Genomic DNA, 133,273 nt, shown 5'->3' with positions numbered 1-133,273 from the left:
GCCTTCTCCATCTCCTGCCCCATGCCTTCTCCATCTCCTGCCCCATGCCTTCTCCATCTCCTGCCCCATGCCTTCTCCATCTCCTGCTCCATGCCTTCTCCATCTCCTGCCCCATGCCTTCTCCATCTCCTGCCCCATGCCTTCTCCATCTCCTGCCCCATGCCTTCTCCATCTCCTGCCCCATGCCTTCTCCATCTCCTGCCCCTCGCCTTCTCCATCTCCTGCCCCTCGCCTTCTCCATCTCCTGCCCCTCTCCTTCTCCATCTCCTGCCCCATGCCTTCTCCATCTCCTGCCCCTCGCCTTCCCCTCGCCAGCCCCGCAGCCCCGGTGCTGTTTCCTCCCGTGGTACAGCCAGCCTTAAAGGGGGTGCGGGTGCCCCCTCAGGCCTGGCTCAGGGAGAGGGTTGCCTGGCTGGGCTCTAAAGGAAGTGGAGCATCGGTCCCTCTGTAATGATGGAAAAGAGTTTTAAATTCGGTGTATTTCGTGTATTTCATTAGGAATGTGTGTGAATTGAGCGCTGACTCCGCAGGGAGCTTGGTGCAATCCTCGTGAGGTTTAACTGTGATCACAGGACGTGCCTGTTTGAGTGAATCACAGAATGTCCACGATCCACACGGACCATGGAGTCCAGCTACTGGCCCTGCACAGGACACCCCAAGGGTCACAGCCTGTGCTGAGAATCTTGTCCAGACTCCTCTTGAATTCTGTCAGGTTGTGATTCTTGGGGTTGTCCTCTGCAGGGCCATTAGCTGGATTCGGTGATCCTTGTGGGTCCCTTCCAGCTGAGGACATTCAATGATTCTGTGTTTTTAAAACATCTAAAGCTTGTTTCTGCATTATGGATTTTTGTAAAGCCTGCAGTTGTATATTTACCTGCTTTAACATGCTGCTTTTTTTTTTTTGTTTGTTTGTTTGTTTTAGTGGTAGAGTAAGAGCTTTGGAGAGGAATAAGGTCACAAAGAAGACTCTAGATCTGGCCCAGCAGTACTTCTTTCCCCCCTACTCCTTCCAGATCCGAGTTGGTGCTCTGTACCTTCTGTATGGGCTCTATAATGCCCAGCTTTGTCAGCCAAAACAAAAGGTAATTGTTCCTGAGGTTTTATTCTCAGGATATACTAGGCATAAGATGTGTGGTACACTGCTGTCTGCTTTGTCATCATAAATGGTTAGGGCATTTCCTCTTGTTTTCTTAAAATAAAAATACTTAAAGCCAGATTGAAAGCTACTGGAAATGGAGGGGCAGAGAATGTGTTCATCTGCTGTAGGGTGAACCCCATTACAACCTGAGTTACTCTTTAGAATTCCAGCAGGGAGGAAACTGAATTATTTCCACTTCCTGTTAACCAGAGAAGGAATTCATAAATAGGTGGTGAGGGTGAATGACAGCCTCCTTGCTGCTTTTAGGATAGGAGAGACCAATATCTAAAGGAATTACAAACTCAGTGCAAGGAGAAGTGGCTTGCTTAGGAACTTTGTGATATATGTTGAGTGCTACATGCCAAATTGAGTCCAAATTCTTTAAATAACAAACTGAATTTGGAGTAGTCTACAGTGATGCCATGATATCTCGTATTTTGACTTCAGAGGAATCAATAACTTTTTATGAAGATGAAGTTAGGCAATTTTAAAGCCACTGCTGGATAGCAGTAAGAGGGTACAGAAGTTATCCAGAAGGTTAAGCAGAGAGAAAGGGAAGTGGGCAGAGTGCATGTGACAGGAGAGAAAGGAAGAAATAAAGGAAAGAGAACATCTATGAGCATTTCAGTGGCAGCACAACCTGCTGTGAGTGTTGTTTCCTAATCACAAGTGAAGGGGAATGTCCCAGGTGCAGACTATTTTTCACACACTTCAGAATGTGAAGAATGAATGTTCAAATGTCAGAAAGGACTTGTTTTCCACATCACTGTCAAAGAAAGTATAATAATCTTAGGTGCATAAAATGATGACAGCAATAACAAATGCTGTAGTGGGATCCTTTCTGCAGCTCTGGACATGCAGGTGCTGTCTGTAGTCAGATCACAGTAGACTGTAGATCACAGTAGTCAGCTCAGTTAATTTTTATGGTTGAAGTATTAGTTTAACAGTATGTAACTCTTTTGTTGCAGATCAGAATTGCACTCAAGGATTGGCCTGAAATCCTGAAATTTCAGCAGGATCTGCTTGACTCCCAGCACTATGATGCAGCCTATATCTTCAGGAGACTGCGACTTGCCAGAGCCTTCTATTTCACAGCAATGCCAAAGCTAGTGAGTTATTACATTAATAACTGAGATTTTTAAACAAAATGCCCTCATCTTTGGATGCCTGACAGTTCAAGAGCACTCGTGGTTAGCTCAGATTGAGGCTGTGTTAAAATGCAATATGTGTGGCTTTACATAGGTAGGTGATGAAGAGCTTAGAGGATGTTTGAATGCTTCTCACCTGAAAATTGTTTTTTTGGTATCTAATGTCCCTAATGGATTTGAGATGTCTTACCAGTTGGGGAAATTAGTCTAGGTGCTGGATTAAATTCTTAACTAGACAATAATTTGTGAAAAGTACTGCCTCTGAGCATGTGACAGCAGAGCTGTTTTTTTTAATGTGGTTTTATGCCTTTCAGTATCTCACATCCCCTGATTGATGGATATACAGTAGGAATTCTCAAGAAGAGGTGCCTTTTAAAGTTTTTTTTTTAGATTACAAACATTTCCTCTTGTTTTAGCTGACCTACAGAACTAAGAAGAAGATTGAAGAAAATTATTTTAAAGAAGAATTTAAGGACCCAAGTAATAGAGTAAACAGCCTCATCACTAATGATGTATTGGAGGTACAGTAACCTTTAAACTACAGATTCATCAATGGGGTTTGTTTTATTTTAATTTCTCTGTTGTCCAAGAGATGTAACTTCTCTAATCAGCAGTCTTGTCCTTTGTCAGTCTCCTGTGGAATGCAGACTAAGGAACAGCCTCATCACTAATGATGTATTGGAGGTACAGTAACCTTTAAACTACAGATTCATCAATGGGGTTTGTTTTCTTTTAATTTCTCTGTTGTCCAAGAGCTGTAACTTCTCTAATCAGCAGTCCTGTCCTTTTGTGGAATGCAGACTAAGATAATTTTACCAGACACTCAGAAATGTGGCATTTAGTTTGGAAGAATTGTGGTACCTTTTGCAATACTGAAATATGCTCTAATGTTTTTTGGTTTTGCCTCAATAAGATGTAAAAGGGTGTAAATGGTTAATTGTCACTTAGAGAAAAATGGAAAAGGGGTGTGAACCATGTTTGTTTTGATATGTCTGCAGCTTGCAACTGGAGGATTGATACTTGTGATAATATGAATTTACTTATCTGCAAGTTCATAGCCTTCTCCCACCTTTATTTCTCCTTTCAAACCTTGTGGTTTTTTTATTCTATGTGCATTTGATAAAAACCTGAATAATTCAAGCCAGGTAAAGGTTCTCATATCAAACCAGGTAAAAGTTCTTACATCACTCTGTGATGGAACTTTCTTTGCAGGTTTTTTCATTTATTGCTGGCAAATGTGTATCAGTAAGGTTGACTGCAGTGGTACAGAAATCTGTGAAATAAAATGTTTCCTCCAAAGAGATGAAAATAAACCACAGTATCAGAATGAACCCTGTGTGAGCAGTGGCCCTGAATAACCTTTTTAGTTTAAATAATATAAGATACTCTTTCTTCTTTAGCTTATTTGATGGGTCAGTTCTGGTTAGCAGGATTCCTTGGCTCTAAAACTCAAATAATCTAACCACAATCAGTTTCTAACATTCCTCCTGGTCCATTGGTCTCCTTAGAATGGTTTCTGTAACCTTGGGTTTGTACATTGAAGACTAATATTGCCTTATTGCTGGAATCCTTTTTTTTTTTTTTTTCTGAAAGACACTTTTTAAAAAATAATTTCAGGAACTGATGAATATCCACGACCACTACCAGAAAATGAAGTGTGTCATTTCAGCTGACAAATCCCAGCCAGACAAGGCCTTGAGCTTGATAAAAGATGACTTTGTGGTTAATCTCAAAGACATAACCTTGGAACATCAGGAATGGCAGCAGAACAGAGTGGTAGGTACTACCAGCCACTATGCTGTGGGGCCTTAGCAGATTGAGTGAACATGTAAGAGCTGGATTTCTTGGTGTGGTTACATCTCAGATTGAAGGAGAAGGAACTGTGACACTGGTGGCATACAGTGTGTGAAACCTGAGGCAGGGATGTGTGTGGAAAAAAGGACTTGTGGGTGGTCGTGCCTCTGGGATACCACAACTGAGAGGGAAGGCCTGAAGGTCTGACCTCATGAAATACCTCTGTAACACATTCCTGCATCAAAGAAGGGCCACAGTGTAAGGTAGATGTAGGAAATGGGCATGTGTGTAAGTACTTGTCTTGTTTTTTGCAGTTCTTGGGTTTTAGCTGTCTTGTATATCACAGATGTTTAAAGAAAAACACTTTTCTTCCCCACAGAAATTACTCCGAAATGCTAAAGTGACTCTTGAAACAGAAAACAAAAAGAAAGAAGAGACTTTTCTAGAAACAGAGGTAAGGAAACTTTGCTGCATTGCACAGGCCAGATCTGTTCATTTTTTGACTTCAGATCTCAGGCTGAACTTCTAGGTCAAAGTTTGATAGTATCAAAATAAAGTCCAAGGACAGCTGGTGGGGCTGGTTGCATGGTTTTGTTTTAAACTCACATTGTTTTCTATTGAGCTGTGAGCATTCACTGCTGTGACAGCTCTTACATGATCACCATAAAAAGTCTCTCTCAGGTAAGGAGGGAAAAGAGCTGTATTTTCTCAGCCAAACACCTTTACACTTCCTCCTGGAGTTTCAGCTAAAGGCAATATTAATTTTTTATGCTACAAAATTATTTCATGTTGTACTTGTCTGCTTTGAATTTGTGTAAGATGTGAAGTTTCAAATTTGAATTTTCTCCTCCTGAACTTTGTAACAGTGAAGGCAACCAAAATTATGCTCTGTCTTTTTAATGAAATTTTTTTCCTTGAAGTACCATTTTGGTGGCATGGAAATTCTGTAGAACTAATTACATAGTTACAGCTGTAGTGAGCTATTGCTCAAGTGGTTGCCTGATGTAATATTTCAGTACTGCTATATTTCAGTAATACTCAAGTGGTTGCCTGATGTAATATTTCAGTACTGCTGTAATGGAATAAGAATATTTTCTGACTGGACTCTTGTTTCTTTACAGGGTTCTGAAAGAGCAAGTGCCCTGGCCAGAATCAAATACAAGTCTTATTCTGCAGTTGTTGAGGTGGGTATGAAAATTGATAATGGGGATGCATTTATTTTTCAGGAAGAGTTTTCAGTACCAGTTTAATGTAAATGTTGGGTCAAAAAGGAACGAGTTAAAACTGCATTCTGTAATTCAGTTTTTGAATGTTCTAGTTTCCCTAACACAGCAGGGAAATCCAAAGCTCTTATTCCTATTAGATTTATGGAACAGTACAGATAAGGCCTGTGCTTGGGGGATTTTCCTTTACAGGGTATCTTTTAATATTTCCTCTCTTTTTAGGTAGATGGAATTTTAAGAAGATGTATAAAATATGTGAGAGTTTAATTGCTCAGATTCTTTGTATCTTAGATATTGGAATCTTGGAAGATGCCTGTGAAAATGGGACTGGGGAGTTCAAAGTCACTTGCAAGTTATTGAAAACTTGATATTGGAATCTTGGAAGATGCCTGTGAAAATGGGACTGGGAAGTTTAAAGTCACTTGCAAGTTCTTGAAAACTGTTTCAGTAGCTTCTCCCTTAAAAGAATATTTTGGTTTGTCTTTTTCTTAGCAGTCCTATGAGAAACATCTCAGCTTTCTCTGTTTATTAAAATCTCATATCAAAAAATGTGTAATTGAATGAAACACAGCTCTGGATTTTATAACAGTCCAGACTTGTGAATGTGCAGTGATGTTTTCTAGGCACTTAAGCAAAATATGATGGTAAGGAGGCTTTACAGTTTAAGGCAGCAGTTTTTGGAAGTGTTTCTTTTGTGTAGGGGGATGCAGCATGGCATGGGTTGGTAGTAACAGAGAATGGATTGGGAATTAATGAATGTTTAATTAATCTGCATTTCTAATTATGCACCCATTAAGTCATAGAAGGACATTATCCTGTTAAAAGTGAAGAACAGCAACTAGTGTTCCCTCCCTCTTTCCCCTTCTATCCCTTTTCCACCCTGACATCAAGTTGTGGCTTTGGTCCCTGCTGGCTTGTCAAGTGACCCCCACAGCAAGCTCTGGCTGTAGAAGTCGAGCTTTTTTTGTGTCATTCAGGTTTCCAGATCCAGGAGACATCGTCAAGTGCAGCTGGAATCCTCTGAATCAGGGTCCCATTGTGGAAAGTCTCCAAGTCGAAGTAAAAAAGCCAGCAGGACACCACAGCCAGCAAGGAGAGGTTCTTCAGAAGTTAGAGGTACTTCTTCATTGTATCTGTGAACCTGGGGAGATTGCACAAGTTCATCCATTGCTTTGCTAACTGGGTTACATTTTGCTGTTGATCACTGAGAAATTACTTTTCCTAAGGAGATTCTCTTTCTGATATCCAACTCTTCAACTGATAGAAGTTGCTCTGCTGTCGAATTTTTTTGTTTACTCCTTTTTTGGTACAGTTGAAATGAAACTAACAGCAAAATGGTTTTGAATTGTCTTTATTTTGAAGATGGGGATTTAGTTTCAAAGTTTCAAACTCAGTTTTCAGACTTGCTTAGCCTCTGCTAGGGAAAAAAAGTTACTGAGGAAATTAATCCCTCTTCAGAGATGAGAATTAGGCAGTGTTGCTTTTGCTTGACTTTAAAAGAGTAGATGAAGTGTTTTGGAGCAGTGAAGGCATTGTGAGTTATTGAACTGAGTTGGTAATTAATTTGCTTTAAATTGGTAGTGTTAATTACTTGTTATTGGAAGTTTCTTAGTGAGCCATATGGAAGGTACTGTGAAAAGTAGGTTTGTCTGCAGCATTTGACAGCATCTCAGGAGAGCAGCAGAGAACCATCTTTTAACTTCTGGATGAGGGATGTAGAAGCAAAAAAAAGCTGACAGTTTTTCCTCAAAATCTGTGTGCAGGTGAAATGCAAGTGGCAAAGGAAACTGTGACTCAGCATGTTGGGATGCCAATAATCGTAGAAGAGGACTCAGATGGAGGAGGTACAATGATTGCAATTCCAGCAAAACAAAGACCTGTTTTTAATATCCCTCTGCTGTGTTTTTCTGAAACTAAAGCTGATATTTGGATCATGTCTTGCTGCCTTGCAAAAGCTAGATTTGGTTTTAGCCTGCAGATTGTTGCATGAAAATTGGAACTTTGAAATGCCATGGCAAAGTTCCCAGAGTAATTTTTTTCTACAGAGATTTCATCATGGTGTGTTCAGTTAAAATTGGTCCAGTTTGAAGGAGTCTCATTCTTTTGTAATACAAGTTTGTCTTGAGGAGTTCCATTGTGTAGGGAAAAGTGATTTTTTTGGTCAGTCACCCACTTTCAGAAGATGCCTGTTCTGGTAACTCTGTGAACATAGGAAAGAAGAGCCCTTGCTGCCCTCACCTTTGTTGAGGGGAGAGAAGGTTCCTCTCCAGCCTTACTTTCAGCTGGCAGTGTCTCATGGATTGAGCTCAATACAGCAACAGCATCCTCTGCTGTGCTGGAAGTTATCTGACATTGTCAGGGGAGGACTCTGGGAACTGCAGCAGGGAAATGCATGGCTTTGCTGTCAGGTTACTGGAAATAATGTTATTTTAATTGGGAAGCAGTGGTAAAGCAGATTGCTTAAAGCTTACAGTGGAGTTGCTCTGCAGAAGCATCAATGTTGGATGATACTGAGCTGCTCTGCAACTCAGAAGCTTCAGGGTCTGTTCTCTGCTTGAGAACATGGCATAATATAAAGAATCTTCTGCACTTAATTTACTGTCCAAAATTGCATGTAATACAAGGGATATTTAATACAATTTAATACATTTAAATGTATTAAAATACATTTTTAGTGACATTGTGCATTTATATTTGTTGTTTTTAGAAGCAAAGGAGCATCATGTAGCACTGAAATGGGATTACATTCTCTGGTCACTTTTATTTGTAGACAGTGGGAATTAATTCAATTTTAAATGGTCAGATTGAAGGTGCCATGGAGCATTTAATATTGTACTTTGTTTACTTTCCCTTCACTTGTCCACTTGTGGACAAAAGGTTTCTTTCTAAATCAGGAACATTCTCCATTTATCAGAATTTTCCAGTAAATTCTAAAACATTAAAAATACCCATAAGCAGTTTCTTCAGATATTTTTTGAGTATTCAGTTTGTCAAATTCACAGCAAAATCTGAAAGGTGTTGGTGAGGAGCAGAAAGCTTTTAGAATGGAGTAAGTTTTGAAGTAAAATATTCATCAGTGGAATTTCGGCTGATACTTGGAATGATAGTGTGCTGTAGAATCCAGAAAGATTTTTTTTTTTTGCATATTTAAAAATCATGAGGAGAGGGACTGGGAGGGGATCTCAAGAGCTCATCCAGTTAATTTTCTGTGCTGGATAGAATTCATTCTACTTGAACAACTCCCATGAAGGAAGATAGTGTGAAAAACCCTTTCTCTTTATTTTTTTCAGAAGTATCCCTCCCTAAGAGGAGAAGATTATTTTAGAGGATCATCTGGGTTGGAGAACCACTTATGTTAATTTTAAAGACAAAATGAAAATGTGAGAGGTAACACCAAGTGCTTGTTTTGGATACCTTGGAACATAAAAGAAGTGTGTGGGACCAGAAGCACAGGTGTTGCTGGAATACTGGTAGTGACTGGGATACTTCAGCTGTCTTGTGGTGCCTCTGTTCACCTGCTGAATGCTTCTTGTGAGAGACTGAAGTTGCTGTGTCCTGGCTGAGCTGGAAAGAGAAGTCTCAGAAAATATTTGCCCATGTAAGACATGTCTATAATCCTTTATCTCTGAACATAAGGTTATTGACTGTTGAAAATTAGTACAATAAATTATTTTTCACGGTTGACTTGCTCCATTTTATGGTGTGTAAACTTCACTGCTTATCATGGTTTTATCTCACACGTGTGGAAATGAACTTGCTGATAAGCTTTTTGTTCTGCCCTGTCTCCAGCAGATCTGGAGTTGCTGTGTATTAAAATGGAAAGACGTAAAGGATGTTCATTAATTCTGCAAATAACCCTAAGCTGTACAAGGGCAGGACTGGAATTCAAAATGATCTTCATAAATTGGAGGGGAGTGAAAGAAGTGGGTGCAGAAATAAACATGGATCTCAGCATTGAGAACAGGCACAGCATGGGGAAATACTTGCTTGGCAACAGTGCAGCAGAAGAAGCAAATGGACTGAGAATCATCAGCTGGAATATTTTCTGTAAACACTAAATCCAGTGGAATTCGTGTCACTCAGCCCTGGAAGGCTGTAGCCTTAAATATCCCCATCTGACCATAACAGTTTAAGAGGAATGTGGAGTTACTCTCTTGGAATTTCTCCAGTTTATTACAGCTGTTCTTTCAAGAAAGGCAAAGGAGTTAAGTGTCCTTTCTACAAGAAGAAATAGAAATGAGAAATTTGAAAGATTTTGAATACAAAAAGAAGCTAATTTGAATTAATTAGTTTGGTAGTATGACTGTCAAAGACCAGAGGAATTGAAGGGCTCTTACCTAGAAGAAAAATAATTTCAATGGAGATACAAATGGTTTTACTATCAAAGGTTTCCATATTAAATGTGTTGGTTGGCAAGGAGGAATGGGCCAAAATGAGGCTGGACACTGGAAAAGCTGATGATGAAGTGCCAGAGTTGCATTCAGCCTTGTTAAGGAGAGAAGAAGAAACACTTTTTAATAAAGCCAAACCTTACTGCACTGTAAACTGAACACTCAAATACTCAGCTGAGTAAACAAAGGCTTGATATTCTAATCCAAAAGTCATTATTAGCCCAGATCTAATTATTATAGAAAAAGAATACTTCTGCACAGAGTGAAAACCCCTATAGCAGTAACAGCACAAAGTCATCACACATACATTTAGTTTCTACTCTTTTTTTCTGGTTTATCATTCATTCTTCCACTGCACTCTCTGGCCTGAAGTTGGGCTAGCTAAGGCTGTGGATGGTTCAGATGTGGTCTTCTTAAAAGGACTCATCTATGGCTATAAATGTTTTGGAAGTATCATTTCTGTAAAGTTTGAACAATTTGGTTTTATTTGGGTTTTCTGACAGTGATGATGCCTGTGCTTTTGTGTTACCTGCACAAACCCTGCCTATGTGCATTTCTTCTACTTTTTGATGAACAAATACAAAAAAAAACAGAAGAGACCTTAAAGGGAAACTTAATCAACCTGCACAAACCCTGCCTATGTGCATTTCTTCTACTTTTTGATGAGCAAATACAAAAAAACAGAAGAGACCTTAAAGAGAAACTTAATCGGACTATTTTTGCTCAGTAACATGTTTAAGGAACATGTTTAATACTGTTCCCTGCAGTGGCACTTTTTCATAACATGACCATCTAATTTGCCTCTCCTACCTTTGAGCCATCCCGAGAGCTGAGTAAGGGGTGGAATTTGTCACAATTTTTGATACTCAGTGACATGAGTCCTCCCTGCACGCCTCTGCAGATGATGTACAAAGCATACAAAGGCTTGGCTAGGCACAAGGGTGGGTGCATTCAACTAGAAATTGTTTTCATATTGTAATCATAAAAATAAATGTTCTGTTTTGTTTATAAAATTACATAGATGGGAAATGGAAGTCATGATTAAGAATAAACTTAGAACTGCTGACTGTATGCATGGTGATGTTTCAAAACAGTAATCCTGAGAATTTAGAGGCAGCTGTAAGCAGTTTCACAATGCTGGTGTGATCTTTAAAAGAAGAAAATCCCTTGCTGCAGTCTGATGGGCAATTACAGGCTTTGAAAAACAGGAGAGGGACTTCCTGAAATGCTTCATTGAAGCAAGCAGCTGTCATTAAAAAAAACCTTTCAACAATAATTCTGGAAATCCAAACAGTAATAGTAGTAGTAGACTTTCTGGGATCTAAATTCTCTCCTGGTTTTAGCCTCAGCTACTGCAGTGGTTAAAGTCTGCAAGGAAATTTAATCTCTGTAATGCCAGCCTGACTTCCAGCTGTGCTGGTGGATAGGAGTGAGGCCATATGACAGTGTGTATCTGGATGTTGTTACAGTTTTCTGAAATAAATTGAATACATGTGTTTTGGCTGAAGCTTCTCTGAGGTAGATGCACAACTGTTCATCCAAAAGTAATCACAATTTCTTTGGCAAAGGTGAAAGATGCTCTTAGTGTAGGCTTGAGCCAGTGCTCAGTGTTGCAAGGATAATGTGGGTGATGAAAACCAAAATACACCTAAAACACATCAGTGACATCAGTTTACAGAATTACAGAATCAATTATCTTGGAAAAGACCTCTGGCATCACTGAGTCCAACTTTTGACTGATCACCAGATCAGTCACCACAGCATGGCACTGAGTACAATGTCCAGTCTTTTCTTGGGCACCTGGAAACTGTTTAGGTGAAAGTATACAATATATTTTTTATTCTTATTATTAAAGGAACCAATAAGATCTAATTAAGTGCAAGTAAGTGCAAAAGACTGGACAAATTAAGCTCAAATACTAGCTCAGGAATGCTCCTGTAAGTAGCTGTGCTGAACCTGGAGGTTCTTGCAGCCTTCAAACAGAAGTTGAAATAGCAGTATGGGAATGATATGGAAAAATTCCAAATGCTGTGGGTGAGAGTGGAGATCTCTGTGTGTATAGCTTAATGTCAATGTAGGTTATCACCTCTGGAATAATTGGAGAGTCCTACAGGAAAAGGGATTTTGCTGTTTGTTATAAGGCCAGATTGTTAACTGTGAAATTCACTTATTAAGTGAATTTGTGTTGCTACCAATTGCACATCTCTATTGTAGTGAGCACAGAGAAAAATTAATTAATCACCATCTGCATAAAGACACGTTACAAAGCTGGAGGGACTCTTCCACTCATTCTAAACCATTTCTTTTTCAGACTAAAATCAAAAGCAGTCTGCTTTCTTTTTGTTGCTTTTTTTTTTCTTTTTTTTTTTTTTTTTAGGATTCTAAGGTAGATCTGATCCTAAAGGACTAAAAGATACTTCAAGGATTATTCTGGTGTTATACTTAAATGTCTTATGTAACAGGACTCTATGCAGAGTGTTTGTATTCTCTCATCACGTGAGACCTGCATAGCAGGTGTCTTCAAATGACACTGATATTTTATCCCTTCTTGTCTGGAATGTTTCATTTTGAAGTTCATTCTGCATCTGGAGTTGCCTGTTTAGGTTTTACAAAGCTTGCTAAGTGGCTTCCTCAGCCCATTTTCATCTTGGTCCTCAAATCTGGGCACATGATTAAGCCAGATAATGGAATATTTCCCTCCTCCATGTGCAGCCCAGCATTTGGAAATGGGACTCCTGGAACTCCACCAGCTACAAGGAATTGAAAAATGTGCTAAGCTCTGTCTTTCTCCTAGCACTTAGGACTTTGAGTTGTAGAAGATCCTGAGATGAATGTGACCTACAACAATCACTGAAGTCCAGCTCCTGGCCCAGCATGGGACACCATGTGCCTGGAAGCCTTGTCCAAATGCTGAACTCTGTCAGCCTTGGTGACCAGTGCCCTGGGGAGCCTGATCAGTGCCTGATCACCCTCTGGAGGAAGAACCTCTTCCTGAAATCCAGTGTAAACCTCCCCTGACACAACTTCAGGCCATTCCCTCAGATCCTGTCACTGGTCCCCAGAGAAGAGATCAGTGCCTGCCTCTCTCTTCCCCTCAAGGGGAACTTGTAGACTGTGATAAACTCTCCCCACACTCTCCTCCAGGCTGAGCAGACCAAGTGACCTCAGCTGCTGCTGTGTGGCTTCACCTCTGGCCTTTCACCATCTTCATAGCCCCTGGGTCAACCTCTATGCTGTGACATCGTTTGGCTGTAATAGGAACCATCAAAGGAACATTACCTTTCAGCAGCTCGAGCTTTCTGTAACAGACATCAAACTGCTTCCTCTTTAGTCACAGCGATGTAAACCTGGATATGGGACATCAGGCAGGACATAAGAGCCAGCCCTCAGCTTCTGAGGACAAAGCTGTTGTTGGAGATGGGGAGCAACTTGGTTTCTTTCTTGTAATGGAGTTTTGTGCGGGTTTTGAAAAGTGAGGTAGCGATTAAATGCGAGAGACAGGCTCAGTGCACCCTGCTGGGCAGGTGATCCCGACACAGGGCTGCGAGTTGTCGCCGTCCATCCCGCTGGGGTGGGGGCTGCCTGCTGTACCTCACACGTGCCACCAGCCGGTCAGCCCGGTCCTGAGGACCCGAGAAAAGGCGCGGTACAACATTTTGGAAGACAAAGCGAAGCCCTTACCCTCCCCAAGCTGCCTTTCGGGGTGAAATGTGGCGGAGCCCCGGCCCCGGTGCCGCCCCGGCAGAGGCAGCGCCGCTCCCTCCGCAGCCCCGCGGGACCCGCGGCCGCGCCCGGCTCCCCGGGGGCCAGCGCGCACCCTCCGCGCTGCGGCCGCGTCCCCGCGGGGCTCCGCTCCGCTCCGCGCTGCGAGCGCGGCTGCCCGGGCCGCGGCCATGGCCACGGACGGTGAGTGAGCGCGGGCGGAGCCCCCGCTGGCCCGGGATGCGGGATGCTGCGGGAGAGGGAGCGGGATGCTGATGGGAGCGGGATGCTGACGGGAGAGGGAGCGGGATGCTGCGGGGAGCGGGATGCTGGCGGGAGAGGGAGCGGGCTGCTGACAGGAGAGGGATGCTGACGGGAGAGGAAGCGGGATGCTGATGGGAGCGGGATGCTGAGGGATGCTGACGGCCCCGGGGATGGGCTCGGAGGGGGAAAGCGGGCCCAGCTGCAGTGGCCCTGCCCCTGGGGCCCGGCGGGGTGGCAGAAGGAGGCTCGGGGGTCGCTGTCCCCCTGCCCGGGCCGGCTGCGGGCGGGGCCCCTCGGCCGCTGCCCGCGGGTCTCACGGGGCTGGGCTGCCCGTGTGTTTCCCACCGAAATGTTCCTGTGCACAGACACGAATTTTAGGGAGAATAAAGGAATAGGAAAGCTGGCTTTTGAGATATTGATGAAGAACAGGTGTTCTTTTAATCATGGGGGACTTGTCTGTGTCTGGGAGCCTGGGAGTTGTTGGGTTTTCTTACCACAGCATAATAGAAATGATTTGAGGGAGGATTTTTGAGTGATGAGGGTGTTGTTTTGATTAATGGTGTTGTTGACCCACCCTGGCTCAGCTCATGGTCGTGACAGTGGTGCTGCTGCCAGGTATTTCCCTCAATATTTCAGCTCACAGCACCAGCGAGTTGCTGAACCTGAACTGCTGCTGTTAGACACAGTCCTGGCAGTCTCCTCATGATTTACTACAAAAATGACAACTTCAATGCTTCCTCAGGATTGCTGGGTTGATTTTGGTACATCTTTTGCCAGCTTTGGGGAAAATAATCACATGAGCCTTTAAGAGATGCCAGGATGACATACAGCAGTGTATAAGTTCTCAGGAAAAAAATCCTAGGCTTGAGCTTTTAATTTAAATAATTGGACTTGATCAGGAGGCTAATTTCTCTCCCCCTTTTGCCATTTGGTGATGTTCCTTTGTGTTTGCTGTTCCTCATTTTCTTTCAAGGCTGTGTCCCTAAGGAAGGGTCATCTCAGGCAAGGCCCAGGCTGGTGGGTGGAGTTGTGGATTTTCCACAACATGGAGATGGAGTCATGTGGTGCTTCAGAGCGGCCTTAGCAGAATTAGGAACTAACCTGGTTTGTTTAGAGTAGTATTAGTACACTTTTACCTTGCGGAATCTCTCCTTCCATGAGTTAGATTTTACAGCAGGGATCCACATCTGACAGTTGACTCCTCATCTGTTTGAAAATTGCTAAATGTTTTGATTGAGAAATAATAACCTGAAATGAAAAAGACTGGAGTGAAGCCTGAAGTTAAAATGAATAAATTGACATTCCTTGGACTTGGTGTACTTGTATTAAATTCCACTCAGATATATACTATGCTTTTTATTGAAGTGGGAAAATCTGGATTGTTTTCAATATCCAGCCTCAGCAGATGCCAGCTTTTCCTGTACTTGTATGGAGCAGTGGCACCATCAGCAGGACCAGGGATTGTCTTTTCTGGGGAGGTTTGGAAGGAGAGCAAGGGCATCCTGAGAGCTCAGGTAGTGTCCACTTCTGTCCTTGTGTCAGAGTTGGTCCTCTGAGAAGGCAGAAAGAGCTAGAAAGTTTCTCTTCCTCTGTGGTTCTGGGCTTCCAGAAGAGGTGGCAGTGATGACTTGAGGTGATCAGAAATCCATTTTACAGCTGTCTGCTCTGGTTTAATTGCTGAATAATTCATTGTTCCCGCTGGCTCAAGGATCGGAATGGAGGGAAGTTTGGTTTCCAGTAACTATGGCTTCAGCTCAATTGGAAATGAGTTTGGCTTGGACGCAGTTCAGGTCACTGCCAAACAGAACTGTGGATCATTTGACAAGGTTTCTAATGGTTTTAATTAAAGGTGGGGGAGCCAGTGCTGTTTATTGATGATCCAGATGAAGGGATTGAGTGTGTTGGTGACAGCATCAGGCTGGCTGGGAGTGCTGACCTGCTGGAGGGAAGGAAGGCTCTGCAGAGGGATGCAGAAGGCTGGATGGGTGGCCCAACCCCAATTTTGTGAGACCACAAGGTGAAGTGCCAGGTCCTACACCTGGATCACAAGAACCCATGTGCCACCACAGGCTGGAAAGCTGCCTGGAGAAAAGGGACCTGGGGGTGTTGGCAGCAGTGAGCAGAGCCAGGTGTGCCCAGGGGGGCAGGAAGGCCAATGGCACCCTGGGCTGTGCCAGGAACGGTGAGGCCAGCCAGACCACAGCAGGGATTGTCCCTCTGTACTCTCACTGGTGAGGCTGCACCTCGAATCCTGAGCTCAGTTTTGGGCCTCTCATGTCAAGAAAGACATTGAGGGGTTGGAGCATGTGCAGAGAAGGGAACGGAGCTGGGAAAGGGTCTGGAGAACAAATCTGACATTCAGCAGCTGAGAGAACTGGGGGGGCCAGCCTGGAGAAGAGGAGGCTCAGGGGGGACCTTCCCACTCTCTACAACTCCCTTACAGGAGGGTGGAGCCGGGGGGGGTCAGGCTCTGTGAGGAACAAGCAATAGGACAAGAGGAAATGGCCTCAAGCTGTGCTTGAAGAGGTTTAGATTGGATATTAGGAAAAAAAAAAAAATGGAAAAGGTTGTCAAGCATCAGAACAGGCTGCCCAGGGCTGTGGTGGAGTTACCATTCCTGGGGGGATTTAAAGGAAGTGTAGATGTGGCACTTGGGGACATGGTTTAATGGTGGGCTTGGCAGTGCTGGTTGGGCTTGGTGATCTTAGAGGTCTTTTCCAGCCTAAATGATTTCATTATTTGATGGTTTTAAATAGTGGAAGTAGATTGACTTCCATTTCAAAGTTCATGTCACTGCATCTTGGTTTTGGTTTTAATTCTTGCTTCATTTTGATGTAACATTGGCTAAATTCTTGCTAATAATCGACCTGCGTCACATCTGGCTTTGCTGAAAGCAAATCTTAAGAAATGTCTGCTTTGTGGAAAATACTGATTTCACTTGTGTGTTCCTTTCTAAACATGTGCAACACAGGTACTTCCACAAAGAGCCTGCATTTGTGCATATCTACCTGTCCCTGTGACTTCAAAGTAAATTGGAGAATATTTAAAATCTGTTTCCTGCCTGTTTTGATTCAAGGGATGGGAGGGATATTCTCCAGGGATGCTGCCTCTGAGGAGAGTTTGTTTTTCACAAAGATAGGCACCTTTACATGTCTTGGAGGAGAGGATGGGGAGGGCTTCACTGAAGAACTGGGCTGCTGTTACAAAGGTGCAGAGAGCATTCAAAAGCCAAAGGGCTGCTGGGCTTGTGGATCCTACAGCCAGGCTTATATTTATAAGGCTTATAACAACATTTTTAGAGGTTTGAAGACAAAAGTGAGTTACCAAACCAAATATTTTTGAGGTTGCAGGGCACCTTAAGCTGAATGCATCCCTGTAGCCTTGTTACTGAGGGCTGCAGCACTGGTTTAATATGCTTAGGTCACCATGAAATGGGACCTGCTCAGTGCAGAGGGGTGATTATGGAGGAAGTGTTGTGGCTGTGGTGTGGCTGAGGATGTGCTGGAAGCACTGTGGCAGCCAGAGCACTTCCAGCTGTGCCAGGTTTTGGGAAGTGCAGCACTGTGCCTTGCCTTTGCTCCAAGTAATGATGCCAGCCCCTCCTCAGGGAGCCATCTGCAGGAGCCTGGGATGTTTATTTGCCTTCTTGGAGTGTTCTTTTTCTTTCTGTGCACGTGGGGAACACGTGAGTCCCATATGGGTATGTCCTTCCATGCCCATGCTTCAGCTGTAGAGACACCTCTTAAGTAAAGAGGAGCAGTCATAATTACCAGGAGACATTTCTAAAAACATCAGGCAGCTCTGTTTAGAAAAGCAGCCTCAGGTGTGCCTCAGGTAGGTTGATGTCATGGCTGATGGGGCTGAGTAGTCACTGAGGAGTCTTTGTGCTCATGTCCCCTTTGTGTGATCCGCTGTTGATGGCTTGGTTCTGCACACAGAAAGTTTGATCAATTATTCAGCAAGGGCTAGAGCCTGAGCTGTCTCAGAGCTGGCAAGCTCTGCCTCTACAGACTGGTGTGGTTGGTTGTTATCTAGGCACTCTGACTTTGCACAGACTGTTCTTTGTGTCGTTTTGGGAGATGAATTCCCAATCAGAGGAGAATATGGCTATCAACCAGATACATATACACCCAGCCTGTGACAGTGGCTGTAATCAAATCCAATTAGGCATGTTTTAATCACTCAGGGGTGCTAAGTTATCTGTGCTGTCTGGAATGAATTTCTTGGATGCCTTCCTTCTTATGTTTCAGATAGATTGGCTTTGTGTTGGAGAGTTAAACAGGGGGGTAAACAGTCACTTAAAATTGACAAAATTATCCATCAGCAGCTGCAGGACTTGGTTAAAACAATGAAAATTGACCTTGTGGCAGCCTTCTCAGTGGGTGTGTTGGGGACAAGATGCCATTTGTGAAGTCCTGAGAAGAGCAGAGCCAAGAGGAGACACGACAAACAAAGTCTGTGACTGCACCAGCTGAGGGGCTGGGATCACAGCTGCACTGTGTGCCCGTGGGGAGCTGCTGGTGACATCTCTCCATTAACCCTGTCCCCATTTCTGGCTTGGAGTCACCTGTGTGGTGCTCCCTGCTGAAATGGGCAGTGCAGGGCCCCTGAGTGGCACTGGGCAGGGATGGGGTGGGTATTTTTATTTATTATAAAGCTGATAGTTTTGCTGGTTTATTTTTTTTCTTAGGGCACCTCATACCATTCTGACCCCCCTGTTCCACAAGTGCCTCTTGTGTCTCTCTCTGTCCCTTGCAGGAGGCACAGCTGGGACTTGTTGGGATTCTGCCACAGAGTCCTGGAGTGGTTTGGGTTGGAAGGGACCTTAAAAATAATTTAATTGCAGCTCCTCTGCCATGGGCAGGGACACCTTCAGTGGACCAAACCTTGCTCTGATGCTGACTTTGAGACTGTGGGGGTTTTGCTTCTGCTCCCTGTTTGCCTGTGCTGTTTCTATAGTCTTCTGTAATGAATTATTATTATTATTATTTCTTAAAATTCTATTTATTTATTTGTTTATTTATTTATTTATTGACTCAAATGCACAAGACAATGGGTACCTTCAAGGAGCAGGGAGTCAGTCCTAATTAGCCTTCATTGGCTTTGATAGATGTTTGAAAACACCTGTGCTTGCTACTACAGCTGGCAGGTGTGCTTTTAAGATTGTTATTATTTTATTAAAAATACAGGTTTACAGGTGCCAGAACTACTTATTTTGGGTCAAAACCAGAGTTTTCAAACACTTAAGCACTTCTTATAAAAATGCGGAAAATCAAAATGTGGTTTACATCTCAGAAGTGTTTAGGGAGCATATTCAGACAATGTACATAAATTTGAAAAAAATTCCCCCAAATGTTTCCCATCACATTATCCTGGCAGCCAAGGGCTTGCAGAGTTGGAACAAAAATGTTTGGTAGCTGAATAAACACCCAGTAATTTTAACAAAGGTCTACTCAGGTCCTTTTGGTGTCTCACTGCAATTGAAAGAAGAGAGCTCTCTAAAAGAATTTATTGCTCTTTGTGGTACTTTCTCCTTTCCCAAGCATTATTCCTACCAGTGTGGGGAGAGGGATTCTGCAAAGAGAAGGTATCTACACAATGCTGTTTCCTGCTGGTGATGTGAATGTGATCTCAAGACAAACATTTGGGCCACTGTTTAAAGGCAGTTATTGGGATCTTGAGGATGTTGTCTGCAGAAAAGGATTTGTTATGTATTTATCAGACAATGGCAGGGGGGCATGAAGCACAGTTCCAGAGTGGGTATTTCTTCTCTCTTGTTTCCTAGTGGCTCTTTGCAACCAATATTTTCCATCAATAACTTTTGTTGAAAATACTTAAGAAGGTTTGTTGTCTGAAACCCACTTTGCATAACATGCCTTGGTTATGCTTTGTGCTTCAAAACTTTGAGTCAACCCTGAAGAACAACACAATCACCATAGAAATCACAGAAAATGTTTCATGTGTGCGTGGGTTTTGTCCTCTTTCTTGTTTTGCAGCACTTGAAATCTTCAGAGTTTCTCTCCAGAGGAGCAGATAGATGGAAAAAAGGAGGTGTTTTTCTTTTCATTGCCACAAGGACTAGAAGGTTACAGCAGCTGATATTTTTGCCTCATGATTTACTTCAGATCTACACATTTAGGTAAAATACCTATTATTGTTTGATGGAGGTGTAGATTTTAGTTGGTGAAGTTGTGATACTCACCTTTAAAGTCTTAAAAAAGATGTGCACGCTCTATGAAACATGCATAGAGTTACAAATTATTTAATTTTCTGGGTGCCAAAATGACTTAAGAATTTCTGTAGCATCAACACTGCAATTATATTTATTGGTCATCATGTGGGGGACACAACTGTGCTGGGAGCCCTGCTGAAAAATTAATGCAGGAGGTTCTGTGGCTGTACTTCAGAGTAAATGCTTGTTGAGATTTTACTGAAGCTGTAAGAGATGAGCTGGACAAATGCTCATAGCATTTTGCAGCAGTGCTTTGGGTTCTGTTCTGCAGTTTGATTGGTTTTCTCCCTGCATTTCAGTGTAACATTAATAGTTGTTTCCCCAGCTTAACTTGGATTTTGTATGATTGCTGTACCACAGAATTTTTAGTTAGAATCAGAATGCATTCCATGCTGAAGTTGGATGACAGCCTGCAAACAAATGAGGGTGTGTTTCTGTTGCCATGATTTGCATTGGGAAGTTCTGCTGTGTTTTTTGGGGCAGTTCACAGGGAGGGATCTGACAATCTGCAGGTGTTTCTGTCTGTGCTGCTCCTGCTGTGTGTCAGTGGTTGTCCTGCCTGGCTCCAGGAGCCACATGCCAATGTTGTCATGGACTGAACCATGGGATGTGCACCTAACTGTGCATTAATTACATATTTATACATACGTCAGGGACGCTTCACAGGTGGAAAATAGTGAACTCACCACCCAGTTACAGAGTCTTGACTGTATGACATTCTCAATTTAGCTCAAATACTGGCAACCTCACCTTTCTCATTACCCAGCAACCCAGGCCACATGACCTGATCTGTCCAAAATGACAAAACAACCAGAGAGCTTTGATTTAGTAAAGACAAATGGAAAGTTGCACCTGCAGGAGGAGCCCTCAAACTGTGCTGCCCATGCTGGTACAACCCAGTGTGTCCTGCTCTGGAGCTGCTCATGGTTTATCAGTGCAGCATTGAAGGTCAAGAGGGGCAGAGAGGCAGGGGATGTGCTGTTCCTTGCCACTCTGGAAATTGGTTCAGGTATGTCTGAGTCACAGAATGGTTTGTGTTGGAAGGGACCTTGCAGATCATCTTGTTCCAACTGCCCTGCTATCCCTTTCCACTAGACCAGGTTGTTCCAAGCCCCATCCAACCTGGCCTGGAGCATTTCCATGCGTGGGGCAGCCACAGCTTCTCTGAACAGCCTAGGCCAGGGCCTCAGCAGCCTCAGAGCCAAGAATTTCATCTTAATATCTACTCTAAACCTACTCTCTTTCAGTTTGGAGCCATTACTCCTTGTCCTATCAAGAATTACATCCTTCAGGCTCTGTGAAGATGTCAAGGTGACAATGTTGCCACTTGCTCCCAACCCTGTAAGCTAATGCTGAAAAATCACTAGTTGTAAGTCTCAAAAAACATACACACCATGACTGACCTTTACGCTGCTCACCTCTGGTTTCCAAATATTTCTCCTGCAAAAACATGAGCTAGAAACAGAAGTGCAAAACAAAGCTGACCTTCTCTTTTGTGCTGACTTGGGTCCAAGTGTCACAGAATCAAGAAAAACACCAAATAACTTAAATGTGCTAGCAACTCTGGGAACAGAGTCCCCCTTTTAGAGGAAAAGGAATGGATTTAAGCATTCCCAACAGGCAATCTCAAGAGGGGAAGGAGTGATTCTAGTGGGAACATTTGTTTTCAGTGCTTCCACAGCAATGACTATGCAGTCATTTATTTGCCTGCTGAAGGCACAAGGACAGATCCCCAGAGCTGCTCTTCTCCCCATTTGCCTTCCCATTGCTTCCTTGCTTTTTTGGTTCAGTTCTTTACCCTCTTCACTTCTCCTCTCCCCCTCCAGGGCAATGGAAAGGTGGGAGCTGTGCTTGGCTTACTCACTCAGGAGCTGGAGACCCTGAGGGAAGGTTTCCTTCCCAGACACTGCAGAGAGGTCCAGGAGGAGCTTTTGTCCGAGCTGAAACAGAACAGTCCCACAGATCCAGTAACCTGCCAGGCATCTCCATGGGAAGCCCTGCAGCCTGTGTGGATTGCTCTAAGTCAATCAGTGCGAGAGGCAGAGCAGCACAGAGGGAGAATGTGCCCCTTTCTGGGGCTGGAAAGAGGAGCCTTCAGGCTCCTGAGCTGCTGCCCACGTTCTCTGCGCTTGGCAGCAGCAACCACTGGAGCATGAGCAAAAAGCCAAGATTGCCTTGCGTCAGGAGACTTCCTCACAATGGAGTTCACAAGGGGCTTGTGCTCCTCTGGCCTTTCTCTTTGGCCCACTGAACATTTAAAAGGAGCAGCTCCAGCAGGGTGTACTGAGAAAGAATTCTTCAGGAGGGTCCCACAGGCCAGGGCAATGAGGGTGGTGGGGTTCAGGTCCTCCTGGGCAAAGCCAGGACTTCCCCTCAGGGCCGTCCCACCTTGCAGCCCTGCTGGAAAGGAAAAGTGCTGCCCACATGATCTCACATGGTGCTTCATCTCTTCAGTAATGGATGATCTCAGCAGGAAACGTAGGCAGAAGCTTCTGTGCTATGGGTTGTGGGGAGGATTAGGTACGAAAGAGTTCTCCTGTTTTGGTTCATGCTGTCATGGTTTCTGTGAGCAGGTGGGTGCCCAGGGAATTTTAATGCAAAAAATGTCAGATCCCCTAGGATTAGGTGTCAACTGACTGATGATTTTGAGGAATGAAGTCTTGAATTTGGCACATAAAAATAGCAGTTGCGTGGGACCTTGTCACCGATTTCCTTTGAGAACCAACCCTTTTCTGAGAACTTTAACTTTGGGATTCTGCTGCTGTTCAGTTCTAGTATGTAAATATTCATTCACCAAATCTCACTCTTGTGCACTCTGCCCCCAGTGCCTCCCTGCAGCATTTACTGTGCTAATGGGGTGACAATGGGTCACAGGTTGCATAATAAGGTGAGGACTGTAAGGCCTGAACTTCACATGGCTGGAAATGTGTCAGTACCATGATAATCACAAGGTAGCAGCTGTCTTATCCTTTCTTTTTATTTTTCTTTTTGAAACCCACTCCACTTGTTTTATAATTACTTGGGCTCATTATGAACGCAAAAATAGCTCCTCTATTTAAAGAGAACAGATGGTTTTTCTAATGATTTTTCCTTAAGATTGAATGAATTGTGGTTGAGTCAGAAACTGCCAGCCCAGAAACGTATGTTTTGATTAGAGAAATACTTGATTAGGTTAATTGAGTGTGACTCAGTGTGATGTACATTTGGCCAACTCAAAAGCATTCCAACTTTGTCTTGGATAGAGACTGCAGTACATGTCTGAGGACAGAGCAGCAGGGAAGGGAGCGCAGGTGAAGATGGATAAGCCAAAGGGATGTAACACTTCCAGGAGGGCTGGAAAGCATTTAAAACATGAGAACACATTTGTCCATTCACTTCTTGTTCCTTGGTCTTTGCCAAGAGCAAACTCCTTCCAGTTTCCACCTGAGAGGCCTCTGAAGGTCAGACCCAAACTGAGAGACAGCTAAGGGTGGTCCTGGGGCCCAGTCTGAGAAGAGGGGCAGAGAGAGTAAGCTGCAGAGTAAGTTTGCCTTTGGGAAGTCCCTGTGTCATGAGAAGGAGCAGGGATTTGCTTACACTGAGCCTTGATGAGTTAAAGACTTCAGAGCTGTGTTTGTGACATCCAGGAGAGTGTGTGTTTTAGCAGACAGGTGATCTTTTCTGCCTTTAATAGAAAAGGAGGAAGAGGATCTCCTGAGCAGGCTCAGTGACACTCAAGGTGCTTTAGTTAGGCCATGGAGTGAGTTTAATGCGCTGTAATTTCCATGCAAGCTCAAGCTTGGTGGGACAGGATACATCAGAGATGATGTGGAGCTCAGCAAAACAGGTAAACTTCAGACAATAACCCGAAATCTCTGACTTCTTGACTATTTTATGATGTTTGCTGGAGACTAAGGGATTGTGATGCCTCTCTGAGACCTCAGTCCTCTTCCAGATGCTGGCATGTAGCCAGAAAACCTCTCAAGAGATATGTCCTGTGCTCCTTTCCTCTGTGACTAGAAATGGCTTGCACAAAATGCAGTCCTTGACGTTCCCACTGCAATCCAGCTCTTGCTCTGGGTGGTGTCCAGAACCATCTTCTAGAGACTCTTCCTCTCCTGTGGCTGTGTAAGTCTGAATATAAACTCAAACCTCTTTGAGAGGTGTAGTGGTGTGTTTTTTTTGTTTTATTAGTGTACCAGCAGCCCTGGTTTTGCAATTCCCAGCATGACTTTTGGCAGCTGGGCATCCATTCTTTTCTCTTTTTTGCTTTTTCCCCAGTGCTCCTTATTCCTGCTCCCTTTTCCCTGTGTGGCTCACGAAGCAGAGATCTCCTTCTCCAGACCTGATCCCCGTGTTGCTGCTGTGGGGCTGCCAAGGTCAGCAGGCAGCTGCCAGTGGGCAGCAGGAGGGTGGCTCAGCCACGTCTCTGTGCCCTTTGAAGGGTATTTTGTGTGTCTGTGTCCCTTCAGACATGTCCTGCTACGTGCCTGACATGAATCATCTCCCACAGCATTTGTGCAGTTTGATGTGGGCAGTGGCAAACCAAACCAAACAGGTCCTGCCCTTATCTCACCCCCTTTTTTGGACTCCTGGATGCTGAGAATTTTAGACTTTCTGTGCCTAAAGGTACAGACCCATAAGAGAACACTGCATTTGACCTGAGGTCATGGAACAGGCTTCCAAAAATGATTGATAGCACTGGGATTATGGAGGTGTAGTTGGTTAGAAGTGTGTAATATCACAGGGTGGAAAACTTAGAGTTTGGGGTTGTAGAATATAGAAATAAATATGGAGCAGGATGGAGGCTTTAGGGTGGAGGCTGGTTGTTCTTCTTTACCTTCTTCTTTCTTCTTCATGGGTTTGGGTGATGTTTTGTAATTGGACAGAAAAGTCCACAGTGCGGGCTTCAAGGGATCAGTTATTGGCTTAAAAGGGAAAATAACCTAGGTGTCCTTTCTTAATTGGATAGTTTAGTCTTAAAAGACCTTGAACAAGACACAGTTAGCTGTTTTGTGCCTTGCTAATGAAAAGCTGCAGAACTCCTGGTTGTGAGGCTGTTTCACTGATAAGAAATAATAAACACCTGAGTCTGAACATGGACTACGGTCTGGAGTGCCTTCAATCCAGACCCAGAGAAACCAATACCTTTCTGTGGGCAAAATTGTGTCTTTCAGGACGTCAAGGCAGACATCACCTGTGGGGACAGCATGTGGGTGTGGAGCAGGAGGTCTGGAATGATGTGTACAAGATGCTCTGCCAACGCCAGAGGAGAAGGATGAGATGTGCCAGCCCACCTCCTGTTGCAAGGGTGATGCAAATGTGTCCATGTGGCTGTTAGGATGTGATATTGACAGACACATTTGATGTAGTTTGATATGTCAGGGTTAAGGAGTGTTTTATCCTCTCCTTGCTGGGTTATGAATGGAAAAAATTATTACATTCAGCTGCTTGAAGGTATGTAGGTATGGTAGTGAGCTGTGTTGGAGGATCTTTCATCAGGAATCTGAGAGAAAGGAACTAAAACTAATTTTAAATCAAAGCAAAGCACTCCCAGGAGCAATAGCCATCATTCTCTAGCACTGCACAGGATTTGGTTGCAGCAGGTCTGAGTACAGCAATTTTTCATCCTGAAAGGACCAGCTAGATTCCTCATCCTGTGATCTGAGTTACAGGAATAGTTGTGGCTTTGGGGAACGGAGCAAGTAATTAAAATTACTGTATTTATTTTTCTGTGTTATAATATTTATTTCTATTTTTATTATGTTTCATTTTATTATCAATTTTTCATTTGATATTGGAAGTCCTTCCTAAAAGGCCATGCCTTATTTCATAGATGTACCTTCCTAAGCAGAGGCAGGGGCAGGTGAAATATTGTCCAAAATACACTGACAACCACCTGAGGAGCTTGAATCTGAATTCTTGTCTAAATTATTGGCCGTGCCTCATATCTGGTAGACAGCACTCCCCTCTGTGGTGTCTTCAGAGCCGATTTTGTAAGAATTTTTGCCTCGATGCTGGAATGAGAGGGGCTCTAGAGGGCAGTGCAGCATCCCTGTGATGGGAGTGCCTCCGGATTCGTTCATAGGAATCTCACTCGGCAGGATGATTGCTTAAAATAGATAAAAAGAAGATAGAATTAAGCAGTAGTTTTTGTTATTTCACAGCGAGATTTGAATGATGAATTTTTTTTGCACCGACAAGACTTAGCCCTCTTTTTAGAGGAGCTTTGAACATTGGACTGGCTGTACTAATTTTGAAAAGGTTTTAATCTCTTAAAAAAAAAAAGAAAGTATGATATTTGTGTAGAATTTAAGGAAACAAACAAACCAAAGCCCATCCCTCCTGTGCACCTAGCAGAGCCCACATGAGAACAATTTGTTTTCACAAATTTTCTTTCCCCTTCTCCAGCACAGCCTTATAATGCAACACATCCTTTGACTGGATGTGCTCCTGTTTCCCTTGTGGGGAGATAAATCAATAAATCATTGTGTCAGCAGAGCACAGCTTGAAGCAACATCTCCTTGTGCTGGAATGTTTTGAATTCACTTCAGGTGGGAGCTCAGATGTGCCACACACACCTGCCTGCTGATCACATTCCAGGGCAGCGTGCAGAATGGCAGGGTGGTGATTGAGGGTGTCAGCCTGCTCCCCAGGATGTGCAGCCACAGCCTGGAGCCTGCTCCTGCTGTCAGAAGGGGTCAGGAGCTCCTTGCTACCCCATAAACAGCTCGTGTGTGGCTGGCTGATTATTTCATGAGCTTTTGGCATGGATTTTCGCTCTGTGAGAGAGTTCATGTCTCCAGACTGTGTGGATTGTGCTGCTCATGTGGATGGGGTCTTTTAGGACTGGGCATGAAGGAATCGGGGCAAAAATCCTGCAGAGAGGAGTTTGAGGCAGGACTGTGCCCCCAGCTCCCCTCTGCAAGGCAGCACATGAGGGATTTCTATCAACTTCCAAGGTAGCAGTACTTCCATATTCAACTGGACTGCCTTTCACAGCAGGAGGGAGGAGATTATCCCCAGCAGTTCCTCTGGGAGAATGCAAAGGAGCTGCATGTGGGCTCAGCATTAGGTCACTGATACTTCTGAAATACGTGTTTGTTTGTTTTCTAAGGAGAGTACATCTTGTTCATCTCTGCAAATCAGAGATGATGAGAGGAAAGGAGGGGCTGTGGATAACTGAGGGGACTTTACATAATTGAGGTGAAAAATAAGATGCTCTCATTTGAACCAGAGGAAGGAAAATTGCTTATATACACTTCCAGAAGAATCCCTTTTGTAAAAAAAACCCCACAGTGTTTCCTCTCTCCCTTCTATCTGCTTTCTTTATGTTCTTCAGTTCTGCTTTTAAAGAGAAGGTACATGAGACCTACAAATGCCACAGTTCTACTGTGACTTAATTCTCTTTTTCAGCAGTACCTGTCCACCTTCTCTATGGTTTTTGAGAGAGCTGCTGCTCGTGGTTTTTTTCCAGGTGAATTGAACAAGCTGCCTGTCAGACCACCCTGGTTTTCAGACACCAAAATGTAGAATTTTCAAGTAGGAGACCTGTTGGTAACACTTTGTGAATCAGACTGTCTGCTGTCTGATGAATGCTGCATAGCTATTACTGTAGTAGAGATTGCTGCTAATTTATGTTTGTACCAATTAATTTCCCTATGTGTTTCCTAATTAAATAAGGTATGACTGTAAAGCAGATTAACAGAATGATGCCAAATTCCTGTCTACAGTCTCCTTCTGAATGAAGCTTGTTATTTCCTCTATGGTTTAAAACTGAGCCGTGTGTGCTGTCTTCATTTAGATTAAGGAGCAAAAAATCAGCTTAATTTCATACTGTTATTATTTAAGACTGCTCTGATTTTTCGGAGAAGGGAGATAGCCAGAGGGCTTAATGCCATTCAATTGATGCGCTGCAAGTTCTTGTCATTAGCATTTCTTTTGTGTGCAGCTCCTTTAAGATAAGGGACATCTTTTCTGCTCGCTGTTCTCACACCATTCCTTTGCCTGCCTGATGCTCCAGGTGTTCAGAAGTGGATAAATAATAGGGAGGAGGGATTTTATTTTTCCTAAAATTTGAGAGTCAGAATATGGTTGTTGGCTTTTAAATACAGTAGCGCTTTTTATTGCCCTTTTCCCCCTGAGTGGTTTGCCCTCCTGTTAATGGGGGTGATCTGCAGTGAACTTGGCTGAATTCTGCCTGTTTTAGCAACAAGAGGTAAAGGCCTCAACACTCTCTAAGGAAAAGTTCAGAAAGTCAAAATAGATTCAGTATAAGCAGTGCCAGGGCACACAGAAAGTTAATTGTTCTGCTAATGAGAGAGAATTCTGCCTCCCTCAGCTGGGTCAGCTGGGAATGTAGAAAAGCAAACATGATGACTCTGGGCCCTAAAGCTTCTGCTGGTGTCACTGCTTTTGTAATTCTTGGCCTTGCAAGGAGAGAGAACGGTCTGGAATTTAATATTCCCTCTCCTTATGTGCTCTCATTAAATCTGTGCTCATGGCTTGCGGGCTGGATCTGATGGAACCATCGCAGCTCCCCGACTTCACTGGCATCACTTTCTACACAGGAAGAGTGTGCTCATGGCTTGCGGGCTGGATCTGATGGAACCATCGCAGCTCCCCTGGCATCACTTTCTACACAGGAAGATCTTACCAAGGTTTTAAAACCAATTTCAGTTCACTTGAGCAAGTTGTGAGGACTGCTCCTCACCTGCTGGATCTGCAGGCATGTGCCAACTTCAGAGAAAATCTGAGCAAGAACCTGAGGGGGAAAGGCAAAAGTTGGCAGCAGTGCTGGGGAAAGCACAGCAAGGTCTTGTTCAGCACACTTATTCCTCAGACAATGCTGGCTGTTCCAGGGCTGGAGAAACACTTTTTTGTCTAAGTTGTGAGAAAGCCAGCCCTGAGCTGTGTGGCAGCAGGGCACATCCACTGTCAGGCACAGCCTGGCAGGAAAGCTCCTTTCCATTGCTGAGCAGAGGACATGGGGGAGACAGGGAGAGAAGCTGATGCTGAGGATGGATCAGCTGGGAGACCCTTTGGTGCTGAGTCCTTTTCCAGAGAGCACAGACCCGTCTGAGCTCTGCTGGGATGCTGTGAATTGCTGATGCTACCTGAGAAAGTGCAAGACAGGCACTGGTGGGCGTCAGGAATGCAAATCTCCCTGAGACCTGACAAGTCTGTCGCAGTTTTGCCAAGATGGAAGAGCTGGCTCCTGGCTCATCCCTGAACCTGTCTGCCAGTGCCATGGAGGATGGGAGCCACAAGGGCTCCTGGGGTGCTCTAGACATCTTGCAGGTGCTTTAGGGCGTGCCTGCCCTGCAGTTTGATGCAGTCACTGCTAGCCGGGTGTGTGGGAGTGGGAAGAGACAGAAGGACCTGCCTGGCACTCGGCAGAAGGTGGATGTGGGAGCCATCCTTGAAGCACTGGCAAACTCAGAGAGATAATGAAGTTTTCCAGTCTGTCCCTGGGGCTGTGGAGGGAAGGGTGACTGCAGCCAGCAGTAAATCTCTCTGGTCAGCACCTCATCTCTGACAGCAGCTCCTGGTAGGAGCACAGGAGCAGGGCTGGCATGAGAGCTGCTTCTCCTTCCGTGATTTCACCCAACTTTCACAGCCTGCAGCTCAGGGATGAGCACTCTGATCCAGCTCCTGCCAGGCTGCTCCACCAGGATGCAGGGATGCAAACTGCAGGCAGGCAAGGTCACACTGCTTTCCTGTAAACGGCAGGCGTGTGCAAAGTGTAATGGATAATTCCATGATGTCAACGACCAGAAGCAAACGTCTCACAGGGTGTAATTGGTTTCTCTATAGTGTCAAGTGCTTTTATGTGTTCAGCATAAATATCTTTGCATTGATTGGGAGAAGAAGGTAAAAATCAATGATTTACAACACTGAAGTGCTTAGAACATGACATTAAAATGACTCTGAGAGACTTAGCTCATAGGGGACATAGTAAATACTCCAGAGGTACAGGAAATGAAGAGAATCTTCCCAAGCACTGAAACCAAGCAATAAATTTGATAGATGCTGTGTTTCTCTGCCTAATGGGTTTTAATACTGACTTTCTTTTTGTAGAATTGCTCTCTTTTTTGTTGTTTAGTTGTGGTTATTTTTCACTCTTATTTTTTTGGATGTTTAGGACCCCAGGCTAAATGGAGACATTATTATTTTCATGAGGAAACTCTATAGCTTGAACAAAGTGGGAAACAAGTCCTGTTCGGCTGGCTTTGTACACTAAGCACCAGGAGTGTGTCCTGAATTATGAGTGCTGAGGAGCACAGATAGCCACAGAAAATAAAGCTGGAAGGACCACAGATCCATCCCTTTGCCCCACATCCAGATGAACCGTATCTAACTCACTGCTGACAGATTTTCTTGCTGCGATTTAAGCACAGAGATCAGATAATCTCCATTCTCTTAATAGAGATTTTTTTTATTTCCCTTTTCTTTGTATCTCCTTGTGTTACCAGATCCATCCCTTTGCCCCACATCCAGATGAACCGTATCTAACTCACTGCTGACAGATTTTCTTGCTGCGATTTAAGCACAGAGATCAGATAATCTCAATTCTCTTAATAGTGATTTTTTTATTTCCCCTTTCTTTGTATCTCCTTGTGTTATATGCTTTCTGCAGGCTTTTTGCTTTTTTGTTTGGGTTTTGGATTTTTTTTTGTTTGTTTGTTTGTTTGTTTGGGTTTTTTTACTAGGCCTTTAAGTTGTCCCTTTTTTAACCCCAGTAAGCTACCAGACTTGAGATGCAGTCAGAGTACTTTGATTCCTCCCAGTCTAGAAAATAAGACACAGTGGTTTTTGATGGAAGTATTTATATGCTACTTTGGTACTTTTGTATTAGTCAGGAGGATCCTAACTGTCTTTCAGTGCTGGCAGCAACTCGTGTGATGAGCTGTTCCCTGGAGAGGAACAGCTCTGAGCTTCCTAAGGACTTGCAGCCTCTTGTCTGGGAATCTCAACTTGAGTTTGGGCTTCAAAGTAGAAGGAAAAAAAATGGCAAATTAAGCCTGAAAGATTCCAGATCTGCCTGGTGCAGGAGGCCATGTGATGAAGTGTGCAAATGGATTGCTGGTGTGCTTAGCTGAAATTCAGATGCTTGCATTTATGTGAGGGGTAAGAAGCAAGGTGTCCCTGGGGTGCTCTGCTGGCCCTGTGCATCAATATCAGCAAAAGTCAGCACAGCTCTTTACTCTGTTCTTGAAATATCTGTATCTAACAAGGGCAGGAAGCCACATGAAGGGAATTGACAATGATATTTTCAAGAATTTTCACTAAGATTGCATGCAGCTACCTGCAGACACAAGGTGAAGCATCAGCTAGATGCAGTGTCACTTTCTTCCTCAAACCTAAAATGAGGAAGGGAAAACTGTTTGCTCAGGACTTTCTGCCTCTTCAGTGCACAGGTCTGACTTGACTTTGGCTGCCTGCTCTAATTGCTGTTTAATGAAAAAGCTGTAAAACCCTGTGGAACAGCCAATAAATCAGCAATGCATAAGGAAAATCTAAAAAGCGTGTGCATTCCCAAAGTGACATGAGGACAACAGGGGATGTGATAACCTGAGATCTTCTGACCTTTTAACCCCCAAATCTCTGTGGGAACTCCTGTTTTTCCACCTGGCTGTTGGCAGAATTGATGATTTCTGTCTCACCATCTCTTCAGCCCTGCACTGCCTTTGAATCCGGTCCAGCACAGCTCTGCTCCTGTGCCAGGCAGGCTGCTGTGGGCAGTGCTGACTGTACACTTTGCCCAGCGCTGCCAGGAAATTGCTGCCCTAGGGTGAGGCCAGGAATTGTTAAGTTTTTAAGGAACAAGTCAAGGCTGTTGCTGAACTGAGGGTAGAAACATGCTGTGAACTGAAATAATTAACACAGCTTTGATCACAGAAGTAGGCATTGCTTTGTCTGTGGCTTTACACAAAGTTAAAGGAAAAAGTGAAAGGTGTTAATGGTACCTCTTCATTAATCCTTCAGAGTGGTAAATTAGGTCCTGGTTTCCGTCCTTGCCACCAGCATTGGTGTGTAGCCTCTTCCTGTGCCTTTCCCACTGCTACCTTTAGGTTTGGTAAAGAATGATGCTGGATCACTGGGTGGAATTAATTTATGACAGTTCAAAGCACAGCTCAGGTGGTCCTGGTGAAGAAAAATAGAGCAGCAGTGACCTTGTGCTGGAAGAGCATCCGGCATGCCACGTGTTATCCCATCCCATCCCTCTGTGCAGCCAGTGCTTGCTTTACACTGGGATTGCCAAACACCAGCCCAGACCAGGAATGTCTGCTGAGCCCATGGGTCAGTTCCCATGCCAAGGGCTGATCCTACAGGACATGGCAGTGTGGGCTGCAGGTGTCACCTGGAGGCAGCCAAAGCCCATGTTCAGTGTGCTGCCATGGCAGCCTGGAAGGTGAAGGCAGTGCTTGCAGCTGGAGGGTCGTGCTGGCTGCTAGGGGGGTTGAAGACCTGTGCTGCTGCTGAGGGGTGAACAGAAAGCTTCTGCCCACTGTCCAGGCACAGACCCTGCTCAGCAGCAGTGGTGAGGGCTCTGCAGCTGCTCTGGGAAGGTGCAGGGCCTGCCGGGGTTATTGGGGCTGCTGCAGATGCAAGCGATCCCCTTGGCAAGCCCTATCACCCCAAGCTGTGCCACCCTGGCCAGCAGAGCAACTCCTGCCTGGTCTGAGCAGTGATCTGGCCTGTCACTGCAGCAGCAGCTCCTGGGTGTCACTGGGGAAATGTGCTTTTGGCTCTCTGCAGGGGAGTGAGAGGGGTCATTCTGCTTCCTCCTTCTCTGCCCTGTCAAGGGAGCTGCAAGGCCCATTCCTGGTGGGTGTCTCGACCATTTTAATAAGCCAGGTGTGCAATGAGTTGGCTCATATGTATTTGATTTAATGGAAAGAGTAGAAGAAATTCTTCTTTATCCAATACTCTGTTTTTATTCTTGCCTGTCTGTCATCATCTGCTGTTCACTCCACGTGTCTTTCACAAGCCTTGGGTGGCCAGGCTGGGACCACAATCCCCACATTTCTTTCTTTCCTCCCTCTCCTGCATGCCCTTGTACGAGCCCTAGAGAGGGAGAATCACTGTGCAAGCACACAGCCCTGACTGGGGACATCTGCTCAAGCAAAGAGTAAGCAGAAACAGTAATTTTTGCAAAGCTGCCGAGGGTTCAGGAGAATAGGGGTGGCAGATGAGCACCTTGGTGTCCCATGGTGGCTGTGTGAGGACTCAGGGGTGTCACTGCCCCAGGCAGAGCAGCCCCAGCAGCAGGGCAGGCAGCATTCCCTGTGGGCACAGCTCCTGGCTGTCCCTGCAGACCTGTGGGGGAAGCAGAGGGAAAAGCGGAGCCAGCGCCTGTCCCGGTTTCCTGCCAACTCCTGCCAAGGGCAGAGGCAGCACAGATGCTGCTGGTGGAGGGCATCTGCTTTGGAAGGGCACAGAGATCCTGTGCAGGGACTCAGCATCCACTGAGCCTGTCTGGAAGGCTTGGCTGGAGGAAATGAGGTTAGCAGAAGCAGAAGTTTCTACAGCTTGCCTACCAAGTTGGCCCAGGATGTTGGAAACCACTTTTTAGCCTGGGCACTCCTCCATCTCCATCCAATCTGTGCAGCCACACAGCTAAAGAGCAGGAATGTGACTTTCCCTGGACCTGTCTTGTAGAAGGTAAAGCACCATATGGAAGCTGATGGCTCGACCTGCCTGCAAAAGGTATCTGAAGAGAGAGAGGGAACACAGGCCCACATCTTTAAAGATAAAGAGGAGTGTGTGGGTGCCATTTCCTCAGCAACTGAAGCTGTTGCAGTGTCTGATCTGTCTGTGGTTTCAGTCTCTCTTCTACAGCATTTCTGCCAAGGGGGCAACTGGGAAGAACTTTTGCTCCGTAATAAATTTTCAAGGGAGATTAGATATGAGATCAGAATGTGGTTTTTATTTTTTATTTTATTTTTTTAATTTTTATTGTTTAGTTCATATTTTGTCACAACATGCTGATTTTTTCAGATTTGATATTTTTGGTTTTGTCCATGAGATTTCTGCTTTGAACTCTGGAAACACATTCCTTATACAGCTTTTGGTGTGGTTTGTTTTTGGTTTTTTTAAAAAATTTTATTTTCATCACTCTCTCTCTTTTCCTGATTAATGTTTTATTGTAATCCCCCCTCCTATTTTACAGCGCCTTAATTTGAGGCTCTTTAGACTCAGCTATCTAACATAGAAAGCCTTCTGCAGGCAGAAATCCATGGGAAGTATGGGCACTTAGGAAACTTGAGTCTTAAGGTGGGCAGACAGAAAGTGCTTTTAAGTCTGGAGAACTTCTGGAAAATGTTATCATCTCCCTCCCTAGCTGTCTTTCTGTGATTTTCAAGACTGTGGAAATTCAATTATGGGAGGTAGCTGTGAGCACAGCGAGTATAGGTGGTCACTTTTTGTTCCCTTGCAATTCAGGATGACAATCCCCACCATTAAAACTCAGTGCATGTGCACTTGATACTAAACAAATTGGATAGCTCTGAGATTGCTTATTTCTTCCAGGGATACAAGGATGAATTGAGCCAAGGCGTGTCTCAGCTCAAGGCTGCTAATGACGCATCCTGGAAACACAGAGCATCAGCAAGTCCTTTGTACTTTGCTAATATTTTTCCTGCAGTAACACGAGAGCAATTACAGCTTGGAAGGATGGGAGCTGGAAGACTGGAGGAGATGAAAAAATTCAAAGGGAAGAGCAGGGTTTCATGAAGTGAAGGCAGGGAGTGTATGTGGGTGGGCGAGGGAGCAAGCATCTGTAAATAGTTGGCACTGACAGCTGCTTTTAAAAATATGTGGGAATCTGGAAAGAGAGAGGTGGAACAGCTGCAAGTGTGTGTATGGTTTATGGAAAGAGGAGAGCAATGTGCAGCCTGTGAGAGAAGGAGCAAAAGAGCAGAGCTAAGCAGGAAGGGACGAGAGAAAGTGGGGCAAAACCAGAGTGAAGTTGGGGAAGAAATAGATTAATTCCAAGAGATTTCAGGAATGGGTATAAAGTGTAGTGCAGCTGATGTAAGAGTCACTGTCGTGCTGTGACCGCCAGTGGTGAGGGGGGAATTGCCACTGCCGCCTGCCTGCCGTCCCAGCCTGTCCTCCCTCCTCGGGCTTTATCTTTTGATTTATCGTAATAAGAAATCAGCCTTGCTAAGAGCAGGTCATGGGGCTGGGCTGAGGGATTAAAGCCGAGTCTCCGACCTCTGGGCATATCGTAATGCTTGTGAGCCATTGACTCATCCTCTTTATTGGCAGGTTGATGGATTCCTAACCAGGTTGTTAGTGGCATCTCAGCGTTGCTGCCTGAGATGTGCCTTTTGTGTTTAAACTCTGACTTAGAGAAACAAGTTCATTTCAGGCTCTTTGTGCTTCTCTCCTCCTCCTTTTCACAGCTTTTACTTCTTTAAATGTAGACTTCTTTTGACAGATCATCTCCATGGTAACTAACAGGACCGGGCTGCCTACAGAAATTGTAGTAATAAAGTGGTTGGTTTTTACACATGATGAAAAGATGATGAAGCACAATGATAGGTGATAAAGACACAGGTAATTGCTCGAGAATAATATTGCTGCCAAGAAGATGACTGAACTCCCACACAGAAGATGAACAGATGGTGTATTTATTGAAATTCATAGGCTGAGGGAAGAAAATGTAATTGATGGCTGTGTAGGTTTTTGTTTCAGTTTACTATGTTCTGAGCAGAGCCGGGAGAGCGGCATGCCGGCAGATGGAGCCACCGTATTTCCTCGCTGGAGATCAGAATTCCAATCAGAGCTGTAAAGGCAGCAGAACCACTAATTGCTCTGATGCATTTTGCTGGTTTTGATCTGTCACACAGCCCTGGTATTATTTTAGAAAGGGTGTAATTCTTTTGTAAGAGCAGTGATGGTAAATTGTGTTAGAATACCAGGAACATGGAAATAGGGCCTGGAAAAATGAACACTTGCAAAACATGTGCTCAATAAAAGTTTTCCAACACCAGATGTGTGTCTGTTTTAGTGAAGGGCAGCTGTGGCATATTTGCTAACCTGGCTGCTGGTCTCAGGTACAGCAGGTCTGTTGTGCAGAATCCATGGGAAGGCAAAGCCAGGGAGTTTTCTTCATTTGCTCTCTGTGTGTTTTCAGGTATAAGATAAAACTGTTAAATGTGATGCTGGGGCTTCAGTGAAAATGTTGTCTGCCTGTGTATGGCAGTGCTACAGATCTGGTTTGAATGATCCCAGCACAAGAAATGTGCTGAGCTGGTGGAAGAAGCCCAGAGGAAGCCACAAAGTTGATCGCAGGGCTGGAGCACATCAAGACAGGCTTGAGAGAGTTGGCGCTGTTCAATTTGGAGTAGAGAAGCCTCCAGGGAGACCTTTGAGACCCTTCCAGTACCTAAAGGGGCTCCAAGAGAGCTGGAGAGGGAATTTTCCTAAAGACATGGGTGACATGACAAGGGGGATGGATTTTAAGAGAAGGAGGGTAGGTTGAGAATAGATGTAAATAGGAAATTTTTCCTCTCTGTGTGGTGAGGCACGGACACAGGTTTCCCAGAGCAGTGGTGGACTCCCCATCCCTGGAAATGTTGAAGACCAGGCTGAGTGGGGCTCTGAGAACCTGGTCTAGAGAAAGATTCCTTGCCCATGGCAGGGGGGTTTGAACAAGAAGATATTTTAACCTCCCTTCCAAGGTAACCCAACCTCTGGTGGTATGACTGCATTGCTGCTGAGCAGTGGGGTGCAGTGATCCCAAATGTGGGGTGCTGTGGTATCCCTTGCCACAGGGCTTGGTGCCTTCATGTTCCCCAGAAGATTACTTCAGTGCTGCCAGGAGAATATAAATGTCCATGGGAGTCAGTCTCTGAAGGGCTTCTCTCTGAAAAGCACAAATAACCATACTTAGAGCAAGGAGTGCCAGCTCTGGGGCATCAAGATTTTTCTGTATGGATAACAAATGCTCCCTGTTGGGGGAGAAACTCCCTTGGCAGGAGCTGGTTGAGCTGAAGTGCCGGTGGCTGTCTTTTCTGCAGCTCCTCTGTGTTCAGCAGCTTCAGCACCCCTGTTGTGCCCCTGCTAACCCCCCCAGTTTTGTGATTTATTGCTGGTAATGCCTGGGTGCTGTTTAGTACATCACAAGATTCTCTCTTCCTCTGCAGTCTGGTGCTAGTTTATGGATTGTATAACTCATTTTCTCATCAAGTTCTGTAACTGAACCGCTTCCCACTTGGCTTTACCTCCAGTTGCACCTACTCTCATGTTGACTACGTTTGTAGCTCTTGCGTGCAAGGAGCTTTGAGAAGAATAACCTAAACACAAGAAGAAATAGGTTTTTCTTCTTACAATGGTAGTGCCAATGAGAATGAAAATAAGTACGTAGGTGGTATGGAAGAAACTCTCTCTCCAGGACTCTTTGCCCCAGTGAGGAAACTAAAAGTTTCAGGTTCATCACTTGACAGTGTTTGTGTCAAATTCACCCTTCCTTTTATTCCTTCCCTTCAGATTGTCAGGGCACCCACATCTTTTGTGGCACCTGAAAAACCTGATTTGCATGCAAATTGCTCCCGTTTAGGTTGAAACATTTCTGTCATTCTTCTTTCCAACTTCTTCCCTTTTTCCTGCAGAAAAGGAGGGGTGCAGAAAGTTACTTAAGTGATACACCTTCTTCATACACGATTAACCAGAATTGCTCTGGAAGTGGAACGATGTGCTTTTTTGAGACCTGTCAGGCAGCCAGCAAACCGAGCATCGAGTTAGAGATGCCTGAAAGATGTGCTATATAATAAAAGAGAGAATTAGAAAAAGGAAGAGGGTGAATCTGAGGACTGAAAAGAGTCTGACCTACTGCTATATCTGAGCTGTTATTTGAGTGCATGGAGCGTGGTTGGAGCCATATTAAGCCAGCCTGGTGGCTGTCATTGTGATGACTGGTTCCTAAGGAGCCTCCTGATTTATTTTCAGTGCTGTCCATCCCTGTTGCTAGACCCAGCTCCTGCAGGCTTCACCGCCGGCACCCAGCAGGGTCTGAGGGACCTTGGCTCCCTGGGGGAGCTCCCTGGAGAAGATGGTGCAGGACATCCTTGAAAGGATAAGCCTTGCTTGAGATAAAGGGTGATTTTTTATCTTGAACACAGATTTGTCAGGTGCCTGGTGGGCCGAGTGCTGCCAGCTTCTCTGTCAGCCTGGCTTTGTTTGCTGCCCTGCTGCTGGCCTCTTTTCTTTCCTCCACCAATTCCTGCTCTGCCCTTCACCACTAATTGAGTGTTTCAGGCAAAGCTGGTCAAAACATTTTTATTCAAAACTTATTTTGCTGGCAGCCAAGCTTGGCAGCATCAAAGAAAAAGATAAATAAAATATACTGTCATTTTTCTGGGAGAAATTCTCTTTTAAAGCTGGAAGCTGAACCATTGTCACCCAGTTGAGGGGGAATACATTGCCAATTGCTTTTCCTTTTCTAGTTTACCTTCTCACCTTTTTTCTTCCATCCTCATTCTCCCACCCCATCTCTTTTTTCCCTGCTTGGCTCTGTTTCCCTATTTGTGCCAGAAAGTTCAAAGGAATCTAGGCTGACATGAAGACTTTCTCTCCAAGTTGAGTGTTTTTCATTCAAAAAATCATCAGATGTTTTCCAGCTTCCCTTCCCCCCAAATTTAATGGTTATTCTTGGATTGTTTTCTGCCTCAGACAGAAACATAGAACGACACAGGATGGAAGAGACCCACAAGGGATCAGTGAAGATGCACCAAGGCTTCTGTGGTTTGCATGCCCATCAGGGCAAGTAGCAGCCAGTGGGGCAGGGCTGGGCTGGAGCTCCATGCACTGGTGCCCAGACCTCTCCACCAGGCAGCAAAGCCCATCCAGGAAACTCTCCGTGTCTCCTGAGTGTCCCAGTGCTCACAGGAACATGGGGGGCTGAAAGAAGGAAGCTGTTTTGCCAAAGCTGGAGTGAAATTACCTGGTCAGGAGAACAACCACTTTTAGTGCTTATCCTTGGGATGGAGGAGGCTCCAGGCTGAAGGAGACTCCATTCTGGTGTCCTGGAAGCACAGGATGGAAGGCAGCTCAGGGGGTCATCTTGTCCCACCTTCCTGCTCCAGCAGGGCCATCCCAGAGCACACAGCACGACATTGTGTCCAGATGGTTCTGGAATATCTCCACACCCTCTCTGGGCATCTTGTTCCAGTGCTCAGTCACTGCAGAGGAGAAAAGTTCTTCCTCATGTTCAGGTGGAACTCCAGTGCATCAGTTTCTGCCTGTTACCTCTGTCCTGTTGCTCAGCTCTGAGAAGGGCCTGGCCCATGCTCTTGGCACCCACCCTAAAGATATTTGAATACAATAATCAGGTCTCCTCTCAGTCATCTCTTCTTGAGGCTGAACAGGCCCAGCTCCCTCAGCCCTTCCCCAGAAGAGCCAGAACTGGCTCTGCCCTCCTGGCAGAGGATCCATGACCAGAGTGGTGACCTGTCCCTGCGCTGCCTGGCAGAAACTGGGGGCACCTCAGGAAAACCAGCATGAATAAAGATAATTCCAGTTTCATGAACATGAATAAAGTTCCAGATTAATGCCTCACCCCAGTTTAGGGGTGATCTGGCATTACGGAACATCTGTGATAATCTTGTAAAGGTGAGTTGCAGGCCAGGGGACTGGTACTGAGTGCACACCAGTTGGGTGGTGTGGCCCTCTGTTAGTTGCTGGGTGATTAGCAATGGAAATTAGCTTTCAGATACCATTCCTGCTGGGACTGCTGCCCCTGAACCTAAAGCAAATGATCTGAAAGGCTTATTGGACACATAAAGCTACTGAAGAAAGTTATTCTCTTTGATTTACTGAGTGAAAGCTGCAAACCAAGCAGTTAATATTTTTACAGTTTGTTAACAGCTCGCAATCCTATGGGTTCAGATTATTTTTAGATTTAAAAATAATTTTAAAAGTGAAACAAGAAAGCAGTCTGTGGTGCAGTGCCAAAAGAGTGGTTGTGCTGTGTCAAAGCAAAGATCCCTGATGCTGGCTGGTAGCAAATACCTGGGGAGAATATTTAAGAGCAGAGTCTGGCTTTGTGCTCCCCGTCTCTGCCAATCAGCAGCTTGGGACTTTCTAACACAGAGGTTATGTTTGATAGCCTATGGTGAACCCATTTATCTGTTGGGTTTTTGAAATACTTATGCTTCCAGGCCATGCAACACCTGCAGCAGTGAGTTCCACAGTCTTGTGTTGCATCAAACATTATTTCTGCGCACTGGGATTTGTACCTGATACCTGTTCATTGTGTTGTGTGCCCTCTAGCTGTTTTCTAGAAAGGTGTAGCTACAATTCATTCCTTATTTGCCGCCTCCATAGCACTTATTACCCCTCTTTTATTACCCCTCCATCTGCTCTGATCCCATGATTACCTCTTTATTTGACAAAATTTAGTTTTTTTCCTTGAGCAGAAGCTCTTACAGACCTCTCATTACCCAAGTTGCCTGTACCAACATGGTGCAATAATGTGGTGTGTCTATTAAGTCTTTTAAGTCTTTTAAGACTTCTACACTCTAGTAAGAAAGGGGAACAGTGTGAATTTGTAATGGCAATGCTTTTTTGTGGTCTTACTAGTTTTCATACTGTTTCTTCATTTGCCTTGTTCCTGAGCACTGAGCTATTTTCAAGGAACTGTTTGGGCAGTCACCAAGATCCCTTTTCTGGGTGAAAATAGTCCTGAATTACATCTTTCAGCTTCTCTGCAGGTAACATTGGTGCAAAAATTGGTACTCTAGGCTTATCATCATCAATGTTCTTTGTCCACCATCGCTGGTGACCCCACCAGCTTTCAGAAAAGAGTCCTATTTCTGCTACCCTTGAAAAAAAGCTGGAATTAATTTATTATGCCATTAGAAAGTTGCTGACCACAGTTGTTTTTTGGTCTGTCCTCCTATGATTCCACATTGGACTTGACAGAAGTTCACCATCTGTTTTTCTTTTCCTCCTCTGAACATGATGTCCACATTCTGAAGGATAGTTTTTTCCTGTTTTTTGGCTTTACTACCAGTAATTGCCTTAAGTAACCATTCAATCACAATCAACAAATTGATTGTTCTTGGTTCTTTTATACTATTTTGAATTAATAAGTGTCGTGATGTTTTCCTATATTACCTGCACATGGTCTCCTGAAGTATTTCTGCCTTTCCACCTACTTCATCATAATGCTACACTGAATTTTATGTAGTTCTCCCTTTTCAAAACCAGGTTTATTCCTTAGATTTCTGTGGTCTTCTTTTTTCTTCTATAGGGTGTTGAAGAATAGCCATTCTCATGTGTTGCTGGGGATGAGTTGCTCTTCTATTACAGGTTTTTAACTAGTTATTTATAATGCATAAAAATGCAGTGTTTTCAGCACCCTGTCAAGACAATTTCCCAGTCTCTGTGGTATAACTTTAGTTTCAAATCATTCCTAATTTCTGTCTCCATACCCAGTCACCCTGTGGACAGTGTCACAATCTGGTGGGTTTTAAACTAATCTTAATCTGAGTTTTGTTTTTTTTTTTTTTTTTTAACACATTGCACCATTTCTGAAGTTCTCTTTCGTCTCATATTCAGGGATTTAGAGCTTCCCACTGGGTTTTGTCTTCCACTGAGCCTCTTCTTGCTGTGTCCACTCTTTGTTTCTCCCATCCCACAGCAGTTCCAGCCTCACCTGTTTGGAGGTGGCAGCACAGTGGGTGCAGCCTTGGATGCAGTGACAGAACAAGAGGGGGATGGCTTCAAACAGAGAGAAGGCAGGTTTAGGAAGGAATTCTTGGCTGTGAGGGTGGTGAGGCCCTGGCAGAGGTTGCTGAGAGAAGATGTGGATGCCCCACCCCGGAAGTGTTAAAGGCTGGACGGATCTTTGAGCAGCCTGGTCCAGTGGAAGGTGTCCCTGCCCATAGAAAGGGTTGGAATGGGATGACCTTCAATGTCCCTTCAAACCCAAACCAGTCTGGGATTCTATGATCCACAGCTGTGGCTGGAGAGCCAGCTGCCTGGGGGGCACAGGACCTTGCAGGGAAGAAAAGCTGCTGGATCATTCTCCTCTTGTGCTGAAGCTCTTGCTGCAGGTTTTGATTCACTTCCCTGATCTCCACCAGACATTCACCTAATTTAGTAGATTGACCCTGGCTCTAATGTAACAGGCAATTAATCAAAGGCTGACTAATCAGCTCTCTCCATGGCTGGCACCTTGCAGAGAGTCAGGGAATCACTTACATGCTACTCTGCAAACCAGTTTTAGCCTCTGAGATTTACAGCCAGTTAATTCTATTGAACTCTGTGGGTTTACTGTAAACTTCAATATTATAATCTCTGAAACATAATAAAAATTCCTAAACTTAGCTACCTTAAGTGGTAGTTTAAAAACTAAGTTTTGTAGCTGCTTTAACTAATTTCACTCAGGCGTTTGACCATAGCATTAAAATTTAGCTGAAATCTGTCATCTTTCCTTGGATTTAAATACCTTGAAAACTGATTGCCTAAGCAATAGAGTTTAAACTTATTTTTCAGTTTTTAAAAGTATTTCCTTTTCAAAGCACTTAATTTTGATCTAGATAACTTCTGAAGTTTGGTGCTGCTGAAATGTAGGACCTGATTTTTGAGTTGAGGTTCTCATTTGCCGAGCTGCAGCAGTTAACAGCCATTCAGTGATGTTGACTGACATCTATTAAGAGCTTTAAATTGAAGATGCACTGTGAAATAAGATAAAATTAAAGCAGAATAAACATCAGCAAGCACTTACTCCTCCTATATAGCCAAACTCATTTAGGTGAGTGTGTTTTGTGCTGGGGTGTTTTGAAGCAAAGGGCAGTGCAGGGATGCAGTTGGAGACTGTGGCACTGTCCCAAGGGCAGCAAAGCCACTGCTGACATCCTGTCAGGAGTGACATGGGGGTGATTGTTTTTTCTTTTTCTCCAGCCAGACCTGTTTATGAGCTGTCTGCTCGTCCTCTGAGCCCCATTCTGACTTCATTTTTCTGCAGGAAGAGGGTAAGCAAGCTGCACTTTTCTTGTTTGGTTGATGCTGAGTTTTTCTGATGCTCCAGAAAATCACATCTGTTCCCTTTCTTGTAATAAGTGTTCAAATCCCTTACTTACTAGTGTTAACACAATTAAATAAACCAAATTACTGTGGGCAATGTTGGCTGTCTCTTAATGTACCCCAACTTTCTTTTAGTTCCTTTTCTCACCACTCTGGATATCATCTGCTGATTTTTTCCATTGCTTCCATATTGTTTGGTATTTGGAGCTCAGACACATTCACCTCTGCTGTGTTTGTTGTTTATAATCCTTGGTGCCTGCACTGTTGAAGCTGCCTGCTTTGCTTGGCTTTCTCTCAAAGACATTTGTGTCCTTTCTGTCACTTCAGTGACCTAAAGCATGTTGCTAGCACTGAAAATACAACTTTTATTTGCCATCCAGTCAAATCCTGAACTGAACAACCTGTGCAACTGGTGGTGAATCCCCCCTGCACATTTTTCTGCACTGTCTTATGACTGTCTTTTCACTGTTTTATTTTTTTCAATGCTGTCAGATAATAATATTGCACCAGCTCAATATAGGAGGAGTTGCACCAGCTCTGGAAGTGTTATTGGTCTCTTTAAAGTGAGGACTCTCTACATTTTCTGGGGTGTGAGCATTCCCTAGTGCATCCAAGTTTCTCTTCAGCATTCCTGAAAATTTTCAAGGATCATTCTTCTAAAAGCCATTTTTAAGCCATTTCCCTGCCCTCTTCCTGTCTTGTTCCAAAGCAGGCTGGAGCTGGGATGGGCTGTCATCCTCTTTCCCCAGCACCCCAGGTGCCAGTTTTCCGCTTCTTTTTCTACCAATCTCTGTCAAGATTGGGATTGAAGGCACTTGAGACAATAGTTTGCATTCAGGATTAGATGTTTATTTTTTCTTATCTATGTTACAGTCTCACAGCAGTGAGTTCTGCAGTCTTTCGCTAACAAGGCACCAAATGGATAACTATCACCTGTTACAAGGTCTTTTAAGGCTAAACTATTCAATTAAGAAATGACACCTGAATTATTTTCACTTTTAACCCAATGACTAATCCCTTGAATTCCACACTGTGGACTTTTCTGTCCTATTACAAAACACCCCCCAAACCCATGAAGAAGAAAGTGAGGAAGGACCAGCCTCCACCCTAAAACCTCCATCTTGCTCCATATATGTTGCTATATTCTAAACACCCAAACTCTAAGTTTTCCACCCTGTGATATTACACACTTCCAATCAACTCCACACCCACAATCCCAGTTCTATCATTTAATTTTGGAAGCCTTCTCCACAGCCTGAGGTTAAATGTAGTGTCTGTCAGCACAGAAAGCCTAAAATTCTCAGCATCCAGAACTCCAACACCCAGGGTGTGCTCCAGGCAGATCCCTGGCTGTGTTTCAGGAGTGCTGAGCATGGACAGGTGACAGTGCTTGTGCCATGTCAAGGTTTTTCAATAACAGCCCTGATGCCTTGAGCTCCTTCTTGGCTGCCTGTTCTTGCTCCTGCACCTCCAAATGGTTTCACTGTGTATGCTGAGCAGCTGCTCCTCTTCCTCCAGGCTGATACTGCTGCTTATCAGTGTGGCTGGGATTAGGCTGCAGTGTTTGTACATGGCAAGGGTTCTAATTAGCTAAAGTCTCTCTGGAGGATTTTTCTCTTATTTGGTAATGTTTCCTATCAGTGCACACTTTGCTGTTTGCTGGTTCCTCCTTTTGTTTTTCTATTCCTGAGGTATTTGGTTCTGTCTCACTCATCTCTGTCAAGAGAGATGTTGGGAGGGTATTTCCCCCTTGAATCACTTTCCATGGTGGAGTGGTGGCCTTTGCCTGTGTTCCAGCTCTGTTTGCCACATCTGTCAAGCTAAATTGCTTAAACCCACGTGCTGACCCAGCATTTGTGCTCCTCTTGGTTCCTTCTCTAAATACAGCCATTGCCTGTGACTTTACTTGCATTTTTGGAGATTTAGGTCTGCTCTTGTCCATACTCTTGCTTGAAAGCTGGTCTTGTGTAACCCACAATGCTTTTATTTAGCTTGATGCTGACACAGTAGTTTGTGGACTCAGCTGCAAGGTGAAGAGCACTGATCATTTCTTTCTTGATTTCTGATCAAAAACTGCCATTTTCCTGGGGAATTCTAGCCTTCCTTCATCTCCTTTGCAACTGTAATGGTTTTGGTTGCATTTCTGTCAACAATCTCCTTTAATGCTGGATTTTTCTTATATATATAAAAATAATCACCCAGCTTTACTCAGAAAGTCAAAATCCTTGCCACTGATTTTCAAGTCTCTAAGTAGACTTGAACCACCCTTGTGTACACAGACTTTTGTTTTTAAAATCTACCTTATGTGGAGGCCTGTCTGCTTGCTTTGTTTTTAGGGGTTGATTTGCCTACTCAGTTGTAATTCCTGGGCATCCCCCTAAACTGAGTGCTGCTCCAGGCTTTCCTTCTTCCCACCACCAGAATAAATTCAGGTTGCAAGTGAGCCCCTGGGGTTATCCTGAAACTTCTGCAAATTCCTGTGAACTGGATCTCTCAGATCCACTTCAGAGGTTGTTAAATTAGTGGGAAACTGTTTGATTGGAATAAGTGAGCTGGGAGATCCAAGCCTGGGGTGAAAGCCAGAATTGGATCCAAAAACCCATTTGTGAAGTGTGCAGGAACACAGAACAGTGACTGCCTGGCCATCAGGCAGCACCTCCTGGAATAGCCACAGGGAAATTATTTGATCAAATTACTCCTTGATAATCTACATCTTCTTTATTTGCACACTTCAGCAAGCCAGGTCAGATTGTTCTACTACAGGCTTAGTGGCCACATGGATTTTGTTGATATTTTGGACTCTAGGTGAAGCTAACCCTTTTGTTTGTGGCTAATGGCTCACAGCCTCATTTCAGTTCATTTTCAAGTGTGGTTTCAGGCACTTGGTCTGTGCTGCTTCATGGAAATTTTAGTGAGGAAATGCTGTGGTGTCCATACACATGTTTAATTGAAATACTGCTTCTGCTAAGACAGTTTCCTCCTCCTCTGGATTTCAGGGCCTTGTCATCTGTACCTGTCAGCAGGTGAATATGACTTGGGCAGAAACGTGTAGTGCAAATATTTCTGCCTCCCTGCCTATCCAGCACAGGCACATTCCTTGCAGTTGGCCCAGAGGAGTACTGGGAGATCCTGTCTGATCTCAGCAAGATGTGCCAGAGAGGTTTCACTCAGATATTCATGCCTTGGCCTTGCCCTGAGCTCTATTTAATAAGCTTTTCTAGTTTTGGGGCTCTTGACTCAGAGACCTGACTCTGTTGCATACAGTTTGCTCTTTAATCTTATATTTCTTTTGAGTAAGACTTGGGGCTGAGAAGGGAGAATAACTGGACTTCAAGTTCAAGCAGTAGGAGATGAATTTGCTTTTTGCAAGTCTAGAGAATGTTGAGGAAGGCTTAATGTACTGAACAAAGTGGAAGTGTGAGTTGCTGCTGCTTGTGTGCAGTTTTATTGCCATCCTGCCTTCCCCTCACATTCATGCTTTGTTCAGCCAAGTTTACCTCTAGCAAATGCTGCAGCAATAATTGTTTTGCAAAGAACTACAATGAGAGTGGTGCCTGCTAAATATCAGGTAGGTGGCAGGTATCCCATGGCTGCTGCTCTGTGAGGGAATTAAATCAGCCACGCCAGCATAAAACTCTTTTCCTTGGCATAACTGGGTTGTGTCAGGGCTGATCTGTCATCCAGGCCCAGGGCAGGAGATGCCTGAAAGGGATCTCACTGCTTGGCCAACCCAAAAGCACATCCTGCTGCTGGAGGAACAGCCATTCCAGTGGCTCCCAGGAGAAAGGATGCTTGATCTTTGGAATAATGGTGTAAAGGTTTATGTGAAATACATTTCCTGGGTTTTAAAAATACCAGCTTGACATTTAGTGGGACATAAAGGGAATATATCTACAGTTTAGCTGGTGGTTGACAAAGAATAATAAAAACTGACTGCATCTGAAAATGTATTTGAATTCCTGCCAGTTGTGCTCTAGCTCTTTTAGCACAACAGTTCTGGAAAAAACAGCCATAGAAAGGGCAGTGTTGAGTTGACAAGGATGAGAGTTTATTCTCTTTAACATTATTGTGGTATTATTTCTGGATTACATTTTTTCCCCATTGCAACTTTGTAAAGGAAGGTTTCAAGAATAAAGCAGAGTAAGAACTTGATGTGGGAGATGAAGAAAGGCAGCTGAGTGCATGGGAATCAGAGGGGAGACTTGTATGGTCTCCCATTTCCTTCCATAATTGTGACAGTCCTGATGAATTCTGGACAAATTTGAATAGAAGAGGATAAACATCTTATTTCCACAGAAAACATGTTTGGGGCTACAGAGAAAGTTGCAAAGGGAAGAGCTCAAAAAGTAAGGGAATAACAGAACAATCATTGGGAAGAAGTTTGGAGTAAGGAACTTTGGTGCAGTAAACCTGGGCAAACCTTATTGAACTTGAGTCTTTATTTTCTCTTTGGCAACTCATTTCACAGCCACCCTTCTGGAGTTTGTACTTGAACATTTATTTTCAATCATGCAGCATTGGAAATACAGGGAATGTACAGGGAATGAGGCACCCACAGGCCTGTGTGCCCAACTGTGCAGGCAGCTTGGCTCTGCACATCTTCATTCTAAATCAGCAGGGAAATTCCCCCTTGGCTTAGCAGATGAGACAAATCTCCTAGGCAATGGATGGATGGAAGTGGCACACTCAGTTCTCCTGGGCGATGGATGGATGGATGGATGGATGGATGGATGGATGGATGGATGGATGAAGTGGCTCACTCAGCTGGCTCCAGTGATGACTCTGACATAACCAGAGTTGGTGTTTCCCTCGTGGCTCTGCTGTGCTCCCCTGTATTTTTAGCCACAACTCCACGGCCACCTCCTGCTCTGGCTCATCAGCACAGCCACTCAGCCATGCCTGAGTGTCCCCATGGGGACAGGGGACAGGCTGTGAGTCTGGGAACAGCCCTGCTGGAGGCACATGTCTGCCCAGTGAGCCAGACACCCTCTCCAGATGGGATCCATTGGGATTCTGCCATGGTCAGACTCATGTAAATCCAGGGTATGAGGTCCCAATAAGGACCTTTTTCCTCCTGTCGAGCTCTTTTAAAGTAGCTTTTATTTTGAAGATGCCAGTCTGGACTGCTTTTGGGGGATCTACCAGGCAACAGCTTTTAGCAACAAGATCATCAAAACTCCTTTCCTTTCCTTTCCTTTCCTTTCCTTTCCACACCAATAAATGAATTGTTGGGAAGAGCTTCAGTTTCACTACAGAGAGACCTTTTGCAGCCAGACAATGAAGAAAGATTTGCCCTGAATGTTGGGGGAAAATGACCCTTCTCATGCTGGGAGTCAAAACTACATCCAAAATACACATTCAAAGTAGCAGTTGTGTGGAGAGTGAAGAGAAATATTGTGCCCTCATGGTACATGAGGCTTACACAGAGCCTTCCTCAAAATTAAGGTTAACAAGGGATGGATTTGGATCAGTGCTGTGCTTACACCTTTTGCTCCAAAACCAGCTTTTACCTCGGTGTAAAAACCCATTGGGAAGCACAGAGCTGCTGGCACAGCTTTGCCCTTCCAGCCTGGGATGCCCCAGAGATGGAGCAGGGCCTGACCCTGATGTAATGACTGGCAGAGCATGGCAAGTGCAAGGGGCAGGCTGCTCCCTTTGCTTTGGAAGAATGATCCTTACTTTACCCTATTACTGCAAATCTGTGGGAATCCAGGATGGGAAAGTTACATTTCTAAAGTAGATCCAAAATATTATTACCAGACTGTGACTTTATGCCAAGTAATAAATGATAACTCTGTAGAAGAGAGAAAAACACTTATTATTTCCAATTTCCTCATAAATGAATAATTTTTTTAAGGTAAATTTTCAGGAAGATAGTTGTTTGACTAATCACCTAGCACTCAAAAGGTGAGAGCAGTAAGAAAGGTGAGGCAGTATTAATTAAATATCCCCTTTAGGAAGTGGCATAGGCTGCTTTATCTCATTTCCCTGGCTCACATTCCTTTGGTGGCTGTCACATGTTTACCAGCCAGCAGTTCCTTCTTCCTTGGGATGTTAAATCAACAAACACATGCACAGAAAAGGGCAAGAACACCAGCACCACTCCTGTTTCTCAAACTTGGGACTGTGCCTCTCTTCAGCTTTGCCCAGCTCGTGTGAGTACTACAGATTCTAAGGATTTAGCAGATGTCCTAGGAAGAAGACTTTTCTCATAAACAACAAATTTCAAAGCTTTCTTGGGAAATTCCATTTCTGGTTTGACTCATCTTGCTGCTTTATGTAAGTGTGATTAGGTAAGTCTCGAGTTTGGAATGCTTTGGGGCTATTTCTTGGTGAGAAGATAGCTTCCCTAGTTTGTTACTTTTGAGACAATTGCAGTTTGAGAAGAAAATCCTATGCTACCCTCACTTCTAACTTTGGATTTGCATGCTGCTTTGGTTTTCTTAAAATACAAAGATCTTGGAGACTGCAAGGAATTAGATAAGAGTAAGCCTTTTCTTCTGTTTTCTACTTTGACATTATTCTGTTTCCTGCTGTCATTCCAGATTTTATTTTAAGGCAGTAGTAGACTGTAGTTCTAGATCCATAATGAGTAACAAAAGTGCAAAGTATTTGCATTCCTGTTAAGCAGAGAGCACATCTAATTACTGTGCCAGGGAAGCCATGGGTGCTTGCAGGTGTTTGTGACTGAGACAGGTTCGAAGAAAAAAAGGAACTTAATGTACCATCGTGGCTGGGGGAGAAAACAGCTGAAGGGATCCCAATAAAATAATAAATAGATTCCATAGCTTGGCTCAGTGTATCTGAAAATATCTCAGGTACAGGCTGCACTTTGTTCTTGTGGCCCTTTATGTCAAGTGTTTTGCAGAGTGTGTGTGTGGATGTTTGCTCACGTGGGCTGAGCTGGAGCATTGGTGCTGCAGAAGCCCTTGGGGTGCACAGAATCTATTTTAGTCCACCTCCATTGCATCTGTTCTGGCTAAGAGCTGCTCTATCTGCCTCCCCCCTGCCCTTCTCCTGGCTCTGAAGTGGCACAGATCTCCCTGTATCCCTGAGAGTAGCTGGACATCACAATTTTGCTTGGAAGAAAGCTCTGGGTAGGTGCTTTGAAACCTGAAAATGAAAATGAACCCTCTGAAACAACTTTGTGTCTGCTTCCATCTGGAGAAGGCCCCTTCCCAGCTTTTGAAGTGCTGAGGTCCTGCCCTGCATCTTGTTTTTACAAGGGCACTATGGAGGGTGACTTTCAACAGCTGTTTTCTCTGAGATCATTCCTGCTCCCCATTAAATCAGTGACCACTCTCCTTTTGATTTTCCATGTCCTGTAGAGACAGATATTTCAGGCATAAGTACCAGGGTTCATCATTCAGTCAGTTTGGCCGAGCTTTTCAGTTTTTGGCTGAACTCGGGTTCAGCAAAACTGAGGAGTGCCTGGGCTAGAAGAAGGTGTGATGTAGGAAAGAATAAACTGGGAAGGCACACATAGGGAACGAACTGCTCTCCTGGCCATTTAAAATGAGCTCTGCTTCTCTCTTCCTTATGCCTGCAGGATTTCATTGCCTCTCCTTTGTCACAGAGCCCTGGGTTAGCTGAGCAATGACTTCAGTTCCTTCCTTTCTCCTGGTAACTGGTTAACTGGTTAATACCTATGTGGAGAGAGAAATATGAGAAATATTCCCAGGGCCATGGTAAAGGGTGGCAGTTATTGCTCAGCTCTTCACTCAATTAAATACATGACTCTAGAAACTGCTGACATTTTTTTTCCCCACAAGCATTTGTTTAATGGCTTTTATTATTGTTGGAACATATTTTCTCAGGGCGTAGGTCACTTGGTCAATACCAGAGGCCTAGAAGTCTTCCACAACACTCTCTCTCTTTGAAATCACACCCTGCTTTATGAGCAGTGGCCTTTTGCTTCAGGCTTCCCTGTTAAATGCCAACAATTCCTCCATCCTGCTCCTCAAAAGCCAGAGCCTGAGGCTGGTGGCTAGGTCCCAGGAAGCTGTGGTGGGGCAGCTTCTGCTGTGCAGACATCCTCTGTACCCGCTCAAAAAGCATCTGAGGATCCCTCATGCCAATTGTAGCTACACCAGAAGTTAACTTGGCAGCAAATAACCTGTTGGAATGAAGCTTCATGCAGGGTCTGTGGCATTTGGGTTTGGAGAGTTGTGGATTAGTGTCCTCTGAGATGCTGTAAAGAATGGCACAGGAAGGAAAGGAGAACCTGAATGCCAAAGCTACATCTGCTGCTGTGTTGAGGTGAACACCCCATGTGTGGAGACACAAGGCTCTATGTTTTTCAGAAGGTTGATTTATTATTTTATAAATTATATTAAAATACTACATTAAAACTATACTAAAATAACAGAGAGAAAAGATCATCAGAAGGTTACAAAAAACAAGAATAGAACAGAATGTGTAACAAAATCTTGTGTCTGCTCACAGCCTCGGCACAGGTGGCTGTGGTTGGTCATCAATTGAAAACAATCCACATGGACCAATGGAAGATGCACCTGTTTCATTCCACAGCGGCAGATAGTTATTGTTTACATTTCTTTCCTGAGGCCCTCAGCTCTCAGGAAGGAAAAAATCCTAGGAAAGGATTTTTAATAAAATGTCATAGCTACACTGCTGCTCAAACACCCTGATTTCTTTTGGCAGTTGCATGGAAAGGTCACAGTCAGGGCCACCTTTGGTGATGTAGCTCTGGTGGTGGTTAGATGGAAACTGGTGCTTGTTCATGGGTGTGAATCTCATCACCACCACACAGAATTTCTTGTCTCAGCAGGACTGTAGAACTCCTCTCTCCCTGCTGCTGCTCATGCCTCTTTTTGTGTCCCCTTGGCTTGCTGAATGCCATACTGATGGTCTGGATTTGTGGCTGGGCTTAAATACAGGGCCCAGAAACCTTTAGTGGAACTTTATAAAGGTTGACCTGGCTACTCCTTGGAAAAAAAGTAAAAATCAATGGCTGGTCATGCTTTCAAGACAAAATTAGCCACTAAAGCTGCCTCTTTAGCACGGCCAATTAGAAGTTTTAGAAAAAAGTTGGTGTTCTGTGCTGCAGTTTGACAGCAGCCACTGATCAAGGAAGGTTGGGAGGCACATGCTTGTCTCTTTTTTTCTTTTTGGTCAGCAGTTTGCCACTGCTGCTGCCTGGATTTATTTAATGGGAGCTGAAAAAAGGGTCAGAGCAGCTTCAGAAGGCTCAAAACAAGTAGCACCAAGGGGGTGTGCGATGCCAGTATTAGAAACTTTATTTTAATTCCCAAGTCAGGGGTTGAGGCATGGGTATTGTGAGGGTCCTGCATCCTGCCTGGGTGTGCTGAGTGCAGGTGTGAGGTTGTGGTCTCACCTTTCTTGTCCTTTGGCACCTGCCAGGAGCTGTCTGTGGCCTACAAGGATCCAACAAATGGCAGGTCAAGGAGGAGCCAGGGCTGCGTTCAGAGGGTGCCCTGCTTTCCCTTGGCACGTGGCCCGCTCTCCACAGATGGGAAATCTAAAGTCTAAATATTAAGAGATTTGGTTTGATTAGCTAAATTCTCCTGTTGGCAGCACATTTGCAGTCCCTGGAGCAGCGGAGATCAGACAGGTTGCCAAGGCAACGCTCAGCCTTCAGTGAGAGGTTTGCTGTGGCGCTGTCCTTGGTCAATTGATGGAGTAGGGTTTATTTAGGTCTTTGAAAAAAACCCCAAAGCTGCTGTCCAGCCTTTTGCTGTGATGAGTCATTGTGCCTTGGGTCAAACTGGTGAAACTAAGAGCAAGGTTTTGTGGATGAAGAAATAAGAACATGAGAGTATAAAGGTCCCAATTAGGTTCCTCTTTGGAGGGAGCACTTCAATTCTGAGTGGAGACAACTTGTTCTTTTTTATCCCCCCAAATAAGTGAAACAGCAACTGAACTGAGATCCTCCTTTCTCCCCCCTCTTGTCCCATTTCCTCTCTCTCCCAAATGTAAAATACTTATTTTTATTCTCTAGAGGACTCTGTGCTCACTGTTTAATTCTTGACTCATATCAGGGGTCCTTCCAGTTTGACCTTTTGTCACTGCTCTGCTTGTTGCTCTCTGCTCCCTTCTCCGTTACAGAAGCCCTGGTAAACTCAGCTTATAAAAGTTTCCATTTCATTACATTATTCCTCCTTTTGTATCAGCTGGGAGATGAAAAATCTCATCATGCCACTGTGGCTGTGGCATGCACAGAAAGTCACTGTGTCTCTTGTTGCCTGTTAATTGATCTGGATCCCAAATCAGGGAGTGCATGGGAACAGGAGCATCTCTCACTGTGGCTGTTCCCTGGATTTACTCACACAGCAGAAATGTGCCAGTGGTGGGCACAGCCATCTCTGAAGTTTTAAAAGGACCTGATTCAGTGTTCTCACAAGCCAAGGAGGGAAGCGCCATTGTGCTGAGTGTCAGGCCTTAATTTGCTAAGTTAGTAAAGGTTTCTGTTTTGAAATAATTCTGGAGGAGAGACTCCAAGGCTACAAGGATAACAGGATCACAGGGAGCTAAAGGTGGTTATATAGGAGACACCACCAGAGTGCCCCAATTTGTTTCTCTCACTGTTGAGATGAATGTGAGTTATTCTCACCAGTGGATACCCTGTTAGTTCAGGAAGAAATCACTGTACAAGCAGGATTTGCTAAGAGTGAAGGCATGGGGAGCCAGGCTGGCATTTTCTGGACATGCAGGTGCTGTTCTCTTTTGAGTGTGGACCTCAGCCCATGTCATGTAGCATAGGGAGAAGAGAAGGAATTGAAAAATAACTCTAGACACTCCTTGCTGTGAGAAAAATTCTGACTTTCTCTATAATAAAACCGAGGCATGAACTTTATAGACAATGACTTGTACGTGAGAGGGAAAAATTTTAAAGCGTGGAGGAGCCTTTAAAAGCCTGCATTGGCATCCTTATTTATTTATCCTTTTTGAGAGGATGGCAGCTGATAGATGTGTCACTGTGATGCTGCACAGTTATCTTCTTTCCCTGTCTCAAAATACTGCATTAGTGATACCATGGCAACAAAGAAGTTGTCTTTAAGAAAAGGAAAAAAAAAAAAGGCGTGACTTCAGTGTTCAAGAAAGGTGGCAGACTGACAGCCCTAGTCTTCCCTTTCTAGCAGTAAGGCACTGTTAGTGTCAGCTATGACAAAAGGTATCAGATTATGATCTCTGTGTTGCACTGTGACTGAAAACAAACCTGGGACACAATCAAAGACAAACCTACTACAGGGAGAGCAGGCTGAGGACCTTCTGAGAAAAGGTGCTCTTGTTGGACAATTAAATTCTGTTTAAATTAGAAATTTTCCTAAGAAGTGCATCATCTTGAAAAAACTTTCTTAGACCCAGGTTGTGTCCCTTTCAGGATGGAATTCTCCTCTGAGCATTCTGTGAGAAAAAACAACCTGTCCCTGCTATTGTGTAGTTTTTCCAGAGGCTGGAAAGTCAAAGGATATGTGGAAGGGGCAAGTTGAGGCCTCTGTTCTGTTTGATTTATTTGCATTTGAGTACAGGTCTCATCTCTAACATGAGAGCCCTAAGCAGCAAGAGACTGGCTTTTAGATTCTTTCATTTGCTCTAATTCAAGTTGTATTTATCATTATCACTCCAGCCATTTTCTGGCTTTTCTATGCCTTAGGTGAAAGCTTTGACCTCCAAGGTAGCTCACTGCTTTGTGTGATAGCTGGTTTGACAATGGAAAATAGTTCCAGAGTGCAAAACTGAGAATTTTGGCACAGCTCAGGGATTAGAGTGAATCCTGAGATGGAGAAGAAATGGCAGAGCAAACTTTTGAGTGTGAGGGTACCTCATAGATTTTGGGCTGGGAAAGTAATTTTCTACCTGGTTCTAATTTTTCTTCCCTGCTCTGGAGAAGAACTGAGATGAACAGTGGTGAGGCTGCAGGTTTCACTTTGGTTACCTCAGCTGTGGGCCCAGCCCTGGGGACAATCCTGGCAGGGACCTTGGGCTAGGAGGATCAAGGCTTGGATGGGTGTGAGGTTCCTCGTGCTGTCCCCTTTGAATCTGTCCAGCCCTGACATGGAGGGGCCCAGCTTTCAGCTCATGAATGACAATTCAAATTCTGTGCTGCTCAAATTCTCAGTCTCCCTGGCCCTGTTAACTTCAAAGAATTTGAATGTTGCGCTGAACTGGAGCCATTTTTATGGTTATTGCTCAAACTGATGGTGAACCTCTGGATCACCCTTGCGAGTGACCTCCACCAGACAGTGTGAATTTTCCCTGTCTATCAGCACACATTTTTGTTCCCTTCTTCCCGCTGTGTTTGCTTACAGATGGAGGAATGAGAGAGCCAGGACTCTTCTGGATGCAGAATTTCAGGTGCCATTGTTTGCAGCAGCTCTGTACTTGCTGTGGACTTGAACTAGTGCTCCACACTCATTTGAAACACATCCAGCAAAATGAATACTTCATCTTTTCTAGTTGAAAAGTGCCTTTTGTTGAAGGCAGAATGTTTCACAGAACCCTGGGTGCTCAGCTACAAATGTCATCAAGAGCACTGCTCAAGGCCAGGATGGGTTTTTTGCTGCTGGGAAAAAGAGTGCTGCCCCAGGGTCGTGCATAGCAAAACACAGAGCAGCCTTTGTGAGGTGGAAAATCTGGCCTCAGGGAAAGCCTTTCTGAAATTGGGCCTGTGGCTCTCACAGGTTGGCTGCTGGGTGCTTTGAGGTCTGCCCTCCCAGTGTCTATGTCTTGGTCATTTATCTACAGCAGGTTCTAAGTGAAATCCAGACTGCGTCCTGAGAATTCGAGTCTGAGCCTGGCTTTTATGAGCAGGCTGAGAAAAATCAAATCTGCTGCTACGTCTGGCCCCAACACAGGCTGCGCAGTGAGCTAAGCTGAGCCTGAGGGGTGGAGGCTGCCCTCCTCTAGTCCTGCACCTTGGACATGGTACAGGGAAAAGGAAAGTGTGGGTTTAAGGCAGAACTTGTCTCAGGCCTTCCATTTCTAAGGGGAGAGCACTTGCTAAATACCACTTGCTAAATAGCACTGTGTCTCCTCTTGTGCCTGATGTGCCTTCAGTTCAGTGTGGCCTGAAGGTTTTGAGCACCTCTACTGGACTGCATCCCTCAGAGAATGCAGCTCCTCAGTTTGTGGGGAAAAAATTGCTAATTCTGTGGCTTTTGTGTGACCCAGTGTGACTGAGGAGAGATGCCTGGAGTCCTGTGACTGTCACCATGATGTCATCTGTAGATGAAGCCTCAGCTCTGGGGTGAAACATGAGGTAATTCTAACACTGAAATGCTCATATAAATGGATGTAACTTTCCTTGATTGTTCTTTTGGGTCTAACTTCCACCCTTTGGGGTTTTGCCTGTGCCATGGCTCCCCGTGTTCTGTGGGGCAGTTGTGTTAGTGTTTCCATGCTCCAGAGGCCTGCTGGGGGGATAAATGCATTGAAACTTGCAAGGTGTTTGGGTGGCTCTGGGGGTGATAGAAGAGAGGGAAATGATTTACTGTCTTTGAGACCTCTGAAATTGCATGCCTATGTCAGAGGCCATAAGGGCAGCTTTAATCTTTGAAGATGACCTGCAAATAACATCAGCAGCAGCTACAAGTGGGCCCATTCCTCCACCCTTTGATCAGACAAAATTGGCAGTCAAAGTAAATAGAGGTATAGTCAGGTCATAAGTGCATTCTCTTCTTCATATTCCTTATATAAAAGGACTGGTGAACCTCCTCATTCTTGCTATCTGTAAATCAGCACATAAAAATAAAGTGTGTGAAACCCAGCCTCTATGCAGGGCAAGTCCTCCTGCCTTGGATGGGAATTTCACTCCTGCTACAGCACCAAATGTGGTCTGATTGCATTTCTGATAATGTATTTGTGGATCACCTTGAGGAGAAGAGGGGGAGTTATACAACTGTTCCCTCACAGTGCTGTTGGAAAGGGTCGGGCTTTGTCTCCTTTGAAATAGATATCAGGAGAGAGCTGCAATCCTGTGAAAACACACATTTATTTCTGAAGTGTTTGTGTATTGTGTGTGTGGTGCACATGAATAGAATTGCCACCTGTCCAAGGCTGATAAGGACAAGCAGTGGTCATGTTCTTGCAGTTTGCTGTGTGAAGAATTGGCACCTACATCTTCCCTCAGTCTGAGTTTATGAAAAGCTGCATGCAAGGAGCTGCTTCAACATTTGTGGCACTTTCTGAGTTTGCATAGATGGGGATTTGTTGGAGGTTTTTCTGTAATGGATACAGTGTTAGCCACGGCTTCTGAAAACCCCTTACCTTTTTCTTCTGCCCTTCAGAAAGATCCCATTAGTTATCCTGTTCCTTTAGGAATCCACATATGGCAGTGCTTTCCTTGATAACCTTGGCCTCAGCTTGTGGGTGGGCAGAGTGACAAGATTCTGATCCCCACGTGCTTTGGGCACTGAGTAGAGGAAGTGACTGAGAAAGCTGCTTGGTGTTTCCATTACACCCAGCAGGGAACTTGTGCTTGCAGTGGGGCTGCTGCCATCATCCCATCCCACATAACTTCCCTTCAGTATTTGCTGAGCCTTGCCAAGCACAAGGATGGACTCCTGGGCTCTGCTGTGACACTGCTGGTAAGGATGAGGATATGTAGATATGCAAGTAGGTGGAAACTCTCTAATACATCATAATAGTAATAATAATAATGTACACTTGTACTGCCTTGCAGCTTTCACTGGAACTTCTGCCCACGCACCAGCCTACTTGGTTCACAATGCAGTGTGCATGCTAGACAATTAGTGGCTGATAATGAAAAATGTCATGGGAACCAGCAGGAAAATCATAGCTTACTCCAAATATATAATGAAATATAATTAGCACAGACAGCAAAACAGAAAATTTATGGTTTCTTTTATTTTTCGTAATTAAAAAGTACCAGTAAACATTCCTTTTTCAGGAAGTTTGGTTTCAAATGAAATTAAAGAACTATTGCCTGGAATAGTATTTTATGGAGAATTTAACCCTTGCACAGCAGAATGGATTAAGATCTTGCTACTTGCAGGTTCTCCAAGTGAATCTACTGTGGAGCTCCTTGAGTTCATTCCCCTGGCCCTGCTCCATCAGGAGAGGCCAGCTCTGGTAGCAGGATTGCTGTGAAACTAGCTACAAGCCCAAAGCCCAGCTGGATTCCATGTATGTAACACTGTGGCCAGCACTTCTCTCTTGTTCTTCTGGACAGACTCTCCCTGAAGTCATCTTCTAGTGTGGATGTGCCTCTGAGGAGAGGTTGGAGCAGGAACAGCATTTTAATGCCTTGTGTTCCCTGTGTCCTCTCTCAGATTTCTCCTCCTTATAATGCCTTTTGTCCTCTCTCAGATTTCTTCTGTTGACCTTACCTCCATTTCTGATCTCTTTTCTACCTCAGGGCCCTTCACACTGTACCTCTGGTTTGCTCTTGAGCAGTGGGCAAGGAGTGTGAGCAGTTGTGTGGCCTCAGCCTGCCAGGAGCACAAACACCATTTTTTGCCTTGTGCCCTCCACCAGAGCAGCAGAATGACTGCACCCACTGTGGCACTGCACAAAGGTGTCCATGGCATGAATTCTTGGCTTAAAAATGGGTAAATGGGGGAGGATCCTGGCTGAATGTTTATGTCCCAAAGCATGTGGTGGTCAGCACCTCCCAGGGTTTGGACCAAGAGCTGAATGCCCTACTGTGTCGCATTTTCTCACTGCAGGCACAGTCTGTCATCCATTGGTGTGAGGATGGACATTTTATCCCTGGAAATTCCAGCAATGTGACACATTCCAGCAATGCTGCAGCACAAGGGATGTCTGTGCATTTCTGCTACTTTTCCTCCTCAGCATCTCTCAGGCCCAGACAGCCACCACAAACCAGAACAGAGCTCTGCTCCAAATCAGTTTTACAGCCATTTCCCAGGCATAGCCTTTACTCAGGAGTTTTAAATCTGCAGAGAAAGCCCCTCAGCTGAGGGCTGGGAGGAGAGTTGGGAGGACTGTAGGCAGGTGCAGGATGTTTTCCTCTTGATGATGGAGAAGCAAATTGCCAGCATGCCCCCACTCCAGAGGGATTTGAGCTTCCAGCTGGAGCAGCTGCAGTGTGTGAGGCAGTGCTCAGGTGCAAACTCAGCCCTCCCTCACAGACATTGAGGCACAAACTTCTGGTTTCTGGCTCCAGAATATTGTGGTTGAGAAAAGAGGAAATTTGTGCATAAAGCCATGGGACAGGATACAGGAGCTGTGTTGCCTTGTGCTGTAGAAGTCCCAGTCACCTCCTTGCATGTGGACAGACTGTCTTTAGGAGGGATAGGAGAGCTGCTTGGGTTCCATATTGAAGGGAGGTGAGGGATCTGAGGCCTTGTTGGTCTTTTCCATGCAGGAAGAGCCTGTGCAGTCCTTTCTTGTCAGAACCCAGGACATTCCTCTGAGTGCCCTGGATGGCTCAAAATCCTGGCAGGGGTGTCAGAGACCCTGGCATGCAGCCAAAGACCCCTGCGGCTTTGAGTTTCACCCATGGAAGAAATTACCACCTTTGTATGAAGAATTAAAGGTCACAAAAGTTTAGATAGCATAATAGTAGTAGTTATAGGATGAAAAGAGAAATTTTGGGGGTTTTTACTATGGGGGTCTAGGAGGCAAGATGGAGAGATTTGGACGTTGTCCTGCTCTTCTCCCTTCTTCTTCCTAGCCTCCATCTTCTTGGTGATGGTGGCACTCTGGGATTGGTGTAAAGTAGAAAGTCACTGTCTAACATAGGTGATAGGTATTGGGACATAACTGTAAATATTGAATACGTAGTTTGTAGTATAAAAGACAGTGCCAGCCCCATGGGAGGGCAGTGTGCCTTGGACTGATCTGCTGAACAGACCTTGGCAGGCCAGACAGAAAATGTTTTAGATAAAAAATAATAAACAACCTTGAGAACGTGAACAAAAGACTTCTGACTCCTTCTTTGACAGTTGGGTTGGGGAAAAGAGACTTTTAACACACTTCAGGGTCATCTCGATCAGAGGAGATCCTGAGACCTTCTTGCCTGTGTTCCCAAAAACTCTGCCTCTGTGGGGACAGTTTTTAGTACTTGGCTTTGAAAACTTCCTCCTGGAAGTGGATGCTGGACCTTTGGTGAGCTCTGATAGGTGGTGGCTTTTATATTTTTGCCCCAAGGAGTGGGGGAAACCAGAAGAGCTGTCCCAAGTCCTATGTCACTGAGCTGCTACTTTCTTGTTCCTCTGTATCTGACCAGGAAACAATAATTAGAAGGGAAATAACACTGTTGTGCCAGTCTGAGTTGCTTTAGAGCAAATATACAGCAGGTGATCATTTGTCTCCAAGCTTTCCTTCAGGATGCCTGTCTAGTCAAAGATCTGCTTTTTCTTCTGTGGGTTTGCAAGGTACTTGAAGGTCTTTTGGGAAAAAAGGGCACTTTGAGGATTTTCTCTAGCTGGGGCTTGTGTAACATTTCAGAGCATGTGTGGAATAATTTATCTTTAAAAATATTGGTGTGTTGCTTGTGTCCTGTCTGAGAAGGGGAAACCCTGGTGTCTTCTTGGGCTCACTGAGATTTTTATCAAATAAAATAAATGGTAACAGTGGTGTCCTTGCTGCACACACCCTCTTGTGTGCTGAGAGGTGGGGTTCCCATGTGTTTTATATATAAGGTAGAGCATTATCCTTTTCCCTGCTTATTCTGCACTCAAGAACAGGGCAAGTCTGTGATGGGATGCAGCCAGGCTTTCATGTATATTCTGGGGTTATGGCTATGGTGATTTATACTCATCTCCTTTGATTTATCCTTGGCTCCAGCAGCCATTTAATGGTGACTTCAGCAGCTGAAAATAGCCACAGGCAATGTCTCACTCAGCCACTCTCACCTCCCCAGCTTCCTGGGTTGAGGTGTGAGGGAAAATGGGTCTGAGATGTACTGGCCAAATTATCTAGGGAAATTGTGGCACCAAATGCAGTGCTGGCAGGCTCAAGGAGAGGTTGGATGGGGCTCTGAGCATCCTAGGGGAAGGTGTCCCTGTCCACAGCAGGAGGATTGGAACTAGATGGTCTTTAAAGTGCCTTCCAACCCAAACCATTCTGTGGTTCTGTGAATTGTCTGTGCCTATGCAGAATAGAGCCAGGGGAGTGTAGACTTCACCTTGTTGCCACTTCAGCTGCTGTGATTCAGTGCATATTTCTGCTCCTTCCTCAGGCTGGCATGAGGAAGGTCAGAGCCACCTCCAGAGTTTGTGTAACACGTGTTCCTCTGGGTTCACTCCCAGCCACTCGTTTGTTTTGCATGTGGGCTGCTGCTATGCATTGCTGATTTCTGCTTCCAGTTGAGACATGTTGGCTTGTAGTAATTTAAGTTTTTTTAATCTCCTTGGTAGCAGTCATACAGTTCACTGTCAAGGCTGTAACTGGGGTGAGTGTAGCTCTTCTAGCCCAAGTCTTTTGCTGAGTCAAGTCTTATAAATTCCCTGCTGGATGTTCCACAGACAGAGCTCTGTTTACGTCCTTTCATCCTGCTCATCTCATCTCTGAGCTGCAGCTTTGCAATCACAAGCATCCCTGGTGTGCCACTGATGCTGCTGATGTTTCATTTTTATGGGGTCTTCGACTCGAATTGAGCAGCTGAACTTCGCCCCTTCTTGGTGAAGTAATTACCAGAATAACAAACCAATTTTTTTTGTAGATGACACTGAAAGTTTTTGACATGTGTGCCCTTGCCATCCACATCAAGTGATGTATGTAGTGTCTGTCCTTTGTTTTGGCATTTTGATATGTGTGAGAGAGGTGAAATGGCTTTAAAAGCTTTTAGCTGGCGCCTGTGGTTTGTTGCAGACCCAGTGGTACAGGCAGAACATGACAAATTGAAACCAGACTGTTTCTTTACAGTTTGACATAGGGATGTTGGTGTACAGGGCTGGGACATCTGCTAGTGCAAAACCACTGTGCTCATCACCTGCGGCCAAACCTGACACCCAAGGACCTAAACTGAATTACCTGAGCTGGAGGCTGATGATTTCTTTTTTCCCCAGAAAATAATGGTAATTATGTGGTACAGTAATACACTTGTTACTTAAGGGCGAAGAAGCTGTTGAATGAGGATCATAGGCTGTACATAAACCTGGTTCTTAGTAAATGTAATGAAGTTAGTGAGTACCATTATGTGTAATCTGATTGCTTTAAAGAAAATACATAAATTGCAAAGGAGGTGTTGGGGCCTTAATGACCAGCTACCCTTTCTTGTTGTAGTACAGATGGAGAGTGTCTCTCTTGGAGCTGGTGGAATTCTGAATTCCTTCAAAGATTTATTAAAATCAGTTGGTGTCTTTCCTGTGCTGGAATTCATCCTGTGAGAGAAATGAAGACCTAAATGGAAACCAAGTCTGTGTGATGCACATCCTTAGCAGACCAGATCAATGTGTTTGATGGATGTTATATCCAAGCCCAATTCTGCTGGATTTCAGTTCCATTTCTTCTGTGGCGAGAATGGGAAAGCAGAGCCATGCATACAGCTGTGCTAAAACCACATTTTCCCTAGGCAGTTTTTCCTGGTAGTGCTGATGATTTCTTTTTTGACTTTCTGTTCTCAGTTACTCCTGATGCCAGTGGTTTTTGTCTGCAGTGGGAGCCTTCATTATCCTCCCTGCAGTCCTCTTTCCCTTCATCAACAAGAAGCTCTGCTGTGAAGAGAGAGGTGGGCTCCCATGCCTGGAACAACAAGAGCAAAGAAAACCTTGCAAAGAAAAGTCCAGAGCTCGTGAAGGCCTTGGTGAGTGTCACAGTATTTATAACACTGCCTTTGATGTACAGAGCCTTCTGGACGCTTTGACTGACAGACACAGGACAGGACAGACACAGGCCCACTTGCTGTTTCTCAGGTTGTTTATGTGGAAAACAGTAGGGTTTGGGTAATAACCTCTCAAATTTGATCATAAGGATATGAAATTACTACTGTGTTCCCATTATTTTGTTGTCTGGAGTAATGTCTTGAAAAATGAAAGCCAACATTGGGGAAAGAAGCCCATTCCCTGCTCTGTCTGTTTTGGGAGTGTTTTGTTTATCCAGTGAGGAGCAAAATTGTGAGTGTTTCTGAGTAACAACTGTGCCTTTCTGCTCACAAATGATATGTCTGTCCTGGTTTTCTTGTAGTCGCTATTACACGCTCTTTCATGTGTTTGTTGTGCTCTGGAAATGTTATGTCTTGGGTAAATCCATAAGTCCTGGAGTCAGAACAGCTGGAAATTTTACTATGTTAGAAAAAGAACATTTTAATTTTTCTCAACCATCAAAAATGCATATGTTCTGGTAATGGTGGTCGCTGTGAATTTGCTAATTTCTTCCTGTATTTGTTTGTAAATTTGCATGTCAGAAGTGTATAATCACTGAGATAGTCAGCCAAGAAGAAGCCTCAGAAGTCTCCCAACTGAAAGGTCTGCTTCTCAATGATTCAGTCTTAAATCTGATGGCAGAAGAACACAATCCCAAATCACAGAGCTCATACAAGGTTGCTTTGTTATTCATTTTGCCTCGTGTCTCAGCGTGGCTGAGGACAGGATCTGGCTGTACATTGGGACTCCAGGGCTCATGGACAGTTGAAGGCTTGGATGCCATTTGTGGTAGGAACCCAGTGGCACTAATTCCTGCTGAATTCATTAGTGAGCCAGGGACAGGCACCAAAAAGGTACAAGTACAAATGGTACTTGAAATGATTCCCACCCACACCCCTCTCGACTGAAAGTCCTAACTCCAATGTTTCTAAACAAAGACTCTGGGGTTTTTTTTATAAGTTTCCTTCATCGATATTACTTTTAAGTCTTTTTCCCCTTCTCTTCGCCTCCCATCAAGTGGTGTAAAAATGTGGCTTTTATTTCGGTTTTTAAGATGACACATCTCCCAGGAGCGTGTGGGTGTTGACATTCTATGGAGCTGTCACAGGCTATCATGTAAACATGTATTTGCAATGCTTTTTAAAATGTGAATTATTAATAAACAGAGTGGCTTGCTTTTTTTTTTTTTTTTTTTTTTTTTTGGTGTTTGTTTCTTCCAGGTTTTGAAGGACAAGAAATTGCTTCCCAGCTGACACTCTCGATGGCAATTTTCATTTCAGACTAAATCTCATGTGTCTGAGTGATAAACCTTTGAAAACATGGGCTTATAATGGAAACACTAAGTCAACTTTAACTACAGCTGTGCCATGCAAGAAAAATACCACGTACCTTAATGAGGTGCTAAATCTGATATGGCAGAGGAATGTGTTGTAATCATTAATTACAATGGAAGCTAAAAGCTGGAGTCTGCTTTTCCTGTTCAAATAAAATGGGCTTGGCGAGTTGGAGCTGAGAGTTATTTAAAAATATCACCACTATATTTAGTTTAAATTTCACCGTGGTGTCTTGGTACTTGTAAAGTCAATATGGAATCTGTGTGTAGGAAATGCCAATGCTTTTAAAGGACAGCAGCATGAGGGAATATATTAAACCCTGGGCTAATTCAGTGTGTCATATGGCGAATGTAGAAACCTGGAGGCTGAGCTTGGGCAGGGAAGCCAGGCAAGGCTGTTTCCAGCAGGGTGAGGGAGCTCTCCCAAGAGAGTGTTGACAAGCAAGAGTTTGCTTCAGGTTTGGAATATGGCTTTGGTGGGTAGGAAGGAGCAGGATGGGGGAGCATTTGCAACATGCAGTTCATTGGTTCGAGTTCAATTTTCCTCTTTTCAACTCTTTTCTTCTGAGCTGTGCATGTTGCAATGAGATCCTGATTCCAAGGACTCTGGTCTTCTTTAACACGCAGCCCACTAATGGTTGCTCTTCCCAGTTCTAAGTTCTCAAATTGTGGAAAGACTTTTGATTCTCCACGTCTGGAATTAAGAGTGCTTAGAACATATTTATCTAACTAGGAGAGAAGGCATTTTGCATGCCTGTGACATCAGCTGTAGGATGAACTCCCACGTGCAATAGCACAGATGAATGAAGGCTGTGGCCTGGGAAGGGCATGAGCTGCCCCTCTTGCCCTTGGATCCAGCTGAGTTTTGAGCTATCTACCAATGAAGAAGAGAGTTGATAGAGAAACACGAGGAAATCTGTCTACTTTGCAGGTGTGCAGGGTGACATTTAGAAAATGTACTGTAAAATGTCAGAGCCTCTTTTTTGTTGTTGTTTTTGCTTTCCTGTATAGAGCCTGACCCCAGAACAAGGCAAGTGACAGAATGAAATAGGTGCTCCCATCAACATGGCTCTAGGACACATCTGGTTGGTTTGTTCCTGATTTAATTTTAATTGCACAGTTTGTGTCTCTGTGGAGGGAGAAAGATAAGGAAAAGATCATTGTGAAAATGAAGATTTCATTGAAAGCCTTTTAGGAGGCTTCAGGACAAAGACTCTTAATTACTGGGGCAAAATGGATGGCAGATTTTTGCTACTTTATACTTCTGTGAATCCTGTTCATGACCGGTTCGTTGATCTCAATGATGAGGCCATCTCTGGAGCAGGGATGTGCTGCCTTGGTTTCTTCTCACTCAGCTGCAGGAGTCCCTTCACTGGCAGGGCTGGAGCTCATCTGGACACAGGCAGCCTGTATTTAGGATGCACTTGGCACTGCTCAGAGCAGGCTGCCAAGGTAGAGAAGCTGGTAACCACATACCTGGTAGGAAGGTAGCACAGGGCATATCAAGCTTGCTTGGCTATGCCCAAGCATGTGCAGAAGGAAGAGGTGGTGGCATGAAGCAGTCCTGGTCTTTCCAGGGTGATGTAGAGTCTTTATAGAGGTCATGTGCAAAACTCCTCAGTGTGGGAAAGATGACCTGCCACACCTTTAGAGTCAGCTGGGGTGGTTCTTCACAGCACTGGTGGTCTTTCAGACACTGGGAGAGTGTGTATGGGAAATTGCCCCTTGAATCACCTCTCCACACAAGGCAGGAGGAGCTTCCCTTGAGCAGAGGCTTGAGAGAACTCAGTGAGGTCTCATGTGAGAACATTTGATGTTATGATGGTTTGGTGTCCCTGTCTGTAGTGTGAATTTTGGGACCAAGAGGAGGTGGTGATGTTCCCACATATAGTTTATAGTGCTGGGGAGCCCTTCAAAAGTTCATGGGTGAAGTGAATTTCAGGTGCCTGTGATAATGCTGGGCAAACCTTTGTGCAAAAAGCTGTAACCAACCATAAGCTGCAGTGCTGTGGCTCAAGAAAGTGAAGGGTCCTCTTTGTCCTACACAGTAATCTTTTCATAATGATGTCACCTGAGACCGGGAAAGAAATTGTAGCTTAGTACACTGTGCTTTATATGAAAATATTCCAGTTGTGCCTTGCCTTGAACGCTTGTTAAAGATGTACTCTTGAAGTGGGAAAACAGCATAAATATGATGAGGTTTGAAGGAAAGTTTCTTTTTTTCATTTTTCCTTCTGTTTTATCAGCCTCAAGAGCACTTTCAGTTCATGTTCTCAAGCTGTTCTGCACAGCCACTGTTCCAGCCTCTAGGGCTAGCTGCACACTTAAAATAAATAAATGGAGATGCAGTTCTTATATAAACTACTCATCCCCCTTAGCTTTAAGGAAAGCATCAACACCTCTAGCACTCAGCCAGGGCTGGAATGTTAGCAGTGCTGCCTTTCATTGTCAGTGCTGCCCCGGGCCCAGGAGGGCCCTGGGGACCTGTCACATGCAGTGAGTGGGACTGTCACATGCAGCAGAAGCAGGGACTCTTGTTTAGAAAGAAGAAATGTGGGTGAGTGTGACAGCACCAGTCTGGCTTCCTCCAAAGTTGTGGAAAACCCAGGGGTGTGCTTCTCCAAAGAAACACAGCTGTGTCTGGTCCTTTTCACTCTGGTGCTGAGTGCCCAGCAGCTCCACTGTCCTGGGCAAGGGCAGACTGAGAGCGAGCCTGAGGTGGTTTCTGTCACCTGGCTGAGGGGTGTAGCTCAGATTCCCCGACCAACCTGTGGCAGGAAGGAGAGAAGGTTGTTAAAGGGGAGTTTCTCAGTGCCCACATGAAGCTGCTCTTCTAAATTGCTTTTTCTCTCAACTGCTTTGATAGAGGCTCGTGGGAAGAGTGAGCGGCCATGGGACATTGGGATTGCGGCTACTGGTGTTGGATGAGCCTGGTTTGCAACAAGCTGAATTAAATGGAGGATTAGAGTAGCTGAGGGAGCAGCCCTAAGTCAGTAGGGACAACCTGTTCAGATCTGTGGCTCCAGATTCCTTTAAATCCCTTGAGTCAAGGTCTGCTTTTCCCAGCGACCCCTCAGCCTCCCAGCATTTCTGGCTGGAGTTGTGGTTGACTTAGAAGTGAGAGGAGATGGAAACTGCAGACTCAGCCACGTGTGGACACCAAGATGGATCACCAGGAATCATCCACTGTGTTTTTGTGTCCCAACCAGCTCTGCCTGCACTGCTCTTGTTGGTCCACACAGAGCAATTCCCACAGGCTCTGTAAGGATGGAGTGTGCGTGTGGGGGAAGGAGTAACAGGAACTGGGTGACTCCTCTAAATGTTTCTAAAATAACTTCATTTTGTTAAACAGCTAGACATGCTCTCCCACTGCTAATTTCCATGCAAGTAATTGCTCTGATTGACCCTGGTTTGTTCACTTGCTGCAAACTGGGTAGCACAATTGCAGGCAGGGTGGAGCCTTTGGGATCTGCTCTAGGGAGCAGCTTGACAGCACAGGTGGGTGGGTTGGAGTGGTGGTGTAAATTGGTGTTTCTCCAGCCCTTTGAACTTGTGATTTCCTTTTGGCTATTCTGTCTTCGTGCAAGCTGGAGAATGGCAGCAGCTCAATTACAGAACTTGCTGTAATTTCTGACTGCAGGTTTCTTCTTTCATTCCCCTAATCCAGTAATTACAGATGTTTCTCACTCTTTCAGCCTGAAAGAGCACAGTTGCCACTACTAACACCACTTTTCTAATACTCCAATGATTTGTGTATTTCTTTATGCCCTTTATGTAATCCTCGGCTGGAGAAGTATAAATGAAGTTATTCATTGCTGCTTTTTGTGCAACCATTTGGCATGGAACAGTTAGGGGCTTTTTTGTGCCTCTGGTGACAAGTAGCTCTTTAAATGCTTTTATTTTGATTTGAAGGATGTGACTGCCTTCGGTGGAGTGACTCTGGATTTAACACCAGTGCCAAGTCAGAATCTGGCTCACCTGAATATCCAAACCAAATATTGTGGCCAGGGAGATGTTGCCACTTTCTCTCGCCTCAAATTCCCCCAGGTTTTTTATGAATATTTTGGTGGCAATAATATCTATCTGTGCATTCACAGATTCTCTGCTTTCTGGGTGCCCTGGACTTACATGAGATGAACACCTCTGATTTCAGTAGTTCTTACAATCTAGGCAAAACAGAGTTATGAAGAGGTCAGCATAGGAAATCACTATCAGCTCCTCAGCCCCACTGCTGCTGGAGCTTCTGAGTACAATATTTGAATCCTGGTCATCCAGAAACTTTTTTTTTTTTTTTTTTCTCTTGAATTTGTCATCACATACTCTGTATGATGGAGAGACTTGGGTTTTTGAAAAAAGCTCCACAATTCCGAACGATAAATGTCACATTTGCATAATTCCTTTTTTTCTTCTACCTCTTTCCTCTTCTCCCCATCCCACTGAAGCAGGGAAGATCAGTAAATTCTTGCCATTGTTATCGACAAAAGGAGAGCACGAACAAAGGCATGAAAAGAAAGTAGGAGACAACGTGGGGCAAAATATCCTGATCAAAACCACTTTTGTCATTTGGGCATCAATTTTTACAACTAATTTGGCACAGCGTCACTAGCGAGCTGCCTGCAAAGACATGAGATGATTTGGGAGTGAGAAATAAGTCTGCAGGCTTCCTGTGCGTGGGCTGAGCCCCGTGCAGCCGGGTACATCGCTGTCTGCCTGAGCTCATCTTTGTTTTCTCTTCACCACTCTGGGGCTTGCAGGACCAGTGCTCTGCAGCAGTGGGTTTATTGCTGTGTTGATTTGTAACCCGTGAATGTTTCCAATGAGATGTGTCTAATTTATTGGCATAAACCATTAGATTTTCCTTCAGTGCCCTGGAGTTTCTGATTCACCAGCTGAAAACTATTATCATAGAGCACATAATCACTTGGAAAGCGCCTCTGTCCTCTCTTTTTTTTTGTGTATTAAATTCAACCACATAAATAGCATTTTTATAGCACAAAATAGGCCAAAAATGTACCAGATGTTCTGTATTTCTGTTTTGTTTTTCCCTCAGGGAAGTGTGGTCAGTAGTGATGCTCACAGCTGATGTGAACCTTGGGCACTGTCTGTGAACTTCCCTCATAACACTTCTGTAAGAAGCTCCAACCCTCTGAACACTTTCAAGTGCACAGGCTGGGCTTGGCAGTGTGACAATTTCAGCTGGAAATACATTTTCACCATAATAATGTTTGGTGAGAATGCAAGGGCTTTGCAAGCATCTTGTTAGATACAATTCTGGCAACTGCCAGAGGAGCAAAGAGTCCAGATTGTTCCCAGAACCAGGAGAGAGGATTTCTTGGCCCGGTGTTGCTGCTGCCTGCCTTCATCTGAGTACATTTCTAATCTACCCTCTGCTATTTTATCTGTATTTTAATTGGGTTCTAGTCTGAAAGGAAGATCAGGCTCATTAAACTTTTCAGTAGCTCAAAAAATCTTATCTGTCCAAGGCTTCCTTATTTCCCCTTTCTGTGAACAGCAAAATGTTCTTACCTTTTGCACAGATCCTTGATATTCTGGGCATCAGCTTAGATTCACACCTTGTTTTTGGTTTTCCCCCTAAACTTGGGGCAGAGCTTCCTGCTGGGTCAGTTTGACATCCAGACAAATAAAGCTCCTGCTCATGGATACAATCCATTTTCAGCCTGTGTTCTGCTTGTAAGGGAGGGGTTTGGTAGAAAACTTCTCCAAGAGCCGCACAAAAAGTGAGTGAAGAAAAGGAAGTTTGTGCCTACACTCTGCACATCTTGAATTAGGGAAACATTAAGAAATGCACAAATGATGGCACTTTTTTAGGAACCTACCTATCAAGAAGATTGAAAGACACTTTGGGAACATTACAAACCTCTGCATTGTGGTCGTGTCTGAAATTCTGGTAATAGTCTCCTTTTTTAGCAATATAGTAATTGCACCTCTCAATGGGAATGCTACTCAGGAATAATGATCTTATCAAGACAAGGGAATATAGATTCTAGTAAAGGTTATGATGGTTTCTATGAGAGGCTTAACATTGATCCTTTTAGCTAGCTGATTTTCCAGGAGAAGAAAAAAACCCCCTAACTACTTTGAGTTTAGCATGTGATTTGGTGTGAAAATTCTTATGGGCGGTTTTAGAATATGAAACTTGAAGTAAATTTGCTAAACTGCTTTTTCCCTCTCTCTTGTTTGATGAATACTTTTAAAAAGAAATGGATTTTTTTTCCTATTTCCCACACATTTTATGCTTCTCTCAGTTCTTTTTTTTCTTCTTCTAATGCAAGTCAAAACTGTTAGAGAAATCAAAAGTAAAAATCCGTTATGTTGAAAAGACCACGTTGTGAAATATATCATAAACACGCTGTTAGAGCAGTGTCTCCTAATTAATGGAGAGAGCTCCTGGGAAACAGCAAGCCTGCAACACAGCTCAGCCCCCTTTGATCCTCTGGTGAGTTTGTAAAATTGTTGCCCGCCTAAACTTGTCTGCAGCTTGTTACACATTTCATCCATCTGCTGCAAGAACAAAAATAAACCGTTTATAATTCAGCTGAACTCCAGTTGTTCAGCATGTCACTGACTGTGGAGTCTTTAGTAAGAGGATGTTAGGAAAAGCAAAGCAAAGGTGAAACAGTGTCAAGGTGTTCACGGGTCCCAGGACAGGGAAGAGATGAATCTGACTCCATATTTCTTAGAAGGCTCATTTATTATATTATGATATTATATTAAAAAGTGCTATACTAAAGCTATACTAAAATAATAGAGAAAGGAATACATCAGAAGGCTAGGAAAGGAATGACTAAAAAAACTCGTGACAGACTCAGAGTCCGACACAGCTGGATGGTCACCAAGTAAAAACAATTCACATGAGACCAATCAAAGATGCACCTGTTGGTGAACAACCTCCAAACCACATTCCAAGGCAATCAGATATTTATTGTTTACATTTATTTTCTGAGGCTTCTCAGGAGAAAAGTCCTGACAAAAGGATTTTCATAAAAATATCATGGTGACAAAACAGAGTCAGGCACCTTGAAAAAGACATTGCTTTTGTCTCTTGAGATTATGTAGGCACTGGGTTGCAGGTTGTATGTGTGAGTTGCATGTGTTACTGCAAAGTGGTTTAGATTTTTTGGTGAAATACACATCAGTCTCTGTTTATTGTCTGTAAACTGAAATCAAACCACTTGTTGGGGTTCCTAGGATTCAATTAAATGTCCCAGTCCTGGGTAGAGTTGTGCATGTGTACACACGTGTATGTGTCATGTTTCCCCACGACCTACAGGCAGCTGCTTGGCAAATGAAAGTTCAAGTTCTATTTGCTGCTTCAGATGATTGAGTGATCACATCCAAGCTCTGCAGGTGGATCTAGATCACTGCTTTACTTCCCTTACTGAGGCAAAATCTTGCCTTGGAAGCTCCCTCCATCTTTATGGTTGTGGTGCCAACTTCCCTGTGTCAGTCTGTGATGTAGCCAGCCAGAAGTGGGGTAGCTCTGTTGGACCAATCAGTTGTTAGCTCCAAAATCTAATAACAAGAGGAGCTAATTATTCCCCATGCAAATATCACAAGGCTATGTTGATTTTTAGAACAGGTCAGCACTTCATTTCAGCACCCATATGTTTTACCTCCATCAGTTAGCCATCACTTCTGGATGCCTGCATCCCTCTGAGGGTCACTGCTGCCATGAGACAGAGGGAGAGCACTGTGAGGTTCTCCTTTCATCAGAAACCAGAGATTCATTTGCTCTTGCCTGTAAATAAATGCCAGGTTAAAAATGTATCCAGTATCTAGCACTTACCCACCAGAGTTCTTCCATGCCTGGGAGAATCTCCCTGTTTAAAATACCATCTCCTCCCAGTGACTCCTCTGGTGCTGTGATTTACCAGTAGCCAATCCATATTATTCTACAAATGGATTGTTTGGAGCCTGTAATCTCTTTTGGTCCATGAGAAAATCAGTTGCACAAAGCAGAGAGGCTTTGCCAAGGGCAGGGTTGGAAAGAGGAGAGTGGATGAAGGGAACAGCTCACCTGGGAGGTGAGGCTATGGCACTGTCTGTTCCTTGCCAAAGATTTAATGCATGGCAGGGAGCTTTACCTGGATCCCAGGGCCTGAGCTGAGGGCTGGAGGCTGCCAGATGGATGCTGGAACAATGTGTGCCCTGAGCCCAGGGATTTTATGACAGCCACAGCTTTTAAAATGCCTTTAGTAACCCACATTCATTTACTGCCCTTGTTAGGGCTGCAATTCTTAGCACATGCTGAAGCTGACAATAAACCTGTTGGAAGTGTCTGCAGCATAAATCGACTGAACAAAATTATTTGGCACAGGTGTTTTAAAAGCTAAAGTCTTCTTAAGTCACTGATCTCATGTCTCACCAAGCAAAGTGGAATCTCCTTAGTCCATGCTCCATTTAAAATACACAACATTAAGATTCCTACTACATTTCTCTGGAGATCATTCCACAAGGTAATACACATTGCTGCTGAGCTTATTTTCTTGCTGTTACACTGTATTACCCTTTTATACTTTGATTGCTTTTAGACCTCTCAGTTCAGCAAGACATTTATATTTATTTTGAGGCTTCTTTTTAGTTGTCTTTTAGTCTAAAATCTGCACCTATTTAATGCTTTCTTCCTAAACCCATCATCCTATTTGTAGGTTTCTCCTTCTCAGAGTTCCTAAAAGAATATCTGTCTTGTGATACTGTGGGAAGATGTATATTGGGGAAAAAGGCTAACTTTCTGCAAGTTATGTTTTTATTAGAGTTTAGATGAATTTTGAGAAAGCGTCATATAGAGATGACACCAGTGCTTTTGTTAACTTGCTTCTGTTCCCAGTAATTTCGTACCTATAATATTACACCTCCTCTGTTTTTTTCTTTTTTTAAATTTTTAAATTTTTTATTTCTGTGAATGACAAAACAGCTCTGGGCTATGGGCAGAGAGAGTTTCTTCATAGCTTTTCTGGAGCAAAGCATTTGAGATGCTTGTTTGCCATGAGCTGCTACTGCAAGCTTTAGGCCTGTCATTTTCATAATTCAAAACATAATTCTCTCCAAATTCTCCTCCCTTCAGTTTTCTCACCTGCTCATGCTAATGCTAAGGAAATCGGGGCCAGGAGGTTATTTGAGAGGTTTTTTATTGTTTTGTACCTTTTTTCCCCAGGTCTGTTGACAGCTGTAACCAGAGTGTGTGCACTTCAGAAAGTTACTTGTGTTCCAAGGTTCTGTGTTCTTATTTTTATCTAAGGTTTAGTAAGTGAATAAAAACTTTCCAGATCTCTGCAGGAATGTGTGCAATTTGTCCATCATTTCTGGATTTCTGGTAGTATTCTCAATGGGTAGAAGTGCTTTTTCCATTTCCCCCTCTCAGTCCTTACATAGATAGTGTGTCGACAGGTGTTGATGGACAAACAATTAACAGTAATTTCTTATGGTGTTTATTCTGTAGCTCCCTGAATTGTAAGTGGCATGCTGGCAAAGCTGAACAACTGATCACCAGACACTGGCATAGTGTTAATCATGGCTTCTGAGGCTGCTCACAACTTCCTCCAGCCACTGTCTTCTTGGATGTCTCAAATATACGAAGCGATCCAACAAGCAGGAGACTCCATATCTGCCTCTCTGCTGAATTTGAGTGGGGTGGGTCGTAAGCCAGAAGGAGAAAGGACCGAGGACCTGGAGAATAATGGAGACGTTTATGAGGATTATTCTGAGGAATCTGATGATGAACAAGACCTGGACCTTTGGGATGAGGACTATTTCTATCCTAGAGAAGACAGTTACATTGGAGGCCCTGATCTCGCTTCACAGAACCTCCCTCATGGCTCTGACACGGATCCACAGAGGCAAAAACGGGTTAAAAACACCAGCACCTTGGCAGAGCAGTGCGCTGAAAGCAGCAGGACTTTGACAGCCAATGGATCCTATTGGATGGGTGAAGATCTCCAGCCTCCTGATCGGCTTCCTCCCATTGCTGAGGAAGAAGGTGAGCCCTCTTGGAGGATGGGAGGTCATGAGCACAGCCTCAGCTTGGGTGGCTCCTTAAGCTGTGCAGGTAAGCAGCTGGCACACTCCCTGACTGCATCACCCAGGCCTTTCTTCTCTGATTTCATTCAGTTGCTAATCTGCTCAGTATGTTCTGCATTGTCTCTGTTTCCCACGGCTAAAATAAAACTCCCCAAATCCCAAAGCAAAAAAATGTAACCTTTCCAATTCTTCCCTCATTTGTGAGACTAATCTCATCGAAAGAACTGGGGATCTCCAGGGTGAACTGCTGTGTATTAGAAGGCAATCAGGCCCTGCTGCTGTAGCAAGGAGTGTTTTGCTTCCCTCCCAGTTCAGTTTCTGGTAGCAGAACCCTTCAAAGGGAATGTTTAGCCTTAAGCCTTTGCTTTGAGAACCATCTGCCTTTGCGTCATTGCTATTAAAGATATATATATATATATAATATATATATATATCTATATATATATATATATATATATATATATGTAATCTCAAACCTTGTTTCTTTGTGCCAGGAATCTCAAGATGTTACTGTGCCATGTGCTGTGAAATGCTGTACTAAAAAGCCAGCCGTATCTCATGATTTTATGGATGAAAGGCTCCCAAATCACTTTCCTCCCCTCCCACCACCCCCACAGGCTTTTCAAACAAGACTGAAGAGACAGCAGGCAGGAGATTATGGGAAGGAGAACTGAGTTTGATATTTTCAGTTTTAAATAGGCCTAACTGTGACTTCTGATCTTTAAATGACAGCAGGAGTGTAATCAGGGGATTGTGCCCAGGACTGAGTTTCAGCCACAAGATTTGTGCTCGCTCAGGGTCACCACGAGTGAGGCTGGAGGTTTCCTGGGTCACAGAGGTCTGATGGTGACACAGGTCCTGACTACACCCAGAAAAGCTGCAGTCCTGCTGACACCATCCTTGGGTCTTGTTGGCATAATGCTGCTCTTTACAAACATCCTAGGAATGGCAATGAGGGTGGAAAGAGCATGGAGGGGATTGGGTTTTGCAATATGGAGCTGATGAAGAAGTTGAGGCTCACTGAGGATCTACAGAATTTGGCTTCAAATATCTAAGTTTTTTTTCTTTTTAAGCAGGTGGTAAATGCTCTTGAAAATGTCTGTTTTATTATGACCAGGAGCTTTTCTTCACTCTTGGCTTCTAGGGAAGTCTTACATATTTAGCCTTTTCTGTGCAGACTGTGGAAGATCAGCCGGTTTGTTTTTGTATTTAACACGAATATCAGACTGAGAGGGTATAAACCTTGACGGTACTGTTTAATGACTGTAAAATTAGCTCTTTTCTTTATTGCTATTTCTCACTCTGTTATGGCCAGGGAGTAAATAATTAAAAAGCTCTTTTGGTCTAGCTGTTCTGCCTCCCAAACTGGGACTGCTTGTTTGGTATTCCAAATGAAAGATTGCCAGTTCCCAGACTAAAGAACACAGAGTTGTATCTCTTGGAGCCCAACCCCTCCCTTCTGGACCCCAGTGCAATATCCAGGGTCTGTCCACAGGCGCTGAGCCAGCGCTCAGGGCTGGGTTTGTGTGACAAATTGGGTTGTGTGACAAGTGAGCGCACAGAAGTCCTGGAGCAGGGCACAAAGTGTCCATTCAGGGAGTGCTGGGGCTGTGGATCCCCTTGGACAGGTGCTGTCCTAGGGCACAGCCTGTCTCCTGCAGAGCCTGCAGCCCTGAGCCTCAGGAGGGGCTGTTGGAGCAGCTCACAGCAAATCCCGGGGCTCAGCCAGGTGCCAAGGGCAGCATTCCCAGGGCAGCCTCCTGTCCCTGGGCCACAGGACCCTTGCTCACAGTGGTTGGAGGAAAGCTGGTGAGCTGTCAGGGAAATGGAGCCCAGGAAGGAGCTGCTGTCCTGGTCAGAGCTGTTTGTCACCTGCAGGGTTCTGAGGGGTGGGTGATGGACCAGGTGGAGTTTCCTGGTGAGGCACTTAGTGACAGACAGCTGCCAGAGTGAGCCATCCCTGCAGCTCAAGGGAGGGTCCCTCTGGACATCTCTCCCAGATGAGAGCAGGTCCTGGTGAATTTGCTGTTTGACTCTCTCTACTTTTTTTTTGGCATTCCTTCTCCCTGACCTTCCTGGAGCCATTGTGGGCTGGAAGGCTGGTCCCATGGAGCTTCCAGCACCTACAGTGCTGCTTCCTAGAGCTCTCTGCACACCAGGTGCTTCAGGGGGCACTGCACAGCTTTTTGCACCTTAGGGAATGTCATTCCAAATGGTCTCAGACAGACTTTAATATTTTTACCTCTGCAATGCGTTGCACAAAGGGCCAGCCAATGGTCTCAAGACTTCATAGTCACAAAAGTTGGCTGTTTGAGGGTTAGAGGGCTGGGAACTGATAGCTTTTTCTCTCAGAACTAAGTTGTATAATGGGAGGGAACTGAATGCATGAACTGTGATTTGAAAATATCTTCCACAGACACTTTGATGTGGAAGAACTCGTTTTGCTCTTCTAAGTGAACTTTCACTTCCAAAACACACATGCTCTTTGTGTTTTATTTTTCAGCTCTTTATTTCCTCTTTTTTCTTTAGATTCATTCTCTAACATCAAGAGTGTGCACTCTTCTGATGGTAACCTAGACATGCAGAGAGGCTGTAATACCCTGGCAACTTAAAATTTCAGTCATGGATTAAAATGATCAAGAGAAGATGTTCGAGGTATCCTTACTGTTAGCTTTTTACCTAACCCTAAGTGACAATGTAAGTGACACATGGACTTGCTGACATTCAGCAAAGCTGTTCAGTAGCATCAAAATGAGCTTTGAACATTTTTCCTTCCATTTGGCAGGTTTCTCCCCCCCATTTCTGCAAAATACGTATTTCCTGTTTATCCTTGTATTCTTTTCAGAACATTGCATCTTGACTTTATTTCACTTAATGTACCATATTTCTCTCCACAATAGAATATTTTAAAGCTAAATTGGCACAAAACAGTAGCAATGCTGAATGCTTTTTGTTGCCATGGAAATATTTCTGGGCACTTACTGAAGACCTGGTTGCCAATAGTAATGTAACAGAGAAAATAGATATGCTTCATTTAGCAGCCACTGGTGATTAAAGAGCCACAGAAACCTGTTACAAGGTCATTCCAATATATAGTTTATTTGGTTTAGGGGGAAAAAGCCCTGCAGCCCTAGGTGAGAATAATTTTGTTTTAAAAGAAATGCAAAACAAAATCCAATAGATGTTCCCTTCTTTTAAACTGACAGCATGCTTCTGAGATGAAATAAAATAACACTGCAGTTAAAAACCATCATTACTACTTCTCCTTTTTATCAAATATGTTTTTTATTCCATTTTTGCCTCTTAGGAAATGTTTCCTGGCTCCCAGAGTAGATTTTCTTAGGCTCTGAAGCAGCACATATATTACCAAAAATCTGTTTTAGGCTTAGGGATCTAGTAAATTGTTTGGGCAATGAAATTCTTGTGTTTTGAAGTCAAGTGTCCATCAGACACCATGAGGCAGGTTAATCACAGGGTGCAGGTTTGGAGTGCTGCTCTGTAATAAAATTATGGTAGCGAAGTTGTAGCAAGTTTTCAGACAAATGCAAACCAAAGGTTTTTTCTTTTTTTGGGTGGTGGTGATGATTTTTTTTTTTAAATTTTTTTTTTCACTTTGTATGCTTCTGATCCACAGTTTAATACTGAGAAGGTAACTCAGCAGGAATTATTGCAGTGCCAGGTGTTTGGCTTAAGAAGTTAATGACAGCAAAGCAGAGCCTTCTGTGTATGCAGATTGCTGCCACCAGTGGCAAATCTTGTAGCTGTGAATTTTGCAGAAACACACGAACTCTCTCTCTCTCTCAGAGCCTTGTCCATTGTTTAAGCTCAGAGCTTGTGGCAGAGGAGCTGTCTCCCAGCACAGAGCAGGGAGGGAGCAGCCTTTGCATCCCCCACGGCGGAGATGCTGCTGCTCAGCTGACTGGGGGTGGCTGGCAACAGCGTGGCTGCCAGATCCATCCTTGCACAGTTGGCTTGAGAATTGATAAAAAATCCAAACCAGCAAACAGAGGAGCAAGAAACCACGTCTGAAAGCAGTGCACTGCGAGTAGAAGGGTAGAGGTGGCCAGTGCTTCTGCTTCCCAGCATGAATCTAAAGGGGAAAGAACAGCAATAATGAGAAAAGTGAAGAACAGCAATGAGTGTGCAGTGAAAGTGAGGGCTTTAGCCCACTTCTCCCCCAGGGCCGTTGTCCTTTGCAAACAAAAAGCCAAAGTGACCATTAAGTTCTCAGTCTCACCAGACACTGCACAGCAGCAGACTGAGCCCTCTGAGTGAGAGCTGAACTATTTTTGCACAAGTGAGTGCTGGGGTGGAAGTCTCCCAGGCTGTCTGGCACTGCTCACAGCACTGGTAATGGATAGGTGAGCACAGCACTTCCACTGCCAAAAGTCCTTAGAGATTTTTCCTCCTCCATCAACTGGACAACCTCAGTGCCAGCTGAAGGCTGAATTTTAGTTGCACTAAAATCATTTTTGTGGCCTTGGAATGCTAGGAAGTGTGACACCTCTGTTTAGATGGCTGGCTAGCTTTCCTCAGCACATGTGTGAGAGGAAGCACACCTCTGGGGCTCTGGGAGTTTTTAAATCTAGAGAGCACTATTGCATTTTACTTACCTTGGCCTCCAGCTTAACAGGGGTCATTGATTTTTGCCAGTAATTTCTGTAGTAAGAGAAATTATTCTTTCTGCTATATATGAATACTCCTGACCTCAGTAAATGACCCTTCATACAGGCAGGAAATCCTAGGCAAGAAGTGAAGTTTTCATTATGTCCTATAAACCCATATAGCAAAGAATACCCTTAAGAAGAAGATGTTGATTATGTGATAAATTAAATTTCTGCTTGAACTTGAGACTAAAATAGATGGATAGCCAGTCTCCACATTGAGAAGTGAAGTGTTTATGAATTTTATCACCTGTCTGGGTATGGAGCCAGCCAGTGTTCCAGCCAGAATGTAACCCTATAAAAATCAGTGCCTGTACTCCAAGAAGGACATTCAAAGAGGCTGCACTGAATCAATACCACCATGAAAACTGAGGGGGTGAAAGCAAAGGCAGACAGTGGACAAAAACACTTCAGAGAAAATGCTCCTGGCAGCTCGGGTGGGACAAAGCACAAACGTGACTGGGGACAGCATCTGCTCTCTGAAGAATGTGATGCAAGCCCGTGGTTTCTGCAGTGAAGTGCAGACATGAGTTTGCAGTGAATGCTTTCTTTCTGGGAAATTCAGAACACTCCAAGTGCTTGTGCACAGACTTTTGTCCTTGAGAAGGTGGTACAATGTTCCTACTTGTATTTAGAGTATTCCTTTGTAGTTCTGTCTCTCCAAATTTTCAGATTATGAGGGATCTTCATGCAGGATGTCACATGTGAGTGGGGATGGCAGAACACAACAGCCCCAAAAGGAGGGTGGATTGTGGCATGTCAGCTTTACAGCTGGAAAAGTGAAGCCAAACAGTGGTTCAAACCACAATTTCTCAAAGGTGGCACCATTGCCAGCGCTGTCTTGGGCCTGTCAGCATTGCTGTTCATCCTCAGTCAGTGACTTTAGACATGGTGTCTTTGTCAGCCCACAGTAGATGAGGGTTTGGGTTTTCATCAAGTTCCTCGTCTGGGCAGAACTGCCTGGTGCCCATCTCCTGGGGCCATGGGGAAGGATGCTCTGCTCAGGAGCACTTGTCATCTGCTCTTGCCATCTAGAATGTTGCATAAGCTCTATGGAGAAGGATTTATGTGAGAGGATGAAATGGCTTTTGCCATTCCGTGCAGTTACAGAACAAATTGTGTGTGAGCGTGTGTGTTTGTGCATGTATTTTCTGATCCAGTTTGCTAAGTGACATCCTCTTCCCACTCTCCATATGGCAGTTGCCACTCTATCTTCCTCTGGGAAGGTTGTTTAGGACTCAAGAGAGTTCATTTACCAATAAACAGCATCTTGGCAGCATCTGGGAAATGCTGCCTTTCTCCTAGAAACCCTGCCTCCTCACCTTCCCTCTCCTACTACAGGCGAGGCAGGTGTGAATGATCTCATTGTGTTGTGGTGGAGGTTATACTAGCAGCACTCAGTGCAGAGCTGGGACATAGTATTTCTGTGTGCTGACACAAACAGTACTACTGTTTGTCTTTTTTTTGTGTGTGTGTGTGGTTTTTCTTTTCTGTTGCAGTTGTAGCCAGCTTGGCCTGCAAGGGCTTGGTGGAAGCACAGGTGATCCACCCCTGTTTCCTCCTTGCAATGCTTGACAGCACAAAACACACTAATGTAAGCTCATATAAGATGGGATCACTCTGCCAAAAACTGAGCTGGTGCTGATCTTCACACTTTGCCAGACAGGGGTGTGGATGTGACTTCCCTGTGCCCAGGTAATTTTTGGTTGTTGCAATGACCTGGTGGCAGCAGCCATCATTTTGAGTGGCCTCACAGACTCCTCAAGTAGTTTTAGTAAACAAGAAGAAAATTAATTTTCTGCAATGAAATATGGAGATTACAGTCATGGAGGTAAAACTGTGTAGTTTTAAAGCGAGGGAATATCACTGTTGGGCTTTGGGAATCTTGCAGGTAGTAAGGAAGGTGTGCTTGGGCTGTCCCTCCACAGATGCTGTTTGTGTGAATCTCATGCAGTTTCCACAGATGGACTCAGGGACACTTCATCAGTACCTATTTGCAGACCAGCAAGCATGGTTTGGGATGAATCTTGGGTTGAATCTCAGTTCATAGCTAAATCTGTAGAAAATCCCTTCCCATTATCATTAAAATAGCTGATGCTCTCATGGCATCATTGCACCAACTACAAGTTCTCTCATGTCCAGGCAGGTACTTCTCTGACTCAAGAACTCAGTACCCCTGTGAGATGAAGCATCCTTGGGGGGACTCATGAGGATTTGCCCTCACAAGCTGGGTGTTTGGAGGAATTTGCCTCCTCAGGCTGAGAGGGATTCAAACCTGTACAGTCTATACAGCATAACTGTTGTGGGAGTATTTTCTAGCAAATAATGAGACTGGTGGTGCTGGAGAGAAAGCCCTGAATTTGGATTAATGAGAGCCCTGTGGTTTGCTGGAGTTCTGTGTCTCAAGGTCAGTTTGGGGGTTAGACTTACTGCCATAAATAATGTAGCTACAAAACCCTTGGGCTTGAGTTTTGCAATTGCCATTTATTGAAGTAAAACTGCAGCTGAAATACAGCATCCTTCCCCTGTCACACAGCAGAACTGCTTCCCATGACTCAGCCCAGCCTCTTGCTTCAAGCAAGAGCCAGCAGCCCCTTTCCTGCTACTTTTGAGCCAGGTGAATTGTCCATGTGAGTACTAAAACCAAAACAAAGGGAAGAGGGGAGGGGCAGGAGGACAGTGTTGTCCCTTTTGGGTGACAGCTTCAGTCCTGTGAGCCTTGCTGCACCACATCCCCACCCACTGCTGCTCCCAAAGCTGGTGATTTTCCCAGGAGTGCTGTGGTGTCACAGCAAAGGGGGACTGTGGTGAATCAACCCTCTGGCAGCAAACAAAGTTTCAATTAGAAAAATCAGTGGGAAAATAAATATCTGCCTTGTTGCAGTGCAGTTGTTTTCTGTATCAAATCCAAACAAATATCTTTTTGAGGGAGTTCATTTCCTCACTGTTGATAGGCAAACAAAGCCTTGTGGGTGTGAAGCTGATGGTTGGGTGCTGGGAATGCTAAGTGCATCCCCTGGGTCTCGTGTGGAGTGGTGAAACTGCTTTAAAAAGGAGCAAAGGCAGTGACCTGAGTTTTCTGGATGTTTCCTTGGCCAGTTTGATTTCTGTAGCTGAAAGCAACGAGTCCTAATCCAAAGAAACTTCCTTAAACATACTGGAGGAGGTTTAGGAACTGATGCCTTGCATTAGAGGAAATTCATATCCAAGCCAAACAAACAAATAGAAGAAATGATGGATGGTTAACCTGAAGGAATTCAACCCATTGTGGTATGAAAACCACCAGGAAAATGGTTATGAAAATAATAATGGTGAAGGGGAATTTTTTTTTTTTTTTAATGAAAGGACAGTGCTTTCTACTTCACCAGCCATTGGCATCCAGCAGTTTGTTTAGTTTCTGAACCCATGAGCATGTCCAGCCCCCCACCCAGAGCACACTCAGCTCCACCCGTGCCCTGCAGAGTCCCCAGTGTAACACATCTGCTGGCAGAAGGTGCTTTTCTGCCTCTGCAGCTGCACACAACCCAACCTGAGCTGTCAGGGAGGTGCAGGCTGACTCATGGATGTAACTGCATCCACACCAGGGGTTTTCCTGGCTTAGCAGTGTCTCCTACAGTGTGTAATCTCTTTTTTTCTTCCACTTCTGCACAAATCCTGGGCCTGTGCTAATAGAACCCAGTAGAATAAATGAAGCCTGACTCATTTTTGCTCCACATGTAAGATGTAAAGTAGGTGATTGGGAAAATCAGGGATGATTGTGGTTCAGCTTCTTGGCTGCCATTTCCTACAGCTATGGAAGAACCTTAGGCAGCACAGTGAGAACCAGTTTGATGTGGAATCCCATGTTCCTATTTTTAAAATCCAATTTTGGGAGTGGGAAGGAAACAACAGGAAAATCTGCTGGTTTTCATGCTGTTTGCTGTGTGCAGTCCTCTATTTCTTTGCACAGCTGTGCACAGAATTGGGGTGTAGTGCTCTGACTGCTGTATTGTTTCACTGTAGGACTGGTTAGAGCCAAAAAATGTCCTTTTTTTCCCTGATTACTCTCTTTTTTGCTCTTTTGTTCTTATTTTCTTAAAGATTATTTTTGTTGTGAATACCCCCTGGTACAAAGCCTTTCCAAGTTGTGATTCTCTCCACCTGTATCACATGCAAACACCCAAGTAAACTCACCTTGGGGAGCTTCCTGGTTGGTTTTGTAATGGAGTGAGGACAGATGGAGAGGCAAAATCAGGGCACTCTCTGTTTGACACTCAGCAGAGAGGGGCAGTCCTCCCCTTTAGCACTGGACACCAACTATTCCCTGGCTGTTAGACCTGGCAGGAAGGGGTGATAGCACACAGGGATGGTGCAAGGAGAAATCCTCCTCGGCAGTAAATGGCCAGTGGGTGTCTGCCAGGGTTGTCCTGTCAACGTGTAGAAGCTTTGCTTTGCTCCAGCATTTTTAAACACATTTGGGATCTAAGGGAATGGCTTGGGTTGGGTGCCCTCCTCCTTAGTCGGGCCTTAATCAGGCAGGTTGATACTTTGTGCATTTGAATTCCCAGTTCAGGTGGATGACAGCAAGAGCAGGATGAAGGCTCCAGACTGAAAACCACTACAGAGCTGCAGCCCCCTAGGAACTGATAGGAGCAGCTCCATGTGTGTTCCCTGTACAAAATGTTCCTCCTTTTTCTGAGAAGCTTTAACAAGTCCCTTGTCTGCCACAGACCTTTCCAGTTTTCCAAAGGAAATCTTTTCTTTCTGTGCACATTTCTGGGTTTTGCTGAGGTAGGAGCTGCTGCAGATCACTGTTCCTCTCTGTCATCCTGATCATGAAAATTTTAAGGCCAGGCCTGTGTGACTGCTTCTGTAAAAGCAAAGAACATGGCAGTGAGTGCTCCTGGGATGCTCTGGGTGTATGCATTATGCATAGATGTACTGATATTGCCTTGCTTATGTGATCAAATGCATTTTTTTGTTACTACTCCTGCTTCCTTCAGGGCTTGCTGATGTTCCCATTGAAACTCTCGCTGACTTCCACAGGGCAGAATCAAAAATCTCTGAGAAAAAGTGGACACACAAAGGCAGCATTAAATGTATAGGAAAACCAGAAATTTGGCATTTGGAAAGTTTCCATTGTTCAGACAAAATGACTCTTCTTTGTTGTTGTTTTTTAACACACAGGCAGACAGGTGGTGTGCAGTACCTCTGTATTTCACACCTACATGATGTATTTTATTCAGTAATTTCTTTTTCTTGGGTAAGCTTGGAGCAAATGATAAGTTATTCTTTCTACTTGGTAACACTGCAGTGAATTCTTGAATTATTTATTTCATGCATTTTAGCTTGGTGTATTTGGATGCCTGTAAGCTAACTTTGTAACTGACTGGGTGTTTGAAATTTCTAAATAAATAGTAGTGGTTTGAAATACCTTGCCAGAAAAAAAGAGGTCAACCTTCTTCTTCCCCCACTGTCTCCTCTGGGAAAAAAAAAAAAAAAATCCCACATGCCTCGTTATGAGCAGTGGGAAGTTGATTTGTAAAACAGATGCTGCATAGAAGTAATTGAGTGAAGTTGCTAGAAATATGTATATGCTACACAACATCTGCAGATCTCAAGATGTATTCATTATCTTTCCAGAATTTAGATTGTAATTACGGGCCCTTTATTTAAGTTTCCATGGTGATGTAGAAAATGCTTCCCCCTTGTCCTTTGCTAATCAGGCCACTTGTGTGTTTGAATGGTGTTCGTTTTCCTCTCCCCTGGGTTAAGTTACTGTTATTAATACAGAGATATTAAGTTGACAGGGAGCTGTCGCTGCTCAGGCAGCGATTCAGCAGCAGGCGCATCAGGCATTTGCTGCAGATTCCCCAGTGCCCCCGTTTAATTAGCCTGTGTGCTTCCAAATGTTTGTGAGGAATAGCAGCCTCTGTCATAACAAGTGATGCAGTCGTGCCTTGGGGATTGGGGAAGTTGAAATCAAAGTCAAGCAGCCAATAATATATCACACCATGGCAAGCTCCTCTCCTTCATCCCTGCACCCTCCTCCTCCTCTCTTGGCAAAAGGGCTCTGCTGTGTTTTGTAGGGGCTGCAGGTGGGTCAGTGCCCTGACAGGAGCTGTCCAGGAGTCCTGCATCCACGTGGCCTCTGCAAAATTTCTTGTAATAACCAGAATTTCACATTATGTTAAGGTATGTTTATCTAAGTTTGCAGCCTCACGACCATGGACCCAGGATTTTAATGTTACACTTGTTTAAGAAAATGCTGAAAGGTGTGGCTTAATTACTAAAGATGTTATTTACTCAGGATTTTTAGAAAGTTGAGTGAAATGTGGACTTTTGGTTAAACTAGGATAATTTTTTACTTTTATCCTAATCACCCAAAAGATATACACACATTTATAGAACTTCATAGCATTTGCTGAGCAATTAGACATTTAATAGAGCTTACACGAGCTGTGGGTAGAAATGCAGGTATTAGGCTGAAAAGGAATGTTTATTTTTATGTGTTTTGATTATTTGATTGGATCACATTTAGGCCATGGGGTTGTTACAGCTTGAAATAATTTTTACCCAAGAAAATTTCAAAGAAGGTTATTTTTAATAGCTTACATAAAAGTAATCAAATTTTATGACAGCTGTTCACCGACCATTTACAAACTAATGTTTAAATTTTTTTCCCTTTTATCAGAGTAGGAACACAGCTTTTTCCCTCCAGTTGAGAGCAGTTTTCCAGCAGGAAGAGCAGGCTTGCTGTCAAATTGTGGCACACCAGAGCAGAGGGTCAAACCTACCAGTGTGGTGGCATGAAAGGAGTTGGCTCCTGCTGGGCTCAGCTGGACTTGGTGCTCTGTCCTGGGAGAGGAGTGCTGCCTCCCATGCAGCAGCAGGCAGATCCATGGAGCTCTGACAGCACTTGCCAGGAAGTTTATGCTGCAGATTTTTAACAGACCTAGCAGAGTGTGTAAAAGCAGATGCCTGTTTCCTCACCTGAGGTTGATATTTGAGGTGGAGGAAAGTGCTTTCCCTCCCAAAACAGGAGAGCATCCCTCTCCACCTGTTTGCTCAGCTGCTGGGGTTTGCCATGGAGATTATCAAAGTGAGTCTTGGCAACCAAATCATGCCCTTGGTGCTGCAGAACGAGCAGTGGCCTGGCCACGCTCCCAGCTGGGCTGTTCACACACAAACCCCCATGTGTGCAGTGACTGCTGCCACCCCAGCATCCTGCTGTGCTCCCCTGGTGCTGCTGGCAGGGACATCAGAAAAGTGTCTCTGTGCTTCCATCCCGACCAAGCCTGGCCAAGAATACAGAGCATGTCCTGAGCCCTCCTGTCCCCATCTGCAGGGTGCTGAGCACTGATGAGGGTACAGCCATGCCCCATGCACGCGATGGCATCAAAGGGACGTGCTCCACTGTGTTATCTTCACTTTTAAAGGTTGTAATTTATGTTGGTCTCCAGAGCTCATCTCCTGTTGGCAGATGGAGCCAGAAATGCCTGTTAGTCACGTGCCATATTTATGTGTTCATCGTGCTACCATGAGCAGGTTAAATCTGAGCTGCTTTTTTTTGCACAAAATTTCTCTCCCCACCTTAGCAGGGGCTGCAGGGGAATGGAAGCAGGAAAATCTTTTCAAGTCCTTTGTTTACTACTTCGTCTTAGCACATGCAAATGATTTTACAAGACTCTTCTGTGTGTTGTGACTTTGTGATTTGCTCTGTTAAATATCTTCATAAAAAAATAGGTTAACATGCAGAGTTGAGCAGTGTCTACATGTAGCAATATGACATCATCAAGCTTTCCAGAGGTTTGAAGAAGCAGGTGATTCTCATGTTCATGCCCAGTCCTCCCTGAATCCCTGGGGAATTTTCTCCCCAGAGGATGCACCTGAGAGTCAGAAGTGTCCTCTGGCTTCTTGGCCAGGAGCAGCAGGCTGTTTAATGCCTGAGTTGTGTTTTTCTCCCAGTGAACAGATACAGGGAGAGGATGAACAGGCAGCATCTTCAGGCAGTGACCATGACGTGGTTGGCAGTTTGAGACCTCTGTGTCATGGTCACATAGTTTTTGATCAGAAGTATCTGAACAAAAATCAAGTGTGGAGTGTAGAACCAAATTCAGCCACTTGCCCTCCAGCCAGCAGGAGCGCAGGACAGAGGTGTCTGGATGCAGAGGTACTGCTTGCATGGCAAAAGGTTAAAGAAGCTGGAGTCTGAGATCTGTAGTCTCAACATAGACAGGTTCTTTTGCTGTGGAGAACAAGTCCTCGTTCTTCCATTCTCTCTAACTAACTTGATTTCCTGATTTTGCTGCAGCTAAAATACTTAGAGACGTGTGCAGGTCCAAGACTTGCTGAAGTCCATTAAGATCTTCCCATTAATTGCATATTGTTATTGAACTCTCTTTCCTTAACCCACAGGAATTCTCATGGATTTTATTGGAAATTCTTCCAGAGTAAAGACTGCAAGACTTGGTTGTAATTACTTTTTATCTGTGCCACATAAGTCATCTCTCTAGCAAGCCTTTCAGCAGAAGCTGAATGTCTCCTTTTGTAACAACTTCACAAACACAAGGTGAACATTGGATGAATTATGCTGTATCATTTGCCAGCACATACGCCAAATGTCAGGCAATGACAGAAACTAAAAATTTATGGCACAGAAGGGAAGAATTTTATGATCTTCCATGGACTAATGTAATGACTCTTTTATACAAACAGAGATGAAATGCATTTAAAAACATAGCTATTTAGAAAATTGGCCTGATCACATTCTAAAATCCAGAGAAGTTCATTAGAGGGAAAAGCCATAAAAGTGCCTGTTGTTTTTAGTTCAATAGAATGCTTTAATTTTGAAATATAATTGCTTGAATTTAATGCACCCTCCAATTAGCTCATTTGAAGATATGTCTCTCCATCTAGATCTTCTGGTACAACATGGTGCAGAGCTGCTCTTACTTTTATTTTCAGAGGAACCTAGCTGGTGGCATGATCACAAAACATAAAGATTTGTGGATGTAAAGCCATCACTCTGCCCCAAGGGTGTATCACACACTGTTCCAGCTAAGCAGATCCTCTGAGTGGGAAGGATGAAGGACCTTGAGGAGGTGATGAGTTCAGACTGGGATCATGGCATGTTCAGACTCTGCCTGAGACTTCTCTTCTCCTTGTGTACTCTTAACAGACCCTTTACACGTATTGCTGGTAGTTTTAATTTCTTGTACAATCCAAAATCTTTAGGAAACTCAGGCACAGAGCAAAGCTGAGCATCTTGGAGAGCCCTGAATAATTTCTCTCCCACTCAGACTTGGCATAGAGCAGAGTTTTCTCACACTGTGCTCTTACAGGAGAGTTTCCTTGACCCTCTGGTTCTGTTTTCACTGTCATGACAGTCTGCACTTTGGACTCATTTAGCTTTAACTTTTCACCTGTTGAAAAATCTTTGTAGTAATCTGAATAGACCCTGGAGTGCACACAGCATGAAGGAAGTGTTTGGAGGATGCTCTGGGGAGTGGAACAAGCTGGAATGCCAGCTCTGCCCACAGCCTCTGCAAATCACCCTGTTAATAAAGAGCCTATTTTAGTTCTGGAAACATGGAGCCTTCTCAGACTATTACCCAGCATGTGGTAAATTAAACAATCTTGGCCTGATTGCATAATGTCTCTTGAAATTTAAGATCCTTTTTCTCTTTAACCCCTAAAATTTACAGGCCATTTTTGTTTAGATTTATTGTAATTACATAATGATTCTGCTCCTTTGAGGCTCTTCTAGGAAGTTTTTTAGCACCCTCTTGGTGGCTAAACTCCAGATTACCAGGGGCAGGAACACTGCTTGGTCTCCCTGTGGGTGTGTCTCAGTGCAAGGGGCGCAGAGGTACTGCAGAGTGGTTTGGAACTGGGACCCAGGAAGGAGAATTGCTGCTGTGTGAGGGCAAATATTCCTCAGGCCCACTAAGCCATAGCTCTGCTGTCTTAGGGGAAGAGGGGGTTTGAAAAATCACTGCTTGTAGCTAGGAGGATTTCAAGTCCAGTGGTACATAGGTCCATACTGAAATCCTTTCTTCCTCTGGACTATATTTAAAAAGGTTCTTAACTTTCATCATGACTTTTTATGTAGTTTAAAGAAGGGATCTAATTTCTTTCAAAGAAAATACATGCTTTTTTTTTTTTTAATTTTAATTTTTTTTTTTTGCATGGAAGCAAAGTGATTCCTTAGAGTTCACATAGCAAACGCGCCCTTGGTCAGCACAGTTAGCAAGCACACATAAATTCTTCATTTGCGTTTCCTTTCCTGCTGGTTAATGAACTATGTGGTGTTAATTTAGCAAGATCTACCAGTCCCCATCTTTTAACTCTGGCAATGGGCTTCAGGAAGTGATGAGACCTCTCAGGATATTCTTTGGCAAAATACAATGATTCATAGAACTGAGAGATTATGTGTCATTGAAAAAAAAAAAAAAAAAAAAGAAAGATACTGTAAATTAGCCAGAACATTTGCCTGCCAGTGTGAGGAGGGGCTGCACAATATTTTTCCAGCCTGGTTTTCAGTGTTTGATGTGCCAAGCATTCCTTGTATCTTTGGAGAGAGGTTTCTATGTCCCAGTTCCTGTTGGGGTTTTATTGGGAGGTCATGCTCATCTTTTCATCTCACAGTTTTTTCACAGCCAGTTCTCCAACCCTGAACACAGACTTTTCTGATTTATTGGTGATTTCTGCTACCCAGTATCCCTCTTGCCTCCTTCCTGGGTGTGAACATGGGACCTGAAAGGGAAAGTTTGGGAGACAGGATTCTTAAGAAAAATCACGCTATTTCATTGTACAGTACTATCTGTCCTTAATCTTAGAATTGTCTGCTATTGCTCTGCAGGGACTCTTGGCTAATTAAAGTTCAGATAATGCTGTCTCAACCTCTGTCCCTGATGTTTGTGCTGTTTATTCACATCAGGTATTCATAAGACGGTTGACATTTTCTTCCTTAAAGATCTCTCAGGTAAATTACAGGCATTTTACTGCTCTGACCTTTTCCTTTACAGGAGGAGCTTTTGTTTTCAACATTTATTTTGTGAATATAACGTTGGAACGGATGTAATTGGAGAGGTGTAGTTGTTCTAGTCTGTATAGTTGTTCTATTACCTGCAATGATCATTTAATACTGGTATTTATACGTGATTATCTCTTACCAAAACTGCTTTAAATTTAAAGAAAAGCCAGACTGTTTCACTGATTGGTTTGGATGAATCACCTTTTTCTTCACTTCCCCTGAATACTACATTTGCTTTCCTAACACATTCATTTTGTGCCTGAGTCTCAGGGAGATGGCTTGCTCTATTAATGTATTTCTGGAGTTCTCCTGTTACGGGTAGACTTTTATGGCTTTAATGTAGTTTTTGAAAATTCCTCTATTATTGATCTAGATATTATCCCAGCAGGAGTCAAACCCACAAGACAATTGTGTGAGGATAATTTCTTACTACAGAAGCGTTTTATTCTGAAAGCCTGCTGTGTGGTGTGTGCTTTGATGGATGACCCACTGTTTAAATGTGTATTAGACATTGGCTTGCTAATTAAATGCCTTAAGGAGTGCCTGTATCCATTCAGTCTCAGTAAATGCGTGGAATTTCTGTTATTTTATTCCTTGCTTATGCTCCTATGTTGAGTTTTCTGACTTTGTATTTTATTCCTTGCTTATGCTCCTATGTTGAGTTTTCTGACTTTGTAGAGAGGAAGGGGAGAAATGGCAAAAAAAAAAAATTACTTTCTATCATCACTCAAGGCTTTTTTCTCAGGGCAGAGGTGAGACAATGAGGGCTCTCAGTTCAGAGCTAGGTCTGCCAGATGGGAGGATGAGGAGGAGGAGAAGAGATGGGTTCTGCATTTCAGAAGGGAGTGAGAAGGGCATTCACCTGGAGTTTGAGAGATGTGAATTCGGATCCCTCTTTGCTCCTGAAGGACCATCTCCCATGGGGAAGAGGGCCATAATTACAAAGCTGTGAGATGCTCTCAGACTTGGTTGAAGTGCCTGTGCTTGAAGCATTTTACTGGGAGGGAGAGTGGAGATTGTTCATAGTTGAAGAGACGGGATAAAGTTATTCTCCTAAATTCTGAGTTCTTAAATTGAAAGAGCAGCCAAGGACAGGAACAAGGACTTCTGTTCACCTGCAGGAAATGTTTCCTAAGTAGAATCCCCACTCCTCTCATTGGAATTTTGTGTGTGTGGAGCAGATAAGCATCAGAAACAGTATATTTACTGCTAAGGCCAAACATAGAATTTCTTCTACTCAGAAAGATTTGGGCTTTTTGTTCTAAGACAGAGGGATGTATAGAGGATCACAGAAAGGCTCAGGTTGGAAGGGACTTTTGAAATTTATCTAGTGCAATCCCCTTGCCTTGATTAAGTTATTCAGAGCCCCATCCAGCCTGGCCTTGATCTTATCCAAGGCTGGGGTACCCACAGCTCCTCTGATCAACCAGTGCCAGTGGCCTCACCACCTCACAGTAAAGAATTTCTGCCTTATATCCAATTTAAATTCACCTGTTTCAGTTCAAAACATTACCCTTGTCCTGTCACTACAGGCCTTGGCAAAAAGTATCTCTCCATCTTTCTTGTAATCCCTCTTCAAGTACTGAAAAGCAGCAATAAGGTCTTCCTGAGGCCTTCTGCTCTCCAGGATGAACAACCCCAGGTCTCTCAGCCTGTCTTCATGCAAAAGGTGTTTCAGCCCTCAGATAATTTTTATGGCCCTGCTTTGGACCTGCTCAAACATGTCCATGTGTCTCCTGCAGGAGTCAGTTCCCTCAGGTTCCTGAAATGCATCTCATCTGGTGCCAGGGATTTGTGGATGTTCAAGTCCCTCAGAGGGTCTCAAACCTGATCTTCTCCTAAGATGGGTGGGACTTCATTCCTTCAGCCCCTGCCTGGAGATTCATGGACTTGAGAGATGTGAGACAAGCAGCTGACAGGGAAAACTGAGACAGAAAAAGTTGTTGGGCACCTCAGCCTCCTCCATGCCACCAGATTCTCTATCTCATCTATCAGACAGGGAATAAAAACATTGATTCATTTAACAAAAGCAAACTAATGGTTTTCTATTAAACAGCATAATTAATACTATCTTTTAAAATTTGAATTTGTGACCAAATTTGAAAAGAAGATTGTTCTTTAGTAGTGACCTTCATAGGAGCAAAGAAAGATGTGGCCCTTCTTGAGCAGGGGAGTGGGCAAGATGATCTCCAGAGGCCCCTTCCAACCTCACCTCCTTCTGTGAAACCTTTAAACCCCAAATAGCTCTGTTTGCAAAGGAAATTGTTAAGTTTTCATTGCTGTCATCAGCTGTCTGGAAGCACAACTCACTCTTGCACTGTGCTTTTTGCTTATTTCAAAGAGATGGAGGCAGAATTTTCTTCCCATGCTCCTGAAGCAAGGCTCATCATGAGATGCATCAGGAGGAGGAATGTCCCTGCTTTTCTTCTGAAAGTGCTTGCAGAACACATCCAAGGCCAAATCATGGTGTTATTTTCATTTGTGTCCTTGGACATGTAATTATCTGTGCTGCTCCATCCAGAGAGCTCTCACTGGTGATTTCAAGTAGAGAAAAGCGCCCTGTGTTCATAACAAGAGATTTCACTGGTGTAAAAGAGGAATCTGTGGTGTGAAGCAGAGAGGATTATTTTATTCTCATTAATGAAGCTTACTCTAGCCCATGGAGCACATGTGTGTAAGAAAAGATGAATTAAAACTAATAAAAGCTGTTAGGAAATTATGTAGCACATCTCCCCTCAGTTGTCCTTGGGAGAAAAAAATCAGCCCAAGCATGGGAATTAGAGATTCCTAGTTGGTTTTTGGAGCTGCTCACCTAAGCTCTCAGGGATGGCTGAGAGGGTAATACTGGCCATCTGCAATGTCTGTGAAGCTGCCTTCCTCACCAGCACCATGCTGCTCCTCCTCCTCCTCCTGCACAGGAGGAACTGTGATACCTGCTCATCAGGCCTCTGCTGTGCTTTCCTGTAGTTTGATTTGTGTTTTCATAGAAGAGATTGCTTTGTGGCTGCACTTGAATATCCCAGATACTCCACTGACGCTTGCATTTTGTGGATAACTTCTTCTAGTAAAGGCAATGGGTTTCTCTGTTCAGCAAGGGGTGATAAACAGCCATGTCCCTTCCATCAAATGCTGATTTAAACAGGATTGGTTTCTTTATAGGTTCAGTGCTGCAGGAAACAGAAACTGTCTATAGTAAGCACTGGGGATTAGGGAAAAGTTAAAAAAAAATAAAAGAAAGGAGAGAAAGGCACATTATGGAAGGGGGAGGAATTTGTTCTAATCCCTCTGAAATTATTTTCTTGCTGAAAATTGTTAGATCTGGATGGACTAAGCCAACAGAGTTACCAAGACAACCTCTCCTGTCGTGAAGATGACCATGCATCTGTTGATTCAAGAACAACAACCAGGAGTAGGGACACTGGGCAGCACAAAGGGCCCAGGATGGAGCCCAGAACTGGGGATGGTGTCAGCCAGTCACACAGGGAAGGACGCTCGGAAATGGAGACAGCATTTGCCAACCAGGGATTGGAAGTAAATGATGCTGCTGACAGCTCATCGGCTTGGAGCCCTGAGGTATGGTGGATTGCCATTTATTACACACAGTGAAAGCTTTTGAAGGATATTGGGGACCAAAAAAGGTTAGAGGAGAAATGAAGTGAAAAATTGATCAGCACAGCACAAGATAATGGTACTCCTGTGTGCTTGTGTGCATGACCATACAACTCTTCTTTGTGTTTTCCCTTTTTTCTGGTATTTTACTTCTTGCTGCTAACACTAATTCACAGAAAGGCTTTCCTTGCTTGATTTCTGACTGCAGTGTCTGAAATGAAATAAGAACTTTAGCAGCCCAGCAGCATTTACTGCAAGGATCAAGGAGCTCTCTGTGGTGGCCCAGGGTTCGTCACTGGCTGTATATGCAGGGTGGGAGTCCCAGGACAGGGGATGTGGTCACTGGGTCAGATCTGTGTCTTTTTCCAGGTATTTTCTATGACTTAGAGAATGGGAATTATCTGAAAAGCTGGAGGCAGTTGGTGGGGGCGGCCTGTGACCTGCCCAAGTGACCATAATCGTGTCCCCATTGATACCAGGCAAACTTTTAGGGAAGGAGAGAACCTGAGTCTGCTTTCCCTCAGTTCTGCACTTTTATTTTGATTCCTCATGGAAACATTTTGGATTTTAAGGTATTATAAACACCTGATGACTTTGCATCCCCCTTTTCTCTCCTAATCTCTCTGCATGATGTGTTGATTTTCATTATCTTACCGCAGGATTAAATTTCTGGAAAAATATCAGCTTGCATCAGACATATTAAAAGAACAGCACAAAGGTCATATCTTCTGCCTGAGTTAAAAGACAGCTGTGGAAATCCATACCTCCATCAGACTCTGAGCAACAAGGCTTTGAGAGAAGGTCCTTATCCCTGGAGGGCAGATCATTGGTGCAGATGCTCCAGCCCTAAGGGGTGCTTGGAGCAGCATTTTGGCTTTCTGCACAACCAAATCCCACAAAACACTACACCCCACATGGGAGCTGTGTGTGGCAGCAGCCCTGCCCTCTCTTTGCTGTGTTTCTGACACACACTGTTTGTCTGCCCATCTGAGGCTCGTTTCTCCTTTTCCGTGTTTGATGTGCTTTGCCATGGTTCACGTGTGCTGCAGTGTCTCCAGTGTCCTCTTGTGTTTCTTTGGAATGCATGGCTCATTTTACTCCTGGTGTCCACATCTTAAAAATGCCAAGAAGGATTCCAGCATACTGGAGCAGAAATGCCCAAGACACAGTTTATCTCTTAAAAGCAGCTTCTCATTCAAAGGTATTGTGTGGATTAATGAAAGACTTTATTGCAGGAACTAAATGTTCTGACATGCCAGAAATGTCCAAGTGTTATTATGCTCCACTCAAAGGACCTCTCTTTACAGACAGAAATGGTAATTTTATGCCCCTGCAGTGGAACCACAAGTACCATTTCAAGCCTTGTCCATAATTAGCTGCTCTTTCAGGTTTCTCTGGCAGAAATGGACTTATTTTACTTAGTGAAGTGGATGTTGGCTGTCCTGAATGACTGGGTTAGACGTGCAGTATCAATCAGGATTCTTGGCTTAGCCCCTCAACAACTGTGCTGGGAAGAGGGAAAGAAAGAAATTCAGATGAAGTAACTAAACCCCAATCTTTCCTTGGATTTCTGTTCAAGTGTTTGTATAACCAACACATTCACAAATCACTTGCAGCCCAACTGGGCTCTGAAAGCAGGGAAGAACTCTGTCAATAACTTCCACAGAAAGAGAATTTGTAGGTGTGTAGCAAACCTGCATGGGGGTGAGTCCTGGATAGCACAATGCTCTCAGAAAGGGCTAGACTGTGAGGTCTCCAAAGCTGGGTTTCCCATGGAAAGCTTACTACCAAGGAGTTTGGCATTTCTCTTTCCCTCTTTGCCTCCAGTTCATGCAGTCTTCTCTGCAGTGGGTCTGGCCACTGCTCTAGTAGCACAATTTGAGCTTTCCTGAAATCCAGATCTTCTCTAGCTGTTCAGTCAAAATGCAGATATCTGACCTTCAGTCTGCCTTACACACTGCCAGAAGGTGATGATATCAGCCCTGCTGGGGCAGGAAATGTCTCTTGGACTTTCATTCCTGCGGGTTTGTGCTGATACACTGGAGTTCACATTTTCCAGCTTGGACATGTAGATGAAAGCCAAGTTTTGCCTCAAGCATGGTTGTCTCCAGACCTTAACAGCAGTCCTTAAATGTGCCTTGATTCCATCTCCACAATAGCAAATGCACAGATAAAAGTGTGGAGGGAAATATGAGTGAAGCACAATCCCATCACGTATTGAATATTATTTCATCAACCAGACAGAAATAACTTGACTGATACACAGGAGCACTTAATATTTTTGTAACACCATGCTCTCTCCAGGCAACCTGGCCTGCCTTGCATTTTTGTTTTTAGCAGCCTGCTGTTCATACAGAAAGGTGCTTCTGTAGCCAAGCAAGTAATTTTGTGTGTTGTTCTCCTTTTGACATTACTTATGCAAGATATGCAACAGCAAGTCTCTAATCTGCACACTTGGACTTGTGTGTTCATGTACACCAGTCTTAAACACCTCTGAAAATGTGAAAATCTGGAGCTTTGCATGTCATGGCAGATGAATCTGGGCACTTCAAAAGTAGATTGACAGGAAGTAAACAAAAATTTTGATGTTTATCTGAGGCCCTGTTTGAGACACCCAGACACTTCTGAAAGGACTTAACACCAGACGTCCCGTGGCCCATCATCTGTTCTCTGAACAAAGACTCCTGTGCTGGAAAGAAGTGTTACTTGAAATGTGAAAAGAAGATAAATGTTTGAGGAGGAGGGTGACTCAGACGCTGGTGACAGGCCTTAATTCACCTTCTGGCTATTAACTGAAAATCTTTCCCTAGTACAGTGTATACTCGTGTTTAAATACAAATCATTGATCACTATAGCAACCCCTTTATCATATGAAGCACATTCTAGCTCTAAGATAAAAAAGCACTGTTGAACAGAAACCCACACACCCACTCAGCAAAAGGTAAGGTGAGCATCCATGGTTTTATCTTGTTTCATCAAGATGGTTTTTGTTTTAAAAGTAGGTAAAAGATTGTGTGTGAATTGGTCTGCACATGTTGTGATTGTTTATTTTGAATTTTTATTCTGAATGTATTAGTATCCAAACTGAACAGAAGGAACAGATGCTTCTCTTGAGAGATTTTAGAAGGGTATAAAGAATCAATGTGTATTTAATCAGACTGCTTATCCCCATTATCATTGCTTTAGCCGTAGGAAAAGTATTGAATTATGGGTTAGCATCTAGAAATGGAATTTCCATTCCACAAGAAATACTGACATGGTGATTTCCTCTTCATATTAAACATAGTGCCTAATTAAAAAAAAAATAAATTCTAGCAGAACAAAATATCAAAAAAGTTAGCAGGATTGACTGAATTGTTTGATTTTAATAATGTAAAAAAATTCCACCTTGAAAAGGAATTCCAGTGTATGTTCAAAGTAACAGGTTAAGTAGGTCAAATTGTTTTGCTAGTGCCTCAATATTGACACAAATGAAATGTAAAAATCTCTTTGTTTAGCTTTTCTCGATGTAGAATGTTTGCCAAATTAACCATCTCCTGCAAAACACTGAAATATTGATGAAACTTTTTGTTGGAAATGTTTCAATAAGTGCTGTTGCTTACTAGAGCGTATGGGGACTATTACACAAAATCAGGCAATTAACTATCATTGGCCTTTCCAGAAACAGTTTGGATCCATGTTTCACACAGCAACTATTCTTGCAGGCACAAGTGAGGAGAACAATTTCTTTTTAATTGGAATTGGAACCACAGAGGCAGTTGAACTCCAGTGGAGGTTTTACTTCTTCCTTCTCTTTGCAGGAGCACAACGAAGTGAACAGTGTGCCAGTTCATCATTGTGCCCACGAGCCCATCTGCAAATGTGGTGACCTGGATGTCATCTTCACCTACAAATCCTCAAGCCAAAAGCTGACAGCCACTGTCCTGGAGGCCAGGGACATCCCGGACAAGGACCGCAGCGGGGTGAACACCTGGCAGGTGCACGCGGTTCTGATGCCGGGCAAGAAGCAGAGGGGTAAGACGAGTGTGCAGAGAGGACCCATCCCCATCTTCCAGGACAAAATCACCTTCAGCAAGCTGGAGCCACAGGAGCTGAGCAGCCACGCCATTCGTTTCCGCCTCTACGCTGTGCACAAGGTGGCTGGGGAGAAGATGATGGGGGAGCAGCTGTTCTACCTGAGAGGCATCAGCCAGGAAGGGCAAGTGAAGGTGACGCTGCTCTTGGAGCCACGGAGTAACCTGAGTGTAAGTTTGATGAAGGACAGATGGAGTCCACAAAATTGTTTGGTTTTTGGTGAATATGGTGTTCCTGAAGCCTTTCTTTCATTCAGGGCTGTCAGAGTGTGACTGGCGGATCTGACCTGCTGTCATTTAAAAAGTTATCAGGAAGGGGAAGCTCAGGGCATTTCTTCCCTGTGCAAAGCTGTGTTTTATTAACAGCTCAGCTAGTGAGCTTACACAAAATCATGTGGATGTACTACACCTGCGTGACTCGCCACATGCTGTGTCCTTCAGATACAGCATATTGGTCTGGGAACCAGCAAGGCATAATTAGTCTTAATTCCAATAAGGGCAGTGGTTCTTGTGCACCACTGTGTCGGTACTGCCAGTACAGGAGCTACCTCATTTGGCCCCAGATACCAGCTTGTGGATCTCCTCTGTGCAGTTTCCATCTTGCCAGAAATGCTTAGTAATGTTCTTCTACATGACAGATGGAAGTGGAGAGCTGGGTCATGTGAAGAGGAACTGGCTGTGCTGCTTCTTAGTTTTCCACGCACATCACAGTTGCATCCAGCTCTGGCTATGCCAATCAATTGGTGTAGATGAGCTCTGTCATGATTCATTGTCTACAAAAAGCTCAGAGAGAGGTTGTGCACGTGAAATGAATAAAACATCCTACTTAGGTGGAGAATAGTGAAAGAGTTGTGGTAGCAAGAAAAGAAAGTAAAAAAATGCACAGTACATGGCCAAAACCTGCCAAACTGAAAAGTGTATTCCATCCAAAAGCCATTATCAAGGAGATGTACAGAGTATTAGTGTAGCAGGATGTTTGCTTATCTCAGAGGCTTTGATTTACACTCGTGATAACACTTTACTCAGAGTTCCTCGTCTTTAAAGAGCAAGTTCAGACATGTGTTTTTGTAAAAGTGACGCTCTGACTCTTCTGGTGCCCCAGCATAATTAATTCTCAGTTATTGTAATTTCTTAGCAGAGATCTTACTAAACAAGGCCACAAGATACAAATTATGGGGGGGAGGGGTGGTGAATGTCCTGATGATTCTCTCAGTGCTCTTTCCCTGCAGAGTGCAGATTCTCAGCTGAGTCTGTCAGCAATCTCTCACAGTGATAGCGCTTCCTCAACACAGTCCCTGTCGCATGGAGGGGTGCCAGAGCTGCTCGTGGGACTGTCATACAATGCCACTACAGGGAGGCTGGCAGTGGAGATGATCAAAGGCAGCCATTTCCGAAACCTTGCAATTAATAGGCCACCTGGTAAGTACTTTCACTGCTATTAAATACCACCATTGAGCCAAAATTTGCTTTTTTATTTTTTTCCTCAAGGTACTCAGCTAGAGCGTTTCTGAACTGGGTTCCCTTGCAGAGCACCTGATTGAAAATTAAGTATTATTTCAGTTCCATGTGCTGATAAATAGTACAGGGCAATTGGATGGAATCATCTGAAGGCTCAGCTGATGGGACAATTATACCGGAATATCTTCTTTATTGCTCATACCTTTGCAATATCTGATTATGGCAAAAGTGCTGCTGTACCCAAAGCACAGAATTCTCAGCAGATCCATAAAAAAAAAGCGAGAAGCACTTTCCAAGCATTTAAATGTTACCATGTGACCCACAGAGGCCCTGCCTAGTGCCATTAGGTGTTTCCCAAGGCTACACTTGGTTTAGTCCCTTGCTGTGCTGCTGAGTGCTGGGTGAGCTGGTGCTCTGGACCCTTTGGGGACCCTCCTGCCATGAATCCTCCACTACTGCACAAGGAAATCTTCTGCAGAAATAAGATTTGAAAGTTGTTGAAACAGCTGAGTTCCCTTCCTCCAGTCCTAAAGGGAGAAGTGGAAATTGCCTCAAAGTAGGTTTAGTTGGCACCTGAGCTGCAGTAAGTCCTGGAGAAGGATGGTGCTGGTAATGTCCATGATAGAGATGGAGTCACTGGCATGGTTTGCTGCTGGTTGCCTCATTCAGGGGTTGAACAGGAGTGCTTCATTCATCTCCTGCTGTCCTTTTGCTTCCCGTCTGAAACCAGCAGCAAATGGCAAGGTGAAGCAACCTTTTTGTTTGCTTTCTGTGATGTGTGCCTGCTTGTCAAAGTAGGTAAACCTTTGGCAGTTCCTTGCCTGCTCTGGATCTGACAGAGTATCTCAAGCTGCAAAACACTGGAATTGCTTTTGCAAGATGCTCTGCTCTTTGGTTCAGATCTAGCAAAATATTTATGAAATATTTCAGTACATGGATGTGAAAACTCAGGTTTTACACTAAACTATGCTGAAGTGGATTACAGAAATAATCTGTCATCAATCAGTCCCTTGAGAATTAAGGGCAAGTCTGTGCAACAGTAAAACCCCTGACCCCAGCCTGTGCAGCCCTCACTGTCTTTTATTAGCTGTGACAGCATACCTCTCCACGTGGGTCACTTAAAGGCATGTTCTTGTTTGCATGTACATATTTTAATAAAATTTTAAATTGGGATCTTTTTTAGTAATTTAAAATGAAGGTAGACTAAGGCAACCATGCCCCAACAGGAAAGCTCTCCTGTTTATATATGCTGCAGAATAGATACATCCCAAAGTTTTACCCTCAGAAATGAAATTAAAGTAGTCACAATATAGGTCCAAATTATTTTTCAGGCATCTATAATGCCCACTTCATTTTCCCATTAATAAAATTTCATCCTTTCTGTATCCAGATGATACAGACCTGTGTCAGACCAAGGTCTCTCAGGGCTAGATCAACTTTTAGGTGAAACACAGAAATCCATAAATTATTATAGGCAAACTCTGAACCTATCAAAATCTGCTTCTTTTATCCTGAGTCACATTGTCGCTTCTGCCTTCTGAATTGTTCTTCTGTGCCTGTAAAGCCTCCAGTAGTGTGGTGAGAAAAAGAAAACCCAGTGAAGCGGAAACTGAAAGAAATTAAAAAGAAGGAAGGGAAGCAGCCCTTGTCTTGGTGCTGGAGTGGCACTTCACTGATAACCCCCAGGCACTGCAGAGCAGTTTGTTTCTGTCTGAAACATGCTGCTGGCTGAATGAGATGCTCAATAAGTCCTTCACAAAGTGAAGCTAAAACTGTTGAGCCCCTTTCTGGAGGGTGAGCAAAGAGCCCTTGTGTTTTCTTAAATAGGTGCTGTTTGAAGTTCTGTTGTTTGAGGCTCAGAGGGAGTGATTTCTTTAAAGTATCGTGGAAATTTTGGATATAATAGCACCATGGAACACTTAAACAGCAAGCCTAAACTGCTATTCAGGGCAGCCATTTATGGTAAGACTGAAGGGGCAGAATTCCTCTCCATTCCCAGCCCTGGATACACAGACCCTGTACAGGATCCATATGTGGTCCTGTCAGCTTTTAGGAATGGCAAAGGAATTTTGAACAACAGCAAAGTCTCCAGCTGTTCTTTTTGCCCACCTTGACCCTTCTCTGCCACATGTAGACCCACACCATGTGTGCTGCCTTCTTGGCATCCTTGCACAGGGATTTCTCTGTGTGCACAACAAGGAACTGGACTGGGGCATTGGTGATTTTAGGTGTTAAAGACTGCAGAGGCTGAAACAGATGGTTTTATAAAGAAAAGGGAGATGGTGCATGTCTCAGTGTTTCCTGGGCACATTTTCTCCTTCACTTAAACCTTTCAGCAGAGTCAGGTAAATGTCAAAGTCATGGTTGCTTATGTGGGTAATAAACGGGTTAGAAAACAGCTGGGCAGCTTAGAGAAACTTAAATTGTGCAGGCAGTGTCTTCTCTTCAGCACACGTATCTGGGATTTAAGCATGGTTTGGTCAAATATAAGTGTCCAGATATTGTTGTGGGGAGCATGCTGAGTTACAGGCCTAGGCCTACATTCCCTGATCACACAAATAGATCCATTATCACTCAGAGCACTTAAGAGCACTCAAGAGTGTGGCTCCAGCATCGGACTGTAAATTATCTGGGTGTGCCAAAAAGCCTCGTGCAGAAAAGCATCCACAGCTTTGTCAGATGTGGATACTGTTGGTATTTTAGTGCTAATGGCTTGTGTGCTGTGCACCTCATTCTCTTTGCTTCTTGTAAAAATCATTAACCTGTGCTAGCATTGTAGGAGTTCATATTTTGGTCTGTGGTCTTTAATCTTCTTAGAACAAAATGCAGTGTGTTCATTTAAAGGGTGTTTATTATTAAAAAAAAAAAAATCAGCAAGAGAAGGCTACACCACTGGCAGAAATGTCTTTAAAAATTTATAACCAGTTACATACTATGTGCATGGAAGTAATACCTTGGGATCACAGTGATGGACCAGGAATCATTTGAGCTAGTCAGTGCATAAGCACAAAGCACAGAAATGTGTCTGCCTATGTGATGCTAAACCTTCATCAGCTGCTCTGCTGGGGGCAGCTCTGTCTCCTCTAATCCAGCCTTCCTTCTGTTCCCTTCTGCATTTCTTTTGGGGTTTATGTCTGTGTGTAATGTGATGTGAGAAGAACTATTGTGAAGTTATTCCCTCGCCTAAGAAAAGTCCTCCAAGCTTTTTGGCAGCTGCAGAATTAATCACACATAATAATTGCATCCGTGCATGATCATTATTATACCAGCAGCATATTAACCCCATTAAACAAATACAATAGCACTGATGCTGGAAAAGACAGGAGGGGAGAGAACAAGCTATCAGGATTTCTATGGGGAACAGGAGAAATTCTTGAAGTAAAGACTTGTCTGAAAACAAACAGCTATCTGAGCCACAGGTAACAATGCCAACAGGTACAGAAAATGTTCCCATAGGAAAATTAGGATCTTTACATTAGGATCCTATTTGCTCTGGGATCACAGTGCTTGAAAGCCACTAGAGGATTTTATTTTATCAGCTTATTTTTGAGGGAAGAAAAGTTATTATCCCTGTTACATTCCTGGAGAACAAAGGCACAGGTTAATTCCTTTAATTGCTTCAAAGCAGGCCAGGAAGTTGAATAAAATAAATTAACTTTTAACCTGCCTATCTTGCTCTGAACAGGGAACTTGCTTGAGCTCCTAAAGCTTTGTGATTCATATTCCTATGTCATCAGTAATAGAAGAGGGATCTGTGCCAGGGCAAGCTGGGATGGATTCAGTCCTCCAGACATTGGATAACAGAGGAGTAGATGTGCTGGGAAGCTTCTTGCTGCTGAGTGCTTGCCAGTGGATGACAGTGAGACTGTAGAAAACCACCTCTCCTTCTGCACATTCTTGTTGCCCATCCATGAATATAGCTGGAATAAGCTTATAGTAAGAACAGCTGAGGAAGCTTTGTTCTGGGTGGAAAAGATGAGGCCAGATGCAAGGAGCCCCAGGAGGATGTCTCAGTAATGAGCAGCTGGGCAGTGAGGTGGAAGAGGAAGTGTGGATGAGTGTAAGATATTGCATGGGGACACAGGTGGAATTCAAACGTGATCTGGATGGACTCAGAGCCACTTGGGAGTGAAATATTAGGCTTATGGTAAATAGCTGCAGGAAAATGTCAACTCAAGGGTCACCAATAGCAGTGAAAAAAAACCCCCAAAGTTAAGGTGGACAAAATGGAAAATTGGTATTTGATTGTAAATACACATTTGCTGGTGTAATGAACACCATTTGCAGTTCTGCCTTCCTCTGTTCAAACAGAATATGGCAGGACTGGAAAGATGTGGTGAGGAGTGTTGGAGACAATCAGGGGAATGGGAGCAGCTTCCAGCTGAATAGACTGTGCCTCCTACGATGCTACAACAAAAGGAGGTGGGGGTGGATTCACGGAGGTCTCTAAGTGTCATTGAGAAAGTGAATTAACAACAGAATTCACTGTCTTCTGAGACAAAACCAGAGGATGGTAAAAGGAAGCAAGGAGGGAGCAGGTTCTGAAGGGGAGACAGCTCTTCACCTGAGCTGTAAAATTTCTCCCTACAGAATGCCATGGGTGCTGGAAGCCTGCTTCAGTTCTGTGCAGCACAGGAGAAATCCACAGAGAAAGTTCCACAGAGGATTGTTAAATACAAAGCCTCTGGCTGAGGAAGTTCCTGAGTCACAAAATCGCTGGGGATTTGGGAGTATTTGTGAGAGAAGCAGCAGATGCCATATTTTCATGGATGTACTGCTGTGTGTGGTGCTGGGTGCTGTTGGGTGGATGGGGTACAGCTCTCCCAGCACATGTGGGGCCTGGGACTGAGCAGGCTCAGGAGAACAGGTGTCACAGTCAAAACAAGTGAAAAAGGGACTTTCAAGGAGCAACTGTGAGATTTTTGAGGGGGATACTCCGTAATAATTAGACATCCTGGGATAGTGGGTGGTTATCCAGTAATGTTTTCAATAGCTTTAGTTTTCTAAAAGGTCTGTGAAAAGCACAGTCCATTATACAGTTGCTGGGTATAGAAATGAAGATTTTTCTGAATCAAAGGACTGCACTTGAAGTGGATGGATGCTGATTCTTTCCCATGGCTGTGAACAAGAAAATTCATCCCCTCCTGAAACAGGCAGAAGAAAAAAGCCATATCTACAAGAGTGGAGCCATCCTAATTCCAAATTTCAGCTGGAGCTGAATGTTTAGTGGGGACCTGCAGTGGCAATGCCGAGCAGCAGCAGCGTTTGCAGGAGATCTGATCACAGGCTGTGTAATCAAGCCATGCCCGTGGGCACTGCTGCTGGAGGTGACAAAAGCCGGGCTTAAGCATCCTTACATCCTGCTGCTCCCGTTGCTGGGCAGGTGTGCATCCCTGCCTCCTGATCTGCTCGGCTGTGCATCCCTGCTTTCTCTGGTAAAGCTCCAGCCCCTCTCTGAGGGAGCAGCAATGCACTGATGTGGGAAAGAGTAGAAATGCCCTTATTAGAAGAGAGTCATGTTGTGTATCCCGAGAGGTGTCTGTGCCCTGCTTTAGCTGTGTCAGCCCGGGCTGAAGCTGCACCTCCTCAGGGCTGGGGAGTGAACTGGCTCTGCAGCCTGACGCCAGCCCAGGAGAGGGCTGGTGCTGTGAAATGGAGTGGACATGGGGTGTTGGGGCAGCAGAGGAGGATCACTGAAGAACTGAGATCCTGGGTGCTCCAGAAGAAGCTTTCCTTCCTGAGAGACCTGTGCAGTTGCTTCCAGGGAGCCCTGATCTCCTGCCCCTCTTGCATGTCACTGATGCCAGCAATTTCCTCCTCCTTCCAGAGGACCAGGGCTTTCTTTTCTGCTGCATTTTAAATTAAAGGCACTGCTGGTCTGTTCTCTTATGACTCACATGTTGTGAAGGTTGCCAGATCCCAGCCTCTCCCCTGTGAGAGAGCTGCCAGCCCCGGGAGAGGGAACCTGAGAAGAGGCTTGGTGGAACAGGGAAAGGAAAGTTGGCTTCTCAGCAATGTAGTAGGCAGCTCCCAGCTCTTGTATGATTTATACAGTAGGCCATAAACTGCCTTAATCCAGACTTTCATGACGTGGAGTTGGGATCAGAAGCTTGGGTCTAATCCTCCTCCCTGCTATTTTACTGATCCAGCTGCAGTGAGCCCGGCTCAGAGCGTGAATGTTCAGTGTTCTGCTGCACTGCTGGTTGAAAGGGGAGGGAAAGCCAGCACTAATGGTCTTCTGGGCCTCAAACTGAGCCCTCACGTCGAGCTGCCTGTACAGAGCAGCACAGAGTCGAGCTCTGGGGCTGCTTTGCCACGCGGCGCTGCCGTTTATTATGTAGGCTGGGAGCGTGGGCTTGCCAGCTGGGGGAAATTAAGCTCCAGGCCCAAGGCTTTCTTCTACTGTGACTGTTATTAGTCTGGATTGCAGCATGCTGACATGGTTATCCTGCTTTTGGAAATGAGCTAGCTTGCCTGGAGCGCGGGTGGGAAAGTCCGCACGGCGCTGTGCGGTACCCTGCAGTCCTCAGACGTGAGGGGTCAGGAGTCTTTGGTTGTTTACTTCCTTTCTAAATATAAATTCAAGCAGGGGGTTGGATGCTTTTGTATTTGCAGTGCTCTTGCTCACGGGTCAGCTTTACTAATAATGGTGGTGCTCAGTTAGTGAGAGCAGAACGCTCGCTATGGTCCCTGCTCCAAAAACAGGAATGCATAAATTACAGTTGATTATTCCCCTGAGTTGTCATTATCAGTTAGTTCTCTCAGAAGAATCATGACAGAAATGGGTCATTAGAAGAATCCTGGAAAAACTGATTGCCTTTGCAGATGAACTCTCCAGAGGTGTTTGATGGTTGACGGAGACAGAGCAGTCTGCACGAGGAGAGGTTTGCCCAGCCCTCTGGACTAAGAGGATGCAGCACAAGCCCAAAATGTGTCTGGCTTATTACAGCATTCCTTGATTTAGTGCTTTTCAGTCTGGTATTAAATGCTGAGATGTTGATATTTTATGTACACTTGGACATTGGGCAGTCTACTCATACCAGAGAGGCAAGATAAGTTCAGAGTAAAAATGCTCTGAATGCAGCAAGAACTTCTCTTCCAAAACCTGTATGGAAAGGAGAGCCTGGTAGATGGGGTGCTAAAATTGGTCGTGGCAAAATTAGACTTTGTTCTTGAATCTTCACAGACTTCTGTGTAACCGTGGGCAAGCTGCAGGCTCAGACACTCCCAGATATTTAGAGGTCTGACTCTTCCTCATGTCAGTGAGACGGGTGCCTAAACAGAAGGTGAGCATTTTAAAGAATGTCAGCCCTAATCTCTTTTCCTTTTGTGCTTGATGGAGGTGGCACAAAAGTAAACACTGTGAAGAGCACAGAGTGCTGAGACACACGGTAATGAGGCCATTACTGAACCTGAGCATGTAATTAGGTGGAAAATGTTTGCCTTCGTAATGAATAGATGCTCTTACACATACATTCCTCAGTAAATCGTTGAGTTCATCCTTGCTGTAGCTCCACTAATTTCACTGTGTAACTGGGGATGGATTTTCTTTGGCAAAGTCAACAGGAGGGGAGAGCTTTCCATCCCAGAGGACCAGACTGGATCACAAGAAAAGCTGTGTTTTCTGATGAGATACCCAAAAAGATGCTGCAAAGAGCACAATGCAGAAGGGAAAACTACAATCTTAAAATTTAGTTAGTGAAGCAGAATAACAGCTCAGCCTTGTATGTACCAACTCTGCAAAGCAAATTTCAGATGCTAAATATACAATCCACACCTACTCTTTTATTTCTGTTCAGGCAAGCTTGATTCGTTTGGCTGGTAAAATACACCCAGTGGAATAAACTTGAGGAGAATTAGCTGCATGATTTAGTTGACTTGCACTGGTTTTGTGCCTGTGTTTTCCTGGGGGTGAATAGGACTCCTGGTATTAGCTCTGCCCTGAGCACAGTCTCCTTCCAGCCTGATCCAGAAGATACATGCAGAATCCCCACCCACCTTGGTACTGAACAGATGGGGTCTTGGTGCAGAATTATGTAGAAATATGACATATATTAAAGAAAAAGCCAACTTTTCTGACTTTAACTCACTGGTGGTGTGCTGCCCATTTTCCTCAAAGCCAGCTGTGTTATCCCTCACTTGCAGAAGCTGAGGCCTCAGTCAGGGATGTGACATCCTGGAGTTTATGAGTGTAAGACATTCATCCATTCATTGCCTACAAAATTAACTGGGACACGCTGAAACAGTATCCATGATGTGCTTTAGCTGTGGCACTTGTTTTGTGTTAACACCTAAATCATCTGTACTGGTATCACTGTCTGCTAGATCAGTGCTGAATTATGGCATCTGCTTTTTGGATTATGAATTGGTTGACTCCTTTGGGCACTGTTCAGATGAATGTGCCTGCAGTTAGGTGTGATGAATCTCACCTGAGCTGCCAGTACTGGTGAAAGTCAGAAGGAAGTATGACAGCAAGGTATACTAAAAGTAAAATCTAGACCTCAGTGCTTTCCCTGTCTTCTGAGAAAAAGAGATGCAGGCATGTGTGGGACACCTTTCCCTAAAATAGCATAGGAAGGTAATGCTGGGTTGGTTGTGGAAAGAAAGAAAAATTTTGAAGTTCAAACAGAGAATTGTATAAATTACCTGCTAGTTTCTATTCAAAAATCAGCCTGGTGGAATTCTTCCAAAATTTTGAAATCCCCTTTTCAAAAAAAAAAAAAAAAAAAAAAAAAAAAAAAAAAAGATGAACACATTAAAAAAAATTCATAAAACTCCTACTTATCTTCATTTTCAGGGAGTTGCCTGAAGTCTAGACCAGCTGCCAGGACTTACACATGAGGAGTGTTTCAGTGCACATTGTGGTTTGTCAGTGCCAAGTACAGTGACATCCCTACAAATACTGTAGGAGTTGTGTCTGGTCTCACATTGAGTCAAGCTGGAACAGAGGGTCCTCTCTTGGGCTTTGTGTTCCTGATGGGCCTGAAGTTGTTACAGATTTCAGTCCCTCAACACTGAATATTACAGTGGAAATTAGTCTACCTTTCAATAAAGTGGTTTTTTTTTTTTTTTTCCTTCCCAGACACAATCAGGAAATTGAATCAAAGCTTTTCCTTTCTGTGTGACAAGCTGGTCTTTGCTGGCAAGATCCTCTTCATCCCCAGCGTTATGCTGGGAGCCAAGCTGGCACCCCCAGCTAATGGCTGGGCTGAACTTTCCCCGCAGTAACTCGATAGCTGTACAGCTGTGCAGGCTCACAATTTGCTCCTTGATTGTCAGCCTCCTGACAGCTTTTTCAGTGGAACAGTTTGAGAGGAGCGGGAAGCCCTGCTTTGGAGACGTGGAAGTGTTTTCACACCTGAAGTGTAATTTCACACCTTGTGTTGCTCAGTAGATAAGTGCGTAAAATAGCACATCAAACGGGAACAGAAGAGGACAGAAATGCTGCAGACAAGAGATGGAGGCTTGTTATTTATTTCCTATCTTCAGCACACTCTGAAATAATACTCACTTGCAGGAACCCAGGCACAGATTATGGAGAGGTTAGCAGAGGACTTGTCTAGCCAAGCAATCTGTCACTGTCATGTGCAGAGCAAGGTGAAAACTTACACTGAGCTGTGTCTGTGGAGCCCTGGGAGCTCTGACACCACAGTATTATCAACCATGCAACAGAGGAGAACTGATTAATACAGGAGACAGCAGGAATTTAAAGAGTAGATTTACAGGAGCACTAAATTGGACCATCCTTTCCTTGTATTTGCTAAGCATGTTTCACTCCTTGTATGGACTTAAATTGTAAATAAAATTGACCCACCAAAAAAGTAATATGAGAATTTGGAAAAAATATGAAACTATTATGGAGATCAAATAATTTCACTGTTTATGCAGGGTTTTTTCCCCTCCTTTTAAAGACCCTCATTGTTTGGTATCTCAAACAATAGATCATAGAGAGTGGTGGAAAGGCAAGGGCAGCTGAGGGAAGCCTGGGTAAGACAGCCCAATGAAGCTTGATTTTTAGGGAGAGGAAGGGAAGGTGGAGACACCATTTGAAGTGGAGAATCCATGGAGATGCTCATAGTTTTGGTTAGACAGGTTTGCTAGGACTGGACACCTGATATCCTGTTCTTTCCAAGAGAGTGCTGTAGGCACAAAGTTTGTGGTGACTGGGAGTGGGGCTGTGGCTGAGCCTCATCCCCAGTGGGTGCAGCTGTGAGCAGCACTGACAGCAATGAGCCATGGAGTGCCCGGGGCACTGACCAACCACCAAAGGGAGCAGAGGCACACAGGGGCAGTGCATGAACGTGAGGGGTACAAAAGGTTGGGCTAAAGAACAAGAGAAGCAGTCTTCTGAAGTGACATGATGTTACTCTGTATGGGCAGATGCCTGAAGCTTTCTGAAATTGTATGGGGATACTCTGGGTATCATGGCTGTCTTGACTGTGATATATACTGCAACAGAGTGGGGCTGAAACATGCATCAGTTTTCTCTTCTCCTCAGCTGAATACGAGAAAGTCCCAGAGATGCTTTCATCTTCTGCTTCTCATCCCATGGATTTTACCATGAACGCCATCCAGCCCTCATGTGCTGTTCACTGCAGACTAAACTGCTCTGCTTGGATGGTTTTTGGGGTGTGTTTTTTGACTGCCTGGGACTTTCATTTAGCTTGTCACCTGCCCCAAACATGTCATTTCCTCTTTTTTTTTTTTTTTTTTTTTTTTTTTTTTGTCTTAGACACCTACGGAAAGCTCTGCCTGCGCAACTCGGTGGGTCAGGAGATGTCTCGCTGCAAGACCTCCATCCGCCGGGGACAGCCCAACCCTGTCTACAAGGAGACTTTCATCTTCCAGGTCGCCCTCTTCCAGCTCTCTGACGTCACCCTGCTGATCTCCATCTACAACAGGCGCAGCATGAAGCGCAAGGAGATGGTTGGCTGGATCTCCATGGGCCAGAGCAGCAGCGGGGAGGAGGAGCAGAGCCACTGGCAGGAGATGAGGGAGTCGCAGGGGACACAGGTCTGCAGGTGGCACACGCTGCTGGAGTCCTAGTGGGGACCAGGGCAGCCTGCAGGTCCTGGCACAAAGGGCTGGCTGGCTCCCCTTGTTCTCTGCCAGCAGAAACCAGCTCTGGCAGGGCACGCAGCTTTAACCTGCCCGCTCACCGTGGGTATCAAAGGTGGCAAGGCCTGGGAAGCAAGTTTAGTTCTTGCCTTACCATCTTGCCCTGCATTTTCTACATCCACATAATCAACCCTAGTGAGAAGCAGTGGGAATACTTGGAAAATCCTTTCCTTGGACATTGTCTTCCTCATTTTTCCGTCGGCTTAATCACCACAGACTGATTCTGATGTGATGCTGTTTTCTTCTGGGGTAAACTCTCACTTCCCCCTTCTCCCTTATTTATATTAATGAAGTTTGCAAATACTCTTGCCGCGCAGATAGCTCCCAAAAAAGCTAACCTGCATGCAGATCACATCCTCTCCCTTTTATTATCATGTTTCTAAGTCCTAGAAATAAGCATTTGATACCACTGTAGACTGGATGATATATTTTTCAGGCAGCATGAGAAAGCACTCTTGAATTCTCTGTCAACTTTTAAGTGCCTAGACATTCCTACTGTTCTCCTGTACTAACAATTGATATAAGGACTAAACACTACTGGTATTTTTAATTAAGCACCCTGTGCACCTGTTAGCCTGCATTGATATAGGTTTGCACAAGAGATAACAAGCATCAGTTTTATATTGCATTATACAATGCATGTTTAGATGTTTACTTGAAGTTATGGCTTCTGTCATCACAAATACCAAAAAAGACCAGAACAAACTGCACAGCCACCTTTGTGCCTGACTCACTTCTTTCTGCATCCTTTTGCCCATGTGTTAATGTGATTTTTAGAAGTGAGGTTCGTTCAGAAAAGCATTCTGTGAGCATTACAGGAGAGGGCTTCAGAACTGTGGTTTTTCTGTGATTCAGCAAAGCACTACTCAGTTTGCTGAGGGCTCTTCCTCAAAACTCCTGTAATATCTCCTTGGGATAGGGAAGGGGACTGGTTCTGGCATGCTGAGCAGTAGAGGATGCCAGACCACGTCACCTAACCTGGGGAAGGAGCTCTCTTGCAGGCCAGGAATAGGATCCAGGGGGCTGCTGGCCCTCCTGAACTAGCACTGGAGAAAAGAATTGAATTGTTCTTCCTGCCTCCAGCTGAAAGCAATGCAAGGAGCAGTCTTGCTGGATGAGGTGATGACACTGTCACGTGGTTACTTTTCAGACTACACTGTCCTTTTCCATTTTAATCTCTTTTCCTGTCTCTGTGAGCTGAAGTCATGGAGATGATGGATGGAGGATGTGTCCCAGTCTGCTGCTTGGCTAAGTTTTGGTTGTTGCAGTGCTGTGTGTGACACAAAGGAGTAGGTTCCTCCTCAGTGGAATGCAGGCAGTGAGGTGCTGAGATCTCCAAATGCTATCAGCTGCCCAATCTCCCATTCCCCACACTCTCTAGGAGAGGACTGTCTTTTCTCCACTCCTGCTGATGACAGCAAGACACAGGAAATATTTTGCTGAAGAGGTTTGTCTTTACTGAGTCACTTCAGGGTTTGTTTTTGCCATTTACAGAGACCTGGCACCAAATTCTGCCTCCTCCTGCACCACAGCCACTTCCTTTGCTTCAATGGTGCTGTGCAAATCTAACTAATGCAAATTTTGGCACTGGCTGTTTGACCAAAATTGGTCCTTGGTGCTGGTTTTTGTCACATCCAGGCTAGACAGGCCCTGAGGGCACTGCTGTGACAGTCACAGGCTATCACTTGGTGTCACAGAGGCTCTGTGTGGCCTCAGGAGGCAGACAGAATAATCTGCACGGAGAAGCACTTCTGCCACAGGTGATACAAGTTATTCTACAGACCACGCTCTTGTATCTTCTTATCACCTCTGAGCATCATTTTTCCAGGGTATCCTATGCAGGAGGGTTTTCCTCCACTGTCTAGATAAGCTGGCACATCTGCTTTGCACTACTGGGGCTTTGAAACACAAAACAGGGCATATCCCAAATGCAGCTCACCCAACAAATGTGTTCTTGACTGCACTGCCAAAGCTGCTGCATTACCAATGCAAGAAAAAGTGAACATCTGAGTGGTGACCAGTGGAATAGAATTTAATTTATCATACACTTTTCTGCTGGGGGAAAAAAAAAAAAAAAAGTAAAGGAAACAGCCCAATTCAAAAGGTGCATTTGCTGATTCTAGTTGTTTTACAGTCTCTCCATCTTTTGTCCTGAACTGCATAAAATGTATATGCAAGTGTTTATAATTAATTTTATTACCTGGAATGTGTGGGTGTAATAAACTTACTGAGATTTTCTTCAGAACTTCTTGAACCTGCAAAGCCTTGCCTATGCTTCATGATTAGCTAAGTTCATAATACATTTCAGCAGTGAACTGGAGATAACCCAGATTTATAACAACATGATTAAAAAAAAAAACAGCCTAATGAAAAAGATATTTTTTTTTAAAAATGAAGTACACAGGGTTTGGACTTCCATGCTGTTTTCACATTAAGATCTTTTCTGAAGATATGGTATTAAGGGAATTGAATTTTAATGTATAATTTCATTGTAGAGTTTTTGGAGTCAGAGAAAATGGCTTACTTAGAGTAAGTCAATGCCCAAGCATGTGTTAAAACTTTGCTGTCCAAGGGAAGCAGGTTGCTGTCCTTGCTGCCACATTTTACCCTTTTATTGTACCCTTTATCAGAAAATGTTGGAGGGAGGGGGCAAGGGCTGTGGCAGCAGGACCTTTGGGTTTTTAGAGCTATTGCCAAAACTCTTGGTATGTCCATGCCTTGAGAATTACTTTTGTGGGATTCTTTATGTTCCTACTAAAGCAATGGAGAAATTCAGGAATCTTGGGATGAACCAGGTGCTGGGGGTACTCGTGTTTGCTAGCTATGTTTTGAGATTTTTATTGCTTTTGTGGTTTATTTTTCCTTCCATTATTGACTGTCTGTGAAATGGAGGCTTTGCAGCAGCTCTGGCATATTCCAAGGCTCCTGTAAATTCTTCCCATTGACAGATTGAATTAGTCATTGCTAATATTGATACAGGCTGGGCTTGTGCTTGTGGTCTTTCTTATGTAAACACCACTGCCCTTTTAGTCACTGCTTTAACCCCTTGTTTCCTTTGGAAGTGGCTGACAAGGCTGAATTTCCAGGAAGTTTTCCATTCCTTGGGAATCCTGACTCTCACTTGACTCATGGATGGCTGGTAGACCCTGTGCTCCCCCGGCCTTCTCCATATGGATGCTGATGCTCTCTGCTCCTGTGGGGTTCCAGGTGGGGAGAACAGCTGTGAGAAGGCCATGGGGATTTCAGGGAGCAGAATAGGAATGGATAACCTGGTTCTGGAATGCTTGGGAACTTACAGGTCTAGATTATGGATGTTTTCTAACATAATTTGTTCCCCTTTGACACCCCTGTTTGTAATCTCTTTATAGTTTATTTGAATTGTCTTAAAAAGAAAAAAAAGCCTGAAAATATGGAAAGGGATTAACTGCATTGGCCCAGAGTATTATGGGCAAGCGCCCTGGATATATCTCTGTATCTTGAACAGCATTGTTCAGCTGATTGCAGCCTGTTCTTTCCTTGTTCTCTCCCCAGCCGCCATGCCCTCATCCTGCCACGCTCTCTGCTGCTATTTTATTTTTCCTTTTTTAATGTTTATTGACAACAGAACAGAGTGATCTCACCGTGTTTATACTCCCCATAATAACAGTGATCTTCAACTGATGCCCACAGAAGCGAGTTCCTTTTTTAGCCCACTGAGCTGCAGCAACCGCTCACTGAAGTGCCCATTTGCAAAGGCTTTATCTGGATCATCTTCCACATCCTTTGATTTGTCTGGGTTTCCTTTTTGCCGGTGTCTTTAATTAGCTGGGCCCTGCTGTGGCCTGCTGGTTCCTGTTGCTCTGCCTTGTCTGCCTTTCCCTCCAGGGGCAGTGTGGGCTGTGCAGCTCCCGGCTAGGTGGACAATGCTTGGGTGTATTTTTAGCGGCTGCAGATCCCGAGGAGTTATTTGGTGCTTTACAAAGCTGACTGATCTTCAGTCATGGATGGCGTTAGAAGTTCCTGGATGCACAGATACAAAGGCTGCCAGCTGCTATTGATCATTTTCCCAGGTTAAAGCTGAAGGTGGCAGCCTGGCAGAGGAGCAGGCTTTTCTTCTGGTGGCATTTCATTTTCCCCTTCAGCTGGAGCTGGCAGTGACCTTGGAGCTGGCGTGCCTGCAGTGCTTGGTTTCCACTCCCATATTTATCATCATTTTTAATCTCTGTGATCACAGCACTTCATCTCTCTGCCTCTCTCTCATCTCTCCTGCCTTCTGCCCTTCAGCATGAAAGGTGGACTGAAAAGCTGAGCAAAGAATTGGCCTTCTCCATCATATTATCCCCTCCCAGAGGGGTCATCTCAAAACTGTGATGTTCCTGATCAAGACCTTGCCTCCCTGCTCTCTTGTCCACTGGTGAAGTTTGAAGTTTGTTGGTTGGGTTGTGACACTTAAATATTTACAGAGTAACACCCTCAGTGTGGACCAAGTTAATGACAGAAGAAAGATCCTGGTTTGTATTTGCTGTCTTCCTTTTCTCATGGGCATTGTGCTCTGCAAAAGGACAATGGAGCCTGCAGGAATTAGTATGCAGGAACATCCTCTTTCCATTTAAAACGTGCTAAGTGTGGTGTTTGCAGCTATGGTTTGAGGGGAAGAAACAAAGCAGCCAGGGTTTGTGGAGAAGCTCACACTTTGAACGAGGCAGGTTTTTCCCTCCAGCATGTGATACCCCAACAAATACATTCTCATATCCCAGGAAGCAGTGCTGGCTCTGAGCTCATCTGCTTCTATGATACAAGCAGCCAGAAGATGACAGATCCTAAAGCTTGGAGAGGCATCCAAGATAATTCCACAGAGCTGGTCTGGGTGTTTATTTGGGATCTGCTGAGGATTTAACAAGCTGTCATGCAAGAAATGAAAAGCCCAGGCAGTGGTGGGAGGGTGGTGGCGGGGGAGAGAGGCAGGAGGGGAAGGCTCTTGGTGTGCTTGTGCTGCTGTAGAGCTGGGAATTTGCTCACTCCTTACTCCAGAAAGCAGCACAGCCAGGCTGCAGTGGCATCAAGCCTGAGCTGAAACCCAGTTTCTCTGCATGACTCTTGAGCTCCAGCTCTGCTGAAGGCACACAGCTTTTTTATTCAGTGCACAGTGAGCTTGTGTCTTCCTGCAGCCTACGCTGTGGGCCCTAAGAAATGAATGTGTAAATATTTTGTCTCTCACAGCAGCCCAAGGTCATCTTTCTGGAACAGCAAACAGGCACAGAATCCAAAGAAGATCAGTCTGTCATATGAGTAAGGTTAGCATCTGCACTTACAAATGACAAAGGCTATTAATCCTCATGCTGTAATCCCCAAGCTGTTTGCCAGCTGGCAGCAGGAAGATGCTCCTGCTTAACCCACACAGCTATCCATGTTTTTTCACCTTTGTAAAGATATAGGTCAATACTGTAGCCTCAATAAAAAACCTGGTAGATGCCATTCATCTCTTTTGGCATTACAACCCCTCTCTTCTCCACACAAACCCTCTATACAAATAAAGGGACAAGAGGAGAGCTCTGGGCTGGGCTCTCCTGTGCTGGTCCCCCAAAACAGAAGGCTGAAGGTGAGATTCTTCCCCCTCTTCTCTGCTCCTGAGTTTGTCCTGTGTGGATGAATTTTGAGATCTCTCTGCAAAGCTGAACAACCTTAGCAAAGCTCTGTCACTAGACAGGTCTTTACACCTAGAGCAGGGAAAACCTAATTCTTGCAGAAGGCAGACAAAATTCCAGTGATGGGAGGTTTTTTTTGGTCTTAATTTGGAAACCTACATAGGATTAGGGCATTGCCTATCACAGGGGCATTAACCCATGAATCCTCTGAGGTATCACTGGTGGAGCAGAAAGAAACTGCAGCTAGTGATGCAGGTAGGCTGTGAAAGTCTGTGATCTCACACACCAAAAACCTGTATGGTCACTGGGTTGCCCCCAGTCAGTATTAGGCAGCTGGGGTTGGAAATAGTTGAGGAAGAAACACAAAAGCCAGATGGGAGCTGTGAAACTCCATTCAGACCTGTTACTTGCTCATCTCTCAAGGAAATTGGAAAGTTTTTTTTTTTTTTTTTTTTTTTTTTTGCTTAACAGAAATCACAGCTGTTTTGGCAGCTGCAGGTGTGAGGAGCTAAGGATGTTTCCTCCTTGCTTTTGTATTTCCTCTGGCTGTGGTGGGGGACATCAAATAGACACCAAATATTCTGGAGGTGTTTGTCCCCTGTAGAGTCATTCCCAGTGTGAGCTGATTTTACTGAGAAACAAGAGACAAAAAGCTGATATTGGCCATGGGTGAGGAACAAGGATTTAGAGTTCACACAAAAGCAGGATTCTTCCTGAGCCCCACAACCATTAATTAGCTGTGACCTTCAGGGAAGTCACTTCATCATGCCAAATACTTCCCTCTCCCTTCATTTCTCTTAGGGTAACATTGCAAATTTCTCTCTTCATTAGCAACCAGGAAAAAAAAATCATTTAATTTTGCCAGCTTTTCTCATCCCTGTTATGTCTTGTTAGCACTTTCCAGGTGTTTTTCCTTCATTCTGTCTCCATCACTGCATCTCCCATCCTCTCATTAATATCTACAGAGGTCTGGTCCAAGGCAGGTCAGTTCCTGGTAGCAATATTTTATGTTCATGGTGCTCAGGATAAAACCTGTCCTCCAATCCTTTGTCACTTTGTGGCACCTCAAGCACAAGTTTTCCAATTAAAGTGGTATCACATCTCTCCTGTATTCCTCTGCTGGCATTGCTGTGGTTTGTGTCTTGCTGGGCTTTATTCTCAGCTGTAACTTCATTGACTTTTCCCAGCAGAGGGTTTTGTTTGTCAAGAAGAGTAAATGAAGTAATCATTTGGTAGACTTAGCATTTAAATACTGTGTGACATTTATGTGTGTGTGTGTATATATAAAAAATGGTTTTTATGGCAGAGTGCCGTGGGGCATTTGCATGAAGCACATCTCAATGTATATTTGACTGTTGATTTAAATACACAGAACGTAATAAGTTATTTTTAGTGTGTATTGACTTCTTTCTATATTGGAACAATATACCATCTCTGGCAGGGTTGTGCTGTCTCTGTTGCGGGCACAGCTGGACACTGAGGTGTGTCCTTGTCCTGTTTCCTCCTTGTTTTCCATGAGGTGGGAGTTGTTCCCCTCAGGAGCTTTGTGGGTGGACAGATGTCCCTCCTGGGGTTTGTTTCCACAGGACAGTGTTGTGAGCCTCCTATTGACCTCCCCCCTGGTGTTTGGTAGAGCATTTCATATTTCTCCCTTCTCTGCTGTTATCTCCTCAGCACAGAGAGCTGGTTGGTGTTTGGAGTGATTCAGCCCCGTGGCTGAGGGAGCACCAGGAGCAATGGAGATCTCAGCTGCCTTTCCCAGCCTGAGATCACAGAGCCACTGAATGGTTTGGGTTGGAAAGAACCCTAAAGACCACCTCACTCCAACCCCCTGGCATGTGAAATCTCCCACTAGACGAGGTTCCTCAGAGCCCCATCCAGCCTGGCCCTGAGCACTTGCACATCCACAACCACTCTGGACAAGCACAAAATTTATCTATAAATTGTTTACTTTAAAAAATAACAATACAGACAAATTAATAAAAATGCCACGGCCTTAACTTCTGTTGGTGCAAAGGCAAGGCTTCTAGAGCTTGCATTTATTGATGAATTATTTTTATGGTAAATAAATCTACAGAGGGAGAACTTTTCCTACTGTGAAAGTTATAAGAAACAAATTTATATGTCCTTTTAACTTTTGTAAAGATCAAAGGTTTGCACTGAAAATTGTACCTTGAATCTAGTTACTGAATGGTTGGCATTGACTGGTGAGGGGCCACTGGGATGGTGTGAGCATTGTTTGACTTGCTGGGTATGTGATTGAAAGAGATAGCTGCGGTGCAAAACTGATGAAAAAATGAAAGAAACAAGGAAAAGATGTTTAGATGTTCAACTGGAAAACTGGTATGGGTTTATTCTTAGCTTTTCATGTATTTGACAATGAAACATTTTTTATTTTACTTAAGTGCTAACGTGCATGATCATACAATATATTGCGTCTTGCTAATTATATGCTGTGCTAGGAATACTAATGTCTAGATGATATATGACTGGAAAAAAATCAGCATTAAACCCAGCTTCTGCAGAATTCTGAGCTGAAACTACCCCTGCACACACACAGCTGTCCACACCTTAGAAACAGTCTTATTTTCTTATGGAGAATGCTGCTGTTCCAGGTTTATCAATAAAACAGAAGCAGATGGCTCATGTAGACATGCAAACCCAGCCTATCTTCCTTTTTGTTCTCACTGTGGCAGAACAGAGTGAATATGCATCCAGGAGAGGGGGACGTGCTTTGTTCAGAGCAGGGATGCAGGTGCCTGGTGCATAATGCAGGACTGGGAGGAATGGGAAGTGTCTGCCTGCCCTTGGTCCCCGTGTCCAGCCACATGGACACAGGGGCCCTGTGGCAGCAGGCTGGGGTGTTTCAGGGGCTGAAGAGATTCCCATCTCCCACTGATGCCTTGGAGTGGCTGTCTGAAACAGAGGCAAGACAAAATTAAAAGAATAAAAGCAGGTATTTATTGAAGTCCTTCACTAGGTGCACCTTGGGCAGCCAAAGCCCCTGAGGGGCTACTCCCAAGATGGACAATGGTCACAAGTTTTTCATACAGTTTTTTCTGTTTATGCATCAGGGGTTAATCCTCCAATTACAGTTTCAGGTAACGAAGTTATTTACTCCAAGTTTGCCCCCCACAATTCACTGTTTGCATCTCTCAGGGCCTGAGACAAGGAGGCATCCTTGGGTTTCAGGCCTAGAGAGGAGTTGTTTTGTCTGAACAAAATGGGACAACAGCAGCTGACAGGCTATGGAGTTTTAGAGTTACACACTAAAGCAGGATCTGAAAAACATAAAAGCTAAATCCTAAGGCATCACCATCATGTCTCTGCTTCCCTCTGCATGGAGCTGTTCAGCCAGCTCTGTGTGGGGAAGGAAAAGTTCTGGCTGCGCCTTTGACAGCTGCTCTTCCCTGCTGTCTCATCCAGCCTGGCAGGAGTTGGGGGAGAAGCCCCTCCAGCCCCCTCTGGGTGGTACCCTGGACTCAACATTTCCCCTGCACACCTGTGATGTGCTGGCACCTGCACCAGGGCACACAGTCAGTGTCACCAGTGTCCTTGCTGTGTGACACCAGCCTTGCTGCCATCCCAGCTGTGTGTATGGGGCATGGAGGGATGCCCCCATCAAAGCTGGGGCGGCTTGGTGGAAACAAAGGTAAGAGCTCAAATGATGAGTTGGAGTGGTGAAATTGGGCCAACAAAGGGTGTGTCAGTGTCTGGTGGCTACTTATGTTTGCATCTACCTTTGGTCATGATGTGTTTGTGAGTGGTTCACTTCTGGCAGGTTGCAGTTGTAATCCCTGCCCACATTAAGATGGAGAGTGATAGAAGCTAAAAACTCCCCAGATTGGTGACTTTGAACTGGGGTTAGTTTGTTCCTCTCAGAATAGCAGTGCCAGATTTGAGGGAGACATGAGAAACCACGATTTCTGCAGCCCTGCTGGCACCCACAGGGTTGGCTTTCCAGGACCAGCCCTGAAATAGAGTTTCTTTTTCTGGCAACAGTTGGTAGCTTCAGTGCCTGGAAACCTCAGCAAAGGCAGCTGATACAAGACATGTCTGAGGACACAGAAAACCCAGCCCAGGGCCCTTCATCTTAAAGACAGGGGAGAAATGGGATATGCTGGGAGGCTCAGAGAAAAAAACAGGGAGTTTGGGAAAACTCACCCTCCTTGCTGTGAACTGGGGGTGAAATAATACATGTTTTGCTAAGGGCTGGTGTTTGTGGGTGACCAGGCTCAGCTGAGAGGGCTGGCAGGAGCTGCAGGGTGGGCTGGGGTCTGCTCTGGGTTGCAGCAGTGCCCCAGCAGCTCCTCCAGGCACAGAGGGGGATCTGCAGAGCCAGACACTGTCTGCAATTTGCTCAGGGGTTTGGGAGCTCAGGTGGGCGCTGCTGCCAGGCTCTGAGCTGGTACCAGGACAGCGTTTTCCTGGCTTGGTTATCCTATCACTGCTTCCCCCATGCATTTTCTGAAAAACCACTTCAAATTCTCCCTGCCCAATCAACCAGCCTCAGCTCTCCCACCAACTCACCCTCCTCCTTCCTCCCCAGTAACCCCAGTGCCGAGGGATGCCGGTGATGGCTCCGGAGGACGTGGGCCCTGCTGGGAACACCACTCTCCACTGTTGCTCCTACACCTCACTCTGGCCTTGTGGGGGTGTCCTCAGCCTCAGGAGGGTTTTCCCAGGCTCATTCCCAGTTCAGGGCTAATCAGCCCAGGGTTGGCAGGCAGACTCACCTCTGACCCTGCGATGACCCCACGTGAGCTCAGCACACACCACGATGGAGCTGCTGCCCCTGAACTCGGGGAGAGCCATAGGTCTTGGTGCCAGCACTAGGTCAGCTTGGCCCAAATGAGGCTGCCCATGGATTTGGTAATAAAAACTCAGGTTTGTGCTCTGTCTACAGCACCACCATGTAAATGCAAGGGCTCGGCACTCCACTTGCTGCTCCTGCTGGGACAGCACTGCTCAGCATGAGCACGTGTGGGCCCTGCCGGGCTCCCGGCTGTGTTGTGTTTTATCCTTCTGATTATCCTGTCCTTCCTCCAGCTGCATTTTAATTCTTTAGAATGACTTCATGCCTTGGCAAAGCACCAAGTGCTGTTTTGTCAAGACATCCTTTTTTATTTTATTTATTTTTTTTATCCTAATTTTTGACCACTTGGAAAAGTCACATTTTTAATGTCAGGAAACTAAGTTTTGAACTTCAGTGAAAGAGTGATATAATTTTTCACGAGAGGGTGAAAGCATTCCCACTTCTCAATCAGCTCAGTGGAGGCTAAAGCTGAGCTGTCTGCCATCTGTCTCCTCGCCAGTCTCTCTTCCACCACCATCACTTTTTAACAGGTTGGCCAATTTCAATCACATTTGAGAGCAGGGTAACTGTCTCAAAGGCAGCTATGCTTCTACAGATTTTGTCAGCTGGCAGAGGATCATTTCCAGAGAAGCAGAAAGGAATGGGTTTGATGGCCAAGGGTTGGTGAGCTGGCCCATTGTGACAGTTCCAGCATGTGCTGCCTCTGGTTGAGCTGGGGGTATACAAAAGGACATGTTGGAATTTGGCTGGGGATGTGGGGAGAGTGTAGGGGGTAAAGAGCACAGATATGTAGGAAAATGAACTTCATTTTTTCTGCTCTTCCCCAGCTTGTTTCAGAAGGTTTTAAAAAGTTTTTCTCAAATGTAAAAAGGTAAAAGAAAAAATTTTCAAAAAATTAAAATAACAACAAATTTTCTTGTACAATGAGTTGGAAGATAGAGGTGAAAAAGAGTGTTCTAGGACAGAAAGAACAAGAGCTGTCTGCATTTTAGATGGAGGAAGGATTAGCCTCTGAAGGCATCTGGTCCCTCTGAGGCTGGCCAACCACTGGGAGGCTTGAACAGGCTCCAGAAGCTGGAGCTACTCATCTTCATTTGCTGTGACAAGCCAATGGCTGGGAGAGCTTTTGAGGGTCTGTGTCTGAGTGGGGCAGGCCAAGGATAAAACCTATCCCAGGATGCAGCTCCTCACATCTGAAACTTCTCAGGTACAAATGCAGAACATTTTGGGTGCATTTTATCTTTTGAAAATACCTTCTGCATGCTGTGTTTAGAAATGCAGCACCTGTGTAGGTATATGCAGCCTGGGAGGGCTGGTGCTTTCCTACAGACGTCTTTTGAATGTTTGGTGCTTGAATTCGAAAGAGCACATTAATTTAATTCATTTTTTTAAACACTTGACTTGAGGAGACATAACTGCTTTGAAATGAAGGAACAGATTTTTTTTTTTTTCTAATTCTGTGAGACAGTTAAAGTAAATGCAAATGTTCTGGGGTTTTATATTTCCAATTGCTCTAAACCATTTAAAAACATGTATTTGTTATAGCACTGAATATGTCAGGCAATCTTGCTGTAGAAAAACTAAAAGTAAAGGAAAAAGCTGCTCTTCTACTGTCTGCCTATCCAGGTTTTGTCTTGTGCAGCACACATTTAAAATCTTGTCTTCTCAAATAATATCCCTGTCAATAGAGACTTCGGTCCCATTTCATGGGTCTGTTGAATTTCTGCTGCACTAAAACACTGTGTGAGTCAGCTGGGCAGTGATTCCTGACCAGGCATCCCTGGCACAGGGGAAAACTCCCCTCCAGACAAGGAGGGAGGTGATTTCTCGAGCTTCCATGGCAGGAGGAAGGAGATAGGATGGGGTGAGGTGGAGCATCTTCTCTCCTTCCTGATGGAGGTCCCTTTGAACCAGCAGAACAGAGCTGCTTTACCCTGGCAGGGGATCTGCTTCCCTGCACTCTGCCCCCTTGGAAAGTGGGCAAAGAAAAGCAGCTACACTTAGATTGTGGAAGAATTTCCTCAGGGCTGATCAGGGGATGGAAACACTTCTTGGATCCAGCTGAGGGAACATATCTGACCTTTGGGTTCTATATTATTGCCTGCTAGTAAGTCCTGCTTTTTTGCTGACAGGCGAGGGGAAGATGTGCCTTTGCAGTAGAAATTGTCTAGATTGTTAGAAAAAATACAGTAAATTTCACAGAGATTGGAGTGAGTGATGCTGTCGTTCATTCAGCTCTTAGGCATGGAGTAGGTGCTTTTTGTGTCTTCCTTTTCTATCTCTGCTTACAGAAGGGATGTTACTGAATTAATTACAACATCTTTGTGAAGAGCTGAAGAATCGCTCAAGTCTTCGATTCAGCAGTAGGGAAATGTCAGATTCACCTCACAGTAAATTTAAAATTACACCAACCTGAACTACTGCTACTGACAGCATAATAATAAGGTAGGTAATCAAAATCAATTAAATTCTAGTGCCTTCCTATTGTCCTAGAAAATTCAAATTTGAAATTAGTTGGAGATTCATTTGACTTCTCAATAAAAGAAGCAGAGCTTCAGAGATCATTTGAAGTAAGTACGTGGCCGTGAGTGATCTTTCCTCAAGCTGCAAAGACCAGGGGAGCCATGTGTGCCCATGTTTGTGCACACTGAGTACCAAACACAGCCAGGTGATCCAAGTCAAGCCAATAAGTGATCTGAAACTGCTGCATTGACATGTGCTAGCTGAGTCTCAGGCTTGCCAAGACCCAGTTTGTTAAAATTTGGGTGAAATATTGATGTAGGTGAATGCCAAATGCAGTGTGCCTCCATTCCCACTGTCTAAGAGGGAGGAGGACAAAGCCTGGTGCAAAATCCTCTGCAGAACCTTCATGGAGCAACCAGAGGGAGGAGAACTCCCTGTGCCCTTCTATCAGTGACCTGATAGAATATGCATTAGACATCTTATAGATCACAGGAGAACTGGGAATTGCCCAGGAGCTTCAAATGCTGTCAAAATGAATATGTTCCCATTGCACCTTGCCTTTTTTCTGGCACTGCCTGAGCCTTTGAGTCACCTTTAGTATCAGGATGGGAGGCGGCAGTAGTTGTTTTGGAAGTGTTCAAGGCTGGATGGGGCTTTGAGCAACATGGTGTAGTGGGAAGAGTCCCTGCCCATGGCAGGGGGTGGAACAAGATGATCTTTAAGGTCTCTTCCAACCCAAACCATTCTGAGATTCTCTGGGCTGGAATAAGTACTTGGATAGGGTGGCTGTGGCATGAGCCTGAGTCTGTCAGGAGCAGCAGTGTTATCCATAGTGGTTGTGAGGAAATGGAAAACATCTGGCAGGTATAGAGGAAAATTTATTGTCTAGAGATGTTTCTCAGGGAAGCCCTGATCAAAGCCCAGGCTTGGTGCTGGGGCTGATCTAAGCCAGTGCTGCACCAGTAACTCCAGTGCAGCCATTGGCACCAACCTGGCTGTCCAGAAAAGCTCATCTTGTGCAACTCCTTTTCACTCCGGGAGTGACCCACTTCTTCCAGGGAAGGTCCCTACACATAGCTGGTGTGTTTTTCTTTTTTTTAAAAAAAAAAAAAAAAAAAAACCCTTTTTTTTTTTTTTTTCTTTCCTATCCTCCACTATTTACATACAGAGCTAGACTTTCAGGAAAAGGGATTTCCCCTCTTTCTGCACACTGTATTATACAGGTAAGATTTTACTGACTGCTTTTAATCTTTTTCTGGGTGGACCCTTGGTTGTGAGTGTAGACTTAGCCTGGTAACCCACCCATTGCCCTAAGGAGTGTGCTCAGCAGTAAAATCCTCCTATCTGGCTGAGATGCAGTTGTCTTACCCCACAGTGACATGCTCTTTCATTTGAGAAGTGCTCTGGGTAGTTTTGCTGTGCAGCTTTTTTCCCTACAGCAATCCAATTTCTGGCCATGGGATCATGGGTGTAAGTCCCAGGGTGGGACCCAAGGCACCGTGGTGCAACATCCCAAAAGCTCAGGGGAAAAAATGGGCCAGAATCTGATGGAGGGAAAAGGGAGAATGATAAATTGGGAGGGAAGAGGAACATGACCAAGTAGGAGAGCAGAAGAGTTCGGCTCTCTGCCAGCAGGACCGAATTGGACTCCTCTCCCTCCAGCCCTTCCAGGCACTGGGTTGTGTTTCTCCCGGTCTTGCCCTGAAGCGAGCAGAGCTCTCTCCTCCTCTCAGCGCCGCAGGGAGCGCTGGGCACCTCCGCGGTGCCGGCCCGCTCCGCGCATCCCTCAGTCCGCCCTGACGGGAGGTTTTATGGCCCCCCTTGCCCGCCCTCTCCCCGGGCTGCTCCCCCCTCCCGGTTCTGGCGTCTCACGTCCCCATCCTCTGCAGCTCCTCACCGCCTGTCCAGCTCTGAGCCGCGGCACCCTCTCCATCCTCCGGCTCACCCCGCAGACCGGCACGGCACGGCCCGGCGCGGAGCATCCCGGTGGCGGGACCTGCTCCTCCCTCCTCCCCTCTTCCTCCTCCCTTCCTCTTTCTCCTTCCCTCCCTCCCTCCCCGCGGCCTCGAGTCGCGCCAGTGATGGAGAGAGCGTCACCGTCTCCTAGCAGCGCTCCTAGCAACGCTCCTAGCAACCGGGCAACATCTGCTCCCGCTGGACCAATCCGCGCGGGGAACATCTGGGCACCCACCTCCGCGGGCTGCGGCCGGGAGGTGATGCGCTCCTCAGTGGCTGCAGGGACCCGCAGGAGCTGCCACCACCGCCGCCACCGCCACCAGCAGCACCGCCACCACCTCCTCCAGGAGCAGCGAGGGAAGGACGGAGCAGCCCTCCCTCTGGAGCCGGGGCTCGCTCGGTGAGTGCCGCTGAGCCGGCCGGGGGCAGCGAGCTGTGGGGTTGCCCGTGTCAGCGAGGTGGTGTGGGGCTTTGCTGGTGGGATCTGTTCCAAAGGGTTTAGCAGGTGGCTGTTGGCGTGGAGTAAGTTTTGCGTTTGTTTGGGAGCTCTCGTGGCTTTGCTGCAGCGTGGGAGAGGGAAGAGCCGAGAGGGAGGCTCCGCGCGTCCCGCAGTGCCATGGGCAGAGGTGCTGCTGCTCTGCCGGAATCTACCAAAGGTCATTTCGATCAGAGTCCCCTTTTTACGGTCAGAGCTGAACTCTGAAAAGTAACCATAGCTCCTCTTTCTATCGCCTGTTAATGCTGTCATCTCTGGGATGACACAACTGTCTAAATATAGTTGTCTTATAGCTGCGAGACACGAGTACGCACACATACCAGCTCTCTTTTCCTTTCTCTCTTGCAGGGTTTAGACATGTCTAATTTCGTTCGTGTACTCAAAAAGTCTGAGTGTCTCTGGCACACACATGTAAAAGTGCAGAGTTTAGGTAGACACATGTGTCTGTGATGGTTTTTCCCCATGAGAGTGGGAGATGTTCTTACTACAGCGTGCCAAATACTTCACCCGGAAGGCAAGGCATCAGCCTGGAAAATGTATGTCAGGCAAACTCTGAAATGTGCACCCTGTTAAAGTGAAATGGGAATCTGACTTTCCCCAGACCTGTACTGCTCTGCAGGCAGCGTGAGTGTGTATGATAGAAAATGAATGCTGCTACTCAAAATAATGGCATGGTTTTAATAGTAGCCCTTTAGCTTTCCTCTGAGGTTGACAAGAATTAATGGAGAAAATAATGTGCCATTTTAAGAGGGGATTTGGGCAGAATTAATGTTCTAGCTCCAGAAACATCCGGATATTTAGAGGAGAAGCTGTATTTTTGCAGCATTTGCTCTGAGTAGGTTATAGCTACACCACTGAGAGACTGAAATGTTTTTTTCTTAATGTTTTATCTGCTTTCCTGATGTGTGAAAGGGACTCCAGGAAGCAAGGTCAAAGTTAGAGAATTGGGTGTAACATCAGAACTCGTATTTATCCCTGTTACTAAGCCCTGTGGGGATGCTGAAATAGCACTTTGTCCTCTTGTGGTCCAGCTGCTCGCCGTGTTTGTCCTGGTTTTGCCACCTGAGCCATGTGTGTTTCTCCTTGATCCACCACGGCAGGTGACCGTTCAGCAGGGCCGTGCTGCCAGAAATGCTCGCTGAGCCCGTGCGAGGGGGAAATCTTACCAGAACTGCTGAGATTACCCCAGAACGACCCTTTGCAGACTGACTCCGCATCCTCAGGTAACTAACAAGTTTGCAAACTTCAGCTGGCTGGGTGGAGTGAGGGAATTTACTGGGATTAATGTTGAAAGGGGGTGAGCCTGGAATTATTATTTTATTCTCTTGGGGAAAACAGTGGGTCTCTAAGGAGGGAGACAGGAATAGTCACTCAGCCATTAATTCTCAAGCCTTCATGCCCTCACGAGAGCTATTCAGATGCTTGTGCCTTGTACACATGTGTGCCCAGGGAGAATCTGCAATTAGGGAGGTCTGCAGAGCAATCAGCAAACTAAAAGGCGGTTTTAAAGTGCAAAGCCAGCGGACAGTGCGGCTGGGGGTCCCCACCTCCCAGTGAGTCAATGAAAGGGGGGCTTGCTCTGCCTGATAAGGCTCGATATGCTAGAAGGGCTGCCATCGATTGGCAGCCGTGTGAAATCCTGGGGCTGGCATGTGTTTTCGATCCACATGTTCATCTGCCTGTGGTCTGGTAGCTTTGCATTATCAGCTGGGAATCCCACAGTGGGACCAGCTGCTTATGCTGCTCTAGGAGAGGAGAAAAGCAGCAGCAGAGCATGTGAAAGCAGGCGCACGTTTCAGCTGAGCACCCCCTAATTGCGAGCGCTCTGAAGGTTGGAGACGGGGGAGTTTATCACCGCAGTTTGACAGCAGTCGCAAGGACATGATGATACGTCCTGCCATGTCAAAGTCACGTCTCCCGCTGATAATAAAGGCCAGCTTCTGTGTGCTCAGAAGCCTCAGGTTCTGTGTTTGGGCACGCAAGGGATGCTCGGCGAAGGTCTCCGTCTCAGGCAGCTGTAGCTCGCATATTGATCGCTCTCCTTCAGGCTGCGATAGGAACGCTGCAGGGCAGCGGCACATTTGAGTCACCAGCTCGGTGCGCAGCTTGGCGGGGCTGGCTCGGCCAGCCGGCTCCGTGCTCACCCCCTGCAGATGTCTGCATCAACAACCAAATAGTATCGATTCCGACGAGCCCTATCTCTGCAGCGCTGAGCAGGCAGGCAGGAATTTTCTTCCCGAGGAAAGGTGCGGGAGCAGGCAGGTGAGGGGATGCTCCCAAGGGCTCAGGTAACAAATTCTGTGGCGGGGCTGCTGTGCACAGCCGGGGCTTGCAGATCCTTCTCTGTTGTTTGAGATGCAAAAGCACAAGCTCAGGTGTTTTTTTCTCATGGATGTTCAATCATTTTTTAAACTCCGTCTTAGCTCCTGTCTCGGCTAGGCTGCAGCCCCGTGGAGATCGCCCGGCATTAATTCATGCCGAGGAGGGGCTGCTGTCACTGGGGCGATGCAGGAGCGCAGGTGAAGTGACTTTGCTGCAATTTGCAGTTCAAATGGGAAGTTGCCATGATATAAATCTATTTCCAATCCAATTTAGATAAGACAGCCCTCTATCCAAACATGCCTAATAACTCTGCGAGTACCACACCACAGAGCACCGTAATTATCCCCGGAGAAATAAACAGGACCGGACACATTTTGCTCCGTTGAAAGTACAATTAAAACCCTTGCCATGATGACTCTGAGAGCTCCTAGCCTGAGACAGAGGCGTCTATCCCCCCACTGCCGCGCGTGGGATTTCTATTCCGGACTTCCATTAGCGCTAATGGCAGCTCCAGCCGCCGTGCCCCGCATTCCGAGCAGGCACACACGGCGGGCTGGAAACAGCGGGCAGAGGAGCGGCAGCGCCCGCCCCGGGGCTGCCGAGCCCCCGGCACCGCCCGCCGGTGCGAATGGCACCGAGCCCTTGGGGAGCGGCGCAGGGCTTGCGGTGAGCCCTGCCGGGATGCTGAATGCGCTTCCCGACGCTCATCCCGGCTGAAAGGACAAACCTCAGGCTCAGGACTCAGCGCTGTGCTGTTTGGTCCCCGTGGGGAGATTTGGCCCCGTGCCTTGACTTGTGGTGTAAGCGCTGGAAAAAACGTAATGTGATTAAGATGTATCTGTCTCTGAGCTTGAGTGAGGCAGAGGCAGTGACTCATACCACCTTGCTGGAGCTGTCAAAACACTTGGCTCGCGAGAATAGCCTTCTACACAAAAAAGCACTGATTCAATATGTTTATATTTAAACAAAACACTAAGGGTCTGATTCACTGCGGCATTACTACAGCCTTGGATGGCTGTAACCCCAGCCAAGCAGCTCCCAGGCACGCAGTGGAGAACTGACTTCCAACAAGGGTTAGAGAAAGGCTTGGTCCTTGAGAGCCTGCTGCATGGAGAGGGGTCTCTGGAGGGCTTTAGCATCGCTGCTGGTGTTGAGGGCACAGTGCAAGGGCACAGTCCGTGCTCTCGTTCCCCTGAACCTGCAGAGAGAAGTGTGGGCACCAGCAGCAGCCACAAAAGATACGGTGATGAAATGAGTGGAGGTGGGATGGCAGCTGCACTGAGAACAAGAGCAGACCCTGAACTTCTCTTGAACAGCCCTGGGATGGGACTTGAGTGCCTCCAGCTCACTGTCCCACCCTGCAGGTGTGCAGGCAGCACCCCTTCCCTACCGGGGAGCTGAGGCACCTGTGACAGCCCCTGGGAGCTGCTGAGCTGGGGAAGTGGGTGCTCCAAGCTCTGCAGATTTGGAGCTGCTGGGATTTGCTGACAGATGGTGTGGTTGAGCAGCTTGGGGCGACTTTTCTCCTCAAATGTAGTCTTTCATTTAAAACTGGGAACATATTTCAAGCCAAACTTACAGCCTAGAGATGCTCTTGGTGTTTGCTTGGTAGTTGTTTCTCTTCCTTCCTCCTAAACTAAGTTATGGGTGTTGGGGTGAGGGCGTCATGACAACTTTGCTGCTTTAGCTATGTAAGGAATTTAAATTCAGCCAACCAAGGATAAGTCCCAAGCTGGTGCTGAACATAACCCCAGAAAGGGGATGCCAGTTGGGTGCTCAATGAACCACTGCCAGGATGGTCATGTGTGTCCCTCAGCAAAATACAATTTTTCTGTCTGCCCCTGCCAGCCAGCACCAGTCTCCAGCCTGTGGCATGTGGAAAACCAGAGCCCTCCTTCCCTCCCAGCCACAGGCAGACAGAGCTCCTTCCCTTGACCTGGCTCCCTGATGTCTCCAGCACCACCTGTGCTCAGGGGATGCTGAATTTCAGTCACCCTCCATCTCTGGGGCAGGGAGCAGAATTCCTAAAGACAGAGTTTAGCATGGAGCTGGGGGAGCTGCAGAACTGAGCTGAGACGCTCTGCACGCTGTGGTTGTCTGTGCTGCCCCTGTACTCAGGATGATTTTCTGCTTCCACTGCACACAGGCAGTGACAGGGCTGTGCTTCCAGCCTTTTCCCTGAAAAGCACTAGGGAAGAATGTTTTAGCATTTAGAAGTTTGGTTTGAGGGAAGGGATCTACCTGTGTGCTGGCTTTGGCTCCTTTCCCAGCCCTGACAGCCTGGGTGGCTATGGGAATGTCACTTCATCTGTCTGTACCTTTGTCTTCCTCAGAACAGTGTGAGGAAAACTGTAATGTTCTCCCATCCCATGGCACTGGGAGATAAATGCATTTGTTGTTGTGCTCAAATAGCACAGTGGGGTTTCCACCTAGGAGAACACGATATCAGAGTAATTAAATATCCAGGCTGCCCAGGCTCTGGAGTAACTCAAATATTGGAATGAAACCTGCAAGCAGAGAAGGTTGCTGCACATGCATTTAAACCTGTGTTTGCAGCTATGGCAGTGGAGTGGTGAAGACCACAGCCCTGCCCTTGCCCTTGAGAGCTGGGGTGGGTGCTGGGAGCATCTCTGATGTGTGTGATGTCCAGGACAAATAGAACCCTGACAGCCTTGGCAGTGTTGTCCCACTGTGAGAGCAATAGTCCCTCTCCTGGAGAAGTGCTGCTCTGAAGTGCAATCCATGTCCTGATGGGTCCCAGAGCAGGGCTGAGCGGTCTTGACTCCAAATGGGGTGTTATTCCAGCAGTCAGATTTCTGCACAGATCTGTAGAATTCTTTGTGAAAAACCTCCATCCTCACAGACTTAAAATTCAGTGAGAAAATGCAGGAATCCTCTCACTGAAGGGATTTCTTCTTCAGCCCCTTCTTGTGGGTTTTTGATGTAGAGGAAGGAAGAGAGGACACATTGCTCCTTCCTGCCATTGAAGAAGAGATACTGTCAGTGCCTGGAATGGTTGTGTGGGTATCTCATCACCCCCAGCAGCAGCTGAGGCTCAAGGAGCCCCTTATGCCCCATGGAAGGATCCTTCCAGCAACATGAGGTCTGTGTTCTGGCTGTGCAATACATTATTGCTTTTCTATTGTGTCAGGGAAGCTGTCCAGAACCAAATCCTTCAATTCTTCAGAAAATCTAATTTTCAAATGCTCCCATAAGGAGATCCCAGTTTGGGGAAGAAAATATTTTCCATAGGACCTGACTTTGAGTTATTCTGTGAAGTGTCTCTGGATACTTTCTTCCTCTGGATTGCCTTTAGACATCAGTATAATATTTTTTTTTTTTTAAAGTACATTTAAAAGCAAATAACAGAAATTTCTTATAAAAAGGAGGAGGAGATTGGGAGGAGATTGTTCTTCCCAGATATGCACAGGGCTCCTTGTGTTTTCTGGTGAATAGCAAAGCAAAGCCCAGCCCTGGTTCTCCCAGGGACCCAGTGCTCACCAGGCTGAGTACCACTGGAATTATGGACCTCATTAAGATGCTAAATTAGCACCATGTCACCTTTCCAGGGAGATGAGCAAGCTCAGATCAGGCAGCCCAGAGAGCCCTGGTCCTCTGCAGGGCTCAGCTCTGGAGAAACAGAACCTCCCATGGCTCTTGTCACAGAGCAAAAGCCCAATAACAATTCCTTTTCTTACGCCAAATGTTGAGCCTCCATCCTCTGTGCCCTGAAAAACTGAAGCCACTCGGAGAACAAACCCACTCCATCACCCTCCCGCTGGACTGGGGTTCTCCCGCTCTTCTGAGACAACACTACCATCTAGTGAATGCACTCTGCACCGGTTTTCCAGGGAAGCCAGGGAGCTCCGTGCATGGTGGATGGAAATCAAAACCCAATCCTCGGCCCACAGACCCCACAGCAAGGCACAGGGTCCATCCTGGTCCCTGCTGCAGTGCACGGTGACATTCCCACCTAGGGCATTCCTGCCTGCTCTGTGGGGCTGTGGGGGGTCCTGATACCCTCTCAGCTGTAGGACCAGGAGACCCTGCCTGTGCCCTGGGCTGTGGTGGTCACTCCAGAGAGAGAAAGGGGCTGGCTGTGCTGGCAAGCCTCAGGGTGGCTGTTTCAGAGGCAGCTTCACATTTGCCATCCTCTAAAGTGTTATTCCAGCAGGCTGAGGGCTGCAGGCTGAGGTTGAGTGTTGTCCTGGCTGCATTCCTCCTCTAGATCCCTCCTTGCCCTGTACATGCCAGCCTGTGATGCTGCAGCCACCCTGGCCAATACTGACTTTCTTTTTCCTCTTTTGTGCAGAGCTGATCTGATCGGGGCCTACCAAAGACATTAACGACGTCGAAAGTAGCTTACTTTAAGAGAAAATATGCAGAAGAAGAACATTTACATCAAGATTACCATGAGTATTTTCCAAAAGTGAGTATCTCTCTCTCTCTCGACCCCACCCTCACCCTAGTTTCATCCCTTGATGCTAAAGTCCCATCCATTTACTCCCCAGCACCTGATACTACCAGAGGACCGGACTTGTATCCTAAAACTGTCTCTCCAGAAACTCCGCTTCCTGGACGACCCCGAAGCCTATCTCCGTAGGTCTGTATTAATTAACAATCTGTTGAGGAAGATCCACCTAGAGACAGAGAGGGAGAGCTATGAATACTTTAAGGAGGCTCCGTGCTATAGGACTGCCTACTCTGACGCACGAAAACGGCTGAAGCTGATGGTGCAGGAGTGCTGTTCCCAGTCGCTCTATTATGAAGAGCTGCACTCGTATCGCATCGTGCCTTACTCTGCAGAGAGCACCGTCTACGGGATGGGCTACACGGGCAGCCACCTGGAGCAAAATTCTCAGTTGCTTATTTATAAAATGAATTAAAGTAGCTGTTAGACCCACTGATGTTTGTTTCTGAATGCTTGGACTGCTTGTTGAGGTGTTGAGGTGAGGCACTAATTGCAGACGTGTTTGCGATGGGAGGCAGAGGCGGCGGGGAGCTGAGTGCAAGGTGCTTTGGATAAGCTCTGCAGCGCCTGCTGTCAACCCCCAGTGTGAAGCACCTTGCTTACACACAGAGAGGTGCAATACAGAGGTCCTAAACCTGCAGAGACTGCGTGCAAGGCGGTTTGTAGAAACAAAGCTGCACTTAAAGTTACCTGTGTGTAGATACGGATGCTCCAAATCACTTTCGCAGTTAAATTACGCCATCCCCGGTGCAAGGGGAGCCCCCGAGGCAGTGGAGTAGTCTAACAGTGAGGAGTAGAACACAAGTTATCTGCTGTAAAAGTATAGACAGAAAGTTTCTTTGAGAATTGCTTTGACCATGAAGGAGTCAGTGCCAAAGGAATTAGTCTTTAGGATTTTCAGAGACTGAACTCGCTTGCTACTTACAGACACTCTGTACTGGGATTTGCAAGGGTTTGTGGGTTGGTTTTTTTAAAAAATAATTGCATTCACTTTTTACTTATATTATCTCTTAGCTGGTATCTACTTTGCTATTTTAATGCAAACCAGAATGACTCACAGGAAAGATTGTTTCTTCAGCCCATCATCAGTGTTCCCTTAACTTCATTTGCCTCTTACCCTAGCTGTTTC

The 133,273-nt window shown here is 44.9% G+C and overlaps 2 protein-coding genes and 1 long non-coding RNA gene across 4 annotated transcripts in view; all 3 read left to right on the top strand.

Moving 5' to 3' along the window:
• Positions 1-8,984, top strand: part of SNAPC1 (small nuclear RNA activating complex polypeptide 1) — a 9,698-nt gene extending 714 nt beyond the window's left edge. Inside the window, exons 2-11 of one of the 2 annotated variants that reach the window (XM_041402145.1) lie at positions 499-712; positions 923-1,082; positions 2,107-2,247; positions 2,703-2,807; positions 3,904-4,062; positions 4,460-4,534; positions 5,202-5,264; positions 6,281-6,419; positions 7,067-7,147; positions 8,594-8,984. In XM_041402145.1, coding sequence (XP_041258079.1) covers positions 600-712; positions 923-1,082; positions 2,107-2,247; positions 2,703-2,807; positions 3,904-4,062; positions 4,460-4,534; positions 5,202-5,264; positions 6,281-6,419; positions 7,067-7,147; positions 8,594-8,628 — 1,071 coding nt within the window. In that variant the 5' untranslated portion in view covers positions 499-599 and the 3' untranslated portion in view covers positions 8,629-8,984. The remainder of the gene's footprint in view (positions 1-498; positions 713-922; positions 1,083-2,106; positions 2,248-2,702; positions 2,808-3,903; positions 4,063-4,459; positions 4,535-5,201; positions 5,265-6,280; positions 6,420-7,066; positions 7,148-8,593) is intronic. The other variant, XM_041402134.1, reaches the window with a different exon arrangement.
• A 4,603-nt stretch (positions 8,985-13,587) lies between these two features.
• SYT16 (synaptotagmin 16) lies at positions 13,588-110,008 on the top strand. Its single transcript, XM_041419496.1, has 6 exons — positions 13,588-13,600; positions 73,543-74,085; positions 93,055-93,311; positions 97,148-97,591; positions 98,650-98,839; positions 109,611-110,008. Exons 1-6 carry the CDS (start codon positions 13,588-13,590, stop codon positions 109,922-109,924), a joined length of 1,761 nt encoding a protein of 586 aa, XP_041275430.1. The 3' UTR covers positions 109,925-110,008.
• Positions 110,009-126,451: 16,443 nt separating this feature from the next.
• Positions 126,452-132,576, top strand: LOC121333849. Its single transcript, XR_005952378.1, has 3 exons — positions 126,452-126,574; positions 131,986-132,102; positions 132,185-132,576. It is a non-coding gene; the product is annotated as an uncharacterized LOC121333849 (long non-coding RNA).
• The last annotated feature ends 697 nt before the right edge of the window (positions 132,577-133,273 follow it).

Source organism: Onychostruthus taczanowskii, unplaced genomic scaffold (assembly GCF_017590055.1).
Source record: "Onychostruthus taczanowskii isolate IOZ18803 unplaced genomic scaffold, ASM1759005v1 scaffold1, whole genome shotgun sequence".
In the NCBI taxonomy this organism is placed as follows: domain Eukaryota; kingdom Metazoa; phylum Chordata; class Aves; order Passeriformes; family Passeridae; genus Onychostruthus; species Onychostruthus taczanowskii.
Note: the sequence above shows the minus strand (reverse complement) of the source record. Positions and strands in the feature narration are given on the sequence as shown.

What these genes read in the sequence shown, in the direction of transcription:
- SYT16 (XM_041419496.1), top strand. An exon ending in TGGCTCCTTAAGCTGTGCAG is followed by an intron (nt 74,086 to 93,054) that starts GTAAGCAGCTGG and finishes GAAAATTGTTAG; the next exon opens with ATCTGGATGGACTAAGCCAA. An exon ending in TGCAATTAATAGGCCACCTG is followed by an intron (nt 98,840 to 109,610) that starts GTAAGTACTTTC and finishes TTTTTGTCTTAG; the next exon opens with ACACCTACGGAAAGCTCTGC.